Below are 140,942 nucleotides of genomic sequence, written 5' to 3'. Positions count from 1 at the left end.
AGCTGATGCCTGCTGGACTGTCCATTAATCACGGTACTCAATTCTGTTTGTTTATGTTTTTATCTGTCAGCCCCAGCTGCGAACTCACGCTCTGTGTGTAGTTAATCCGACCCTCTCTGCCTAATCAACGCCATTTTACCTGCTGTTGTTGTGCTAGCTGATTAGCTGTTGTTGTCTCACCTGCTGTTTTAGCTAGCTCTCCCAATCAACACTGTATGCTACTGTATGCCTCGCTGTATGTCTCTCTCAAATGTCAATATGCCTTGTATACTGTTGTTCAGGTTAGTTATCATTGTTTTAGTTTACAATGGAGCCCCTAGTTCCACTCTTCAAACCTCTCATTTGTCCCAACTCCCACACATGCAGTGACCTCTCCAATTACAACCAGCATGCCCAGAGATACAACCTCTCTTATCATCACCCAGTGCCTGGGCTTACCTCCACTGTACCCGCACCCCACCATACCCCTGTCTGCGCACTATGCCCTGGATATATTCTGCCATGCCCAGAAATCTGCTCCTTTTATTCTTTATCCCCAACACCCTAGGCGACCAGTTTTGATAGCCTTTAGCCGCACCCTCATCCTACTCCTCCTCTGTTCCACGGGTGATGTGGAGGTAAACCCAGGCCCTGCATGTCCCCAGGCACCCTCATTCAATGACTTCTGTGATCGAAAAAGCCTTGGTTTCATGCATGTCAACATCAGAAGCCTCCTCCCTAAGTTTGTTTTACTCACTGCTTTAGCACACTCTGCTAACCCTGATGTCCTTGCCGTGTCTGAATCCTGGCTTAGGAAGGCCACCAAAAATTGTGAGATTTTCATACCCAACTATAACATTTTCCGTCAAGATAGAACTGCCAAAGGGGGAGGAGGATATGGACCTGTCATACTTTCCAGGTCCATACCCAAACAGTTCGAACTACTAATTTAAAAAATTACTCTCTCCAGAAATAAGTCTCTCACTGTTGCCGCCTGCTACCGACCCCCCTCAGCTTCCAGCTGTGCCCTGGACACTATTTGTGAATTGATTGTCCCCCATCTAGCTTCAGAGTTTGTTCTGTTAGGTGACCTAAACTGGGATATGCTTAACACCCCGGCAGTCCTACAATCTAAGCTAGATGCCCTCAATCTCACACAAATCATCAAGGAACCCACCAGGTACAACCCTAAATCTGTAAACAAGGGCACCCTCATAGACGTCGTCCTGACCAACTGGCCCTCCAAATACACCTCCGCTGTCTTCAACCAGGATCTCAGCGATCACTGCCTCATTGCCTGTATCCGCTACGGATCCACAGTCAAACGACCACCCCTCATCACTGTCAAACGCTCCCTAAAACACTTCTGTATCCTGGAAGGATATCGACCTCATCTCATCAGTTGAGGATGCCTGGTCATTCTTCAAAAAATGCAGAACTAAAAACAGATATAGCCCTTGGTTCACTCCAGACCTGACTGCCCTCGACCAGCACAAAAACATCCTGTGGCGGACTGCAATAGCATCGAATAGTCCCCGCGATATGCAACTGTTCAGGGAAGTCAGGAACCAATACACGCAGTCAGTCAGGAAAGCCAAGGCCAGCTTCTTCAGGCAGAAATTTGTATCCTGTAGCTCTAACTCCAAAAAGTTCTGGGACACTGTAAAGTCCATGGAGAACAAGAGCACCTCCTCCCAGCTGCACACTGCACTGAGGCTAGGTAACACGGTCAATCCATGATTATCGAAAACTTCAACAAGCATTTCTCAACGGCTGGCCATGCCTTCTTCCTGGCTACTCCAACCTCGGCCAACAGCCCCCCCCCCCCCCCCCCACTCCCACTCTTCAAAGGGAGTGACACTCTAGACCCAAACTGTTACAGACTTATATCTATCCTGCCCTGCCTATCTAAGGTCTTCGAAAGCCAAGTCAACAAACAGGTCACTGACCATCTCGAATCCCACTGTACCTTCTCCGCTGTGCAATCTGGTTTCCGAGCCGGTCACGGATGCACCTCAGCCATGCTCAAGGTACTAAACGATATCATAACCGCCATCGATAAAAGACAGTAATGTGCAGCCGTCTTCATTGACCTTGCCAAGGCTTTCGACTCTGTCAATCACCATATTCTTATCGGCAGACTCAGTAGCCTCGGTTTTTCTAATGACTGACTTGCCTGGTTCACCAACTACTTTGCAGACAGAGTTCAGTGTGTCAAATCGGAGGGCATGTTGTCCGGTCCTCTGGCAGTCTCTATGGGGGTGCCACAGGGTTCAATTCTCGGGCAGACTCTTTTCTCTGTATATATCAATGATGTTGCTCTTGCTGCGGGCGATTCCCTGATCCACCTCTACGCAGACGACACCATTCTGTATACTTCCGGCCCTTCCTTGGACACTGTGCTATCTAACCTCCAAACGAGCTTCAACGCCATACAACACTCCTTCCGTGGCCTCCAACTTCTCTTAAACGCTAGTAAAACCAAATGCATGTTTTTCAACCGTTCGCTGCCTGCACCCGCACGCCCGACTAGCATCACCACCCTGGATGGTTTCGATCTAGAATATGTGGACATCTATAAGTACCTAGGTGTCTGGCTAGACTGTAAACTCTCCTTCCAGACCCATATCAAACATATCCAATCTAAAATCAAATCTAGAGTCGGCTTTCTATTCCGCAACAAAGCCTCCTTCACTCACGCCGCCAAACTTACCCTAGTAAAACTGACTATCCTACCGATCCTCGACTTCGGCGATGTCATCTACAAAATAGCTTCCAGTACTCTACTCAGCAAACTGGATGCAGTTTATCACAGTGCCATCCGTTTTGTTACTAAAGCACCTTATACCACCCACACTGCGACCTGTATGCTCTAGTCGGCTGGCCCTCGCTACATATTCGCCGCCAGACCCACTGGCTCCAGGTCATCTACAAGTCCATGCTAGGTAAACCTCCGCCTTATCTCAGTTCAATGGTCACAATGGCAACACCCACCCGTAGCACACGCTCCAGCAGGTGTATATCACTGATCATCCCTAAAGCCAACACCTCATTTGGCCGCCTTTCATTCCAGTTCTCTGCTGCCTGTGACTGGAACGAATTGCAAAAATCGCTGAAGTTGGAGACTTTTATCTCCCTCACCAACTTCAAACATCTGCTATCTGAGCAGCTAACCGTCGCTGCAGCTGTACATAGTCTATCGGTAAATAGCCCACCCAATTTACCTACCTCATCCCCATACTGTTTATATTTATTGACTTTTCTGCTCTTTTGCACACCAGTATCTCTACCTGTACATGACCATCTGATCATTTATCACTCCAGTGTTAATCTGCAAAATTGTAATTATTTGCCTACCTCCTCATGTCTTTTGCACACAATGTATATAGACTCTTTTTTTTATTTTTTCTACTGTGTTATTGACTTGTTAATTGTTTACTCCATGTGTAACTCTGTGTTGTCTGTTCACACTGCTATGCGTTTATCTTGGCCAGGTCGCAGTTGTAAATGAGAACTTGTTCTCACTTGTATTTTTCTAATTTTGTCTGTCATAGTTGAAGTGTACCAATGATGAAAATTACAGGCCTCTCATCTTTTTAAGTGGGAGAACTTACACAATTGGTGGCTGACTAAATACTTTTTTGCCCCACTGTGTGCGTGCGTGCGTGCGTACGTACGTAAGCACGCACGCACATAGTGGGGCAAAAAAGTATTTAGTCAGCCACCAATTGTGTAAGTTCTCCCACTTAAAAAGATGAGAGGCCTGTAATTTGTATGTATGTATGTATGTATGTACGTACGCACGCACGCACGCACGCACACAGTGGGGCAAAAAACTATTTAGTCTGTACACCAATTGTGCAAAAAAGTATTTAGTCTGTACACCAATTGTGTAAGTTCTCCTACTTAAAAAGATGAGGCCTATAATTTGTACATACATACATACATACATACATACATACATACATACATACATACATATACCCACACATATATATATATATAAATATATACAGTATATCAAAAGTGAGTACACCCCTCACATTTTTGTAAATATTTGAGTATAACTTTTCATGTGACAACACTGAAGAAATGACACTTTGCTACAATGTAAAGTAGTGAGTGTACAGCTTGTATAACAGTGTAAATTTGCTGTCCCCTCAAAATAACTCAACACACAGCCATTAATGTCTAAACCGCTGGCAACAAAAGTGAGTACACAAGTGAAAATGTTCAAATTGGGCCCAAAGTGTCAATATTTTGTGTGGCCACCATCATTTTCCAGCACTGCCTTAACCCTCTTTTGGGCATGGAGTTCACCAGAGCTTCACAGGTTGCCACTGGAGTCCTCTTCCACTCCTCCATGACGACATCACGGAGCTGGTGGATGTTAGAGACCTTGCACTCCTCCACCTTCCGTTTGAGGATGCCCCACAGATGCTCAATAGGGTTTAGGTCTGGAGACATGCTTGGCCAGTCCATCACCTTTACCCTCAGCTTCTTTAGCAAGGCAGTGGTCGTCTTGGAGGTGTGTTTAGAGTCGCTATCATGTTGGAATACTGCCCTGTGGCCCAGTCTCCGAAGGGAGGGGATCATGCTCTGCTTCAGTATGTCACAGTACATGTTGGCATTCATGGTTCCCTCAATGAACTGTAGCTCCCCAGTACCGGCAGCACTCATGCAGCCCCAGACCATGACACTCCCACCACCATGCTCGACTGTAGGCAAGACACACTTGTCTTTGTACTCCTCACCTGGTTGCCGCCACACACGCTTGACACCATCTGAACCAAATAAGTTTATCTTGGTCTCATCAGACCACAGGACGTGGTTCCAGTAATCCATGTCCTTAGTCTGCTTGTCTTCAGCAAACTGTTTGCAGGCTTTCTTGTACATCATATTTAGAAGAGGCTTCCTTCTGGGACTATAGCAATGCAGACCAATTTGATGCAGTGTAGGGCATATGGTCTGAGCACTGACAGGCTGACCCCCCACCCCTTCAACCTCTGCAGCAATGCTGGCAGCACTCATACGTCTATTTCCCAATGTTCGACCATGGCGAGGCCTGTTCTGAGTGGGACCTGTCCAGTTAAACCGCTGTATGGTGTTGGTCACTGTGCTGCAGCTCAGTTTCAGGGTCTTGGCAATCTTCTTTTAGCCCAGGCCATCTTTATGTAGAGCAACAATTATTTTTTTCAGATCCTCAGAGAGTTCTTTGCCATGAGGTGCCATGTTGAACTTCCAGTGACCAGTCAGTGTGAGGTAGTGTGAGAGCATGATACCAAACACACCTGCTCCCCATTCACACCTGAGACCTTGTAACACTAACGAGTCACATGACACCGGGGAGGGAAAATGGCTAATAGGGCCCAATTTGGACATTTTCACTTAGGGGTGTACTCACTTTTGTTGCCAGCGGTTTAGACATTAATGACTGTTATACAAGCTGTACACTCACTACTTTACATTATAGCAAAGTGTCATTTCTTCAGTGTTGTCACATGAAAAGATATACTCAAATATTTACAAAAATGTGAGGGGTGTACTAATTTTTGTGATATACTGTATATATTTATATATGTATAAATAAACATTCATGTATATACACACACACACATACATATATATATATATATATATCAAGTTTATATATATATACATATATATATATACATCAAGTTTTGAAATGAGCTAAAGTAAAATACTTTTTTGATTTAAACAAAACTTTCCATATGTTTGCTCAAGGAAGAAGCGTTCAGAAAGTGACTGTTTGGACCTGAATGCCAAAACATTCAGGAGGTTGTGATGCTCAAAGTTGACCCATTGTGCATACCCCACCAGACCATGAGACATCAATGTATTCCTCACTGTAAAATATATATGGTTGAGTTTGACATCACCTAAAATCAAAACAATTTTATTATTGCTTTAAGTTTGTTAAACCTTTAACATAAATAATCTAAATAATCTCAGATTTTTATTTATTTGCATACGTTGTCGCTTAGACCCCATTTCATCTGAGGCTTTTGTCTTGTGCCCATTGGTTGAGACACAACATGCTCTTGAATACAGAGTTGGTGTCATTTCAATAATATAAATAGAATTCATAGAGGAATGGACTTATCCCTTCCCTTCAACATTGACATTTGTATTGAATTGAAATTTTAACTTAACTACTACCACAAAGATGACCGCCGGTACCACCCACTGTCAAATGTCAACTTAAACAGTCATGTATATTCTATATTTCTATGATTTCAATAGGTTTCCTATGGATGATTGACAGTATAATTGAAAACAACAGATATTCCCATTCAAGCCAACATTCTCTGATGTGTGGACCTCCAACCATCTTTGAGGTACCATTTGAAAGTTTATTAGCCCAAACATGACATCCATTCTGTATTCAAAAGCATAGTGTCTCATCCAAGTGGGCACAACACAAAAACCTTAGATGTAAATAGGGTGTAAGCTACAACATATGAGATTGTGAGTTTACGTATTTTTAGATAACTTACAGTTGAAGTCGGAAGTTTACATACACTTAGGTTGGAGTCATTAAAACTAGTTTTTCAACCACTCCATACATTTCTTGTTAAGTCGGTTAGGACGTCTACTCTGTGCATGACACAAGTAATTTTTCCAACAATTGTTTGCAGACAGATTATTTCACTGTATCACAATTCCAGTGGGTCAGAAGTTTACATACCTTGACTGTGCCTTTAAACAGCTTGGAATATTCCAGGAAATTTCATCATTGCTTTTGAAGCTTTTGATAGGCTAATTGACATCATTTTTCAAGACCTATTTTCAAACTCAGTACCTCTTTGCTTGACATCATGGAAAATCAAAAGAAATCAGCCAAGACCTCAGAAAAAAATTGTAGACCTCCACAAGTCTGGTTCATCCTTGGGAGCAATTTCCAAACGCCTGAAGGTACCACGTTCATCTGTACAAACAATAGTATGCCATGGGTCCATGCAGTCGTCATACAGCTCAGGAAGGAGACGCGTTCTGTCTCCTAGAGATGAACGTACTTTGGTACGAAAAGTGCAAATCAATCCCAGAACAGCAGCAAAGGACCTTGTGAAGATGCTGGAGGAAACAGGTACAAAAGTATCTATATCCACAGTAAAAATGAGTCCAATATCAACATAACCTGAAAGACCGCTCAGCAAGGAATAAGCCATCATGTTGTGGGGGTGCTTTGTTGCAGAAGGGACTGGTGCACTTCACAAAATAGATGGCATCTCGAGGCAGAAAAATTGTGGATATATTGAAACAACATCTCATAACATCAGTCAGGAAGTTAAAGCTTGGTCGCAAATGGGTCTTCCAAATGAACAATGACACCAGGCATACATCCAAAGTTGTGGCAAAATGGCTTAAGGACAACAAAGTCAAAGTATTGGAGTGGCCATCATAAAGCCCTGACCTCAATCCTATAGAACATTTGTGGGCAGAACTGAAAAAGCATGTGCGAGCAAGGAGACCTACAAACCTGATTCAGTTACACCAGCTCTGTCAGGAGGAATGGGCCAAAATTCACCCAACTTATTATGGGAAGCTTGTGGAAGGCTACCCAAAACGTTTGACCCAAGTTAAACAATTTATAGGCAATGCTACCAAATACTAATTGAGTGTATGTAAACTTCTGACCCACTGGGAATGTGATGAAAGAAATAACAGCTGAAATAAATCACTCTCTACTATTATTCTGATATTTCACATTCTTAAAATAAAGTGGTGATCCTAACTGACCTAAAACAGATAATTTTTACTAGGATTAAGTGTCAGGAATTGTGAAAAACTGAGTTTAAATGTATTTGGACAAGGTATATGTAAACTTCCATCTTCAACTATATGTTAAAGGTAAAAAGGACATTTTTTATACAAAACCTTTTCCCCAGAAATGACTTAATAGTTTGAAAGCCCTATTTGTAAGCTTTTAAATTATATCAAACTCAACTGTTTATTTTCCAGTGATAAAGACATGCATGTCTCATGTATGCTGTATGCTGGGCCTCGCAAAATGGGTCAACTTTGAGCACCTTGATAATAATACTAATACATTTCTTAAATGTCTATAGTGTTTTTCATAACAGTCTCAAAGTGCTTCAAAAGCAAAAAACAAACAAGTAATAGATCATCATGAGTAACTATAGTTAGGTCAACCAATAGATGCCAAGTCTTTTGAGTGCATGCATCCTCCAAAGAGAGGGACTGTTCATGACTTGATTCTAGGAAGTTGGTCAGGGAGATGCTTGATGAAGAGTCTGGTGATGATCATGTAAAGGGCTACTCTGGGAACCAGCCTGAGTCCTATAGCTACTGGACTTATCCTTCACAGAATATGCCACCCACTTGGGTGATGCCTCAGCAGCTCTTGGCACCAGAAAGGTCACCACACACAGTTTCTCTCTTAAAATGTATTGGTGTTCAGGTCCAAAAAGTTACTTTCTTGGCACTACTACAATGGGCAAATATGTATGGAAATTTTCATTCAAATCAAAAGGGTTGCTGTGAAAATTTGATTGAATTCAAATGGATTGACTCTATTATACGTTTGATATCTGTATCCAGCCAAGCTAAATGTGTCTTGATTACCCTAATTTCCATTGGCTTCTTTTACTCACAACAAAGCATTTTCATAAGTGTTTTAGGACAGGTGTGACTCTCCGACCACGTCCAAAGGCACATAGCTTTGGAGTCCGATAAAGTGCCTTAAATAAATATCTTTATCCTTTCCATCCTTATTCAGTTGTATTACCATGTTAAATATGATTCATTTTCATGTGACAGTCATCACATTTGTAATGGTAAAATCACAAAACAACAGAGATAGAGATTTCATTATCAACATCTTTGAGCTCATTCTTTTCCAATATACAAAAATGTCCCCCTAAAAAATATATACTGTACATACACCCATACACATCCCTAATTGTTTAGCGTGAGTGCAACAGCTGTGATTACAGCACAGTAATCATAATGATAGTGTCAGGCTCTGACAACACCTTCCCAGCATACAACAATCTGTTACCAATTAGGAGTGAGGAGGACATACCAGTAAACAACACACGTAAAACAAAACACTGACTGCAACACACACAGCACGAGGACGTATTGCAGTGATACTAAGTACTGTAATAGTCTAGGTCCTAGCGCAAATAAAACTTACAATAATGTAACTATGGTAAAGAACAGACATGTTTGTTTAAAAAGAGGGAGAGTGGGATCGCGCCGAGTCACTCACGCTAAAACACCCTGCCTGTCTATGTAATAATATAGCCTAGTCTTATAGCAGGCATTTACAGTTAACACTCATAGGCGTACAGGAATCTAACCCCCAATTTTGATGTTACAAGGACTATGCTCCAATAAAGTGAGCCATTGCACCCCCCCAGTCCTTCTCAAACCACATCCTGCAAATGAGTGTCTCCATATCTGCAGATCCTCTGACTGTAATAGCCAGTCAAGCAGTGGCTTGTCTGCACAGGAGCATTCTGCCTTAAGTGGAATAGGCTGGGGCATCATCCATCCATAGAGGGTAGAAGAAGTGATGGATAAGAGTGAAGACAGGAGATGAGTCCATCTGACTCACCATGTGAGCCGTGATAAAAGATCCAGCTGTAATAGGAGATGCCTGATAAGGGTGGGGCACTGCATGTGGCGCCGCCCAAGGACAGGGATATTAGCTATCAAGATACAGTGTGACGACTACTGAGAAACAGCATGTACTACAGTAAAATGTACATAGGAATGTGACCATTTGCATGCATGTGAGGATAGACTACAGTACATGCATCGATGTAATGTGTATTTGCATAGTTATGTTTGTATCAGGGTGTGCACCATTTTGAGTGTACTGTATTTACAGTATTTGTGTGGTGGTTGATTAAGAGTCCTAGATTGAAGTTGGCAAGCTAGATTAAGTTGTATAGCGTGTACCTTAATGATTTTCTCCCTCTAAGAATGTATTGTGTGTAATGGCAGGGCTTGTAAAAAACACTAAACCATCAGTTGTGGTTGGACCAGCCAGCTCCCTGCATTATGAGAGTTTGAGATCACAGGGAGCGACAGCCTCAGGGCTTATCTCAGTCAGAGGCACAAAGACAGATGAAGAGAGAGAGCTAGAGAGAAAGAGAGCAAGAGAGAGTGTATAGCCACACCACACCCATCGCTCACATGCCCCTAACACAGAGACACAATGTTCTCTTCCTTCACCACACACTCCTTCCTGGCTCTCTCACAGTCATTGCATGGCAGAGATTAGTTTTAGCGTTCCAAATTCCGCGAGGGGGGTTGTGTGTATGACTTGGCTGTCTGACAGAGTCAACAGGAGTTTGTGCTTGGTTGTTACAGTTTTTACTGTTAATGAAGCACTTTTAGTTTGATTATGGGGATTAACTCACACATACAGGTCCATGAACATTGCTCACAGGCAAACATGAAAAGCATGTGATACGGAAGAACATCCCATATACATATATGCTCGTATCCAAGATGGCGTAGCAGTCAGACGTCTTTGTCCTGTCGTGTCCCTTGTATATATCGTTTTACATATTTTTCGTCACATATCCTTTAAAATATTTTGCTAAACCAAATCATCTAACTACTCTCCTGCAACCCACCTCACCCAATGTGGTGTGGATCAGCTTTTTTTCCCTAAAGTATTTATATTTACTTCGGATCTGGAATCCCTCAACTGAAGCTAGCCAGCTAACTACAAGATATCAGTCAGCAAACCATTGCCAGCGGTCATCAGCGAACCTTCAGCTCGGAAAGCTCTCGCCAGATTGAACAACGTTACTCTAACCAGAGCATTAACAGACCTGTTATTTTTATCCCCGGATTCCTACCGCAAACTGAACATTTACATCTGGATCTTCACAACTAGCTAACCGCAATCCCGGATGACTACTGCTGGCTAGCGTTTCCATCCCAGAGTAAGCACCAATTTAGCTTGGAGCTAGCCCAGCCAGGGCTCCTGTGCTACCACCGAAGCATACTCCAGGGCTACAATATTGGCCTGCTTGCTACCTAGAGCTACTTGGAACCCTACTAATTCCACGACAGGTCTATCGACGTCACCGTACGAAGAGGCAAAAACAGACTTATCCCCATCGTGACACCCCCCCCCCCCAACCAATGGCTAACTTTCTAGCCCCTGCCATCTGCTTGCTTGCTAACCCGGTCTGCTAACTGCTAAACTGCCGGGCCCTGGTCTGCTAACTGCTAGCTTGCCTGCCCGGTCTGCTAACTGCTAGCCCTTGCTAATTGCTTGCTTGCTAACCCGGTCTGCTAACTGCTAGCTTGCCTGCCCGGTCTGCTAACTGCTAGCCCATGCTAACTGCTTGCTTGCTAACCCGGCCTGCTAACTTGCCCTGGTCTACTAGTTGCTAGCTTGTTTAGCTCCGGCCTACTAACTGTTAGCCTGCTAACTGTCTGAATCGCCGTGTCCCCAGCCAGCCCAACCACTCACTGGACCCATATGTTCACTTGGCTACGCATGCCTCTCTCTAATATCAATATGCCTTGTCCATTACTGTCCTGGTTAGTGATTACTGTCTTATTTCACTGTAGAGCCTCTAGCCCTGCTCAATATGCCTTAACCAACCATGTTGTTCCACCTCCTACATATGCGATGACATCACCTGGTTTAAACATCTCTAGAGACTATATCTCTCTCTTCATTACTCAATGCCTAGGTTTACCTCCAATGTACTCACATCCTACCTTACCTTTGTCTGTACACTATGCCTTGAATATATGCTATCGTGCCCAGAAACCTGCTCCTTTTACTCTATGTTCTGAAAGTGCTAGACGGCCAGTTCGTATAGTCTTTAGCCGTACCCTTATCCTACTTCTCCTCTGGTGATGTGGAGGTTAATCCAGGTCCTGCAGTGCCTAGCTCCACTCCCACCCCCCAGGTGCTCTCATTTGTTGACTTCTGTAAACATAAAAGCCTTGGTTTCATGCTTAACATTAGAAGCCTACTCCCTAAGTTTGTTTTACTCACTGCTTTAGCACACTCTGCCAACCCAGATGTTTTAGCCGTGTCTGAATCCTGGTTTAGGAAAACCACCAAAACCCCTGAAATCTCCATTGCTAACTATAACATTTTCCGCCAAGATAGAACTGCCAAAGGGGGCGGTGTTGCAATCTACTGCAAAGATAGAAAGTAATACAGAACTCTGCAGGCTAAGTCTGTACCCAAACAATTTGAGCTTCTACTTCTAAAAATTCACCTTTCTAGAAACAAGTCTCTCACTGTTGTCACTTGCTATATACCTCCCTCTGCCCCCAGCTGTGCCCTCGATACTATATGTGAACTGATTGCCCCCCCATCTATCTTCTGAGCTCGTGCTACTAGGTGACCTAAACTGGGACATGCTTAGCACCCCGGCCATCCTACAAACTAAGCTTGATGCCCTCAATCTCACACAAATTATCAATGAACCTACCAGGTACAACCCCAAATCAGTAAACACGGGCACCCTCATAGATGTCATCCTAACTAATTCACCCTCCAAATACACCTCTGCTGTTTTAAATCAAGATCTCAGTGATCACTGCCCCATTGCCTGCATCCGTAATGGGTCTGCAACCAAACAACCACCCCTCATCACTGTCAAACACTCCCTGAAACACTTCTGCGAGCAAGCCTTTCTAATCGACCTGGCCGGGGTATCCTGGAATGACATTGACCTCATCCCGTCAGTAGATGATGCCTGGCTATTCTTTAAAAGTGCCTTCCTCACCATCTTAAATAAGTATGCCCCTCTAAAAAAATGTTTGAACTAGGAATAGATATAGTCCTTGGTTCACGCCAGACCTGTCTGCCCTTGACCAGCACAAAAACATCCTGTGGCATTCTGCATTAGCATCGAATAGCCCCCCGTGATATGCAACTTTTCAGGGAAGTTAGGAACAAATATACACAGGCAGTTAGAAAAGCTAAGGCAAGCTTTTTCAAACAGAAATGTGCATCCTGTAGTACTAACTCAAAAAGGTTCTGGGACACTGTAAAGTCCATGGAGAATAAGAGCACCTCCTCCCAGCTGCCCACTGCTCTGAGGCTAGGAAACACTGTCACCACCGATAAATCCACTACAATTGAGAATTTCAATAAGCATTTCTCTACGGCTGGCCATGCTTTCCACATGGCTACCCCTACCCCGGTCAACTGCCCGGCACCCTCCACAGCAACCCGCCAAATCTCCCACCATTTCTCCTTTACCCAAATCCAGATAGCCAATGTTCTGAAAGAGCTGCAAAATCTGGACCCCTACAAATCAGCCGGGCTAGACAATCTGGACCCTCTCTTTCTAAAATTATCTGCCGAAATTGTTGCAACCCCTATTACTAGCCTGTTCAACCTCTTTCGTATCGTCTGAGATTCCCAAAGATTGGAAAGCTGCCGTGGTCATCCCCCTCTTCAAAGGAGGTGACACTCTAGACCCAAACTGCTACAGACCTATATCTATCCTACCCTGTCTTTAAGGTCTTCGAAAGCCAAGTTAAACAGATCACTGACCATTTCGAATCCCACCATACCTTCTCCGCTATGCAATCTGGTTTCAGAGCTGGTCATGGGTGCACCTCAGCCACGCTCAAGGTTCTAAAAGACATCATAACCGCCATCGATAAGAGACATTACTGTGCAGCCGTATTCATCGACCTGGCCAAGGCTTTCGACTCTGTCAATCACAACATTCTTATTGGCAGACTCGACAGCCTTGGTTTCTCAAATGATTGCCTCGCCTGGTTTACCAACTACTTCTCTGATAGAGTTCAGTGTGTCAAATCGGAGGGCCTGTTGTCTGGACCTCTGACAGTGTCTATGGGTGTGCCACAGGGTTCAATTCTCGGGCCGACTCTCTTTTCTGTATACATCAATGATGTTGCTCTTGCTGCTGGTGATTCTCTGATCCACCTCTACGCAGACGACACCATTTAGTGTTAACTAACCGGCAGGGTAGCCTAGTGGTTAGAGCGTTGGACTAGTAACCGGAAGGTTGCGCGTTCAAACCCCCGAGCTGACAAGGTACAAATCTGTCATTCTGCCCCTGAACAGGCAGTTAACCCACTGTTCCTAGGCCGTCATTGAAAATAAGAAATTGTTCTTCACTGACTTGCATGGTTAAATAAAGGTCAAATAAAAAAATTAAAAACTCCAGATGAGCTTCAATGCCATACAACTCTCCTTCCGTGGCCTCCAACTGCTCTTAAACGCAAGTAAAACTAAATGCATGCTTTTCAATCGATTGCTGCCCACACTTGCTCGCCCGTCCAGCATCACTACTCTGGACGGCTCTGAGAATACGTGGACAACTACAAATACCTAGGTGTCTGGTTAGACTGTAAACTCTCCTTCCAGACTCATATTAAGCATCTCCACTACAAAATTAAATCTAGAATTGGCTTCCTATATCGCAACAAAGCATCCTTCACTCATGCTGCCAAACATACCCTCGTAAAACTGACCATCCTACCGATCCTCGACTTCGGTGATGGGGGCTATTTTATAGATGACAACACTCTACTCAACAAACTGGATGCAGTCTATCACAGTGCCATCCATTTTGTCACCAAAGCCCCATACACTACCCACCATTGCGACCTGTACGCTCTCGTGTTGGTTGGCCCTCGCTTCATACTCGTCGCCAAACCCACTGGCTACAGGTTATCTACAAGTCTCTGCTAGGTAAAGCCCCGCCTTATATCAGCTCACTGGTCACCATAGCAGCACCCACACGTAGCACGCGCTCCAGCAAGTATATCTCACTGGTCACCCCCAAAGCCAATTCCTCCTTTGGTCGTCTTTCCTTCCAGTTCTCTGCTGCCCATGACTGGAACGAATTGCAAAAATCTCTGAAGCTGGAGACTCACATCTCCCTCACTAGCTTTAAGCACCAGCTGTCAGAGCAGTTTACAGATCACTGCACCTGTTCTTAGCCTATCTGTAAACAGCCCATCTACCTACTTCATCCCCATACTGGTATTTATTTATTTATTTTGCTCCTTTGCACCCCAGTATCTCTACCCACACATTCATCTTCTGCTGATCTACCATTCCAGTGTTTAATTGCTACATTGTAATTACTTCGCCACCATGGCCTATTTATTTCCTTAACTTACCTCATTTGCACTCACTGTACATAGACTTTTTGTTTTCTTTTGTTCTACTGTATTATTGACTGTATGTTTTGTTTATTCCATGTGTAACTCTGTGTTGTTGTATGTGTCGAATTGCTACGCTTTATCTTGGCCAGGTCACAGTTGCAATTGAGAACTTGTTCTCAACTAGCCTACCTGGTTAAATAAAGGTGAAATTAAACAATTTAAAATACAAACACAAAATACAAAGTCCCATCCAACCAAGTTTGTTCTGAATCCCTTAGTATATGTTCAATCTAGCTTCAAGACACACTGAACTTTAGCTTTAAAACATAAACCGCAGGCTTCAAAATATAATAGGCAAGCTTTGTTTTAATAAATATATGTTGGGAAATATATGAACATGAATACACTTATACTTGTAAATGTGAGGTCCTTTTATCTAACTTTATATTTACAGCCTGATAAATGTACCCACATGTAAGTTAAAAGGGAGGCACCTATAAGTCTAGAGGCACAGATGCCTGGGGCCTGTACCACCCACATGAACAAAATACTACAGTTTACTATTGAATACTACAGTATTTACTACATAATTCTGTAGTATACTATACTACACACTGTAGTATCCCTTGATCATGTTTAGTGCTTACTATAGAATGTTGTAGTATACTGTAGAATACTATAGTATTCTCAAGGAGAAAGCCTGCACCTCTATGTCAAAGATAGTAAAACAAAAACATATAGTAAATACTACAGTAATGTCCGCAAAAAACATTGCAATAAATACTACAGTAAATATTACAGTATACTACAATCTGCTCAAACACTACATTAATTACCATAGTGTATAAGGCAAAGTTCAGTATCTGCAAATTCTGTCAAAAATATTTCATATTTTGTAATGTCCGTGTGTAATATCTGCTTCATGTGGAATTTAGTTTCCTGACACAAGCCAGACTTTCAGAATAATTCATGAAGTACCAAAAATTACTCACTTTGAAGTCAGATTTTGAAGTGAAATATTTTATGTAGTTCCTGCACTTTGCCTTTGTAGGGCAGTACAGTTATTTTACTACACTATTTATAATATAGTTACCTGTAAATTCTACAGTATACTGCTAGTATTCAGAAAATACTAGTATTCACACTGTAGTGTTTTTGCAGACTTTACTGTGAATAGTACAATAAATTCTACAAAAACTAATATATACACTGAACAAATATATAAAACGCAACAATTTTTAAGATTTTACTGAGTTTCAGTTCTTTGCTTACCGCCCCAATAGCTACACAGACGATGCAATCGCCATCGCACTGCCCCATCTCATCTGGACAAGAGGATACCTATGTAAGAATGCTGTTCATTGATTATAGCTCAGCATTCAACACCATAGTACCCTCCAAGCTCATCATTAAGCTCAAGGCCCTGGGTCTGAACACCGCCCTGTGCAACTGGGTCCTGTACTTCCCGACGGGCCACCCATAGGTGGTGAAGGTAGGAAACAACACCTCCACTTCGCTTATCCTCAACACTGTGGCCCCACAAGGGTGCTTGCTCAGCCCTCTCCTGTACTCCCTGTTCACCCATGACTGCAAAGCCACGCACGCCTCCAACTCAATCATCAAGTTTGCAGACGACACAACAGTAGGCTTGATTAACAACAATGACGAGACAGCCTATGGGGAGGAGGTGAGAGCGCTGGGAGTGTGGTGCCAGGAAAATAACCTCTCACTCAACATCAACATAACAAAAGAGATGATCGTGGACTTCAGGAAACAGCAGAGGGAGCACCCCCCTATCCACATCGACGGGACAGTAGTGGAGAAGGTGGAAAGCTTCAAGTTCCTCGGCATACACCTCACTGACAAACTAAAAAGATAATCAAGGACAACCACCACCCGAGCCACTGCCTGTTTACCCCACTATCATCCAGAAGGTGAGGTCAGCACAGGTGCATCAAAGTCTAAAAAACAGCTTCTATCTCAAGGCCATCAGACTGTTCAATAGCCATCACTAGAACATCCATATATTTATATATTCTTAATTCCATTCCTTTACTTAGATGTGTGTGTGTGTATATATGTTGTGAAATTTATAGATATAACTTGTTAGATATTACTGCACTGTCGGAGCAAGAAAGACAAGCATTTCTCTACACCCGTAATAACATCTGCTCAACATGTGTATGTGACCAATAACATTTTATTTGATTACAGTGCCCTCGGAAAGTATTCAGACCTTTTGTTACGTTACATTATTCTAAAATGGATTAAATATTTTTTTCCCCCTCATCAATCGACACAAAATATCCCATAATGACAAAGCAAAAAGGTTTTGCAAATTTGTAAAACCTATGAAGTGAAATCTCACATTTACATAGTGTATTCGGAAAATATTCAGACCCCTTCACTTTTTCCACGTTTTGTTACATTACATCCTTGGTCTAAAATATATTAAATAAATAAAAAATCCTCACGACAAAGCGAAAACATGTTTCTATAATTTTTTGCAAATGTATTCAAAATAAAACACAAAAATACCTTATTTACATAAGTATTCAGACCCTTTGCTATGAAACTCGAAATTGAGCTCAGGTGTCCACCTGTGGTAAATTGAAGTGATTGGGCATGATTTGGAAAAGGCACATACCTGTCTATATAAAAAGGTCCCACAGTTGACAGTGCATGTCAGAGCAAAAACCAAGCCATGAGGTTGAAGGGACTGTCCGTAGAGCTCCAAGACAGAAATGTGTCGAGGCACAGGTCTGGGGAAGGGTATCAAAAATGTCTGCAGCATTGAAGGTCCCCAAGAACACAGTAGCCTCCATCATTCTTAAATGGAAGAGGTTTGGAACCACCAAGACTCTTCCTAGAGCTGGGCCCTGCGAAACTGAGCAATCGCGGGAGAAGGGCCATGGTCAGGCCCCCCTGCTGGCGGGGCCAGCCCCCAGTGGTGGACAGAGGTTGGTAGCTGGCCCACCATGGTGCAGGAAGCCTGGAGGTTGACCTTTTTTCTTTATGATTTTTTAAATGTATTTAATTTTAAGACTGGAAATACCAAGGTCATTTATTTTTATTTGATACAGTTGAAGTCGGAAGTTTACATTTAAACTCAGTTTTTCACAATTCCTGACATTTAATCCTAGGAACAATTCCCTGTCTTAGGTCAGCTAGGATCACCACTTTATTTTAAGAATGTGAAATGTCAGAATAATAGTAGAGAGAATGATTTATTTAAGCTTTTATTTATTTCATCACATTCCCAGTGGGTCAGCAGTTTACATACACTCAATTAGTATTTGGTAGTATTGCCTTTAAAATTGTTTAACTTGGGTCAAACGTTTCGGGTAGCCTTCCACAAGCTTCCCACAATAAGTTGGGTGAATTTTGTCCCATTCCTCCTGACAGAGCTGATGTAACCGAGTCAGGTGTGCAGGCCTCCTTGCTCGCACATGCTTTTTCAGTTCTGCCCACAAGTTTTCTATAGGATTTGAGGTCAGGGCTTTGTGATGGCCACTCCAATACCTTGACTTTGTTGTCCTTAAGCCATTTTGCCACAACTTTGGAAGTATGCTTGGGGTTATTGTCCATTTGGAAGACCCATTTGCGACCAAGCATTAACTTCCTGACTGATGTCTTAAGATGTTGGTTCAATATATCCACATCATTTTACTGCCTCATGATGCCATCTATTTTGTGAAGTGTACCAGTTCCTCCTGCAGAAAAGCACCACCACAACATGATGCTGCCACCCCCATGCTTCACGGTTGGGATAGTGTTCTTCAGCTTGCAAGCCTCCCCCTTTCTCCTCCAAACATAACGATGGTCATTATGGCAAAACAGTTCTATTTTTGTTTCATCAGACCAGAGGACATTTATCAAAAAAGTACGATCTTTGTCACCATGTGCAGTTATAAACCGTAGTCTGGCTTTTTTTAAAGGCGGTTTTGGAGCAGTGGCTTCTTCCTTGCTGAGCGACCTTTCAGGTTATGTCGCTATATATCCTTTCAACCAAGGTGGCATAGCAGTTCAGACGTCTTTTGTCCTCGTCTTGTCGTGTCCTGTATAGATATATATAGATATATATAGATATATATATAGATATATATATATATATATATATACACAACTTTTTCACATACATTTTATTTTTATTTTCCATCAACTCATCTTCAAAACACTCTCCTGCAACCCGCCTCACCAATGTATATTTATAAAAAAGTATTATTTACCTCAGATCTGTAATCCTCCAAGAAGCTAGCCAGAAACTCCAAGAAGCTAGCCTGAAACTAGCCAGAAGCTAATCCAGAAGCTAATCCAGAAGCTAGTTCAGAAGCTAGTTAGCTCCTCTACTGGCAAATCGTTTCAGCTAACCACGGTTTGTGGTCATCAGCTATCCTTTAGCTCGAAAATCTATCGCCAGTTCTGTACGGTGCAGCGCGGCTCGGAACGGAACATACCGGACCAATTTTTCTCTCCATGTCCCTGGATTTCGACTGCTCTCTGGACATTCATACCCGGATCTCACAGCTAGCTAGCTGCTATTCCGTGTGACTATCGGCCTTCGTCGATTCCGGAGCAAACATCAATTATTCCGGAGCTAGCAAGCTCCGTCAATCACTCCTGAGTTCCATCAATCACACCTGGGCTGCAGTCACCTATCCGGACCCGTTTTACTGCCTTCGCGGAGCCCCACCGGGCCTTCACAACTGGACTGCCGACGTTATCTACCCGAAGGAGTTATTCGGCTGGCTCCTCCGTCGCGACGTTACCTGAACGCCCATCTGCGGCCTGCTAACCGTTAGCTGTCTTACCGGCTGCTATCTGAATAGACAATCGGACAATTTATTAATTTTTTTATTATTATTATTATGTTTTCTTCTTGGGCCTCTATAACTATATCTATTGTTTTTATTTTTGTTGTTGTTGTGTGATTTGGATTAATCCCCTCTACCACACGGAACCCCACTAATCTACTGACGGAACGCAAGAGGTGGCTAACAACAGACCTCCATCCTATGCTAGCTTGCTACCGATGCCCTGGCTAGCTGTCTAAATCACCAACCAACCTCTCCACTCACCGGACCCTTTTGATCACTCGACTAAGCATGCCTCTCCTTAATGTCAATATGTCTTGTCCATTTCTGTTCTGGTTAGTGTTTATTGGCTTATTTCACTGTAGAGCCTCTAGTCCTGCTCACTATACCTTATCCAACCTATTAGTTCCACCACCCACACATGCAATGACATCTCCTGGTTTCAACGATGTTTCTAGAGACAATATCTCTCTCTTCATCACTCAATACCTAGGTTTACCTCCACTGTATTCACATCCTACCATACATTTGTCTGTACATTATACCTTGATGCTATTTTATCGCCCCCAGAAACCTCCTTTTACTCTATGTTCCAGACGTTCTAGACGACCAATTCTCATAGCTTTTAGCCGTACCCTTATTCTACTCCTCCTATGTTCCTCTGGCGATGTAGAGGTGAATCCAGGCCCTGCAGTGCCTAGCTCCACTCCTATTCCCCAGGCGCTCTCTTTTGACGACTTCTGTAACCGTAATAGCCTTGGTTTCATGCATGTTAACATTAGAAGCCTCCTCCCTAAGTTTGTTCTATTCACTGCTTTAGCACACTCTGCCAACCCAGATGTTCTAGCTGTGTCTGAATCCTGGCTTAGGAAGACCACCAAAAATTCAGACATTTTAATTCCAAACTACAACATTTTCAGACAAGATAGAACTGCCAAAGGGGGCGGTGTTGCAATCTACTGCAAAGATAGCCTGCAGAGTTCTGTCCTACTATCCAGGTCTGTACCCAAACAATTTGAACTTCTACTTTTAAAAATCCACCTCTCTAAAAACAAGTCTCTCACCGTTGCCGCCTGCTATAGACCACCCTCTGCCCCCAGCTATGCTCTGGACACCATATGTGAACTGATTGCCCCCCATCTATCTTCAGAGTTCGTGCTGCTAGGCGACCTAAACTGGAACATGCTTAACACCCCAGCCATCCTACAATCTAAACTTGATGCCCTCAATCTCACACAAATTATCAATGAACCTACCAGGTACCTCCCCAAAGCCTTAAACACGGGCACCCTCATAGATATCATCCTAACCAAGATCTCAGCGATCACTGCCTCATTGCCTGCATCCGTAATGGGTCAGCGGTCAAACGACCTCCACTCATCACTGTAAAACGCTCCCTGAAACACTTCTGCGAGCAGGCCTTTCTAATCGACCTGGCTGGGGTATCCTGGTAGGATATTGATCTCATCCCGTCAGTAGAGGATGCCTGGATATTTTTTTTAAATGCCTTCCTAACCATCTTAAATAAACATGCCCCATTCAAGAAATTTAGAACCAGGAACAGATATAGCCCTTGGTTCTCCCCAGACCTGACTGCCCTTAACCAACACAAAAACATCCTATGGCGTTCTGCATTAGCATCGAACAGCCCCCGTGATATGCAGCTGTTCAGGGAGACAGCAGACTCGACAGCCTTGGTTTCTCAAATGATTGCCTCGCCTGGTTCACCAACTACTTCTCTGATAGAGTTCAGTGTGTCAAATCGGAGGGTCTGCTGTCCGGACCTCTGGCAGTCTCTATGGGGGTGCCACAGGGTTCAATTCTTGGACCGACTCTCTTCTCTGTATACATCAATGAGGTCGCTCTTGCTGCTGGTGAGTCCCTGATCCACCTCTACGCAGACGACACCATTCTGTATACTTCTGGCCCTTCTTTGGACACTGTGTTAACAACCCTCCAGGCAAGCTTCAATGCCATACAACTCTCCTTCCGTGGCCTCCAATTGCTCTTAATTACAAGTAAAACTAAATGCATGCTCTTCAACCGATCGCTACCTGCACCTACCCGCCTGTCCAACATCACTACTCTGGACGGCTCTGACTTAGAATACAACTACAAATACTTAGGTGTCTGGCTAGACTGTAAACTCTCCTTCCAGACCCATATCAAACATCTCCAATCCAAAGTTAAATCTAGAATTGGCTTCCTATTTCGCAACAAAGCATCCTTCACTCATGCTGCCAAACATACCCTTGTAAAACTGACCATCCTACCAATCCTCGACTTTGGCGATGTCATTTACAAAATAGCCTCCAATACCCTACTCAACAAATTGGATGCAGTCTATCACAGTGCAATCCGTTTTATCACCAAAGCCCCATATACTACCCACCATTGTGACCTGTACGCTCTCGTTGGCTGGCCCTCGCTTCATACTCGTCGCCAAACCCACTGGCTCCATGTCATCTACAAGACCCTGCTAGGTAAAGTCCCCCCTTATCTCAGCTCGCTGGTCACCGTAGCATCTCCCACCTGTAGCACACGCTCCAGCAGGTATATCTCTCTAGTCACCCCCAAAACCAATTCTTTCTTTGGCCGCCTCTCCTTCCAGTTCTCTGCTGCCAATGACTGGAACGAACTACAAAAATCTCTGAAACTGGAAACACTTATCTCCCTCACTAGCTTTAAGCACCAACTGTCAGAGCAGCTCACAGATTACTGCACCTGTACATAGCCCACCTATAATTTAGCCCAAACAACTACCTCTTTCCCAACTGTATTTAATTTTTATTTATTTATTTTGCTCCTTTGCACCACCTTATTTTTTATTTCTACTTTGCACATTCTTCCATTGCAAAACTACCATTCCAGTATTTTACTTGCTATATTGTATTTACTTTGCCATCATGGCCTTTTTTGCCTTTACCTCCCTTCTCACCTCATTTGCTCACATTGTATATAGACTTGTTTATACTGCATTATTGACTGTATGTTTGTTTTTACTCCATGTGTAACTCTGTGTCGTTTTATCTGTCGAACTGCTTTGCTTTATCTTGGCCAGGTCGCAATTGTAAATGAGAACTTGTTCTCAACTTGCCTACCTGGTTAAATAAAGGTAAAATAAAATAAATATAGGACTCGTTTTACTGTGGATATAGATACTTTTGTACCCGTTTCCTCCAGCATCTTCACAAGGTCCTTTGCTGTTGTTCTGGAATGGATTTGCACTTTTCGCACCAAAGTACGTTCATCTCTAGGAGACAGAAAGCATCTCCTTCCTGAGCGGTATGACCGCTGTGTGGTCCCATGGTGTTTATACTTGCATACTATTATTTGTACAGATGAATGTGGTACCTTAGTGCATTTGGTTCATCCTTGGGAGCACTTTCCAGAGTTGTGGAGGCCTACAATTTTTTTTTGAGGTCTTGGCTGATTTTGATTTTCCCATGATGTCAAGCAAAGAGGAACTGAGTTTGAAGGTAGGCCTTGAAATGCATCCACAGGTACACCTCCAATTGACTGAATTGATTAGCCTATCAGAAGCTTCTAATGCCATGACATCATTTTCTAGAATTTTTCCAGCTGTTTAAAGGCACAGTCAACTTAGTGTATGTAAACTTCTGACCCACTGAAATTGTGATACAGTGAACTAAGTGAAGTAATCTGTCTGTAAACAATTGTTGGAAAAATGACTTGTCATGCACCAAGTAGATGTCCTAACCGACTAACCAAAACTATAGTTTGTTAACAAGAAATTTGTGGAGTGGTTGAAAATAGAGTTTTAATGACTCCAACCTAAACTTCTGAATTCAATTGTATATCCTAATTGTAGAGGTGACTTAACTGTTATATAGTGCATCCCTTGTTCGCACTATACTAATCGAAATGATTAGCTTTTAATATAAAACTTAATAAATATGAATAGATGTATTATATGGCTAGGATAAAGGATTATATAACTAAAAACCTGCCTAGGTTCTCTATTGGAATAGGCCTGTATGATTTAAAAATAATTGCCCTTTCACATTTTAAAAACAATTACTCTCAACATAAAAAATGTAAGATATGATTATTCTTCTGATACACACAGGCAAATGGATGGATTAGGTATTGTCAACCGGGTTGTTGTCTCTCGTGTGCGTGGGCTGGTTAACACTGGGATAAAGTGATTAAAGTTAATGGTAATTGGCTTATGGAAGCACTTCTCTAAGCGAGAGAAAGGTATATTACATATTTCTATATAAGCTAGTTATGCTACCTTCTATATTCTTGATCCTAATGATATAGGCCTAGCTGTAAAACAGCAACAAACCCTGGAATAAAAAAATCTATGTGTAGGGTGGAGAGAGGGTTGGTTTTACAGGTTTACTTGCTCTGGATTGTCAGTACTGCATGGGTTCTTGGTTGTCGTGGTGTGGCTCTGTCGGAATTGTGAGTTGAACTTGTGAGTTGAACTTGAGTTTGCCTTCACATAAGGGAGTGCCCGGGGTTGACTTGCGGTCGGCTCTGGCACAGCCATCAGCTTAGGTATCCTCATAGATAATTATGTTATCATGGAACTGCCCAAATTTCCGTCTAGCCAACACCAATTGGCTGCCAAGGGTTTGCCTTAGGATGCAAAGGAGCATCATGAGTCAGAGAGATGGTCTGATGGTCTTAGTAACAGACCTAGATATGGGGGAGGTTTTAGTGTGTGGAATATTAGGACAATTGGAGGTTTACAAAGTTGCAGCTACAGTATGCTTAACAGTGGAAACGATTATGGTACAGCAATATTGACACTTAATCATCATTGTGCTTTTTAATGGTAAGTTTACAAACATTGGTTGTGGTAAGTATAATTGAAACTGGGTATCATTATGGTAAGTGGGGAAATAAGTATAGCAAGTTATGAATGTAATGGCTTAGCAGCATACCACCCTGCATCCCACGGTTGGCTTGCTTCTGAAGCTAAGCAGGGTTGGTCCTGGTTGGTCCCTAGATGGGAGACCAGATGGTGTTGGAAGGCCAGTAGGAGGCCCTCTTTCCTCAGGTCTATAAAAAAATGCCCCAGGACACTGCCCTGTGTAGGGTGCAATCTTTCGGATGGGATGTTAAATGGGTGTCCTGACTCTCTGTGGTCACTAAAGCTCCCATGGCACTTATCGTAAGAGTGGGGATTTTAACCCTGGTGTCCTGGCTAAATTCCCAAGCTGTCCCGCATACCATCATGGTCAACTAATCATCTCCAGCTTACAATTGACTCATTCATCCCTGTAACCATACCCCGGGTTGTTGCTGTAAATGAGAATGTGTTCAGTCAACTTACCTGGTAAAATAATGGTTAAATAAAATATACATTTTTACATGGCTAAAAGAGAGAATATAATATATATTGTTTACAGGAAACTCATTCAACAAATATAGATGAGTTTGGGTGGAAAAAGACTGGGAAGGAGAAAAATATTTTTGTCATGGTCAAAGAAACTCAAATTAATATACATTTTGATCCGAATGTGCAAACTGTGCAAACTGATCCGCAAGGAAGATGGATTATTTTAAAATATGCTATTGGATCAAAAACAGATCTGGCTAATTAATCTATATGGGCCAAATAATGATGATCCACAATTTTTCGAAAATATATATAATAATCTATTGAGCTCACAAGCAACGGAAGAATCTATTATTATGGTGGGAGATTATAATACGGTTTTAAGTACCTCAATGGATCGTAAAGGAAATCATTCTACAAACTATCACCCTCAAGCACTTAAGGAGATAACAAAGATCATGGATACATTAGAACTTGTGCATAAACAATTGAAAAACCATGACCTAGTGAGATATACATGGAGGCTTAAATCAAGCTAGCCGTCTTGATTACTTCCTAATCTCGTTCTTGCTGGCATCAAAAGTTTTATTAGGAGACCAAATGCGATCGGACCACCATCTAATTGGCCTCCATATAACTATTGCAGAATTGGAATTTTAATCTAAGCCTATTGGATGACAATATGTTCTTAACTAAGACGAAATAATTCAGAATTGACTTTGTTTGGACAACATAGGTACAGCAGATCCCCTTATTGTATGGGACACTTTCAATACAATACTCATTAAAACAAAAGCAGTTTAGGTCAAAAGAGACTAATAAAGGAATAGAGGAAGTAACAGTGCAGGTAGATGGTAATGGAAACTGTACTATAGAGGCACAAAATAGGTTAGAGGAATAACAAAAATAAATGGAGGTACTTATTCAAGAATGATCAAGTGTAATGTATTACAAAAATAAAGCGAATATGATATAAAAGGGGGAAAATTTTGAAGCATGTTTTCTTTTCAGTCTCCGACATTTTCACTGAATGATGTTAACTGTAAAGATTTCTTTCCCAATAATAATAATAATATAAAAATAACACATTTACAGAAAGATTGACCGCTTCAAAATGGAGATAGCCTCAATGGCGCTGCCCGTGCTGTTACAGGCACTATAAATGGCACAGATAAAGATTAGTCCTCTATCTAATCTATGGTTTGAATAAACTAAAATGAGCAGTTTTCTTATGAGTTTAAAAAAACATGGCATACTAGCTCCATCCTGGTGGCATAGTGGACTAATTCAATGGACAGACAACAGAATATCATATAGGTTTGAATCTCACTGATGCAGTGTCACAATCCCCCAAACAATGTTTTGTATGATTAATGCCTAAGCAAAGGAATTTCCATGTCTGCTAGGAGTTCAAAACAGTTAACCTAAGCTAGCAGTATTATTAAAAGTCTTGCTGAAACATGATGTTCACTTCCATTCTCAGAACATTTAAAAAAAGTTATCGGTGAGGAAACTTATGGCTTCGTTCACAGAACCAATGGGAAACCAAAAACACATGTTCCCACAACTTCCAAGGAACCAAATGTGCTAGCTGGGCTCTTAAGTTAGTAGCAAATTACCCAAACTCTTCATATTGGGCTATTAAAAGCAATGGAAGATTTACATATACACACACTCATCTCAAGGCAGAAAAACCATGCTGTTCATAAGAGTGTTAAGCTCCATTCTTTAGCCAAAACAACAAATGGTTTACAACAGCACAAGAAAATCATTTTTATTTTATTTAACTAGGCATGTCAGTTAAGAACAAATTCTTATTTACAATGACAGCCTACACCAGACGTTGCTGGGCCAATTGCGCGCTGCCCTACGGGACTCCCAATCACGGCCGGTTGTGATACAGCCTGGATTCGAACCAGTGTGTCTGTAGTGACGCCCTAGACTTCAACCGCTGCGCCACTTGGGAGCCCCAATACCGAATTGCATCCTAGGTAAGCCATGAAAATGATCTGGAACTCCCTTTTGTGATTCTATCAAGTCCAAAAGCACAATACATACATTAACAATTTATTGCTGTTTAAGGGATACACAAAATTATTTTCTTAAGTACACAATGCCGTATCTTAATTTTACCCAGTTTTTCACAGCAGGAAATTGGAATTATGTGGATTATAATTCATGGATTTTTTTTGTAGGGGTTGATACATTTTTCGTTAGGGCAAATTAAGTCTGAAATGGATGATCAAATTAAGATACGGCATCTGTATTATCTGAACATTCAGCTTAGCCTGGCTAATACGACTTTGCTACTGGGTCGTTCCATACTTGCGGGTAGTAGGGGTGCTGGGGTTGCAGCACCCCCTGAAAAAGTAGTGCACTAGGCCTTTACTAGTCCTGTATTAGCAGACCGATATAGCTGTCTTTAGCCCGGGCAAAACTCCCCCACCCCCAAACGTAAGTGTAGGTGAATGGATGATCTCCGCATGTGTGGTTCCCACCGTGAAGCATGGAGGCGGCGGTGTAATGGTGCTTTGCTGGTGACACTGTCAGTGATTTATTTAGAATTCAAGGCACACTTAACCATCATGGCTACCATAGCATTCTGCAGCGATACGCCATCCCATCTGGTTTGCCCTTAATGGGACTATCATTTGTTTTTCAACAGGACAATGACCCAAAACACACCTTCAGGCTGTGTACGGGCTATTTTACCAAGGAGGAGAGTGATGAGTGCTGCATCAGATCAGACCTCCACAATCACCTGACCTCAACCCAACTGAGATGGTTTTGGATGAGTTGGACCGCAGGTATAAGGAAAAGCAGTCAACAACTACTCAACATATGTGGGAACCCCTACAAGAATGTTGGAAAAGCATTCCTCATGAAGTTGGTTGAGAGAATGCCAAGTGTGTGCAATGCTGTCAACAAGGCAAAGGGTGGCTACTTTGAAGAATCTCAAATACAACATATATATTGGTATGTTTAACACTTTTGGTTACTACATGATTCCATATGTGTTATTTCATAGTTTTGATGTCTTCACTATTATTCTACTATCTAGAAAATAAAGAAAAACCTTTAAAATGAGTAGGTGTGTCAAAACCTTTGACACACCTACTCATTTTATATATATATATAAAAACTCTCTCTCCTGACAATGGATACAATCAATTATACTTGGGGAAATTCAGAGCCACATTGACTAATCCCATCTATACAAATTCTGGTTATGGAAACAAAATTAACTCATCATCATACACTATTTTCAACAATCCCAAAATGTTAGCATTGCTGCTTACATTAGAGGAACTTCTTATATGACAACTCAGCATTAAAATATGCTCTCAGTCACAGGTTAACACGATTACTGATATATGAAGTCAATATCAAAGACCATTGTCTCCTTGTCTAAGAGCAATCAAACATTTAAATACTTTGAAGAGAATAACTGTAATTGAAAATCTCTCACCACTACTACAATAATAAGTACCTTTACATCTAATTCACAAGTTAACACTATTACTGTAATACAAACAGCAAGCAAACAACGCTTTATATAGAAACACACCAGAGCTCTACTTTAAAAATTGTGTCAGCACACTAGTCTGGAGTAGCTTTACCTCTACCTGTCTCACAAGCCCACATGCCACCCATTTTCAATGTACCTGTATCAGAGCAGTTGTCCGTGGGCCTTCCTGACGATGATCTGACTGTGGCGACTGTGTGTCTGTCGGTGTGTGAGAAACTCAGTATGGGAACCTACTGTAGCATGGGAACCTACCGTCTTGCCTTGCATGGAAGGGCGAGGCTCAGTCACCAGCCCAGCCCTATTCCACCAGCCTATGCAGCTCCCACCTACAACCCAGACATGACTAGCTCCCCCTACAGGGAGAAGAATGACGGTGCACTGGTGAACACAGTAGATGGGAGAAGAAATAGCCAGCCTCTTAAGGATCGGTGTCCCACCCTCAGGACGGTTGAGCTAACGTGCACTAACATGATTAGCATGAAGTAACAACACAATTTCCCAGGACATATACATCTTATTTGGGCAGAAAGCTTAAGGAATGTAACTGCACTGTCCAATTTACAGTAGCTATTACAGTGAAAACATACCATGCTATTGTTTGAGGGGAGTGCACAGATATGTACTTGAAAATGTATATATTGACTAATTAGGAACATTTGGGCAGACTTGAAACATTTTGAACAGAAATGGTCCATTTTTACAAAATTGAAAGAAGAAAAAAAGGGTCCTATCCTTAATAGGATTTAACGTGGTTATAGACTGGCCATATTCAGATTGGCCTGGTAAAGATATTGATGTGAAGGAGTGAATAGGTGCCTTTGTTTGAGAGCGTCTGTGTCTCTTAAAACAAGCTGTAAATTGGGTCGTTAGGCTATTTTCAGTTGTTATACCTGGTAAAGGAAGAGTTCAAACGTGATCAAATCAAAGGTGTTCCATCGCTACATGGTGGCAGTGGTACCGCCATGGTGCAGAATGTGGTTCTGTTACATACGTGATTAATGAAGCATATTTATATAATAGCCCTCTGTCGTGAGAGATGTGCAGTGTAAACAGGACTGTGCAAGGAAAAAAAAAAATCACAGGGTCCAAGAATGTGTACCAGTATGTGAATTTAATTAGGACTGTCTATGCGTGTGCATGAGTTTTCCTTTGTCTCCGAGTCGATGTTGAACTTTCCATTCCTGCATGTCTGTGTGTTTAAGCATTTTATCACTTGTTAATATTTTAGCTGACTACACTCAACATCCGACTACATTGAGTCGCTGTCAGTCGATAATTGTAAATATTCCCATTCTTTAATGCTTTCCTTGTACCTGTTTGTCCTGTGTAAATGAAAGCTTTTCTTTGGATGCTGAAATCCGTAGTTCAGAAGACAAACGGCACGTAGAAATATGTTCAACCATTTATTCAGCAATAAATAATATTTAAATATTATCGAATGACCCCCTAAAGTAATCGTATCATGCAAATGAATTCGATGTAGAATGTTAATCTTGGCACGTGACCATATGCCACGTAGCAGTGTAGACCCAGCCACCCTAAAGAAGCACCGCCGAGTGCTATCACTGAACTCTATGACAAGCGTAATCATCTGTTGCCTTCATTAAATATCTACTATACGCAACCTAAAGCATCCAGCCAACCACCTGTGCTAAAATGCACTGACTTTTAATACCAAAGCAATGCTATTGACTGGAGGCTGAATGCTGATGTACCGAACTATATAAGGCATGTTACTCTCAGATGAACATCACTTTTGGAATAAATAAAAAATCTCCTTGGCCCCACGAATTTAAGTGTGGATGCAGGGACAGATGGAGAAGCCGTCAAAGCAGCGCAGATGCGAAATGAATGGCTGCGTATAGCTCAGGAGATACCCCGCAGCATTAGCAGAGACGGAGCTGTGGGGGAAAACCAGTATCTCGCCTGACGTGACCAGCGGTCGCCATTGCAGGTAGCGTAACATGGAAGACAGGACAGAATGCAGCGCTAGTTTGAGCAATGATAGCTGGCCTACCTTTACCCTTCCCATTAGTTTGGGAATGCTTTACTAACAATGTGAACATGCGAGTGGCCATAATTCAATAAAAAAAAATCGCGACATCATGCAATTATTAAAGATACATGAATATGAATTGCATTCCCCAACCGTAAAATACATAGAGAAAGCCACAAGCAGCTGCTTCTAAATAAAAATAATTGTACGAGCCAAAACGCCCTTCCCTCAACATGAATTTTTTGTTGTTGCATAGAGTGAGGGTGATAGGTAACCTTTTGTCATTGCCCGAAGATTGCAATTTTGATGCCCATGAAGCGGGAAAAGCTGTCATCTTAGTGTATGAGGATATATATTGTACCTATGCAAAGTAGCTAATGGTCCACTGGCTGACAGAATCATGATCATATAGCAATACTGCAGGAACTCCGGTAGGTTTCGCAATCCTCAGAATAAATCAATTGTAGCAGTAGAGGATCAGAGTGAAGAAAGGATCCATTGAGGAGCAGTAGCAGTGCAGAATTAGCAGCGTTGACGAAGGAACCAGAGCCGTGATCTAGTATCTTGTCATTGGTTACCAGCTTCAATGTTGGACAGAGGTTCGCCGGGTGCTGCCCGTGCTCAGCATACAGGCAGCATAACATGAAGATAAAGCAGTGTTAATTCTGGTGATGACAATGTTCCACATGTGAGAGGCCATAATGCAAACAGAATTTAAGAGATCATGCAAAATAAAAAAGGGAAGGAACATTTAGTGTATTCAGACTGAGGAACGCCTAGCCATCATATGGACCGCCTCTGGAAAAGAGTCATGTAAACCCAACACCGTTGCCTTAACATGAACTCAAACTTGTGCTACCGAGAAAGAGGAGAGCTACTCTGATATGCATGTTCGTTCCTTCTCCGTAGGCCATGAAGAGTAGGCAGGCAGATGGATTCTTGAGCAGACTGCATGCTGAAGGGTCCTGACGCCCAATATGAACTGAATCCCTGCTATTTGAGCCTGATAAGGCATCATTTGCCTGACTGAAATTGGAATAGAAAACAGCCGCCATTGTACAGAGAGAAGACCATACAGTAGACTGCTGCAGAGCGGGACAGCTCAGCCATGATCTACCATCACATGGTAATAATGTATGTTTTATGCTAACAAACTGAAATTGCTCAACAGTAGCAGATGCATCTTCAGCATGCACAGTGAGAGTGACCGATTAATCCAAACCTAGACCTACAAATAGTCTACTTGAGCTAAAGTCTCATGTCTACCCCATAGATTACTAGATAAGCTTGCATATAAGAGTGTCTGAATAATCTCTAACAGAGCTTTCCATAAGAGTCAATGAACGCTTGACCGCCAACACTGATCGCCCTGTGGGTTTTTAGCAAGCACACCACATGCTACTGTAGGCAATGCTAGTATCAACAGCCCATTCAACACGCTGAACCTATAGTAAGCCTTGATTAGTCATCGAACAGCTATACGTGTCAGCTTCCCCACTAAGGTCCAGGGTGATAAAATATGCTAGTCATAAAAAGATCCAGTAAATGTTTATCCGCCGACAGATTAACGCCATTCGAGTAGCACAAGATATCACGCAACTTGACTGCTGAACATTTCATGTATCGCCCACACGTTTGAACCAGGACAAGTTGGTAGATATGAGTCAGGCTCAGTGAGCTGCATCAGGATATAAGATGCCTGCACACGCACTGTACAAGCATGCATGATGAACGCACATAAACTTGCTTTCTACTCTCCTAAAATGATGTGTTATCGTACTGCAATGCTCCAGCATATGCTAGCATATGATGTCGTTTAGTACCTTGAGTGTGGCTGAGGTGCACCCATGACCAGCTCGGAAACCGGATTGCACAGGGGAGAAGGTACGGTGGGATTCGAAATGGTCGGTAATCTGTTTATTAACTTGGCTTTCGAAGACTTTAGAAAAGGCAGGGCACGATATAGGTCTATAACAGTTTTGGTCTAGTGTGTCACCCCCTTTGAAGGGGGGGGGGGGGGGGATGACCGCGACAGCTTTCCAATCTTTAGGGATCTAGAAAGACAGGGTCCAGATTGTCTAGCCCAGCTGATTTGTACAGGTCCAGGTTTTGCAGCTCTTTCAGGACATCTGCTATCTGGATTTGGGTGAAGGAGAAGCTGGGGAGGCTTGGGCAATAGCTGCAGGGGTTGCAGAGCTGTTGGCCGGTGTTGGGGTAGCCAGGAGGAAAGCATGACCAGCCGTAGAGAAATGCTTATTGAAATTCTTGATTATCGGTGGTGACAGTGTTACCTAGCCTCAGTGCAGTGGTTAGCTGGCAGGAGCTGCTCTTGTTCGTCAAGGACTTTAGGTGTTCAGAGTTATAGCTAGTTATAGCTACAGGATGCAAATTTCTGTTTGAAAAAGCTAGCCTTTGCTTTCCTGACTGACTGCGTGTATTGGTTCCTGACTTCCCTGAACAGTTTCATATTGCGGGGGCTAATTCAATGCTATTGCAGTCCTCCACAGGATGTTTTTGTGCTGGTCGAGGGCAGTCAGGTCTGGAGTGAAGCAAGGGCTATATCTGTTCCTGGTTCTACATTTTTTGAAAGGGGCATGCCTATTTAAGATGGTGAGGAAATTACTTTTAAAGAACAACCAGGCATCCTCGACTGACGGGATGAGGTCAATATATTTCCAGGATACCCAGGCTAAGTCGATTAGAAAGGCCTGCGCGCAGAAGTGTTTTAGGGAGTGTTCGACAGTGATGAGGGGTGATCATTTGACCGCGGACCCATAGTGGATGCAGGCAATGATCACAGATCCTGATTGAAAACAGCAGTTTTCAATTTGGAGGGCAAGATGGCCAGGATAATATCTGAGGGTGCCCATGTTTATGGATTTAGGGTTGGACCTGGTGGGTTCCTTGATAATTTGTGTGAAATTGAGGGCATCTAGCTTAGATTGTAGGACGGCCGGGGTGCTAAGCATATCCCAGTTTAGGTCACCTAACAGAACAAACTCTGAAGATATGTGAATTGATTGCCCCTCATCTATGGTGTCCAGGGCACAGCTGGGAGCTAAGGGGGGGTCTATAACAGGCAGCAACAGTGAGACTTATTTCTGGAGAGAGTCATTTTTAAAATGAGTAGCTCGAACTGTTTGGGCATAGACCTGGAAAGTATGACAACTTTGCAAGCCATCTCTGCAGTAGATTGCAACTCCTCCCCCTTTGGCAGTTCTATCTTGATGGAAAATGTTAATAGTTGGGGATGGAAATCTCAATCATTGGTGGCCTTACAAATCCAGGATTCAGACACAGCAAGGACATCAGGGTTGGCTGAGTGTGCTAAAGCAGTGAGTAAAACTAATTTAGGGAGGCTTCTGATGTTAACATGCATGAAACCAAGGCTTTTTCGGTTACAGAAGTCAACAAATGACAGTGCCTGGGGACTAAACTAAAACAATGATAACTATCCTAAACAAGAATATACAAGACATATTGACATTTGAGAGACAAAGCGAGGCATAAAGCAATCACAGGTGTTGATTGGGAGAGTTAGCTAAGACAACAACAGATAAAATGACGAATGGGCAGAGAGGGTCAGTTAACTACACACAGGGACCGAGTTCGAGGCTGGGGCCAACAGATAAACAAAGAATAAACAAAATAGAGTACTGTGATCAATGAACAGTCCAGCAGGCATCAGCTATGTAGCAAAGTGATCATAGGGTCCAGTGAACAGCAATAGATGAAACAGGGAAGCCGCTGGGTATTCGTTACTACTTAGCAAGCGGGAGACGCAGCGGTTAAAGTTAGCAGGCTGAGGCTAAGTAGAAGCGCCTGCTCCGATGTCCGGCAATGACCGGTTGGAGGCACAGCGGATGTCGTTACGTCTGCAGACCAGTCATGGTGGAACAGCGGAGCCTCGTGTTGACAAAAGGGTCCAGGCCAGTTGGCGAAAGAGGTATTGCGGTTGTAGTAATTTTCGTTTGCTAGCCGGGAGATGTGCCTGGCTCGCGGCTATCTTGGTGTAGCAGTGCAGCCATCTAATTAAAATTAATTACACTTTATGGACAAATAACTTGTGGTCACATCCACACAAAGTCCAACATTTATTTGAAATACCAAAGTGTCAAAATACTGGTAAAACTCAAGCATATTTCTACCACATCAAATGTTACAATAAACTGTAAAAACTTCATAACCTGGGCAAAGTTGCCCCAGAAAGACAACTGAAAACTACCACATTCAAAGTAAAAATCTCAGCAAATGTACTTAAGGGAGAAAAGTTCATTGTACATTCACTAAAAAGGCAGGCATAATGAGAAGAAATGTACTATTGCACTTCCAATCATATGATTACTCTGTTGGTAGGAAAGCAGATTCAAGCACTGACAAGTTACTCTTGAAATAACTTGTAGCTGCATCTGAAGGAAACATACAAACGACAATAGTAGCAACTACAGCATCAGTATTAATAAATAACCACTACAATTACAGAAATAATTTTAAGGCATTCGAGTGAAAACATTTGCACAGACCAACAAGATAAATACTTGAAACATAAAATAAGGAACATGATAGAGAAAGGCTATTAAGAAGGGTGAGAGGTAATGGAAAGAATAGAGATGGAGTGGGATTCACCCACGATTCAAACCATTGTGCATGTAGTGGATTGTCATATATCTGATGTATAAAGAAGGAAGAGTAGGATAGTGTAAGCCCCAGAAAAGTACACAGCCCTCACAGTACAGTCAAAAGTCAAAATAACCACAAAGAATACCAAAACCAAAGGAAGGTGAATGTGAGCACCTGCATCGACCACTTGAAGCCACTGTACAATAAAGTACAGCTTAACATGCCCATGTAAATACAACAACATTGTACCGAAAATAACTCAACTGTCATAAGTGACCAATATGTTTGCCACCTTTTGGTTTGAGAGTAGCATGTATCTCTTTGGTCGCTCTGTGTTGTCTCTCTATTCATGCGTGTTTTGTCCTAGATTTTTTATTTGATTTTTAATCCCAGCCCCCGACTCCGCAGGAGGCCTTTTGCCATTTGGTAGGCCGTCATTGTAAGTAAGACTTTGTTCTTAACGGACTTTCCTAGTTAAATAAAATAAAAAAGTATCAGTATCAGAAGAGAGATTGCGTGTGAACACGCATGTGCATGTGAAAAGGCTTGCCAAGAATTTAAACTACGTACTGCATTGAAACACTTTTTCTGCTGTGTTAATATCCCACCACAAGTCAGTGTAAAGGTGCTGTAAAACACTCAAGCAAGTATTTTTAGAAAACATCAAAGTCAAGTTGAGGCACAGCAAAACCCTGTGATTCCAAGTTCATGTGTGTCCCAAATGGCACCCTATTCCCTATACAGTGCACTACTTTTGACCAGAGTTCTTTGGGCCCTTGGTTTAGTCAATCTACAAAATCTCATATTTTAACTGACAAAAGAAAAGGAAATTATGGTGCCAGGATGACAGTTGATTGTACTGGCAACCAACCTCTGACACAGCAATCTAGTTCTCATAAAACCAGAAAAATAACTGCAAGTCAATTTCGTAGTGCTTGGCATGTTAGCTACTTCATGTAGAGTCCTGAGTACCTCCCTCTAACCAGTTATATTTGAATCTATTAATTTAATATGAAAAAATCTCTCCCTAGCAGTTGGTGGTATGTAATTGTCCCTCAGTGAGGATGGAGGCGATGCTGTTGTCGTAAAAACCGTCCTCGTCCTCAGAACTGAGGTTGGAGGCTCCCAGGACAGGTCGACGCGTCTGATACACCTTCCGCCTGAGAGTGAACAAGACACGGTTGTCATTGACTGTAGTTGTTACTAAAAAGGGACACAGTTCCTACTGAATGTACTGGAATTAGAGTATTTTTTTGTTGTTCCCTGAACCATTCCAATGTCTAATGCATTTCAAAAGAGGACTAAAACAAGAAATAGGTATTTCTCAATTTGAGCAGGTTTGAGCAGCGGGCTGAGTGACATTGAAGCACCACCTGCTGGCCCCCGAGGGGTTTGACAACACTGGTGAAGGTGTCTGTACAGGAGTGTGGACTATAATACATAATCATATCTGGCATAACTGGTATAATAACTGGTATGACAAGATGCAACGCTGTACAGAACAATCATATGGGTATGGGATACTAGAGAATACATTTGGTGTATACTGCTAGTATGTACTGTAGATAGATGTGTCAGAGAGGGAACTCACTTTAGCTCACTCTCCAGTGCTGTGGCTTTTGCCTGCAGATACTAAGGAATTTATTTGTGAAGGAATTTATTTGTGTGTATACACACACACACACACACACACACACACACACACACACACACACACACACACACACACATAGAAGTGAGTTCCCTGAAGTGGGAACCCTGATAAATATAAAAATATATATATATAAAAATATAAATAAAAATATGTATTATAATCCACACTCCTGTACAGACACCTTCACCAGTGTTATATATATAAAAAAATATATATAAAAAAAAAATATATATATATATATATATATATATATATAAAAAAATATATATAAAAAAAATATATATATTTTTTTTAAATAAAAAATAATAAATAAATATAATTTAATAAATATAAATATCTTAAATATATATAAATATATATATAAATATATATAAATAAATATATATAAATATATATATATATAAATATATATATATAAATATATATATAAATATATATATATAAATATATATAAATATAAATATAAATATATATAAATATAAATATATATAAATATAAATATAAATATATATATAAAATATATATATAAATATAAAAAAATATATATATTTTTATATATATATATATATATATATAAAAATATATATATATTTTTATCAGGGAACTGATATAAATATCAGGGAACTCACTTCTCAGACTCCAGTGCTGTGACTTTGGCCTGCAGTGCTTCCTGCAGCTCCTGCTGCTCCTCCAGGTCCCTAAGAGCCTTCCTGCGGACCCCCTCTAGTCGTTCCACCTCGCCTTCGCTCTCGTCCAGCTGACGCTTCAGGGCCTTCACACGCAGGGACAGCTGGGGACAGAGGTGGACAGGTGGTTAGGATAGTGTAGCACCTAGAGTTTAGGATACGGTCACACAGCACAAGGGACCAAGGGAAGGTACACGGTCAGCAGGACACAGCAAGTCCGCTATTAAATGCATAGAAAAGACAACGTCCTGAAGAAAATGTGTGCTTGCTTGACTTGAAGTATTTATGGTATGTAGTTGTAGAGTGAGGAGACAATAGGAATCTCCACCAAAAACCAGCTAGTTCTCTGTCATTGCATTCATTTTCATGTTATAGTATACTATGTATGTACATAGACGTGAATGTACTAAGTGATAATCAATGAGGGGCTGTGTTCCCTGGAAATCAATGAACATGGAAGGTGTGCTCCATGACGCGCTAGCTTTCAAAAGCAACTCAAACATACAGTAGAACATGTAAGAACTATAGCCATTGAATTCTACCGTGTGTTATAGGGAAATAATGAACGTTCAAGAATGCCCTTCAAGCCAAGCAAAAACTGTATGAAATAATAAAAATAAATGCCATTTAGCAGACACTTTTATCCAAAGCGACTTAGTTATGGGTGTATACATGTTACATAATGGTGGTCCCAGGAATCGAACCCACTATCCCGGCATTGCAACCGCCATACTCTGCCAACTGAGCTACAGAGGACCAACCGTATCCATTAACATGTACCTGTTCTAGTTGCTCAGCATGCTGGTTCCTCTCAAACCGTTGTGCATGAAGCGGATTGTCACAAATATCTGATGTATACAGCAGGAAGAGTAGGAAAGTGTAAGCCCCAGAAAAGTATATAACCCTTTGTTACAGTTCAGTTAAAAGTAAAAATAACCATAAAGAATACCAAAACCAAAGGAAGGTGAATGTGAGCACCTGCATCTACCACCTGAAGCCACTGTACGATAAAGTACAGCTTAACATGCCCAAGTAGATACAACAACATTGCACAGAAAATTACTAAACCGTTAAACACAAGTGACCAATACGTTTGTCACTTTTTGGTTTGAGAGTAGCATGTATCAGAAGGAAGAGTGCATGTGTGTGAACACATACAGTACCAGTCAAAAGTTGAATGTGTAGGTGTGTCCAGAGTTTTTATTTTTACTATTTTCTACATTGTAGAATAATAATGAAGACATCAAAACTATGAAATAACATGTGACAATCATGTAGTGACCAAAAATCCCTGTTAAATCAGAATATATTTAATATTTGAGATTCTTCAAAGTAGCCACCCTTTGCCTTGATGACAGCTTTGCACATTCTTGGCATTCTCTCAACCAGCTTCATGAGGTAGTCTGCTGGAATGTATTTCAATTAACAGGTGTGCCTTGTTAAAAGTTCATTTGTGGAATTTCTTTCCTTCTTAGTGTGTTTGAGCCAATCAGTTGTGTTGTGACAAGGTAGGGGTGGTATACAGAAGATATCCCTTTGATAAAATACCAAGAACAGCTCAAATAAGTAAAGAGAAACAGTCCATCATTACTTTAAGACATGAAGGTCAATCAATACGGAACATTTAAAAAAAAAAACGTTAAAAGCTCTCATGAGGACTGTCATGGTCGAATTACAGCAAAGAAACTACTTTAAAGGACACCAATAACAAGACACTTGCTAGGGCCAAGAAACACAAGCAATGGACATTAGACCGGTGGAAATCTGTCCTTTGGTCTGATGAGTTAGAATTCAAAGCACGCTTAACCAGCATGGCTAACACAGCATTCTGCAGCGATACACCATCCCATCTGGTTTGTGCTTAGTGGGACTATCATTTGTTTTTCAACAGGACAATGACCCAACACACCTCCAGGCTGTGTTGGGGCTATTTGACCAAGGAGTGATGAGTGCTGCATCATTAGACCTAGCCTCCACAATCACCTGACTTCAACCCATTTGAGATGGTTTGGGATGAGTTGCTAAAGCAGCCAACAAGTGCTTAGCATATGGGGGAACTCTTTCAAGACTGTTAGAAAAGCATTCCAGGTGAAGCTGGTTGAGAGAATGCCAAAAGTGTGCAAAGCTGGTCATCAAGGCACATGGTGGCTAATTTGAACAATATAAAATATATTTTGATTTAACACTTTTTTGGTTACTACATGATTACATATATGTTATTTCATAGTTGATGTCTTAACACTATTATTCGACAATGTAAAAATTAAGAAACTCTTGAATGAGTCCAAACTTTTGAGTGGTACTGTATGTGCATTTGAAGAAGCTTGCCAAGATTTCAAACTATGTACTGCATTGAAAACACTATTATTCCTGCTGTGTTACTATCACACCAAAATTGTCATCAGTGTAAAGGTGCTGAAAATCGAATTCAACAATGATGTTTTCAATTCGACTTTTGCTTTCAAAAGCAGCTCAAACACAGAACATGTAAAAATTATAGCCATTGAATTTTACCGTGTGTTATAGGGAAATAATGCACACTTGAATGCCCTTCAAGCCAATCAGAAACAAGTATTCAACAATGCCATGGTATAAAATAATAATATGCCATTTATCAGACTATTTTCTCCAAAGCAACTTACAGTTATGCGTGTAAACACTTCACATACTGGTGGTCCCGGGAATTGAACCCACAATTCTGGCGTTGCAAGTTCCATGCTCTACCAACTGAGCTACAGAGGACCACCAGTATCCATTAACATGTACCTGGTCTCGTTGCTCAGCGTGCTGGTTCCTCTCCTGGTCCAGAGTGACGATTATTTCCTTCAGCTTTCTCTCTACTCTCCTCTGGGAGGCCTGGATACTCAGCTTCTCTCTGAACACGGAAACATATCATTACACACAATATTCATTCTATTCAGATCAACTATAGTATCCACAAAGCCAGGACTACTTCTAGTTAAAATGATGGTGCGTGTCATGTTAGTACTTCATGTATACATAGTACTTGAGCAGTTACACATCATGGCAGTTACACATCACATCAAGTATAGCATGTACACACCTCTCTTCACTGTGTAGCCTCTCCTCCAGCTCCTGCACTTTACCCTCTAACAAAGTCATTCCAGTGGAGGGACGGGACTGTGTCTCCATGTCTGCCACACGGGACCTCAACTCTTTCACCTGAGGAGAGCGCGTTGGCATATCAAGATGTGTTTGAGCAAAAATGTTTTTGAGGGTGATGAAACTTAGAATTAGGCATTTTCTGTTACATAAAATGTTGGATATGAAAAGTGAAATCTATACCTGTCTCTCTAGGACACTCTTATCCATCTCCAGGTCGTGTACGGTTGAGCGCTCCTTCATCAGGTCTCCACGCAGCTGGTCAATCTGAGAGAGAATGGAAGAAAGAGAATAAGCAAACATTGAGTGACTTAGTCTGTATGGAAATCAGTACCTGCTTGTGTGTATTCAAGTGTGTGTATTGAAGTACAGTACCTGTTCTCGACTGCGTGCAACACGATCATTGAGAAGCTCCACGCTGCTCTTCTCCTCATCCAATTCAATTTCCATTGTCTTCACTTTGTCCTGACACACATCCATCCAAGTTGTAAACAAATTAGTTTGACCATGTCCTTTCAAGCTTTCCTCCCCTTCCCAACATCATATACTCCATGCTGATAGTCCAAGGCTTAGAAGTCTTTCACATACAATTCCCAAAGCTCTCAGAAGAACCCTTGACCTCTAACCTCCATTTCTCAGACATACAGTATTTCCACACCTATAATTCACCCCAAAATCTTTGACATTTAAAGGTAATGACCTTTGACCCCCTCACCTCCAGGCCTCTGAGTTCCCTGTTGCGGTCCGTCTGAGAGCTCCTCTCAGAGTCCAGTTCGCTTTCCAGATGTTTGAGGCGGCTGCTGAGCAGGTCTCTCTCCAGCTGGGCGCTGTCCCTCTCCTCCCCACACACCAGCAGCTCTTTCTTCAAACGAGAAACCTGGACCACGGAACAGGGATGGAGTCAGTGGTTCAACATTTGGAAAGGGGACATAATATTCCCAATATATTGATAAGCCATGTAAGGATCACCTCAGGTTTGTCTCATCAACTAACTCCCTTCATACCGTATCTTTATATTTTCTTTCTTCTCTTCCCTCAAATCCTTTTATTCTCCTTCCTGCTTCCTCTCTAAAATACACCTGCAAACTCTCTCTCCACTGTTTACTCCTTTCTCTGTATCTGAACACCATCTTCCTGTCCTTTCCTTTCCTTTGCTCTGCTCTCCCTCCCCTCATCCTGAAGGGTCTTTAGGTTGGCCTGGGGCCTCTGTAGTTCAGCCAATCTGTCCTTTGCCTCTCCCTACTCTGTCTCTTCCTCCCCCTCTCTCACCACAGTGTCTTCAGGTTGGCCTGGGCCCTCTGCAGTCCAGCCAGTCTGTCCTTTCTCGCTCCCTACTCTCCTCCCCCCCCCGCTCTCTCCCTCTCTCACCTCTTCCTGCAGTGTCTTCAAGTTGGCCTGGGCCCTCTGCAGTTCAGCCAGTCGGTCTTTGCCCTGCCGCTGGGCATCCTGTAGGTCTCTCCTGGAGCGCTCCCTGTATTCATCCATCTGGCTCTGCAGGGCCTGCACCGACTGACGGGAGTCCCCCAGCATCACCTCCATCTGACAGGTAGAGAAAGGGTGGGTGGAAAGGGCATGGATGGGAAAGAAGGATTGTCAATTCAGTTTTAAAGCAACCCAAAATCCATACCAAGGGCAATAGAAAATAAATGCATAAAAAAGCAGATGCGCGCACACACACACGCAATGCCGCACCTCCTTGCTAATCTTCTCCAGGGCCCGGTCTAACAGTCTCTTCTGCTCCTCCAGGTCACTCTTGCCCTTGCGCAGCGCATCTCTCTCCAGATCTCTCTCCTCCAGCCGTTGGCCCAGCTCATCCCTGTCCTTGCCCAGACGGGAGGCTCCTCGCCTGGCTTCCTCCAGTTGGGACCTCAGGGAGCGGTTCTCATCTTCCAGTGCCTGCTCAGCCTCCGAGCTCTGGGGCACGCTGGAGTGAAGCCTCGTCTGTGGAACAGAAAAATACTCCTAAATAAATGGGTGTGTGTATTTAGGTATACCTTAACGTAATAACAGATCAGAGAGTTTATGAATCCATGCATTACTGTGTAGTAATTATGTGTCCTTTTCTAAGATATAAAAGTCTCACACTTGCATTTGTGCCTAGAGGTGTAGCTTATGTTTGCCGAGTGTTACTCCTGTGTGTTTTTCCATAGCTATATACGCATGCTGCGGTTTTGGTAAGTGTATTTTACCATGAGAGTCAGTCTCTCTCTCAGCCTTGTGTTGGCTTCCTGAAGCTCCAGACTCCCCTGATCCAATGGTGAGGACCCACCTGACGACTAGAGACCGCGAGAGAGAGTTAAGAGTTGAACCTCACATCCATGATCCATCCCACACTCAGTCAAAGTTTAGTTATATCAAGTTGATGTCACCTCACCTGCTTTGCCTTCTCAAGTGCCATCTCGAACTCATCTTTCCCCTGCCGTGATTGGTCCTTCAGTCGGTCATTCTCTGACCTCAATTCAGACTCCCGTACTTGGCTAGCCCTCCTCAGGGCTTGAAGCTCCGCCTCCTTCTCATTTAGCTCAACCTTTTGTCTGTCGACCTCCGTGCGAGCCTGCTTGATATCATCATTACAACGCTGAAGATCCTTGGAAAAAGCAAATCGTGACCAAGATGAATGAAGAGGATGAGGAACAGGATGTGTGAAACTGCCTTTTGTGTGTGAGAGAATGAGTTAGAATGTGGGTGTATTAATTGTGTCAAGTGCCTTCAGAAAGTATTCATACCCCTTGACTTAATCCAAATTTTGTTGTGTTACAGCCTGAATTCAAAATGGATTAAAAAAAATATATATATAAAAAAATCAATTTAATCCATGTTTCTCAACCATCTACACACAATACCACATAATGACAAAATTAAAACATGTTAAAAATTTCAGCAAATGTATGGAAACTGAAATACAGAAATGTATTTTACATATGTATTCACACCCCAGAGTATATACTTTTTATTAGCACCTTTGGTAGCAATTTCTGGGTAAATCTCAAAGAGCTTTACACACCTGGATTGTGCAACATTTGCCTATTATTCCTTTCAAAAGTCTTCAAGCTCTGTCAAATTTGATGTTGATCATTGCTAGACAACCATTAAGTCACATTTTTTCACTTGCCCACTCAGGAACATTCACTGTGTTCTTGGTAAGCAACTCCAGTGTAGATTTGTCCTTGTGTTTCAGGTTATTGTCCTGCTGAAAGGTGAATTAATCTCCCAATGTCTTATGGGAAGCAGACTGAACCAGGTTTTCCTCTAGGATTTTGCCTGTGCTTAGCTCCATTCAGTAAATGTTTAATCCTGAAACTCCAGTCCATAACGATTACAAGCATATCCATAACATAATACAGCCACCACTATGCTTGAAAATATGGAGAGTGGTACTCAGTAATGTTTTGTATTTGCACCAAACATAACATTTTGTATTTAGGACAAAAATGTATTTGCTTTGCAACTGTAGTGCCTTGTTGCAAACAGGATGCATGTTTTGTAATAAAAAAATAAAAAATATTTTCCCTCTGTCAATTAGGATAGTATAGTGGCGTAACTACAATGTTCTTGATCAATCTTCAAATTTCCTCCTATCACAGCCATTAAACTCCGTAACTTTTAAAGTCACCATTGGCCTCATGGTGAAATCCCTGAGTGGTTTCCTTCCTCTACGGCAACGGAGTTAGGAAGGACACCTGTATCTTTGTAGTGCCTGGGTGTATTCATACACCATTCAAAGTGTAATTAATAACTTCCCCATGGTCAAAGTTGTATTCAATGTCTGCTGTTTTTAGTTTTACTCATCTACCAATAGGTGCCCTTCTTTGTGAGGCATTGGAAAAACACCCGTCTTTGTGGTTGAATCTGTGTTTAAAATTCACTGTTCAACTGAGGGACCTTACAGATAATTGCATGTGTTGGGTACAGAGATGAGGTAGTCATTCAAAAATCATGTTAAATACTATTATTGCACACAGATTGCATGCAAGTCATTATGTGCCTTAAGCCATTTTTTACTCCTGAACTTATTTAGGCTTGCTCTAAAAAGCATTCTACTTTGACATTATGGGGTAGGGTGTGTAGGCCAATGACAAAAAAACATTAAATTTAATCCATTTTAAATTCCAGTGGCAACACAACAAAACGTGGAAAAAGTAAAGCGGTGTGAATACTTTCGGAAGGCACTGTGTGTAAGAACGTGTGTATGCTTGATCTGTGACATTGTGACCATGAAGAAGCTTACCTCTGCATAAGAGTCTGCCTCGTCAAAGCCAGGCATCTGCTTCTTCATGGACATCAGTGAATCCTGAAGCTCCTTCAGCTCTCCCTCAAACTCTTCCTTCTCCAAACGTGCTCTCATGAGCCTACACAAACACAGAGCATGTACGATAACCATGTGAACACAACAACTAATGCACAACAAACAATGAACACTTTTTGAATCTTTTTAGCCTTCTAGGAATCTGAACAAATCTCAATACATTGAAAATTGTATCATCGTTCACTTCAATAGTTTAGATCATATGTCTGTTTATAACATAGTTGATATGATTTGTCAAGATGGCTTGATTAATAAAAATAGCTTGAGATTCATTTGAGAAGTTATAGAAATTGGTAAATAAATCTTGATTGATAATTTGCTCAGTAGATTGTAGTTAGTATTTATTCTTCTAATGATCAGATCAAAAGTCACTTTGGGCAGCATCAAAACTTGATACGAGCATGTTATTTGAGTGACGTGTTATTTGAGGAACAGAACTCAAGTTAAAGATTTGGCCCCATGAGACTAAACTATTCTACTCAAACCAAACAGTTTCTCGCTCACGTTGGGATAAAAAACAGGGATACTATATTTTTAAAGGCACATGTATTAAAGGGAGGGAATAGAAGAACATTTAACATTTCTGGTCAGAACCCAAGCCACTGGACACATTACAGTTTCAACAAAAAATTTAAGTATCAAATGCAATCCCAAAAAAAATAAAAAAAATAAAAGGTGTGACCATCGGCAAACATCTTAGGAAAGTGTGACAATGCTAACTCAGGTGTTTCGAAACAGACTCCTATTAAAATTAAAATACTCGGGAGCAAACGGTCTCCCTTTAGCAGGGCTGGGAATTTCCAGGGACCATACAATATTATCACAATGCTTAGGTGCCGATACGATATGTATTGAGATTAGCATGACTCATGATTCTATATGTACTACAATTCGATACTCTGATTTTGTTGCAATTTTATGTTACAAACATAGTGCTTACTATGTCTGCTGCAGAGAGAGCGAGCATGAAGAAATTTGTTTTGATCAGTCCTGGAAACAAAAGTGCTGAAAACATGTGCTCACTACTTAAAAGATGGAGAACAAGCTATAGGATGAAAATTACAGGTGTTTTGGAGCAGGTACAGCAGACTAGCGCTAGCTGAAAAGATACTTTCAAATCAAATTTTATTTGTCACATGCACCGAATACAAAAAGGTATTCACCTTACAGTGAAATGTTTACAAGGTCTTAACCAGCAATGCAATTAAGAAAAAAAAAGAAAAAAGAAAAACAAATAATTAAAGAGCAGCAGTAAAATAACAATAGCGAGGCTATATACAGGGGGTACTGGTACAGAGTCAATGTGCGGGGGCACCGGTTAGTCAAGGTAATATATACATGTGGGTAGAGTTACTAAGGGGGGGGGGGGGGGGGGGGGGCAATATGCAAGTAGTCTGGGTAGCCATTTGATTAAATGTTCAGTAGTCTGATGGCTTGGGGGTAGAAGCTGTTTAGAAGCCTCTTGGACCTGGACTTGCCCTCTGGTACCACTTGCAGTGCGGTAGCGGAGAGAAAAGTCTGACTAGGGTGGCTGGTGTTTGACAATTTTTAGGGCCTTCCTCTGACACCGCCTGGTATAGAGGTCCTGGATGGCAGGAAGCTTGGCCCCAGTGATGTACTGGGCTGTACGCACTACCCTCTGTAGTGCCTTGCGGTCGGAGGCCGAGCATTTGCCATACCAGGCAGTGATGCAATCCATCAGGATGCTCTCGATGGTGCAGCTGCAGAAACTTTTGAGGATCTGAGGACCCATGCCAAATCTTTTTAGCCTCCTGAGGGGGAATAGGTGTTGTCGTGCCCTCTTCACCTTGGTGTGCTCGGACCATGTTAGTTTGTTGGTGATGTGGACACCAAGGAACTTGAAGCTCTCAACCTGCTCCAACTGCAGCCCCGTCGATGAGAATGGGGGAGTGGTCAGTCCCTTTTTCCCTGTAGTCCACAATCCTCTCCTTTGTATTAATCACGTTGAGGGAGAGGTTGTTGTCCTGGCACTACACGGCCAGGTCTCTGACCTCCTCCTTATATGCGGTCTCATCGTTGTAGGTGATCAAACCTACCACTGTTGTGTCATCGGCAAACTTAATGATGGTGTTAGAGTCGTGCCTGGTCGTGCAGTCATGAGTGAACAGGGAGTACAGGAGGGGGCTGAGCACGCACCCGAGGAGCCCCCGTGATAAGGATCTGTGCGGCGGCTGTGTTGTTACGTACCCTTACCACCTGGGGGTAGCCTGTCAGGAAGTCCAGAATCCGGTAGCAGGTGTTTAGTCCCAGGGTCCTTTGCTTAGTGATGAGCTTTGAGGGCACAAATGGTGTTGACCGCTGAGCTGTAGTCAATGAATTGCATTCTCACATAGGTGTTCCTTTTGTCCAGGTGTGAAAGTGCAGTGTGGAGTGCAATAGAGATTGCATCATCTGTGGCTCTGTTGGGACGGTATGCAAATTGGAGTGGGTCTAGGGTTTCTGGGATAATGGTGTTGATGTGAGCCATGACCAGCCTTTCTAAGCACTTCATGGCTACAGACATGAGTGCTACGGGTCGGTAGTCATTTAGGGAGGGCAAGGCAGGCACCACCAAAATCAGTACTCTTTAGCAATCATATGTGTAAGTTTGCCTTAGAACAGTGTTTCCCAACCCTGGTCCTCAAGTACCCCCAACATTACACATTTGTATTGTAACTCTGGACAAGCACACGTGATTCAACTTCTCAACTAATCATGAAATTCCCAATGAGTTCAATGAGGTGTGTTTGTCAAGGGCTACAACGAAACTATGTAATGTTGGGGGTATTTGAGGACCAGGGTTGGTAAACACTGCCTTAGAATACCAGGTAAGGGGCTGCCACTGATAAGGTGCCACAATCTATCTGGTATTTTGGATCATAGGTCAAGACAATAGAAAACTGACCTGACAAAGACTACTAGTTTAAAGCTAATATGAAGACGACTTCATAGGTGTAGAGACGTGTATGAGGCACCATTGATATACTACAGCCAATGAAATAATTATATTGAGGCACTCACTCCTGCTTGGTGCTGTGAAGCTCCTCTGTGGTGGTTTCCAGCTGCTTCCTCCACTGGCCTCCCTGGTCCCTGCAGCTCTCTAGCTCCTCCTCCAGGCAGAGCATGGCATCATTCACCCTCTGCCTCTCCTCCTCAATCTGCTGCTGGGACTAACACATAGCAGGGAGAGATCAGACATATGGTACACATACATGCAGCTGAAGGTCAGAAGTTTACATACACCTTATCCAAATACATTTAAACTCAGTTTCCCACAATCTCTGAGTTTCCCACAATGTAATCCTAGTCAAAATGTTTTGGGTAGACTTCCACAAGCTTCCCACATTAAGTTGGATGAATTTTGGCCCCTTCTTCCTGACAGAGCTGGTGTAACTGAATTAGGTTTGTAGGCCTCCTTGCTCGCACACACTTTCAGTTCTGCCCACATATTTTCTATTGGATTGAAGTCAGGGCTTTGTGATGGCCACTCCAATACCTTTAATTTGTTGTCTTTAAGCCATTTTGCCACAACTTTGGAAGTATGCTTGGGGTCATTGTACATTTGGAAAACCCATTTGATGTCTTGAGATGTTGCTTCAATATATCCACAATTTTCCTCCCTCAAGATGCTATCTATTTTGTGAAGTGCACCAGTCCCTCCTGCAGCAAAGCAACCCCACAACATGATGCTGCCACCCCCGTGCTTCACGGTTGGGATGGTGTTCTTCGGCTTGCAAGCCTCCCCCTTTTTCCTCCAAATATAACGATGGTCATTATGGCCAAACAGTTCTATTTTTGTTTTATCAGACCAGAGGACATTTCTCCAAAAAATACAATCTTTGTCCCCATGTGCAGTTACAACCCGTAGTTTGGCTTTTTAATGGCGGTTTTGGAGCAGTGGCTTCTTCTTTGCTGAGCGGCATTTCAGGTTATGTCAATATAGGACTCGTTTTACTGTGGATAGATACTTTTGTACCTGTTGTTTCCTCCAGCATCTTCACAAGGTCCTTTGCTGTTGTTCTGGAATTGATTTGCACTTTTCGCACCTAAATCTCTAGGAGACAGAACACATCTCCTTTGTGAGCGGTATGATGGCTGTGTAGTCCCATGGTGTTTATACTTTCATTCTATTGTTTGTACAGATGAACGTGGTACCTCCAGGTGTTTGGAAATTGCTCCCAAGGATGAACCAAACTTGTGGAGGTCTACAATTAATTTTCTGATGTCTTGAGTTTCCCACGATGTCAAGCAAAGAGGCACTGAGTTTGAAGGTAGGCCTTGAAATACATCCACAGGTACACCTCCAATTGACTCAAATTATGTCAATTAGCATATAAGAAGCTTCTAAAGCCATGACATCATTTTCTGGAATTTTCCAAGCTGTTTAAAGGTGCAGTCAACTTCCTGTATGTAAACTTCTGACCCACTGGAATTGTGATACAGTAAATTATAAGTGAAATAATCTGTAAACAATAATAATCTGTAAACAATTTTTGGAAGAATGACTTGTGTCATGCACAAAGTAGACGTCCTATATGACTTGCCAAAACCATAGCTTGTTAACAAGACATTTGTGGAGTGGAAAAACAAGTTTTAATGACTCCAACCTAAGTTTATGTACATTTGACTTCCACTGTACATACAGTGCATTCGGAAAGTATTCAGACCCCTTGACCTTTTCCACATGTTTTTACGTTACAGCCTAAAATGGATTAAACGGTTTTAAATACTCTCTCGGAGCTCTACGAACAATTTCTTCGACCTCATGGCTTGGTTTTTGATCTGACAGAGTCTCTTTCCAAATCATGTCCAAGCAATTGAATTAACCACAGGTGAACTCCAAGTTGAATAAACACTAAGGATTATCAATGGAAACAGGATGCGCCTGAGCTCAATTTAAGTTTCATAGTAAAAGGTCTGAATACTTATGTAAGTAAGGTTTCTGTTTTTTATTTGTAATACATTTGAAAAATGTCATTATGGGGCATTCTGTGTAGATTGATGAGGATTTTTTTTTTTCAGTTTCAGTTTGTTTGGGAAAATGTCAAGGGGTCCGACTACGTTCTGAATGCACTGCACATACACCACAGGAGGTTGGTGGCACCTTCATCGGGGAGGACGGGCTCGTGGGAATGTCTGGAGCAGCCAGTGGAATAGTATAAAATGCGTCAAACATGGTTTCATGTGTTTGATGCCATTCCATTTGCTCCGTTCCAGCAATTATTATGAGCCTTCCTCCCCTGATACATACAGACAGACATAAATAAACCAGTCCCTGTTTCTCAGGGACCTCCAACCAATGCATATACTGTGTTGTTCCATTTCAGCACTACCATACCGGATTTAACTAATGAAGGGGTACATTAGGATTGGATGGCAAAACACTGAACATTTGACATATGAAGAGTTAATTTCCAAAACGCTATATCCACCAATTTCTCATGTGTTTTTTCATCAGAAATGATTTCTTATGGGTACCTTCATGTGTGTGTAAATTATTACTGTTCTGTTTTTTTTATCCATAGATTCTTTTGGGACAAAACGTTATATATCCGTTGTTTAGCTGGAATGTAATGTTTGTATCCTGTATATTCACAGTGATATGTGGTTGTCTCACCTAGCCATCTTAAGACGAATGCACTTCATGTTTATTGCTCTGGATAAGAACATCTGCTAATGACTAACATTTCAAATGTAAATGTTTTAAATACAGATCTCATATTACTGTATTGAATATATATATATATTTTTTTAATAGTGATGTCACAAATTTATACTTTGTACAGTTCATTAATTTCATTGTTATATTTGACCGTGTAAAAACTAGCGTACTACTTATTTCTCTGAGAGCGAGGCGGATGTCAAGTGATAGATTTAAAACAAATACATGTCTGTCATTGAACAACCCCATGCCATGCTTAGATAGTTTTTTCGCTCACTAATCTCTCAACAGCTTTAAACAATAAAAGCTAATTTACCAAGATTTCTGAAAATGGATATATAGCATTTTGGAATGAAACTTCCACACAAACACAAACCAACGTATCCACCTGTGACACCTGTTCCATGGTGCTTCTCAGGGTTTCCATGTCCTGGCTGTACTGCTCCCTGAGGGCCTCCATCTCCTGGTCGTGGCTCCCCACCTCTTCCTTCAGTGCCCCCTTCAGGGCCGTCAGCGCTCTCTCCCTCTGACGCAGTACCTCCTCCTGACGCTGGCGCAACATTGCCGCCTCCGCCAGGTCCGCCTGCAACGACATCACATCCTGCAAGGGAGAGAGAGAGAGAGTGTGTAAATAGCACTGAATGACTGCCGTTCATCACCTTGGAGTTCATAAAATGCCCCCAAACAATGTAAAGCACTTTGAGGAGTGCAACATAAATGCAAGACATCATCATCATCATTGGGGCGGCAGGTAGCCTAATGGTTAGTAACCGAAAGGGCCAGTAACCGAAAGGTTGCTAGATCGAATCCCCGAGCTGACAAGGTACAAATCTGTTGTTCTGCCCCTGAACAAGGCAGTTAACCCACTGTTCCTAGGCCATCATTGTAAATAAGAATGTTAACTGGCTAGTTAAATAAAAGGTTAAAAAATAAATATATATATATTTTTTTAATCATCCTTGCCGTACCGTCTGCAGTGACATGGAGTCGGTTTGTGGTGTGTTCTCTGGCATTCCCCTCAGCTCCTCCTGAAGCTCAGCCAGCTGGTCTTCCTGTTGACGCACCCGAGACTCTGCCCCCTCTCTGGCCATCCGCAGCTGGGTCAACCTGGTAGGAAAGACAGAAATCAATACCCCAATCAATATACTCATTAACATGTCAGTCAATTAGACAATCCATCAACCGAACAATTAAAGAAGCAGGAGATTAATGGGCTGCTTAAAGGTGCAATCCATAGGTTGTTTATATTCTGACAACAAAATTTAGAATAAATACATACGATGACTTTTGGGGGTCTTAACACACGTGCACTGCAAATGCACACAGATTCCAGACACAGATTAAACCTAGTCTATTTAAAAGTGCATTTTAGTCCAGGGCTAGGCCTAATCTGTGACAAGCAAAACCGGCCATAGGTGTGTGAAGCCTAGCTTACTCTTCTTGGGCCATCTGTAGTTCGGTTTTGTTGCGGTCCAGTTGTTCCTGAAGCTGGTGGTTCTCATTCAGACACTGCTCCAACTCCTTCTTCAGATTCTCATGAGACCCTTGTTTAGGAGGAACCTGTGAGGAGACATTTCAATGTACATACAACTGCACCTACTATATATTGTACGGCATTCAGTGGTGTACTCAGGTAGCCTAGTGGTTAGCGCATTAGGCCAGTAACCGTTGTTGGATCAAATCCCCTGATCTGACAAGGTAAAAATATGTCGTTTTGTCTCTAAGCAAGGCAGTTAACCCACTGTTCCCCGGGCGCCGAAGACGTGGATGTCGATTAAGGCAGCCCTCTGTACCTCTGAATCAGAGACTGACTAGGTATCCCCCTTTCAATCTACAATTCACTACCCCATCAGAAATGCATAGAAACCTGCATTCAACACTACATTGTTGGCAACAAATAAATTGATACAGATTGGCATCAATGTTACCGCCAAAGCGCAGTATCTACAATATACACCATCAAATAGTGCTAGGGGGTGTCATTCACAGGTTGGTGGCACCTTAATTGGTGAGCCCGTGCTTGTGGTAATGGCTGGAGCGGAATAAGTGGAATGGTATCAAACATGGTTTCTATGCGTTTCATGCATGGCAGTCACGTGAAACTGTATAATGGCTCTGCGTCCCAAATAGCACCCTATAAAGTGCACTACTCTTGACCAGGGCCCACAGTAGGGTACCATGTAGGGAATAGATTGGCATTTGGAACACAGACTGGATGTTGCTCAGTGACAATACGGATGAGGGTAAAGTTTTGCCCTGCGGAACTAACATTCCTCTGACAATTTCCTCTCACATATTATCAGTGATAGATTATGGTCTGTGCTGCAGAGATTATGCTCTCCTCAAGGCAACTGGCAAATCACTTTGTTTTGGTTTTATCTGTTTGTAAAGAGGGGTAATGTAGAGTTGAATTGACTATGAACTGGACAGTAGAAATAATATAATTTAGCCAATGGACAGGCCAGTTAACTGCTAGCTATATCCTTGAGGGAAATCTATAAATAAATAGTACATTCAATATTGAATATCATACAAATTAGATAACAGGTGTTCCTTCTGGCTGTAGGAGGCACGCACACACACCACCTGCTTCAAGTAACCCAACACACCAGCTTGTGTTCCACCACACAGGTAGCAGAGAAACTCTATATATGTCTGCTATTTCACTGATACCAGTATACCATTTAACACTGCCCTAGAGCCAGCCAAAACAATCTACTGATGTTCAGAGAGCACTTAAACACTGAGTTGAACCAACAATCATATCTAGTAGAGTGAAGAGAACACGTTATACTATATTTGTACTAGGATTGTCCAAATCTCTGGCTGCCTATACTGTATGCTTAAGCAGAATTAATAGCTTGGATACCATTAGTAATACTTTAAGAAATGTTGATACACTACTTGATCAAAAGTATGTGGAGACCTGCTCCATCGAACATCTCATTCCAAAATCATGGGCATTACTATGGAGTTGGTCCCCCCTTTGCTGCTAGAAAAAGCCTCCACTCTTCTGGGAAGACTTCCACTAGTTGTTGGAACAATCCTGTGGGGGTAAGGGGTGGGGGACTTGCTTCCATTCAGCCACAAGAGCATTAGTGAGGTTGTGCACCAATGTTGGGCAATTAGCCCTGGCTCGCAGTCGGCGTTCCAAATCATCCCAAAGGTGTTCAATGGGGTTGAGGTCAGGAATCTGTGCAGGCCAGTCAAGTTCTTCTACACCGATCTCAACAAACATTTTTGTATGGACCTTGCTTTGGGCACGGGGCATTGTCATGCTGAAACAGGAAAGGGCCTTCCACAAACTATTGCCAAAGTCGGAAGCACAGAATCGTCTAGAATGTTATTGTATGCTGTAGGATTAAGATTTCCCCTCACTGGAATTTAGGGGCCAAGCCCAAACCATGAAGAAACAACCCCAGACTATTTTTCATCCTCCAAACTTTGCAGTGGGGCAGGTTGCGTTCTCCTGTCATCCGCCAAACCCAGGTTAGTCCGTCGGACTAACGCGTTTCCACTGCGCCAGAGTCCAATGGCAGCAAGCTTTACACTACTCCAGCCGACACTTGGCATTCAGATGTTGATCTTAAGACTTGTGTGCGTGCGGCTGCTCGGCCAAGGATACCCATTTAACGAGGCTCCTGACGAACAGTTATTCTGCTGACTTGCTTCCGGAGGCAGTTTGGAACTCGATAGTGATTGTTGCAACTGAGGACAGACGATTTTTACGCCCTTCAGCAACCTGCGGACCCATTCTGTGAGCTTGGCTGAGCCGAGAAGTGTTGCTCCTAGACATTTCCCCTTAACAATAACAGCACTTGCAGTTGACCGGGGCAGCTCTAACAGGGCAGAAATTTGACAAACTGACTTGTTGAAAAGGTGGCATCCTATGAAGGTACCAAGTTGAAAGCCACTGAGCTCTTCAGTAAGGCCATTCTACTGACAATGTTTGTCAAAGGAGATTGCGTGACGGTGTGCTCGATTTTACACACCTGTCAACAAGGGGTATGGCTTAAATAGCAAAATCCACTAATTTGAAGTGGTGTCCATATACTTTGTATATAATGTGTATAGGTGTAGTATTTAGACCTAAACTGTGTTCGAAAACTCATAAACGCATTATTTAAGGCATAAATAGTGTAGTATGCTTATTGGTCATAGTATGGATATAAAAGGGAAAGGGGGATACCTAGTCAGTTACACTCAGTTAAATGCATTGTTGTGCGTCTTCCGCATTTAACCCAACCCCTCTGAATCAGAGAGGTGCAGGAGGCTGCCTTAAATCTAAATTCACATCATCGGCATCTGGGTAACAGTGGGTTAACTGCCTTGCTTAGGGGCAGAACAACAGATTTGTACCTTGTCAGTCCGGGGATTCGATCCCGCAACCTTTCGGTTACTTGCCCAACACTCCTACCAGGCTACCTGACACCCCAATATAGTTAGTATGCCAAAAGTTCACGGATGTCGTACTACAATTCACCAAAATACAAAGTATACAAGCAGTAGACAGTATTTCCATGCTTTTAGGGACCATAATGAAATTCTTCAGAAAATGGGCAGGCTTCATAAGATTTTCAGATTTGAAGAATATTTTGGAAAATATGCAGCCTAAATCCGACAAGAGCGGCTACAAATTCATACTTTAACTAATTATGACAAATGTTAAGCTATGTAATAAAGTAATGACTTTTCAATAAGTTATGTTGGCTGACAATTTGTAGGCTAAGCTAGCCTTACGAACCGCATATCATAACAGTACATACAAGCAACTACTGTAATGTTAGCGAGCTACCTAACGTTTAGTTGGCTACTAAGACATGAAAATTGCCAGTATATTAACGATATGCTATCTAACTACCAAACGTTTATTAACTTGATTATTCATGTCATTATTAGCTTAGCTAAGTGGAATAGTTGTGCTTTCTCAATGGACATTGTTAATGAAGTCGTAAGATGTCAAGCTAGTATTTGTTATGGTAACAAGCTTGGAAGAAGTTGCATAGCAACAGCATCAACTTCCGGTAGACAGGCAAAGCGCTAGTACACTCAACTGAAAGGATACCATTAGTTTACAGTATACCAAAATGAAGTAATGATATAGATATAGATATATATATATATATAAAGTGTTATACCGTATGTTAGTATGGGTATTCAAACAAAGCGCAAGTCTTGAACCAGAACTAGCCTTGGGGAACAGTGGTGTTAGAAAATGGCATCTCATTATTAGAGCAGTCCTATAACGGTGCCAGTCCTTTTTACCACCCCCCTCAGCCCAAAATGTCTCAAGAGCCACCACTTGTGGTGATGAGTTAAGACGGCCACCCTTCACAGCATCACCATGGATACCACCATAACACTGGGCCCCACACAATTATTGATAGATCCCAATGACAGAGCTCTTAAAACACTGACTGGGCCCATCCTAATCAGCTTTTCTCTTCAGATGCTCGGTTGTCAAGATACCCCACAGATGATTTACATGGTTAGTAGCTACAATCACACAAAAGGCTATATAATGAGATATAAATGACAGCTCATATACACACAAGTGGTGTACACACTGGAGGTTGCCATGTGCACACATAAAATTAATGTCTGCATAGAATTAATACTAGGCCAAGGCTGTGGATCTGTAGTTTGAATTATGTAGTGTGCAAAGTTTAGAGCAGATGGTGATAAAGGCCCAGTGCAGCCAAAAACGTGATTTGTCTGTGTTTTATATACATTTCCACCCTACGAGGTTGGAATAATACTATGAAATTGTGAAAAGTATGGTAATAATATTTTCATATGAGAGCTGTTGGGGGGGAAAAAAACACCTGTAATTTCAGCCTGTGGGATGGAGTTTGGTCTGCCTGGTGACATCACTAGAAGGTACATTTGTTAATAGATATAGATAATTTTTTTAAATTGAAAACACAGTAAGCTACTTAATTGTTCCCCGAAAATTTGATATTGAGATCAAAATGGCTACATTGGACCTTAAAACTGTAGAAATACCTGTGTTGAGTTTCAAATCAAAGAATAGACTGAACAAAACTATAAACGCAACATGTAAAGTCCCATGTTTCATGAGCTGAACTAAAAGATCCCAGCAATGCTCCATATGCACAAAAAGCTTATTGCACCCAAATTTGTTTACATCACTGTTAGTGAGCATTTCTTCTTTTCAGTTGTCACACAACATATTGCCACATATCTCTCAAGTTTTGAGGGAGCGTGCAATTGGCATGCTGACTGCAAGAATGTCCATCAGAGATGTTACCAGATAATTGAATGTTAATTTCTCTACCATAATCTGCCTTAAACTTTGTTTTAGAGAATTTGGCAGTACGTCCAACCGGCCTCACAACCACAGACCACGTGTATGGCGTTGTTTTTTGCTAGCGTTTGCTGATGTCAACATTGTGAACAGAGTGCCCCATGGTGGCGGTGGGGTTATGGTATGGGCAGGTATAAGCCACAGACAACGAACACAACTGCATTTTATCGACATGCAATTTGAATGCACAGAGATACCGTGGATGAGATCCTGAGGCCTACTAAGGTATCTGACCAACAGGCGCATATCTGTATTCCCAGTCTTGTGAAATCCATTGATTAGGGCCTAATGCATTTATTTCAATTGACTGATTTCCTTATCTGAACCATAACTCGGTAAAATTGTTGAAATTGTTGCTTTCTTTTCAGTATCTTTTTTTCTAGTGGTGCGCGCTGCAAAGTTTTGGCAAGATGTGAGAAATTTTACTATTTGCACAATCCTAAAATCTCATCACAAATGAAGTGATGTTCTGTCTTACAGTAACATTATACTATTATATTCAGTTACGTAGAATACCAGCTTTGTGATCTTGCAGACATTGATTCAGCTTTGATCTAACTTTATTAAAACGAGCACCATTTGCCAGACTAGCCTGTTCTCTACGAGTAGAACAGAAACTGTGCATGAGGTAGAAAATAGACTGTTGGAAGAGGGGTTCAGCTGTCAGGAAGAGGGGTTCAGAAAAACTTGGATCCACAGCCACTCTAAATATAATATGCATAAAGAAAAGAAGACTGCTGTACACAAATATAGGCTACTGACCAAAGGAACAAACTGTACAGAGGAGAATACAATTTTGACAGTGCAAAAATGCTGACTGTTGCCAAAACTGACCGTATCATTTTAAATACCCTGCGAGCCGCTTGATCTAATCTCCACGTTTTTGGGGTGTCAAAACGGAGCTCTTGGAGACACAGAATATTACTACAAAGCTCAACTCCAACTCCAAAGCACAACTCGGGAGGCCATAATTTCCTTTAAAAAAAAAAATACTTTCATTCTTACCTTAGCACCACTGATCGTCTCGTAGACTAGGTTGCCTTTACGGTTGATGGATAAATCACTCTCACTGGTCCTAATGCAGAGGGCAGAAAATTACATGAAGTTCAGCTTTAGTAAGATAAGGATACCCATGAATGCAAGTGGTAAACATTATAATTAAGCAATAAGGCCCGAGGGGGTATGGCCAACATACCACGGCTAAGGGCTGTTCTTAGGCACGACGCAAAGGTATATTAGTCATATACCACAAACCCCAGAGGTGCCATATTGCTACTACTGTTTACCAACATAATTAGAGCAGGAAAAATAAATGGTTTTGTCATACCGTGGTATACGGGTACATTATGAGCAATTGTTTTCTGAGAGTACAGGACATTTTTGGTACAGGAGTAACAAAATAAATTATAATTTACAGTGAAACATTGCCCAATTCAAGCTTGAGTGTAGGATTTTGGTTTTTACCACTACCACGATAACGTCTATCACAATGCAACAGCGTTCCAGGTCACATGTTTGTAAATTTCTTTACCCCTCTTTCAGGATGGTGTAGACAGCTTGTTTGGTTTGTGGTTCCTCTCCACTGATGACCTCTACACTCTGATTCCTCCGAGGGGCCGGCATTCCCTTCAATGGTAAAAGACATTGAGGGTCAGAACAGATACATTATACTGCTCAAACACAAAAAAACTAAACTTGTTACTTACTGTCTTCTTTGGTGGGATGGCAGGAGGGGTATCCTTGACTAACTTCCCAGGTGTCTTTATGAAGCTCATTTTGGGGCCAGGGAGGGCTGTCACCTTGGCAACTGAGACAGGGCTCATTCCTAGGCTACTGTACGGAGATGTGGATGACGTGGATGAGGAGGTGGAGGAGAAGAGCAAGGAGGTAGTGTTGGGAGTTGGCGAAGGAGGGGAGACCTCATGATGAACGTCTTTGCAAGCATCCAGACTTCTGGAGCGTCTGCGTTCATCGAACTTGAGCCGCAGCCTTGTTCCGGAGCGCCCCCTACTCTGTCCAGTAGGAGTGCCAATGTTGAACTTGCTGATCAGCTTGTTGATAGGCGCCAGGGAGGTCTTGTCGATGGCAGGAACAATCACCTCATTGAACGACGCTGGAGGAGGGGGTTCTGGGATGGACGAATCAAGTCCATTTCTGCCCAGCAAACCTCCGAGCCCCACCCCATTCTGTCTGGCCCCTCTGGGACTAACCGGTTTGAGCCCTGCCTCATTAAATTCCTCCCCATTGACCCAACCTCTCTCCTTCATATCCACTCTGTAGGGTTCTGCTGCTGTGGGACTGGGTTCTTCCTTGACCTTTACCATCTGTCCTTCCCTCCGGTGCCCACCCTCACCCTCTCTCTGGCTCCCAGCCTGGCCATCCCCAGGAGGTCTCTTGAAAGGACTCCCAAAGTCCTCCCTGCCCTCGCCCTCTGGTGTGGACTTTGGAGAGACCGGAAAGCTGAGTGTTTGTCCAGTAGGGGCGTAAGGGTTCTGGATCTCCCCCCCTTCCTTCCTCTGGGGCAGACTGTTGTAGGGCGAGGAGAGGCCTGAGTTGGGGTTCTGTGACTGGGCCTGCTGGGTCTTCAGCTGCACCCCATACGAGTAGTCTCCCTTCTCCCCATCCTTCAGCACCACGTAGGGCTGGCCGGAGATGCCCTGTACCCGGACGGCCACCCCGTACTTGTTGGAGGGGGGCATGGCGCCGCTGCCCCCTCTGGTCTTCTCGGGGTAGCCCCCGCCAGTGTCATGGAGGTCCTTGATGAAGCGGATCTGGACGCCGTAGTCAAGTGGAGGCTTCCTGTCTGTGGAGAGGGCCATTTTGACTTCCTGTTTGGGCTAGAGGATACTTGGGCAGAGGGTGAAATTCTAATCAGTCCACACACACACACACACACACATTGCAGTTGACAGCCAGCTTCACAAGTAATTTTTTAAAGAACAGTTGTACAGAAGTCATAATAATATTTGTTCTCTTCATCCTAACAAGTTTATATCAAAGCTATTGTGTTTTCAGGTTCTACACCTGACAATGAGCAGGTTACTGGCACAATGCATTCACTGAAACTGACTCGCATCACACAGTTAATCATCCACTTAGTGCACCGCTTTCATTCTCACAAAGACATACTGTTCACAAGAAATACACATCTCAGTCTGGTGTCTCACTGTTTCTCTACTAGTCTAGAATTTGCCTGGGGCTGTTTAGTTTCCTCTTAGTCACTGCTGCCTGTCACCACAGTACGGCCATTGATGGGGTTTGCATATGACCTCCATTATACGGATTGACATCCGCTTGGATCTTCTTCATATTTCTCCTACTTCAATTCCCAGACCTTTCTTTATACTTGCATAGGTGTATGACCCACTGTTGCATAAGGACAAAAATTATGATGCAACTGGTATAGTATGAGATATGGCATATCTTCATGATACCCTATTCTTTACATTAGCTTTTCTCACAGGGTGTAAAGTATTCATTGAGACAATTATGCCACTAGGCCACTGAGCATTTCTTTGTGCTGGTGTAGTCCTTTCTGTGTGGGTGTAACGCGTGAGAGAGAAGGAGAAAGAGAATGACTGAAGAGAGTGGGTTTTGAGGGCCTGCGGGTCTGATAGCGATCATTGTGACGTGGTCGTAATTTTTCATGCTGCCCGCTCCTAAAAAGATAAGCTATATCCTATATGCAAAACGTAGCTCAAGAGAATGTGCAAGTGTCCACGCTCATCATTCTTGGTGCTTCAATTTCAATAGCCATAGCCTACCTCTGCATCCGAGATCAGGTGTGCATGTAGTCTCCATTAAATAGAATAGGCTATAGCCTATGTATTGGCGGAGAAGCACACAGTTATCTTTCTAAATAGGTTAACTACATTGCCTAGAAATAAATGTTGATCACCCATGTCTCCATCTGCAAATCCCTCTCCTAAAAAAGGTAGGCTATATGCAAAACGTAGTTCAAGAGAAAGTGTCCGCTTTCTCTCCAACTTTGTTTTATGTCCACGATCCCATTTTGATATCTGAAATTTCACAACAATGTGAAAAAAAACAACCTAATTTAACAGCCAATGTTAACTTTTTTTATTTGAGTCTATGGCAGTCACTGTTAGAATGTTTTTCAAAAATTTCTGATTGTCTCCTCAACTCACCATCAAAAACGTTTAAAATGTGGGGCTATGACAGTCAATTGCAAATTAGTCTGACATAAGATCTCATCTCACCATCACTAATGAGATGGTCTGCTTGATGCACGTCGCTTGAGATTCTCAAAGTCAGGGGGCGTGGTCGACAATGAGAGCACTGAATCCAGATAAACTACTATGAGTTATATGGTGCTTTGAAATCAACTGGGAAGTTGGGAAAAATACACAACGTCAAATCATGAAGTCAGTGAACTTTTGGCTGGAAAGTCAAAGCTCTATATAGAAGCCAGAGTTCCGAGTTCCCAGTTGCATCACATATGTCTAAAATAACATTGCAGGACTGAGGTTGGTTTCGGGACCAGTTCTTGCATACAGAAAAATAAAGGCAGTCAGATAGTTATGAAAAGCTGCAGGTGTGGGTGAGATGAAGAAATCAGTGCCGCGCAGACCTCTAAGTGGGTACTTGATTGTGCGTAGCATAAATTACTAGCTAGATATACGACTTCAGGTGTGTTAATATACTGGCAAATCCGATGTATTAGTAGCCAACTAACGTTAGGTAGCTAACTAACATACCGGTACATACTGCTGTAATGATATGCTATGCGTTTTGTAAGATAGCTAACAAATTGTCAGCCAACATAACGTGAAACGTAACCTATTTGAAAAGTCATCACATTGCTTGAATTAAGAGCAATACATTTTCATCCACGCTCATCGGACTTCGGCTGCATATTTTCTGCCAGTTACTTAAAATCTGAAAATGTTGTGATGCCATGCCCATTTTCTGAAGAATTGCATTATGGGCCTTAAAAGAACAGAAATAGTGTTCACTACTTGTATACTTCATATTTTGGCAAATTTAGTACGACATCTGGGAACCTTTGGCATACTAACTATTAGAGGTAGACCGATTATGATTTTGCAACACTGATGCCGATTACTGGAGGACCAAAAAAGTCAGATACTGATAAAAAATTAAAAAACGGTAGATTTTTATACATTTGTAATAATGACAATTACAACAACACTGAATGAACTTTTATTTTAACTTAATATAATACATAAATAAAAATCTATTTAGTCTCAAATAAAATGAATGTTCAATATGTTCAATTTGGTTTAAATAATGCAAAAACAAAAAGTGTTAGAGAAGAAATTAAAAGTGCCATGTAAAAAAGCTAACATAAGTTCCTTGCTCAGAACATATGAAAGCTAGTGGTTCCTTTTAACATGAGTCTTCAATATTCCCAGTTAAGAAGTTTTAGGTTGCAGTTATTATAGGACTATTTCTCTCTATAGCATTTGTATTTCATATACCTTTGACTATTGGATGTTCTTATAGGTACTATAGTATTTCCAGCCTAATCTCGGGAGTTGATAGGCTTGAAGTCATAAACAGCGCAATGTTTGAAGCACAGTGAAGAGCTGCTGGTGTAACCGATGTGAAATGGCTAGCTAGTTAGCGGTGGTGCGCGCTAATAGAGTTTCAATCGGCAACGTCACTCGCTGAGACCTTGAAGTAGTTGTTCCCCTTGCTCTGCAAGCTTTTGTGGTGCGATGGGTAACGATGCTTCGAGGGTGACTGTTGTCGATGTGTGCAGAGGGTTCCTGGTTCGAGCCCAGGTAGGGGCGAGGGAGAGGGACGGAAGCTATACTGTTACACTGGCAAATACATGAAAGTGCATGAAAGTGCTGTTTGAATGAATGGTTACGAGCCTGCTGCTGCCTACCACCACTCAGTCAAACTGCTCTATCAAATCAGACTTAGTTATAATTTAATGACACAAATACGAGCCTTAGGTCATTAATATGCTCAAATCCAGAAACGATCATTTCGAAAACAAATGTTTATTCTTTCAGTGAAATACAGAATCGTTACGCTTTTTATCTAACGGGTGGCATCCATAAGTCTAAATATTGCTGTTACATTGCACAACCTTCAATGTTGTGTCATAATTATGTAAAATTCAGGCCAAATAATTACGGTCTGTTAGGAAGAAATGGTTCACACAGCTTGCAAAGAGCCAGGCGGACTAAACTGCTGCATATACCCTGACTCTGCTTGCACAGAACGCAAGAAAAGTGACAATTTCCCTACTTAAAAGAAATTCATGTCAGCAGGCAATATTAACTAAATATGCAGGTTTAAAAATATATACTTGTGTATTGATTTTAAGAAAAGCATTGATGTTTATGGTTAGGTACACTTTGGTGCAACGACAGTGCTTTTTTCGTGAATGCACTTGTTAAATCACCCGTTTGGCGAAGTAGGTTGCGATTCAATGACAAATTAACAGGCACCGCATCGATTATATGCAACGCAGGACAAGCTAGATAAACAAGTAATATCGTCAACCATGTGTAGTTAACTAATGATCATGTTAAGATTGATTGTTTTAGGCCTCCTGGGTGGCGCAGTGCTAGCTGTGCCACCAGAGACTTTGGGTTCGAGCCCAGGCTCTGTCGCAGCCAGCCGCGACCCGGAGGTCCATGGGGCTGACGCACATTTGTCCGGGTTAGGGAGGGTTTGGCCAGTAGGGATATCCTTGTCTCATCGCGCACTAGCGACTCCTGTGGCGGGCCGGGTCGCTAGGTGCACGGTGTTTCCTCTGACCCATTGGTGCGGCTGGCTTCCCGGTTGGATGCGCTCTGTGTTAAGAAGTAGTGCAAGCTTGGTTGGGTTTCGGAGGACGCATGGCCCTCGACCTTAGTCTCTCCCGAGCCCGTACGGGAGTTGTAGCGATGAGGCAAGATTGTTAGTAGTTACTATTGGATACCACGAAATTGGGGAGAAAAAGGGGGTAAAAGAAAAAGATTGATTGTTTTTTATACAATAAGTTTAAATGCTAGCTAGCACCTTACCTCCTTGCTGCACTCATAACAGGCAGTCAGCCTGCCACGCAGTCTCCTCGTGGAGTGCAATGTCATCGGCCATAATCGGTGTCCAAAAATGCAGATTACCGATTGTTATAAAAACTTCAAATCGGCCCTAATTAAAAATCGGCCATTCCGATTAATCGGTCGACCTCTACTAACTAAAAGCATACTACATACTCAATTTACATCACAAATAGTACAGTTAGTATTACTATTCGAACACAGATACATTGTTCCTTCTCAGTATCTATACACCATCTTGATATTATTGACCATAAACCACTGTGCCACTCGGCAGGTTAAGGCACTGCATCTCGGTGCTAGAGGTGTCACTACAGGCCCTGGTTTGATTCCAGGCTGTACCTCACGGCACAACACCTCTCCCCTATTTGACCTCGATAGTTTGTGTGTTTGTATTGGTATAGATATATAGGCTACATGTGCCTTGAGCTGTTCTTGTCTATTAATGTTCTGTATTATGTAATGTTTCAAGTTGTGTGGACCCCAGGAAGAGTAGCTGCTGCTTTTGCTACAGCTAATCAAGTTGTGTGGACCCCAGGAAGAGTAGCTGCTGCTTTTGCTACAGCTAATGGGGAGTGAGCTATAAATCAAAGCACTTTCCAGGTGAGGTGGAACAATGGTATGTTTACCCATTTTTTTTTTTACCCCCCCCCCCCAAAAAAAAAATGGGTAAACATACCATTGTTCCACCTCACCTGGAAAGTGCTTTGATTTATAGATCAGTAGTACTCAACATGAACATGACCTTATACTGAACAAAAATATAAAAACACAACATGTAGTGTTAGTCCCATGTTTTATGAGCTGAAATAAAAGATCCCAGAAATGTTCCATATCCACAAAAAGCCAATCTCTCAAATATCCAGCAACTTCGCATAGCCAATGAATAGGAGTGAGACAACATTCCACATGCCACAATCAACAGCATGATTAACTCTATCCGAAGGAGATGTGTTGCGCTGCATGAGGCAAATGGTGGTTACACCAGATACCAACTGGTTTTTCTGATCCATGCCCCTAACTTTTTTTAAAGCCATCTGTATTCCCAGTCATGTGAAATCCACAGATTTGGGCCTAATGAATTTATGTAAATTGATTTTCTTATATGAACTAACTCAGTAAAAATCATAGAAATTGTTGCTTTTATATTTTTGTTCAGTGTATATAATACATACACACTGCACACTTACAATAACCCCTAATGACAATTAATTGATGTCAATGTATCAATCATGTAATGATTTGGATTAGTAGTAGATTGTTTCAGATAGCACATTGGACTGGAGTATGCATTGGCTGTTATAAACTGTTGTGAATGCTTATTGCCTACGACAGGTATCATGCTATGGTTAAATTGCCGTTGTACAAGCTTTATGACACAGTTTCAGTTACATGTGGCCCATTAACCATGTAGCCTTCAGTATAACCTACCAATACAGGGGTTAAATGTCAACCTCTCCCCCAAAAACGCTGGGAGCGGGGGGTGGACAGGATATTCCCATTGTCCCAACTCCTTGGAGCATGATCCACCAGTGGCTATGCTAGGAATGGGCCTTTCTCCTCTCAGCTACCACAGAGCCATCTCCCACAGACTTCATAGACCCATCAGTCAGAGTGTGTTTGCAATGGGCACACCTGCAGTGTGCACACCCCCCAACCATCGGTCTCAACACAGAAGCTGCGTCACTCCTCTTTCCTTAAATTTTCTTGCTAGTTTCGGGTTACAGATGCTGCCCAAACTGCTAGAGTTTATCCCACAGCAGTTGAGTGAGGGCCGATTAATTGGTAACCTGAGGGTAATGAATCAATAACCAGAGGTAATTAGCTATTGGTTTACACGGTAACAGCCCATGCCTTGACCATTAGGCATTAGGTGAGATTAACAAGTCAAAGTCAGCCTTTTTCAAAAAATTCTCTGTATACTAAATGTTCTGCATGAGTTTCCATTGGTTTAAGAAGCAGATGAGGAAACTGTACAATTGGAGAATTGGGGCATCTAATGTATGAGTAGGGAGGTTTTAGTTTGAGGGTTTAAACAGAGTTGATCGAAGGGGTTATTAAGGCTAAATGCCATCTCATTCCAAAATCATGAGTAGCAATATGGAGTTGGTCCCCCTTTGCTTCTATAAACAGCCTGAGTGTTGCAAACGAGGACAGATGATTTTTGCACGCTAAGCGCTTCAGCACTCCCATTCTGTGAGCTTGTGCGGCCTACCACTTTGCGGCTGAGCCGTTGCTGCTCCTAGACGTTTCCACTTAACAATAACAGTACTTACAGTTGACTGGGGTAGCTCTTGCAGGGCAGAAATTTGATTAACTGACTTGTTGGAAAGATGGCATCCTATGACAGTGCCATGTTGAAAGTTACAGATCTCTTCAGTAAGGCTATTTTACTGCCAATGTTAATCTATGGAGATTGCATGGCTTTGTGCTCGATTTTACACACCTGTCAGCAACAGGTGTGGCTGAAATAGCCAAATCCACTAATTTGAAGGGGTGTCCACATACTTTGGTACATATAGTGTACAATAGGACAGAAAGTAAACATATCTATATTAAGTTAACTGGCAAATATTATTACAAGGGAGACTCCTTGTCAAAACAAGGTACTTTGCCATTGGAGAAACTACAGGATTTTCAATGGGAGACATAAGCCCGGATGGCAATGTTTGGTGAACGTATTGGGAGGCTACGCCGTTACAACCCAGTAGCAGGCCAGGGTTTTGCGCCATTGGTTTCACTCTATCCCACACTCTCAGACAAGGCCACGTCACAATGCATTACTATGTCAACAGAGAGAGGAATGTCACCGAACAGGACTATTTGCCAGCCAGCCAGCCAGCCATCGTCCTTCCCTATCCCCACACCCCTCCCACTCGCCCTCTCTGCCCCACTTTCTCACCCATGCCGTTTGCCCTATATGTGACACACACACACACACACACACACACACACACACACACACACACACACACACGGGTGAGAAAGCACCACCACTGGAGTCAAAATACAGTATGAATGGATTTTTTTTTAAGTATGGGGGTTTGAATGACTAAATTACATTTTTTTATATCACAACTAAAGCCACCCTTGCAACACAGGGGAGTACTGTAAACCAATTCAAATCTACACAACCCTAAAGCCTAAAAAAGGTGACAAATTGATTTTTTTTTATTCAAAGAACACCTGGATTGTACAATATTTGCACAAGCTCTCAAGTTCGTTGTTATTCATTACTAGACAGCCATTTTCAAGTGTTGAAAGATTTTCAAGCCGATTTAGGTCCAAACTGTAACTAGGCCACTCAGGAACATTCAATGTCATCTTGGTAAGTGACTCAAGTATATTTGGCCTTGTGTTTTAGGTCATCGTCCTGCTGAAAAAGTGAATTTGTTACCCAGTATCTATTGAAAAACAGGACCAGGCTTTTCTTTAGGATTTTGCCTGTGTTTAGCTGTATTGTTACTGTTTATCATTATTATTTTTTAACTCCCGGAGTCCTTGCCGATGACAAGCATACCCATGATGCAGTCACCAACATGCTTGAAAATATGAAAGCGGTACTCAGTAATGTGTTGGATTTGCCTCAAACATAACACTTTGTATTCAGAACATAAAGTTCATTTCTTTGCCACATTTCTTGCAGTTTTACTTTAGTGAAACAGGACACATGTTTTAGAATAAAAAATTCTGTAGAGGCCTCCTTATTTTCACTCTATTGTGAACTACAATGTTGATCCATCCTCAGTTTAATTGCTATAATAAGAGAACTGTTTAAAAGTCAGTATTAGCCTCATGGTGAAATTCTTGAGCACTTTCTTTCCTCTGGCAACAGTTAGGAAGGACCCCTGTATATTTGTAGTGTCATCTAACGATAGGTTCCCTTCTTTGCGAGGCATTGGAAAACCTCCCTGGTTTTGTGGTTGATTCTGTGCTACTCGAACAGTGTATTTCAGAGGGATCTTGCAGCTTGATGTGCACCCACACTGCCCGTTCATCATTTCACAATAAGAAATTATGACATAGCACTGGGAGTCATTACTTGAATGTGTCACCCCTGTATGGGATTGTCGCTTGTTGCCCATTTCCACCTAAGTGGAAAGCCTGAGTCTCATTGCTCAACTTGCACACATAATTATCTGAGAAGTTAATGTGGAGGACCATCTAATTGTGCTTAATATTCTCTTTGATTTATCTGAACTGACCTGGTGAATCCAGTTGTTGTGTTGACTGCCATTCTCCTCCAGCTCTCTGTTGAACTCTTTAAATCAACTCCCTATTTTGGAGTTGGAGTCCGATTTCTGCTCTGGATAACCCCCCCAATTTTTTTTTTTATTACAATCTCAAAAGTAAGCCTAATATTCAATTAGGACAACAATTTAGATTTGCATAATGACTTCCTCTCTCCTCTCAGGATCAGCATTTTGTCTCTCCCTGTATCTCAGTGTTCTCACATCCTCAAGCTGACATCAATAAAAATAAAATTTGTCTATAGCCAACCCTTTTTTCCCCCCAGTACAACAGCGCCTCTTCAACCTCAGGAGGCTGAAGATATGTAGCTTCCTGTCGGGCTGTATCACCGCCTGGTTCGGCAACTGCACCAACCGCAGGGCTCTCCCAGAGGGTGGTGCGGTCTGCCCAACGGGGACAAACTACCTGCCCTCCAGGACACCTACAGCATCCGATGTCACAGGAAGGCCAAAAAGATCATCAAGGACAACAACCACCTGAGCCACTGCCTCTTCACCCCGCTATTATTCAGAATACTAGGTCAGTACAGGTGCATCAAAGCTGAGACCAAGAGACTGAAACAGCTTCTATCTCAAGGCCATTAGAACGTTAAAACAGCCATTACTAGGCAGCTTTCCACCCGGTTAGAGGCTGCTGCACTACATACATAGACTTGAAATCACTGGCCACTTTAATAAAGGAACAGTCACTTTAATAATGCTGACATATTTTTGCTTTACTCATATGTATATATACACACACTATTCTATTCTACTGTACTTTAGTCTATGCCACTGACATTGCTAATCCTAATATTTATATATTCTTTAATTCCATTATTTTACTTTCAGGTTTGTGTGTATTGTTAGATATTACTGCACTGTTGGAGCTAGAAACACAAGCGTTTTACTACACCCACAATAACATATGCTAAACACGTGTATGTGACCAATAAAATGTTATTTGATTTATAACTATACTGAACAAAAATATATAAATGCAACGCGCAACAATTTAAAATATTTTACTGAGTTACAGTTCATAAGGAAAATCAGTCAAATTTAATAAATGCATGTGGCAGTAATCTATGGATTTCACATGACTGGGAATACAGACATGCATCATTTGGTCAAAGATACCTTAAAAAAAAGGAAGGGGCGTGGATAATTTATTTATTTATTTTATAAAGTCAATACCTGGTGTGACCACCATTTGCCTCATGCAGCATGACACATCTCCTTTGCATTGAGATGATCAAGCTGTTGATTGTGGCCTGTGGGAGAGATGTCACTCCTTTTCAATGGCTGTGTGAAGTTACTGGATATTGGCAGAAACTGGAACATGCCGTTGTACACCTTGATCCAGAGCATCACAAACAGGCTCAACGGGTGACATGTCTGGTGAGTATACAGGCCATGGAAGAACTGGGACATTTTCAGTTTCCAGGAATTGTGTACAGATCTTTGCGACATTGGTTTGTGCATTATCGTGCTGAAACATGAGGTGACAGCGGCAGACGAATGGCACGACAATGGGCCTCAGGATCTCATCACGGTATCTCTGTGCATTCAAATTGCCATCGATAAAATGCAATTGTGTTTGTTGTCTGTAGCTTATGTCTGTCCATACCATAACCCCACCATGGGGCACTGCTGATGTCAACTTTGTGAACAAACTGCTCGCCCACACGACGCCATACACGTACGTGGTCTGCGGTTGATCATGATTGTACATGATTTGGAAAGGCACACACCCGTCTGTATAAGGTCCCACAGTTGACAGTGCATGTCAGACAAAAACCATGCAATGAGGTCGAAGGAATTGTCCATAGAGCTTGTCCAATTGTCCATACAGGATTGTATCGAGGCACAGATCTGGGGAAGGGTACCAAAAATGTCTGCAAACATTGGTCCAAGAACAGTGGCCTCGATCATTCATAAATGGAAGAAGTTTGGACTAATCAATTTTAGAATAAGGCTGTAATGTAACAAAATGAGGAAAAAGTCAAGGGGTCTGAATATTTTTTTAATGCACCGTATGGCCACTATATCTAGGAAAGTCCCAAAGGCAGGGCCTAATAGTGTATAACAGGTCATAACAAGACGTTTTGTAGTGATTCCTATGTTGTTGATGTAAAGAATAGTTGTTGGTCCGTGGTGTGTAATCAAGAGCAAACAGACGTCGCAGTTGACATGAAATTACTTTCCCCAGTTACTAATAAGCATGCACACATTAAGAAAATGACTAAACTTGAATCTCAGTGGATTGATGAGGAATTGAAAAACTATGGTTGAAAGGGATGAGGCAAAAGGTCTGGCTAAACAATCAATTGGCAAACGTACTGCAAATTGAGAAATGTGACTAAACTGAATTTTAAAAAGTAACTACACTATGAAACAAAGATAAATGACATCTAGAACGATATTAAAAAGTGTTGGGAAAAAAGGCAGACTCTGCTCCATCATTCATTGAATCAGAAGGCTCATTCGTCACAAAACGAACTGATATTGCTACTTTAATTACATTTTCATTGGCAAGATCAGCATAATGAAGCATGACATGCCAGCAACAAATGCTGACACTACACATCCAAGTATATCTGACAATGACAAGGCACCGGGGACTGACAACTTGGATGGAAAATGACTGAGGATAATAGCAGACGATATTGCCAGTCTTATTTGCCATATCTACAATTTAAGCCTCCTCTCAAGCCTGGAGAAAAGCAAAAGTAATTCAATTATCTAAGAATAGTAAAGCCTGTTACCAACCGTTCGCAAACTTTTGGGAAAAAAATGGTGTTTGACCAGATGCAATGCTATTTTACAGCAAAGAAAAATTGACAAACGTTCAGCATGCTTATAGGTGAAGGACATTCAACAAGCACAGCACACAAATAACTGATATTTGCCTGAGAAAAATTAATGATACAAAGATTGCGTGGGCTGTTTTGTTAGACTTCAGTGTGGCTTTTGACAATATTGATCAGTCTGCTGCTGGAAAAATGTACAGTTGAAGTCAACATACACTTAGGTTGGAGTCATTAAAACTCGTTTTTCAACCACTCCACAAATGTCTTCTTAAATTAACAAACTGTAGTTTTGGCAAGTCAGTTTGGACATCTACTTTGTGCATGACACGTAATTTTTCCAACAATTGTTTACAGACAGATTATTTCACTTATAATTCACCGTGTCACAATTCCAGTGGGTCAGAAGTTTACATACACTAAATTGACTATGCCTTTAAACAGCTTGGAATATTCCAACAAATTAGGTCATGGCTTTAGAAGCTTCTGATAGGCTAATTGACATCATTTGAGTCAATTGGAGGTGTACCAGTAGATGTATTTCAAGGCCTGCCTTCAAACTCAGTGCCTCTTTGCTTGACATCATGGGAAAATCAAAAGAAATCAGCCAATAACTCAGAAAATAATTGTAGACCTCCACAAGTCTGGTTCATCCTTGGCAGGAATTTCCAAACACCTGAAGGTACCATGTTCATCTGTACAAACAATAGTACATAAGTATAAACACCATGGGACCACGCAGCCATCATACCACTCAGCAAGGAGACGCGTTCTGTCTCCTATAGATTAACGCATTTTGGTGCGAAAAGTGCAAATCAATCCCAGAACAGCAGCAAAGGACCTTGTGAAGATCTTGGAGGAAACAGTTACAAAAGTATCTATATCCACAGTAAAAGGAAGAATGAAAGGAAGAAGCCACTGCTCCAAAACCGCCATAAAAAAGCCAGACTACGGTTTGCAAATTGTACATGGGGACAAAGATTGTACTTTTCGGTGCTCTGGTATGATGAAAAAAAAAATAGAACTGTTTGGCTGTAATGACCATTATTATGTTTGGAGGAAAAAGGGTGAGGCTTGCAAGCCAAAGAACACCATCCCAACCGTGAAGCACAGGGCTGGCAGCAACATGTTGTGGAGGTGCTTTGCTGCAGGACGGACTGGTGCACTTCAAAGTGAAGTATGTGGATATATTGAAGCAGCATCTCAAGACATCAGTCGGGAAGTTAAAGCTTGGTCGCAAGTGGGTCTTCCAAATGGAAAATGACCCCAAGCATACTTCCAAAGTTGTGGCAAAATGGCTTAAGGACAACAAAGTCAAGGTATTGGAGTGGCCATCACAAAGCCCTGACCTCAATCCTGTAGAAAATTTGTGGGCAGAACAGAAAAAGCGTGTGCGAGCAAGGAGGCCTACAAACCTAAATCAGTTACACCAGCTCTGTCAGGAGGATTGGGCCAAAATTCAACCACCTTATTGTGGGAAGCTTGTGAAAGGCTACCCAAAACGTTTGACCCAAGTTAAACTATTGAAAGGCAATGCTACCAAATACTAATTGAGTGTATGTAAACTTCTGACCCACTGGCAATGTGATGAAAGAAATAAAAGCTGAAATAAATCGCTACTATTATTCTGACATTTCACATTCTTAAAATAAAAGTGGTGATCCTAACTGACCTAAGACATGGAATTTTTAGTAGGATTAAATGACAGGCATTGTGAAAAACTGAGTTGAAATGCATTTGGCTAAACTCCACCTGCAACTGTATGTATTATGGCTTTACATCCCCTGCTATATTGTGGATAAAGAGTTACCCATCTAACAGAACACAGTGTTCTTTAATGGAAGCGTCGCCAACATAATCCAGGTAGAATCAGGAATTCCCCAGGGCAGCAGTTTAGGCCCCTTACTTTTTACTAACGACATGCCACTGCCTTTGAGTAAAGCCAGTGTGTATGTATGCGGCTAAATCAACACTATACACGTCAGCTACTACAGTGAGTGAAATGACTGCAACGGTTAACAAAGAGCTGTAGTTAGCTTCAGAATGAGTGGCAAGGAATACATTTATTCTTAAATATTTCAAAACTCAAAGCATTGTATTTTGGACAAATCATTCACTAATCAAACCCTAAACCTCAACTAAATCTAAATGTGGAAATTGAGCAAGTTGAGGTAACTAAACTGCTTGGAGTAACCCTGAATTGTAAACGATCATGGTCAAAACATTGATACAACAGTAGCTAAAATGGGGAGAAGTCTGTCCATAAAGCGCTACTCTGTCTTCTTAACAGCACTATAAACGAGGCAGTTCCACCAGGCTTTTGTCACACCTGGACTGCTGTGCAGTTGTGTGGTCAGGTGCCACAAAAAGGGACTTAGGAAAATTGCTATTGGCTCAGAACAGGACAGCACAGCCGGCCCTTGGGTGTACACACAGCGCAAATAATAATATGCATGTCAATCTCAAAGTGGAGGAGAGATTAACTTCATCACTAATTGTATTTGTGAGAGGTATTGACATGAAAGCACTGGAGCTGTCTGTTTAAACAACTAGCACACAGCTCTACATAGAGCCATGACTACATGGAACTCTATTCCACATCAGGTAACAGATGCAAGCAGTAGAAAACAGACAAAAAAAACAGATAAATACACACCTTATGGAACAGCGGGGACTGTGAAGCAACACAAAACACATGCACACACGATAACATACAAACTATACAGATATCTACAACACAAAATTCATGTGGACATGTGGTAGTGGAGTAGGGCCTGAGGGAACACAGTGTGCTGTGAAATGTTATGAATGTAATGTTGTTTAAATTGTGTAACTGCCTTAATTTTTCTGTACCCTGTCTTGGTAGCAGCTAATGGGGATCCATTATAAATACAACCAGAGTGACTGGACATCACTGGCTACAACAAAATGGTTCCAGTCTGGCTAGCTACATCGTCAGATTACATTTCTAATTTTGTCAGATAGTGCACTTGAACTTGCAATGCAAATGACTGTTAGCTAGCGAAAGTTAGCTTGCTGACTAGCTACTTGTATGAGCTGTGTAGTAACATTATTCAAATCAGAAACCATTTGCATGGCTAGTTATAGCCTAATGTTAGCTGGCTAATGTTGAACCTAGTTGGTTAGCCCATTAGCTGCCTGCACATGCATACAACAGCTATGACAATGTTTGCATTGGTAGTAGTACGAGTTGGGATTAAGCCGGTTCATTATAGCCATCTAGATGAACCGACACACAAGTTTCTACTTTAATCCAACGTAAAAAAAGACCAATTAAAATTTAAGACCAGATTGAGATGGTCGTTCACATGAGATGGGAAGACAGGCAAATGGGAGAAACAGTGGTTGGAAGTAGGGATTGTTCCCTGTCCTCAGGTGGAAAGTTGTATGTGACATGTGCCGGAGATTGTTAGCACAACACCAAGGCTCTGCACAGGAAATTATAATATTAAATGGTTGATGGCAGTGGGTAACCAAATCACAGATTGCATTCGTCTTGTCCAAACATTTTGGGACGGCTGATCTACGTTTCCCAAGTGCTGGGTGTTTGAAAGCATTCTTTTTATCACAATTTCTCCCAACAAAAAAACAATAAACCTCCCAACCTTCAAGAAAAATCTAATGAATTTCAATATTCATACAGTTTGTGCCTACTCGTTGAAAATCCTTGCCATTATCTTACTCTACATAAACAAAATATGCGTTTGAGTTGTGCACAATAATAAATTGTAAAATTAGATTGGAGGCCTGGAGCATTTAATATCCAATTATTATTTGTATGACTTATTTAACTATCCATGATGAATGGCTGGAAAAATACAGCCACAATTAATTTAAGGTATGCAAATCAGATTTCAAATATGATTACACTTGCAGGTTGAAAAATGTACGCATTGACAATGGACTAATTAAACAACTCAAAGCAGTACTTTCAATGCGTGAGATAGAAGAGGTGTGGAGTGGGAGCATGAAGAGTCAAATGCGTCTCTCATGGCCAATGTGTGAGAGTTGGTAGCTCTGAATCACAGCACATATTTTACTTCCTTCTTTGCTCCAATGGGTACACTCACAATGGCCGCCAGTCCACCCATTAAGCCATCGGCCTGAATGGGGACGCCCGTTCTAGTCATATGGCAGCATATGCAGTCAGGAGCAGAGGAGAGGATAAAGTGTGTGCCTTTTTGCTATTCAAAACGGTTATTACGGTAACCATGGTCATTTGGCAGGCCAAAATTCCATGACTGTCAGAGCGCCCTTTTCCACCCCTCTGGAAACTGTAGTTCTTATTGACAGATTTATCAGGTGGGTGAGAGGCCTGACCAATGTCACAAATTACTTTAAAAATCCTGTGCCTAATTAAATTTTTCAAGAACTCTGCATGACCTACTTCTAATCTTGAAGCATCATTTTCTACACTACCTACACTGATCTCGGAGTGAAGCAATTTAAGGATCCTATGGTTCTAACAATGAAATTAGCTTTAAGATGCATTTGGGAAACCGGGCCCAGGGCAGTTGTGCTTTCCCATGAGTACCTTTCCACCTTCTTGATACTTATTGACAATTTGTCCTATAGGATGTAATAATTTCATTACAACATGAATTGATATGTGACCTGTTTCAGGAAACTAGGCATGTCTCAAGTCACAAATTCACAGGAGCCATTTGAACGTAAAATAGTTATCGAAATGCGTTTTTTGGCAGAAATGCCTTCTTGAACATGTGAACTTTCATGTGCCTTAATACATTTTTATGCCATCTGTAGAAGACTAACTACTACCAATTGTATACCACGAAATTGGGGAGAGAAAAAAAAGGGGTGAAAAAAAAAATAAGAATTCAGAGCCTAGTTGGTTTAGCCAAAGAAAAAGGGACCTTCCTGCCAGCCATGATTGGCTGAGATCATGAGTGGGCTGGACATGCCGAGAGATGAGTTTCAGATTGGTCTGCGGTGTAGCATCGGGTCTATAAAATGAGCTGCTCGTTATGCGTACATAATCCTTTCTACTGAAGTTTTTCGAAAAATATAACGTTAGCCATGGAGAACTGCAAATATATGTTGCTACTGCTCTCAGTAACATTGCTGCCCTAAATTTATCAGGCGCTAATCGACAAAGCTCAGTAGGAAAAGGATGTGATTGACTACCTTCTGGAGGACGATTGTGCCATGCACAATCCCTGATTTAGGTCAAAACATTTTAATTGAAGACATTGTAGTCTTCTGATGAATGAAAAAACATCCCCATTAACAGTACATCCTCCATATAATTCATAACATAGGCCTAACAGTACTGTATAGTTATTTTTACTTGCACACACACTATAGCTGGGTCACCACCTCCTGCCCCAACCCAACACACCCCAATCAGCTTTAGGATCTTAGTGAAACATGCATTGGTTTCAGGTGTGTTAGGCCAAGGCCAACAGTACAGCAGACTCCCAGGGCCAGGACTGAGCAGCCCAGCAGCTAGGGACTGCGTAAATTAGGTATCGCCACTGACGTGGGCATGTCTTCAATACAGACTCCTTTTGTTGCACAGTATTCCATATAAGGCATCCAGCCAGACCTTATGAAAGTTGCACAGTATACCCTTAATCTTAAAAACAAATCTAGTGATATTGTACATAACTTTCTATTTCTTCCATGCATTGTGGGAGGATAACCAACCTTCCAATCAATGGCAATTCATTTAATAGCCAACATAAATGCTAGGTTGTACAGTTTATTCTGATAATTGCGTAAATAAATCATTCTCCACTATTATTCTGACATTTCACATTCTTAAAATAAAGTGGTGATCCTAACTGACTTAAGACAGTTAGGATCTCCAGTATCAACATTTACCAGCAAACAAAAACAGGGAGAAGGGAGAACCGGTGGACATGCTGAGCAAAGAACAAACTCTTTGCCAGAATTCAGCCAGCCTTCACAAGACCACAACATACAGTTGAAGTCAGAAGTTTACATACACCTTAGCCAAATACATTTAAACTCAGTTTCACTATTCCTTACATTTAATCCTAGTAAAACATTCCATGTCTTAGGTCAGTTAGGATCACCACTTTTATTTTAAGAATGTGAAATGTCAGAATAATAGTAGAGAGAATGATTTATTTCAGCTTTTATTTCTTTCATCACATTCCCAGTGGGTCAGCAGTTTACATACACTCAATTAGTATTTGGCAGCATTGCCTTTACATTGTTTAATTTGTGTCAAACGTTTTGGGTAGCCTTCCACAAGCTTCCCACAATAAGTTGGGTGAATTTGGGGCCATTCCTCATGACAGAGCTGGTGTAACAGAGTCAAGTTTGTAGGCCTTCTTGCTCGCACAAGCTTTTTCCTGTTCTGCCCACAGATTTTCTATTGGATTGAGGTCAGGGCTTTGTGATGGCCACTCCAATACCTTATCTTTGTTGTCCTTAAGCCATTTTGCCACAACTTTGGAAGAATGCGTGGGGTTACTGTCCAATTGGAGGACCCATTTGCAACCAAGCTTTAACTTCCTGACTGATGTCTTGAGATGTTGCATCAACATCACATCATTTTCCTTCCTCATGAAGCCATCTATTTTGTAAAGTGCACCAGTCCCTCCTGCAGCAAAGCACCCCCACAACATGATGCTTACACCCCCATGCTTCACGGTTGGGATGGTGTTCTTCAGCTTGCAAGCCTCCCCCTTTCTCCTCCAAACATAATGATGGTCATTACAGCCAAACAGTTCTATTTTTGTTTCATTAAACCAGAGGACATTTCTCCAAAAGTACCATCTTTGTCCCCATGTGCAGTTGCAAACAGTAGCTTTTTTTAAACTGTGGTTTTGGAGCAGTGGCTTCTTCCTTGCTGAGCGGCCTTTCAGGTTATGTCGATATAGGACTCGTTTTACTGTGGATATAGATACTTTTGTACATGTTTTTTCTTCCAGTATCTTCACAAGGTCCTTTGCTGTTGTTCTGGGATTGAGTTGCACTTTTCGCACCAAAGTACTCTAGGAGACAGAACGTGTTCCTGAGTGGTATGACGGCTGCGTGGTCCCCATGGTGTTTATACTTGCGTACTATTGTTTGTACAGATGAACATGATACCTTCAGGCGTGTGGAAATTGCTCCCAAGGATGAACCAGACATGGAGGTCTACAATTATTTTCTGAGTTATTGGCTGATTTCTTTTGATTTCCTCATCATGTCAAGCAGAGGCACTGAGTTTGAAGGCAGGCCTTGAAATACATCCACAGCTACCTCTCCAATTGACTCAACTGATATCAGAAGCTTCTAAAGCTATTACATCATTTTCTGACATTTCCAAGCTGTTTAAAGACAGACAACTTCTGACCCACTGGAATTGACATGAGGGACACTTCAGGCGCCGACAGAGATGGCCGCCTCGCTTCGCGTTCCTAGGAAACTATGCGGTTTTGTTTTTTTACGTGTTATTTCTTACATTGGTACCCCAGGTCATCTTAAGTTTCATTACATACAGTCGAGAAGAACTACTGAACATAAGAGCAGCGTCAACTCACCATCAGTACGACCAAGAATATGACTTTTGCGAAGCGGATCCTGTGTTCTGCCTTTCACCCAGGACAACGGAATGGATCCTGGCCAGCGACCCCAAAAAACGACTTTGAAAAAGGGGAAAACGAAGCGGTCTTCTGGTCAGACTCCGGAGACGGGCACATCGTGCACCACTCCCTAGCATTCTCCTCGCCAATGTCCAGTCTCTTGACAACAAGGTTGATGAAATCCGAGCAAGGGTAGCATTCCAGAGGGACATCAGAGACTAACGTTCTTTGCTTCACGGAAACATGAGAGGGTGCAGCCAGCTGGTTTCTCCACGCATCGCACCGACAGAAACAAACATCTTTCTGGTAAGAAGAGGGGCGGGGGCGTATGCTTTATGGTTAACGGGACGTGGTGTGGCCAAAACAACATACAGGAACTCAAGTCCTTCTGTTCACCTGATTTAGAATTCTTCACAATCAAATGTAGACCGCATTATCTACCAAGGGAATTCTCTTCGATTATAATCACAGCCGTATATATTCTCCCCCAAGCAGACACATCGATGGCTCTGAACGAACTTTATTTGACTCTTTGCAAACTGGAATCCATATATCCGGAGGCTGCATTCATTGTAGCTGGGGATTTTAACAAGGCTAATCTGAAAACAAAGACTCCCTAAATTTTATCAGCATATCGATTGCGCAAGCAGGGCGGGAAAAAACGTGGATCATTGCTATTCCAACTTCCGTGACGCATATAAGGCCCTGCCCCGCTCTCCTTTCGGAAAAGCTGACCACGACTCCATTTTGTTGATCCCTGCCTACAGACAGAAACTAAAACAAGAAGCTCCCGCGCTGAGGTCTGTTCAACGCTGGTCCGACCAAGCTGATTCCACACTCCAAGACTGCTTCCATCACGTGGACTGGGATATGTTCCGTATTGCGTCAGACAACATTGACGAATACGCTGATTCGGTGTGCGAGTTCATTAGAACGTGCATTGAAGATGTCGTTCCCATAGCAACGATTAAAACATTCCCAAACCAGAAACCGTGGATTGATGGCAGCATTCGCGTGAAACTGAAAGCGCGAACCACTGCTTTTAATCAGGGCAAGGTGACTGGAAACATGACCGAATACAAACAGTGTAACTATTCCCTCCACAAGGCAATCAAACAAGCTAAGCGTCAGTATAGAGACAAAGTAGAATCTCAATTCAACAGCTCAGACACAAGAGGTATGTGGCAGGGTCTACAGTCAATCACGGATTACAAAAAGAAAACGGACCAGGATGTCTTGCTCCCAGGCAGACTAAATAACTTTTTTGCCCACTTTGAGGACAATACAGTGCCACTGACACTGCCCGCAACTAAAACATGCGGACTCTCCTTCACTGCAGCCGACGTGAGGAAAACATTTAAACGTGTCAACCCTCGCAAGGCTGCAGGCCCAGACTGCATCCCCAGCCGCGCCCTCAGAGCATGCGCAGACCAGCTGGCTGGTGTGTTTACGGACATATTCAATCAATCCCTATCCCAGTCTGTTGTTCCCACATGCTTCAAGAGGGCCACCATTGTTCCTGTTCCCAAGAAAGCTAAGGTAACTGAGCTAAACGACTACCGCCCCGTAGCACTCACTTCCGTCATCATGAAGTGCTTTGAGAGACTAGTCAAGGACCATATCACCTCCACCCTACCTGACAACCTAGACCCACTCCAATTTGCTTACCGCCCAAATAGGTCCACAGACGATGCAATCTCAACCACACTGCACACTGCCCTAACCCATCTGGACAAGAGGAATACCTATGTGAGAATGCTGTTCATCGACTACAGCTCGGCATTCAACACCATAGTACCCTCCAAGCTCGTCATCAAGCTCGAGACCCTGGGTCTCGACCCCGCCCTGTGCAACTGGGTACTGGACTTCCTGACGGGCCGCCCCCAGGTGGTGAGGGTAGGTAACAACATCTCCACCCCGCTGATCCTCAACACTGGGGCCCCACAACACTGAGCCCTCTCCTGTACTCCCCACACTGGGGCCCTCAACACTGAGCCCTCTCCTGTACTCCCTGTTCACCCACGACTGCGTGGCCACGCACGCCTCCAACTCAATCATCAAGTTTGCGGACGACACAACAGTGGTAGGCTTGATTACCAACAACGACGAGACGGCCTACAGAGAGGTGGTGAGGGCCCTCGGAGTGTGGTGTCAGGAAAATAACCTCACACTCAACGTCAACAAAACTAAGGAGATGATTGTGGACTTCAGGAAACAGCAGAGGGAACACCCCCTATCCACATCGATGGAACAGTAGTGGAGAGGGTAGTAAGTTTTAAGTTCCTCGGCATACACATCACAGACAAACTGAATTGGTCCACTCACACAGACAGCATCGTGAAGAAGGCGCAGCAGCGCCTCTTCAACCTCAGGAGGCTGAAGAAATTCGGCTTGTCACCAAAAGCACTCAAACTTCTACAGATGCACAATCGAGAGCATCCTGTCGGGCTGTATCACCGCCTGGTACGGCAACTGCTCCGCCCACAACCGTAAGGCTCTCCAGAGGGTAGTGAGGTCTGCACAACGCATCACCGGGGGCAAACTACCTGCCCTCCAGGACACCTACACCACCCGATGTCACAGGAAGGCCATAAAGATCATAAAGGACAGCAACCACCCGAGCCACTGCCTGTTCACCCCGCTGTCATCCAGAAGGCGAGGTCAGTACAGGTGCATCAAAGCTGGGACCAAGAGACAGAAGCTGTTTTTCAGTCTCAAGGCCATCAGACTGTTAAACAGCCACCGCTAACATTGAGTGGCTGCTGCCAACACACTGACTCAACTCCAGCCACTTTAATAATGGGAATTGATGTAAAATATATCACTAGCCACTTTAAACAATGCTACCTAATATAATGTTTACATGCCCTACATTATTCATCTCATATGTATACGTATATACTGTACTCTATATCATCTACTGCATCCTTATGTAATACATGTATCACTAGCCACTAACTATGCCACTTTGTTTACATACTCATCTCATATGTATATACTGCACTCAATACCATCTACTGTATCTTGCCTATGCCGCTCTGTACCATCACTCATTCATATATCTTTATGTACATATTCTTTATCCCCTTACACTTGTCTATAAGGTAGTAGTTTTGGAATTGTTAGCTAGATTACTTGTTGGTTATTACTGCATTGTCGGAACTAGAAGCACAAGCATTTCGCTACACTCGCACTAACATCTGCTAACCATGTGTATGTGACAAATAAAATTTGATTTGATTTGAATTGTGATACAGTAAATTACGTAAAATAATCTGTCAACAATTGTTGGAAGAATGACTTGTGTCATGCAAAGTAGATGTCCTAACCGACTTGCCAAAAATTGTGAAGAAATTTGTGGAGTGGTTGAAAAACGAGTTTTAATGACTCCAATCTAAGTGCATGTAAACTTCCGACTTCAACTGCATGTCCCCTTGTGCTTTACACCTCCAGGAGAATAATCATATTTCTGAGTGCATGACATTCAATTTCACTGGCATATAGTACGTTCTATGGAGGTTCTTAAACTGCAGTCATTTACAGCTGAGATTATATGAACATGTCTGGGCATGCTAACATATATGTACCCATTCACCATCAATAGAGTCTCCCAAGTCTTCCTCACAGTTTTGTTTTACACACGTTTTTCTTCATCGGGAAAAGCCTCTATCAACCCTTCATAAAGTTTAGAAATCAACTTGAGGTTTGTCAGACTTCCATAAAATAGGATCTGGACAATCCAGAATACATTGGACAGACTGGTCTTCCCTGGCTGCCTGACCCAGCAGAGACCCCTATCAACATCTAATCCTCCTAAAATGAGGCATGACAAAGAATGACCTTGGTGTACATTTATACATTATCCCAGAACAGAATCAATGGTTCAATAATTGAAATAACCATTATTCCCAGACTGTAGCTTTAAGCTTAAACTGCTGTCCTGTAGCTACTGAATGTCTACCCATCAATGCAAGATGGAACTTTGTTTCATTCACTGAATATACTGCAAAATCACATTGCAGTTAACGTGAATATGGAAAAAAAAACTTCAATATGATTACCCTGTAGTTTACTAGTGTCTGTAAATAAATATTGATAATGAAAAGGGTGCTCAACCAACATAAGTCGAAATGCAATCAAAACATTTAATCATTGAAAACGGCACAACGCGCACATAGGTTAGGCTACTATGGTGAGCGAGCATTGCGCCTTTTCTTTTTCAATAAGTATGGATTTATTACCCATTTATTTGTCTTGGCCTGCAAATCGTCCTCCTAAAAAGTTAGGGTATATCCTATAAGACTCTGAGCTGTGTCAGATATGCATAAAATAACATTGCAGGACTGCGGTTGGGTTTGGAACCCGTTCTTGCTGTAGCGGGTGGTAGTGGATAGAAATCCAGCAGGTGTGGGTGGGATGAAGAAATCGGTCTGCGCAGACCTCTAGTGTGCACCATGACAGTGACGCCTGTAATTTTAGAGCTGTTTGTTACTGTGTCAGTGTGAAAAGTAGGGAATTTGCAAGGGAAACTGACAGATCAATAACATTACATTGACATAATGACTAATACAACTCACATTGCACTGAGAAAACAGAAAATCAATGGTTTCATCGTTTGATTCAGGTCTAGTTTGATTGAGAAAAAAATAGTTAATGTAGCCAACTTTTTGCCAGCTCTCTCCCACTTGCCAAGTTAATTTACTTCTGAAACCGGACAAAACAAAGTTCAGTTTGTATCGAAATGTTTGCTGTTAGATAGGGATGCTAGTGCTGACCTGGCTGTGGTAGTTACTCACTAGCACAGCTTTTTTCATTCATCTCAGTCGAGAAAGGATGAAACATTAGCTGACGTTACATGTCAGTTACAATTCTAGCTCAGCACTGCGAATAAACACTAGTTAACAGATTGATTTTTTAGTTAAACAGCAGTTACATAGCCAGCTACATCAGTCAACTAAAGGGTAGCAATTTTCTGTTCTGCATCCTTTCACAACTTGGTGAAAGAGCGCAACGCATACACACTGAACGATGCTCAACTCTCCCGTGCTGGTCCAGCCAGCCTTCCAGAAGTTGCCTTCACACAGCCCGGTCCTAAATCCAGTCAGATAAACACGCCAAACAGCCTACCCAACCGCTCGGAGGCATCCACATGGTCCTAAAGCACACAGTTGCCACGTTATGGATCATATTCCAATGATAAAAATTGTGTGTGGGGGGGGGGGGGGGGGGGGGGGGGCACTGTCCCCCCATCCCCAGTGAAAGATGCACCAATTTGTTTTTGTTATTCGATGCCCTCAGTTAGTGAATATCAGATCTTTGCCTGGCTATTTCTGGTGGGCCCATGAACCATTTGACAGGAATCGAGTTGTTATGATGACTGCTTTAAGCCTATTTTTGCCAGGGTTATCCATCCAGTTGATATTGAAGTCACCAAAAACCAGCCATGCAGACTTGGATTTAAGATATTTAAGTAGTTCTTCTAATTTTGCATAATATTGTACATCACATGCAGGGGGATTATACACAACTAGAATATAAAAATGCATTTGTGATGACAGGAACACATTTACACCAAGACATTCTATAGGCGGCTTCACTTCCCAGGAGCACTTCTCCACACTTAATGGAGTCCTTTATGTACATCAAAACCCCCCCTCCTCTCCCAGTGGTTCTCTTTAAAACATTTGTATCCAGGAACAATCAATCATATTAATTAAAATGTTACTATGAAGCCAGGTAAGACAAAACAAATCTAGATTCGACCCAGGAAGCAATGATCTAATCTCATCACTACTTATATTCAGATGTCCTCCAAATATGCCTTTTGGTTTCACTCTGGAACCACTTTAGCACAATTGAACATATTGATCTAGCAGTGTTCTTCAACCATGACAACCATATTGTCAATCAATACTGTTCACACTACTTCAGTACTGGGAGAGAATGAGTTTGGACAAAGTGGGATGGGCAGGCTGGGTTGCGTAAAACAACATTGCAGTGAAAGTTTCACATTGTAGCTCTACGTATCGGTTTAACCAGTTTCTCATTGTAGCTCTACATATCTGTTAAACCATACACTTTCTATTGAGCTATGAATGTCAGCCCTTAAGCACAGGTTTTAGGCCAAGTTCTGCTCTATTAACACAATTTGTGTTAAAAATGTAGCCTACTGGTAGCAACTCTTCACCCTAGCCACCCTCCAATCAGATTGGAAGATATACGAAAGGAAGATTAGAAGAGGACACAGGTATCATGCCCAGGTGATAGTAAAGTATTGTGGTGAATGTTTACAGGGAAACTATGTTATAATACAGGCTACACCAACAAATCAAATCTTTGTCACATGCGCCGAATACAACCGGTGTAGACCATACAGTGAAATGATTACTTACTTAAACTTCTTAGGGCTAGGTCCCTTTTTCTCCACTTCCTGCCTGAATGACGTGCCCAAAGTAAACTGCTTGTAGCTCAGGATATGCATATAATTGGTACCATTGGAAAGAAAACACTTTGAAGAAGTTTGTAGAAATGTTAAAATAATGTAACATATAACGCTCCCTGGATGCAATTCATATGGCTTCCACAGGGTGTCAGCAGTCTATGTTCAAGGTTTCAGGCTTGTAACTTCATAAACGAATAAGAAATACAAGTTTTGGTAGAAGGACACAGCTACTGTAAATCGGATTTAGCGGTTAGATTAACAAGAATTTAAGCTTTCAGCCATATAAGACACAAATGTTTAAAATCCATAATATTTATGATTATTTATTTGAATTGCAGATTTCACAGGAAGTTGTAGCGGGACCCCTAACCTTACCCAACAATGCAGTTTAAATATATATATATATATATACACACACGAGTAAGAATAAGAAATAAAGGTAACAAGTAATTAAAGAGCAGCAGTAAAATAACAATAGTGAGACTATACACAGGGGGGGTACCGGTAGAGTCAATGTGCGGGGGCACCGGTTAGTTGAGGTAATATGTACATGTAGGTAGAGTTATTAAAGTGACAACGCATAGATAATAACAGAATAGCAGCCATGTAAAAGGGGGGGGGGGGGGGGTAATGCAAATAGTCTGGGTAGCCATTTGATTAGATGTTCAGGAGTCTTATGGCTTGGGGTTAGAAACTGTTTAGAAGCATCTTGGACCTGGTGCTCAGGTACCGCCGTGGGGTAGCAGAGAGAACAGTCCGTGTCTAGGATGGCTGGAGTCTGACAATTTTTAGGGCCTTCCTTTGACATCTCCTGGTGTAAGAGGTCCTGGACGGCAGAAAGGTTAGCCCCAGTGATGTACTGGGCCGTACGCACTACCTTCTGTAGTGCCTTGCGGTCGGAGGCCAAAAAGTTGCCATACCAGGCAGTGATGCAACCAGTCATGCACTCTCGATGGTGCAGCTGTAAGAACCTTTTGAGGATCTGAGGACTCGTGACAAATCTTTTCAATCTCCTGAGGGGGAATAGATTTTTTGTGCCCTCTTCACGACTGTCTTGGTGTGCTCGGACCATGATAGTTTGTTGGTGATGTGGACACCAAGGAACTTGAAGCTCTCAATCTGCTCCACTGCAGCTTCATCGATGTGAAGCGTGCTCTGTCCTCTTTTTCCTGTAGTCCAAAATCATCTCCTTTGTCTTGATCAAGTTGATGGAGATGTCCTGGCACCACACAGAATACAGCTCATTCAGTGCGGTCTTAGTGCCAGCATCAGTCTGTGGTGGTATGTAGACAGCTACGAAAAATACAGATGACCACACTATCTACCTAGAGTTTTACAGCTTATAATGAGATACTCTACCTCAGATGAGCAAAACCTTGAGACTTCCTTAGATGTCATCCATCAGCTGTTATTTACCAAAAAATAGTCTGCCGCCGTTCTGTCCTGCCAATATAGAGTATAACCAGCCAGCCATGTTGATAATTTCGTTGTTTAGCCACGACTCCATGAAGCATCAGATATTACAGTTTTGAATGTTCCAGTCGTTGTTTAATTTTCTGCGTAGGTCATCAAATTTATTTTCCAAAGATTGCACATTAGCTAGCAGAATGGAAGGAAGTGGGTGTTTATTCGATCGCCTACGAATTCTCAGAAGGCAGCTCGCCCCCTGGCCCCTTTTTCTCCGCTTTCTCTTCACGCAAATGACAGGATCTGGTCTGGGCCTGTTCCCGGGGAAGCAGTATATCATTCACGTCGGGCTTGTCGACTCAATAAAGGAAAATAAGGATTCTGCCAGTCCTGGGGAGTAATCACAGTTCTGATGCCGATGCCCAGATGTGATTTTCGGTCATAAGAGAAAAATAACTTCTTTGCAGCGACGTTATGTATCAAAGTTCAACGCAAAGAAACAAACTAAAAACACTATTGGTTGGGAATACGTAAAATGTCAGCCTTGTTCTCTGGTGCCATATTAAAAAGGTAAACTTCAGAGGAGTAATTGTTAACATACAGAGTAGGCCAAACTCAATTTGACCTGAATTATTTTCATGTTCAAAATCTTTATAAAGTGACAGGAATAAATACACGCAAACTCTGCTAATTAGGAAAACTGAAATAATTTCTCAAATTTCCTCAGATCATCAACACGTAGCTTATTATTTAGCAGACAGTTGCTTTTAGATATATATAAAAATGAGGTTTATATTATAGGCCTATGACAAATAACATAAGCATTATTGAGGGCCTAAAGACTAACTGTCACCTGACCTCATCGAATTAATTGCGTCACACCCACCCAGTATCTGTGTGAACGAAACTAGGGATGCGTGTGGCACGATGACCACAAGAGAAGCGGAAAGATACTCGAATATGACCAGATATCAGCCTGTATTACGTAACACTTGCGACCTACTCTATCTAACCTAACCTACACGGAGATATGTGTTCACTATTCTATCTACAAAATGTTCAGGGTAGGCTGCCATTGCCTATCGACCCCGATATGCAGCTTATAGGCTACGTGTCAATATGCATACAATTACAGCGCGATAATACGATTTCTATCACCACTCTGTAGTTGTGGCCAGGAAAAGCGGAGTATAAGTAAGACTGCTGCCAACGCACCACAAAGCCACAGGTGTCCCACTCTCTGTGCTTATCCCAAATGAACGCTCGCTCTCCAAAACGCTGATCAGCGAAATGCAGAGAGGCTATTTAATACGAACGATTCAACAATTCCCTTTGACGTTCCTTTACTGGCCCCGACCGACGCCAATAACAAATAGACAATAACCTAAGCAAATAATAAGTAGGCTACCCCAGTATATGCGCGTTATAAATGTCGGCGATGAGTAGGCTATCGCTGACGTCTCTATCGCAGATACTGGAGAAAATAAGTAGCGTCGCTGAATGCAGGCGCGTTGTTATACTCTGTCGCCTACCTGCTAGAATGGAGGAAGGTCCAGGCGAGATATCAGAAGCGACGTCTAAAGTACCCTTCGATTATCAAGAGATGCCGTGTTGCATCCCAGAATATGTTTCACAATACACTGCAGACATGAACAAACTCCTCCTGCTCCGGCTGTTGCTGCTGCTAAAGCAACCTGTTTGCCAGTAGGCTACGTCAGATAATATCACCCCGCCCTCGAAATAAGCCGATTTGCGCGGCGCATATTGAATGTAAGGTCTTTTCTATATCGGCGGGACAGTGCTGCCAATCAAGGGTCTATCTATTACGAATATTTCACGCCTATTTGCGCTCCATGGCTCCATTTGCTATAGGCTACATGAGTACATTAATGCGGTTCATTTGCATTAGACTAAAGAATGTTGTAGGGCTATTCTCAGATAGTCTAGAGATATATGATCATTTATTGATCACCAATGATCATTGATTGATCACAATTCATATTGTAATTATATATCACAGTTGAATACTACAGGAGAAATCTGGCAGGAGCTTAACATGCGTGTTTACGCTACAAAATGATATAAAGTGTCCTGTACTCCGAGAATGCGCTGACCAACTGGTAAATTGGGGCGGCAGGTAGCCTAGTGGTTAGCGCATTGGGCCAGTAACCGAAAAGTTACTAGATCGAATCACTGAGCTAACAAGGTAAAAACCTGTTGTTCTGCCCCTGAACAAGGCAGTTAACCCACTGTTCCTAGGCCGTCATTGTAAATAAGAATTTGTTCTTAACTGACTTGCCTAGTTAAACATAAAAGTGTCTTCACTAACATTTTCAACTTGTCCCTGACTGAGTCGGTAATAACAACATGTTTCAAGCAGACCACCATCGTCCCTGTGCCCAAGAACACTAAGGTAACCTGCCTGTAGCCATGAAGTGCTATGAAAGGCTGGTCAAGGCTCACATCAACACCATTATCCCCGAAACCCTAGACCCACTCCAATTTGCATACCACCCCCACAGATGATGCAATCTCTATTGCACTCAACACTGCCCTTTCCCACCTTGACAAAAGGAACACCTATATGAGAATGCTATTCATTGACTACAGCACAGCGTTCAACACCATAGTGCCCTCAAAGCTCATCACAAAGCTAAGGACCCTGGGACTAAACACCTCCCACTGCTACTGGATCCTGGACTTCCTGAAAGGCTGCCCCCAGGTGGTAAGGGTAGGTAACAACACATCTGCCACACTGATGCTCAACACAGGGGGCCCTGTCCCTATTCACTCATGACTGATTGGCCAGGCATGACTTCCAACACCATTGTCAAGTTTGCCGATGACACAACAGTGGTAGGCCTGATCACCAACAACGATGAGACAGCCTATGGGGAGGAGGTCAGAGACCTGGCCATGTGGTGCCAGGACAACAACCTCTCCCTCAACGTGATCAAGACAAAGGAGATGATTGTGGACTACAGGAAAAGGAGGACCTTTCTCATCGACGGGGCTGCAGTGGAGCAGGTTGAGAGCTTCAAGTTCATTGGTGTCCACATCACCAACAAACTATCATGGTCCAAACACACCAAGACAGTCGTGAAGATGGCACGACAAAACCTATTCCCCCTCAGGAGACTGAAAAGATTTGGCATGGGTCCTCAGATCCTCAAAAGGTTCTACAGCTGCACCATCAAGAGCACTGGTTGCATAACTGCCTGGTATGGCAACTGCTCGGCCTCCGACCGCAAGGCACTACAGAGGGTAGTGTGTATGGCCCAGTACCTCACTGGGGTCAAGCTTCCTGCCATCCAGGACCTCCATACCAGGCGGTGTCAGAGGAAGGCCCTAAAAATTGTTAAGACTCCAGCCACCCTAATCATACTGTTCTATCTGCTACCGCACGGCAAACAGTACCGGAGCACCAAGTCCAGGTCCAAATGGCTTCATAACAGCTTCTACCCCCAAGCCATAAGACTCCTGAACAGCTAATGAAAGGGCTACCCAGACCCCTGTTTTACACTGCTGCTACTCTGTTTATCTATGCATGGTCACTTTAACGCTACCTATGTGTACATATTACCTCAACTACCTTGACTAACCGGTGCCCCCACACATTGACTCTGTACTGGTACCTCCTGTATATAGCCTCGCTATTGTTATTTTACTGCTGCTGTTTATTATTTATATTCTTTGTCTATTTTTTCCTTCTCAAAGCATTGTTGGTTAAGGGCTTGTCAGCAACTGACAGCAACTGTCTGTCAGCAACAGAATACTGTTGTATTCGGCGCATGTGACAAACACAATCTGATTTGATACGGTTGCAGTTCCCGTGACCATATCAGGTATGGATTTGAGGTGATATTTGCGTGAATGCAACTAAGGGTTCATTTAGTTTTTGGTCATGACTGGTAATATAGTTGTTGGAATGCAGTTTCTCCTGGCCCATAGACAGACTACTTACATCATGCCATGGTAATAAACAAATCTCTTTAACATGATGACATTTCTTCATAGCTCGCCGATCACCAAAAATAAGTTCCGTTGGATTGTTATGCATCAGTGGAAAGTTATGAACTCAATACATTTCCACAGAGCAGAACACAATTCTGTTTCTCAGACATCAAGAGTGCATTTAGATGGATATAATCCCCATGATAGACACTGATTGATGGAAATGGCATAATGGTTATCAATGCTCATGCGAGGGTTGGTCAGTAAGTAACATTCAGGGTTTGGGCAAAAAAATATATATATATTCACTCAAATCACTCTCAGAAATCCCAGACCTAGGGCAACAGCACTATATGTCGTAACATTGTGGGAGGCAACCCATCTGCCTAGGGCTGGGTTCCCGTACTGGCGGCCTGCAGGTGGTTTTATTTGTCCCCACAAGTTCTCTGAGCAAAAAAACATACTTTAAAAACAATTGTTGGACATAAGACTAAGGAAAACATTTTAATTTTGGGAATCTGTTCCAAAGTATTCCCACAGATAGATAAAAAAATTGAGAAAAATTTATATTTCAGTTTACTACCTGAATTGACTGATTTGAATGGGAAATGACTCAACCCTGGTACTACCATTAGACAATTTGAAGTAACTAGACTAGAGTAGCAGCATATCTGTTTTAGCAGGTTTAGTGTATCCCCATGTTTAATACAACAAAAGCCACAAATAAAAAGATTTGACAAGGGCGAGTACAAAAACAATTCTTTACTTCTTCAGAGTTCAGTATCTTTCCCACACTGTGTGGGCTGCTGGTCAGTCCCTCAGGTTCCCACCAGAGTGCGCCTGAGTAGAGCACATTATTATACAGCAGAAAGCAGTACAAAAAAAATGAAATGGGGTGAGAAAAAGGCAACTTGGACAGAATGTTTTTTTTTTTTTTTAAGAAGGAAAATTACAAACACCTGACATGACAATAATATGAACATTGATATTATTTGCTCTGTTATTTGGTCTACTTCGAGGCCTCTAGCAGAGACCAAATTACAAATAAAAACAGATTGGACAAAGTTACTGCATTTGTTCACATGCATTCCCAAAAGACTAGTACACACATTGGATATGACCATGATGTCACTACTTGTAGCTATGCCAACACCATCCAACAGCACTGATATCACAACTTCTGTGTCCAGTGAAGGAGATATAAAAATGGTTGATTCAATGTATAAAAACAAAAAGTCCATTGACATAACCAAGACATTATATAATTACATTTTTTTGTTCATTGGTTGATTCTCCTGCATTCCAAGATGGACAGAGGCGTGTTTTGGGCAAACGTTCAGGCTGCATATCTACAAATGTTTCTGTGGCGCCATTCTTTTCTCTCTGGAGGTATGGGTGGGAGGACAGTCTAGTACATTGAGGAGTGGCCTGGGTCTCCTTTGGATTCATCTGCTCTGGGTCAAAACCAGGTATGTATGTATGCATGTATGTGTGTGTAAGATGACCACGCTCCCACCAGGGGTCAGTCAGTCTGTCAGTGAGGGGTCTGTGTTGGTCAGTCACAAAGTATGAGGTAGTGTGTTGGTGTCAGTGCTTTGCTTGTCGCCAGGCCAAATGTCTGGGGGGGGGGGGGGGGGGGGGGGATAATGTGGACAGGGCATTGTCATGTACGGGGAAATCAGTTGTTCAGTCCAAAAGAGTCACTAAAAGTGCTTCATGTACTCATTAGCCACTTTATTAGGTACACACATCTAGTACCGGGTCAGACACAGCTTTGCTTCCAGAACAGCCTGAATGTTCCATGCAATGTTTTTCCACTCAATTGTCCAATGTTGGTGATCACGTGCCCACTGAAGCAGCTTCTTTTTGTTTTTAGCTGATAGGAGTGGAACCCGGTGTGGTCATCTGCTGCAACAGCCCATCCTTGACAAGGATTGATGAGTTGTGGGTTCCGAGATGCCATTCTGCACTTCACTGTTGCACTGCACCGTTATTTGTTTGTTTGTGGCCCACCTGATAGCTTGCACAATTCTGGATGTTTTGTTTGTCACATCATTCTTGGTAAACCCTAGACACTGTTGTGCGTGAAAAGCCCAGGAGGGAGTCTGTGATCCTGGATCCGGTGCGCCTGGCACCGACAATCATACTACGCTCAAAGTCACAAGCTTAGGTCACTTGTGTTGCCCATTCTAACATTCAATCGAACAGTAACTGAATGACTCGATGCCGGTCTGCCTGCTTTACATAGCAAGCCACGGCCACATGACTCATTGTCTATAGGAGCGATCCGTTTTCGTGAAAGAGGCGCTGTACCCAATAAACTGTCCAGTGGGTGTAAGTGTTTTTATGTATGTAAAAGAGAGATTTGGGCATTGTAAACGGCTTATCAGATAAGGTTGGGCGAGAGAGATCAGAGCAGTCATTGTCTCTTCCCCTGCAGCCCTCCCAGTCTCTCCTCCTCCGCCTCCTGTTCCTCAGCCTTCATTGGCAGCCACCAGCTGGCCCAGGCCCTGGCGGACATACACAGCCTGGATCTCCTTGGTTTTGAGGCAGAAGTCGCAGGCCCAGACGGCAGAGCTCTCCCGGGTCAGCAGCCCGTAGGCCGGCTCAGTCAGGCCCGTGCAGTCACGGTGGAACCAGCGCTGGCACGAAGCCTCGCACAAGATGGCATCCTGGTCGTCGTGCACCTCTGACAGACAGAAGCCACAGGGGAACACCATTCCCGGGCCCCCCAGCTTTCCTGGACCGGCGCCTGGGCCCGTGGAAGTGTTGGCGGGGCCGGGGGGCAGCGGAGACTGGGTGTTGGGAGTGGAGTTGGAAGGGGGGTTAGGGTTGCTGGCGGGGGTGTTGCCCCCGCTGTTGGTCAAGTTGTTCTGGGCAGAGTTGGGGGGAGCATTGGGCATGGGGCATCCACCAGGAGCGTTGTTCTGCTGGTTGTAAGGGGTGGAGCCAGGGGCAGAATTGGGCAGAGTCGACTGCTGCTGGGGCGGGTTATTGGAAGAGGGGGTGTTGGTAGAGTTGGGCCCCTGCAGCTGATTTGGCGGCACCTGCTGAGGCTGGGATCCGTTGAGGGGGCCGGTGGGGGAGGAGTTAGGGTTGGGCTGGGGCGGTGCTGAGGGGGGCTGACCGGTTGTGTTGGGATGCTGGTCAGGGTGTCCAGGGAAGCCTCCTCCAGGCTGGGGAGGGCCAGAGTTGGGAGGCCCGGGGGGAGTGTTGTTGGGACCTGGGGGACCAGAGGAGTTTAAGTTAGGCTGCTGAGGAGGCCCAGACTGGGGCCCACCTCCACCAAAGTTCTTCCCCTCCTCATTTCCTGGACCCGGGGGGCTGGGGCCTGGGTAGGGCCCATCTTGTGAAGGAGGGAACTGTCCTTGAGGGGGTAGACTTGGCATCCCTCCCATGTTTCCTCCTGGGCCACCTCCCATGGCCCCCATCATGTTCATCCCTCCAGGCATGCCCCCCATGGGGCCATGGGGGGGTCCCCTGGGGCCTCCACCACCTGTTAAAGGGGGGCTGTTGAAGGGGTGCCCACCCTGTCCGTGCTGTTGCTGCGGGGGCATCCCAAACCGAGGGTGCGGTGGCCCCCCTCCTCCAGGACCCCCCATACCACCAGGGGACAGCATGGGGTTGAACGCCGGTCCAGGGTGCATGGGGGGACTGAAATTGGGGGGCATGTTAAATTGTGACGGACCCCCAGGCCCCGGGAAACCTCCCCCACCACCCCCACCCCCGAAGCCAGGCATCCCTCCAAAGCCCAGCTGGTGGTGCGGTCCTGCGTTGGGTGGTCCTGGGCCGAAAGGCGGTCTCCGACCTGGACCTCCAGGGCCTCCTACGGGTCCTCCGGGGCCCCCCATGAAGCCCATGCCCCCAGGGCCCATCCTGCCTCCACCCCCATACGGCCCTCCTCCTCCACCTGCCCCGGGGCTGGGGAGGAAGGGACCCCCTCCTGGACCTCCAGCCCCACCGGGTCGGGACGGCAGTGACGGGGGGCCAAAGTCATCGTCAAAAGGGTTGGAGGCAACCAGGTGGTCCACCATGGGGGTGGGAGGGGGCGCAAACTCAGAGAGGTGGGAGAACGCGCCACCAGGCCCCTGAAACACACAATGAGTAGAGACAAGAGAGAAAGGATTATTGAGATTGAACGAGGTCAATTTGGTAAGAGCAGAGAAGCTACACATAGTGTAGAATGGTTGAATAGTAAACTAGTGAAACCACTGATCGATGTAACAAGTTGTCAACTATGTTACCACAAAAATTTACTTGACGAGTTTAGATCATGAGTAAATGTGTAACAAATCACAAGACCAGCACAAGAAAAAGTGAACACAACAAGTAAAACCTTCTCCCAGACAAGGCCACCAGTCAAACATGTTTACATTAAGGAAGAATGTCTTCAGATCAGAATTGCCAAGGCAGTCGTTACCTGAGCATTGGATTTCCTCTTCTTCTTCTCTGGGCTCTTCATTTGTCCACCTAAAGAGGGGAAGAGGAGAGATAAGAGGGACATTCTAGCAGTATCTTTCCAGTTTATAGATTAACATACACATGGTCTATTTTTCCCTCATTCCCTAAGAAATGCTTTTTGTGAGGGTGGGTTTGGAGTAAGTAGTGGGAAGATTAACCATGTTTGAGTTTGAGTTTATTTTTATTTTTTACAGGGACAGTGCACATTAATCAACGTTTCAGTAAAAGTGCCGGTTTTAGCCAGCCGGCTAATTTTCAACCGCAGTCCCTGGGCAGGTTATTAAAAACAATTACAATATAGACAATAGCAACATAGAACAAGCAAGACATAGCATACAGACAGAGCAGCATAGAACAAAAAGCAGCTGGGATGGAGTGTTAACTTGATTTAGCACCTCTAGTGTCTGCATCTTCTTAGGGAATGCAAAAGGTGGCTGATGTTTTTCTAAGTTCTTTTGACATTGCAATAAATACAACGCAAGACTTTACATTTGTAACACAGAACCCAGATGTAAAGATCAAAGTCCAGAACCAGGAGTGGACAGAGACAACATTCCTGACTGACTGGCATGAGGACAGTGTGTGGAGGTGAGGACCACAGTCACCCAAGCCACAGACTGTTCACTCAGCTACCTTCAGACAGGTGCATCAGAGCAAAGACAGAATAAAAATGGCTTCTATTACCAGGCCATCAGACTGTTGAACAGCCATCACTAGCCATGTGATGCACACCCACCAAAAAATATATATATAGATATACATAAAAACAACTCATACTGCTGAACATACCCTTCTTAGTGTCTCGTGTAAATTTATCCTGGGTAAATATGTATAGATTGCTCGAAACAGAAGTATATCACATCACTCACAACCAATACACTAATTTGATTTCAGTGTTGAACAGCCAAGCAGAGAGATGCCAAGCAGAGAGATGCCAGGTTTGGCTGAGTATGAGACACAGAGAGGAAAATAATGGGCATCATGAGAATGTAGAAATTAAGTTAATACCAGGCCATTTACCAGCATGCAAGACATGCGAGTAGCAGGACAAAAACGATGAGACAGAACAACTGACTGCAGTCCTGTAGACACATGGATTTGCAGCAGTGGTAACTAATGGTTAGTTCTGATCTGAGACAGACGGGATGGATGGATAAATGATCAAAATCCTACCTTTGCCTCGCTTTCCTTGGCCTTGTCCCGCCAGGAGTCTCCCCGATTCGGCAGCCATTAATATGACTGTTGGTGCTGTGCAATGTCACCGTTCATATCATGTAAGAAAAATGTAAAATGACGAATAGTCTTGAGAATTTGGACCCGAGCAATACTAGCATGTGGAGTCAAACAGTCTTTGGATTTGAGGACAGTTTCTATAGATAGATAAGTAATGTGCGTCTTCCCTTGCAATTTACAACTCGATATCTTGTTCCACACACTTTGACTGTCACGGGGTTTGCTGGCCAACACACATGCTCAAAAACTGTGGCTAGCCAGGGTTACTCTCAGCAGCCAGCTTGTACAAAATGAATAGCCGGGCTGAATGAAACTTAACACCCCCCCCCCCACCCCCCTCTAAAAATGATCACTTACAGATGTGTAACGTTAGCAATTAAGCTAGCTAGCTGTATAGCAACGTTAGCTAAATGTTAGCACATTTGGGTAACATTAGTCGTTAGTTAGCTATGTTTTTTTTTATATAGATTACATGTAGATTATGATTTATAACAATGAATAACCTACATTAAATTTGGTTAATTTACACATTTCGCCTCTATGATAGCCAGCGGCGCAAAATAACCGGTCTCTAGTTAATAAAATGTTGTTTAACGTTAGCTAGCTAGCCTGTTAGCATTATTGGGAAGCAAACTATACCCTTTCTCCGTTGCTTGCTCTGTAGTCGTTAATATGAACCTCTCCAGTGTGTCATTGCCGATATACCAGTCCTCACACGGTATATGCTTTCTTTTGTGGTACAGCTTAAAATAATAATTGAAACAAACACGCACATTTTGCCATATTAATCACGGCCTACTATCGCCGCCGGACAAAGAGGGCCAGGCAAGAGAGACGCGCATCCGGGAACATTAAAACTCAGAGGGAAAGTAGGGTTGTCCTAAAACGAGTTTTCTTAATTAAAGTCACTTTCTGCATATAGATTAACAATATACGTAGTCACACTTATCAATAATTTTAAGTGTAGTTTAACTGATTTATCTTGTGTAGTAAATAGCACACGTGATATAATTAATTTGTTCATTTCTGAAATTAGCACCCCTTTAATTTCAGGTTATGGAGCAGTCTAGAACGGACCACTTTCAACGCTGAGGTAGGGATGGACACACATAGGCGTTCCGTTTTACAATGCAATCTGGAATCCTTGGGACGTCCCTAACCTAAACCTAAACGCTAACCTTAAAAGTAGCTATTACTGTAACCTTACCATTAACATTTCAACTTTAATGGGGCAGGGACGTCCCAAGGGTCCCGGAGAAAGCAAGGACCATGGGGGTGGCTATCAATCATAGGGCAAGGTATCAAGTGGCTCCAGCAACTTGTACTTAGTCTACTCTATTGTCCATACATTGAATGAAACGTATAATATATATATATGAAAAAAGGAAAGTAAAGAGACTCTATCAAAACAGAGAAATAATTATGAACACTTAAAATGCTGTCAACAATATATATATATATATATATATACACACAATATATACAATATATATATATACAATATATATATTGTTGACACCATTTTAAGTGTCATTCAATGTATGGACAATAGAGTAGACAAAGTATAAGTTGCTGGAGCCTCTTGATACCTTGCCCTATGATTGATAAAATTCAAACCCAAATTTTAACCCAATTTTAACCCCAAAAAAGATAATCTATTTGGGTTAAAATTTGGTTTTGAATTTAGCAGAAAAGCTGTGCCACCTGGTACCTATGTCACACAATGTTGCTATGTAGCTTTTTTCATAGGCTGCTGTGTATAAATCATAAAACTGCATAAGAATGTCATATTCATGACTGAGTCTGTTTTTCGATGAGGATTATAGACCCAGGTCAGCCTGGTCTCATAGACTAGATGTAACATAGTAAACGTCAATCTGAGTATGATATCAAATCAAATCAAAATAAAATAAAATTGTATTTGTCACATGCGCCAAATACAACAGTGAAACCTTACAGTGAAACGCTTACTTTATAAGCCCTTAACCAACAATGCAGTTTTAGGAAAAATACAAAAAAAGAAGAAAATAACATATAATTAAAGTAACAAATAATTAAAGAGCAGCAGTAAAATAACAAAAGCGAGGCCATATACAGGGGGTACTGGTACAGAGTCAATGTGCGGGGGCACCGGTTAGTCGAGGTAATTGAGGTAATAATGTACATGTAGGTAGAGTTATTAAAGTGACTTATGCATAGATAACAGAGAGTTGCAGCAGCGTAAAAGGGGGGTCTGGGTAGCCCCCTTTTATGCTGCTGGGGGGGGGGGGGGGGGTGGTAATGCAAATAGTCTGGGTAGCCATTTGATTAGATGTTCAGGAGTCTTATGGCTTGGGTGTAGAAGCTGTTTAGAAGCCTCTTGGACTTGACGCTCCGGTACCGCTTGCAGAGAGAACAGTCTATGTCTAGGATGGCTGGAGTCTTTGACAATTTTTAGGGCCTTCCTCTGACACCGCCTGGTATAGAGGTTCTGGATGGCAGGAAGCTTGGCCCCAGTGAGGTACTGGGCCGTACGCACTACCCTCTGTAGTGCCTTGCGGTCAGAGGCCGAGCAGTTGCCATACCAGGCAGTGATGCAACCATTCAGGATGCTCTCGATGGTGCAGCTGTAGGTCCCTTTGAGGATCTGAGGACCCATGCTAAATCTCCTGAGGGGGAATAGGTTTTGTCAAGCCCTCTTCACGACTGTCTTGGTGTGCTTGATGTTTGGTATGGTAACATAAGTCAGAAGGTTACATTAGGGTTGATGGGTGGTAACATATTGTACAAATTGCAATTTGTAACATATCATACAAATTGGAAATCATAAATATATCATACAAAATGGATGATGGACATCCACAAATTAAACCATACTATGTAATTGTACTGTCCTGGACTTACATTTACTATGTTTTGTCTACCCCTGAGTCCAGGTTGCCCTAGTGAAGACAACACTGCTGTTACGGTTTTCTAGGTGTGAAGGAGAGTCGGACCAAACTGCAGCGTGTAGATTGCGATCCATGTTTAATGAACAACGTACAACACGAATAACCACAAACACAAACACAAACACAAACACAAACACAAACACAAACACAAACACAAACACAAACACAAACACAAACACAAACACAAACACAAACACAAACACAAACACAAACACAAACACAAACACAAACACAAACACAAACACAAACACAAACACAAACACAAACACAAACACAAACAAGTAACGAAAACCGAAACCGCCTATACTGGTGCAAACTAACATAGACGACACTAAGGACAATCACCCACGACAAACTCAAACAATATGGCTGCCTAAATATGGTTCCCAATCAGAGACAACGATAAACACCTGCCTCTGATTGAGAACCACTCCAGACAGCCATAGACTTTGCTAGATAACCCTACTAGCTATAATCCCAATACATACACAACAAAACCCCAAGACAAAACACACCACAATACAAAAACCCCATGCCACACACTGGCCTGACCCAATACATGAAGATAAACACAAAATACTTAGACCAGGGCGTGACAACTGCAAAACAAGGTTGTTGGGAAGGATGAAGTAGTCTAGCCAATCCTTTGGTCCAAGCTATTAACATCATGGACAAAAACATATAAAAATACTTTCCTCATCTTGCATCCATGACACAGGCAGCCAGGATAGTAGACCACTCTAGAAATAATCACCTTCCACTGTAGGCTAGTCTGTGTTCCTGCTATGTTACCCCACCCCTCTTTCCCACCCCTCTCAACTTCTGGCCACAGTCAGTGGGCTACGTTGTAAGAATAGACAGCTACAAGATTTGACACTCTGGGAATGGGATCACTAATAAGAACCAAGAAAAACTTTCGATTCTTTCGAGTTTTCCCACTCCAAAGACTTCTCTTCATCCAAAGGGAATAACTCTACATGCAGCTAAATGGAAGAGGGATACGACCTGACTTAAAGAAAACCATAAATGGGATAAAAGTAGGAAGACATCTTCCAATATAGGCTACAGCAGGTTTTTATTTTGTTATAAGCTATCACATGTAGGCTATTTGTTATTTATTTAATTTTGGTTTAATCTTATTAGAAAACGAAATGTAACATGCCTATTAAGTTAGCCTAATCAATGTTTCATCGGATTATCAAATGAAAATAATCATATTCTATTTAATTTGGAATTTCTTATAGCCCAGAATTAGACAATTTGACAAATTCTAACAATATCCGCTTTTTTCTTTCTCAAAGTAAAAGATAAGCCAGTGAGGACTTTGGACTACATGCAGAACATCTCAAAAAACAGCCTTGTGTTGAAGCAACGCAAGTCTTTTGTGTCAGAATAGCCTACTCTGATTTCTAAAGGTGCGTCTTTGGGGCTGGCACAGTGCATGGCGCATAAAGGTGTTGGACCAAAGAGAGTATTAGCTTTATACAGAGACCATGGCAAAGTGGTTCAAAGAATTCCCCATCAATTTGAAGAATGGTACTGATAGGATCCGCTCAGCTTCAGAATCAGGTTCCCAATCCAGGGGTAAACTTGGACTGGTAGCTGGCATTGGCACCAAAGTAACCAGCTCCAAAGTGAGTTCGAGCAAAAACTCGGGAACGGATAGTAGTGTTGGTGGTGGAGGCGTTGGTGCTCTACTGTCTGGAAGAAATAGAAAAAATTCTGCCGAACTGGGAAGGAATGGCACACGTTCGATAAAGGATGGAAAAGTTTGGGATAGCCTTATAGGTAAAAGTCGCAAAAATTCCAAAGCAGATACGCCAGTGTTTGATGAGCACCAGCCACTGAAAAGTTCCAGATCTGCGAATGCCTACATCAGTCGTCTGATTAAAGTCGATAAGAAGGACAAGAGCCCAAACTTCAACAGCAGCCCAGTGGTACTCGATACAGAGAAATCACAGCCACTGTGCAAAACAGAGACGGTAAGAAATGTTGACGCACTTTAGAAATTGTAGACTATTTCTATTTTCAACTGTGATGCTGGACTCGGGGGTAGACCTAACATTGTAAATGTAAATCTGTCTCCCTACATTCAGTATGATATGTTACGTTTCGTATGGTATGTACAATGCCTTCAGAAAGTATTCACCCTTTACCTTTTCCACATTTTGTTGTGTTACAGCCTGAATTGAAAATTGACTAAATTGAGCTTTTGTGTCACTGAGCAACACACAATACGACATAGTGTTGAAGTGGAATTTAGTTTGTAGAACATTTAAGAAATTAATACAAAATGAAAAACTGAAATGTCTTGTATTCAACCCCTTTGTTATGGCAAGCCTAACTAAGTTCAAGAGTAAAAATGTGCTTCACAAATCGCATAATAAGTTGCATGAACTTATTCCGGGTTCAATAATAGTGAATAACATGATTTTTGGATAACTGCCCCATCTCTGTACTCCACACATACAATAATCTGTAAGGTCTGTCAAATCATCAAATCAAATCAAAGTTTATTTGTCACATGCATCGAATACAACAGGTGTAAGTAGACTTTACAGTGAAATGCTTACTTACTGTACAAGCCCTTAGCCCTTAACCAACAATGCAGGTTTAAGAAAAATAAGTCTTAAGAAAGTATTTACTAAAATAAACTGAATAAAAAAATAAATAATAATAATAATAATAGTAAAGAGCAACAATAAAATAACAGTACCGAGGATATATACATGGGGTAATGTGCTGGGGCACAGTTTAGTTGAGATAATTGAGGTAATATATACATTTAGGTAGAGTGACTATGCATTGATAATAAACAGAGTAGCAGGAGGGTAAAAATGGGGGTGGGGGATGTCAATGCAAATAGTTTGTGTAGCTATTTGATTAGCTGTTCAGGAGTCTTATGGCTTGGGGGTTGAAGCTGTTAAGAAGCCTTTTGGACCTAGACTTGGTAACAGAAAGAACAGTCTATGACCAGGGTGGCTGGAGCCTTTGGCAATTTTTAGGGCCTTCCTCTGACACTGCCTGGTACAGAGATCCTGGATGGCAGGAAGCTTGGCCCCAGTGATGTACTGGGCCGTACGCACTACCTGTATGTACTACCCACTAGTGTCTTGCGGTCGGAGGCCGAGCAGTTGCCATACCAGGTGGTAATGCAGCCAGTCAGAACGTTTTCAGGATCTGAGGACCCATGCCAAATCTTTCCAGTCTCCTAAGGGGGAATAGGCATTGTCGTGCTCTCTTCACGACTGTCTTGGTGTGACAGTTTTTCACAATTCCTGACATTTAATCATAGTAAAAATTCCCTGTCTTAGGTCAGTTACAATCACCACTTTATTTTAAGAATGTGAAATGTCAGAATAATAGTAGAGAGAATGATTTATTTCAGCTTTTATTTCTTTCATCACATTCCCAGTGGGCCAGAAGTTTACATACACTCAATTACCATTGCCTTTAAATTGTTTATCTTGGCTCAAACATTTCGGGTAGCCTTCCACAAGCTTCCCACAATAAGTTGGGTGAATTTTGGCCCATTCCTCCTGACAGAGCTGGTGTAACTGAGTCAGGTTTGTAAGCCTCCTTGCGCACACACGCTTTTTAAAATTTTCTATATGATTGAGGTCAGGGCTTTGTGATGGCCACTCCAAGACCTTGACTTTGTTGTCCTTAAGCCATTTTGCCACAACTTTGGAAGTATTGTCCATTTGGAAGACCCATTTGCGACCAAACTTTAACTTCCTGACAGATGTCTGGAGATGTTGCTTCAATATATCCACATAATTGTCCTCCCTCATGATGACATCTATTTTGTGAAGTGCACCAGTCCCTCTTGCAGCAAAGAGACTTATATATCTTCCTCACTAACTTGAAGCATTAGCTGTCAGAGCAGCTTACCGATCACTGAACCTGTACACCTGTAAATAGCCCAACCGTCTACCTCATTCCCCAAATTGTTATTTATTTTTGCTCTTTTGCACCCCAGTATCTCTACTTGCACATCATCATCTTCACATCTATCACTCCAGGGTTAATGCTAAATTGTAATTATTTCACCACTATGGCCTATTTATTGCATTACCTCCCTAATCTTACTACATTTGCACACACTGGACATAGATTTTTCTATTGTGTTAGTGACTCTATGTTTGTTTATTCCATGTGTAACTCTGTGCTGTTGTTTTTGTCGCACTGCTTTGCTTTATCTTGGCCAGGTCACAGTTGTACATGAGAACTTGTTCTCAACTGGCCTACCTGGTTAAATAAAGGTGAAATAAAATGTAAAAAAGTGACTAGGCAACAGGATATATAATAAACAGTAACAGTAGCATATGCGATGAGTCAAAAGAGTTAGTGCAAAAAGGGTCAATGCAGATAGTCCCGGTAGCTATTTTAACTAACTATTTAGTAGTCTTATTGCTTGGGGGTAGAAGCTGTTCAGGGTCCTGTTATTTCTAAACTTGGTGCGGTAGCAAAGAGAACAGTCTATGACTTGGGTGGCTGGAGTCTTTGACCATTTTTAGGGCCTTCTTCTGACATCGCCTGGTATAGAGGTCCTGGATGCCAGGGAGCTCAGCCCCAGTGTGATGCTAATGATAAATTCTAATAATACATTTGATAATTAGTCTTTATTTGTTTGTTTGTTTAGCTTGCAATACGTTTTATAGGCCTATATAGCAGTAATTGTATGAGGGGTGTATAATGACTACAAATTCAAAGTATAAACTTGAACTTGGATGACTATCAATCAATCAATGAAGCATAACTATTATATTATATTAACAGCCATGATTATTATAAGCTATAGTAGGCTGCAACAGGAATCCTACTCAAAAATAACATGGGTGTCATTAATACTGTTGACACTGAAAAGCAAAGGAACAGTCGAAGCTGTGAAAGTTGATATCATTGTTTCAGTTTTCCTCCCTCCCCTTTGTCTCTGAATCTCATTGTATCCACTCCTCCTTGTCTGCCTATCTTTCCCTTCCTTTCCATCTCCTTCTAAATTCAATTAAATTCAGTGGCTTTATTGGCATGGGAAACATATGTTTACAAGCGAAATAGATAATAAACAAAAGTTAAATAAACAATACAAAATGAACAGTAAACATTACACTCACAAAAATTCCAATGGAATAAAGACATTTCATATTTTCACCCCTATTGAAAGTTATCCCTCCAATCCCCTCTGTTCCTGGCACAGTTTCCCCCTCTCTCACCCCTCCACCCCATCCATCTCTTTTCTCTCATTCAAGCCCCAGGTGAAGGCTATCATGTTGTAAAAAGCATTGTGTGCTAATCCAGGTCCCCTCTGGCTAGGCTTTGAAAATAAAAAAGCGAGTGAAAACGATGTAGAGAGATGGTGTGAAGAAAAAAAACATAAAAGAGGAAGGAGAAATAGAGAGTTTTATGTTTTGAGGGGTAAATCCCTTCCCTGACTCCTGAGTGCCCCAGTCGCTGGGGTTGTCAATCTGCCTGTCTTTGTTTGGCTTTGAAAGGGGAATATCTCTCAGGGGCCTCAGAGGAAGCTACAGTCTTTCAGCATTTCCATTATAAGACCTTATCCCGGTGTTTGGCTTAAAGACACAGACTTTTGTGTTTCCACCTATGAGGCCTGGCCCCAAAAAAAGTATACCTGGCCCTAAAAAGACCAAACCTGACATGGGGCTGAGTAACTCAGGGTGTGATAAGTTGTAGCCTATATAGCATTTCGCTTATCCTACACACCATATTGTGGTCAGGTCACAGGAAGTGCTAAAGCATGTGTGTGTGAGCAAGAGAGAGACAGAGATTGTGTCTGTGTGTGTTGTTGGAGTTGTCCCTAAAAGTGCTAAAGCCATCACCAGTTGAATCAGATTTGGCATACTCTGTGCTATTAGATCCTGGTAGAAGGATGGATGGACGCATTGGGGCCTACAGATGTAGGATCCTAATTTGACCAGTCTTTTGTTGATGAGAATTTTCCTTGCTCAGCAGGAAATGCAAACTTGTAGTGTATTCAAGTTTTTTAAAGTTTGTAATTTCCACTTTAACATTTCAGACTTGATTTGCCCTATCGTAAAATGTTTAATTCCCTACAAAAAATGTCCATGAATTATGATCCACATAATTATTCACATTTCCTGTTGCTACAGGAATGTTTTCCTGCTGTAGAAAACTGTCTCAATTTAATATCCTACATCTGTATCAGTCATTGTCATTTACCATCATCATGCTTGTAAGGCAACATGACTAGAGATGACTTTATCTTGTTCACCAGCCGGCTCGCTATATATATATACATATATATATTTTTATATTTTTATTTTAAATAACCTTTATTTAACTAGGCAAGTCAGTTAAGAACAAATTCTGATTTACAATGACAGCCTACACCGGCCAAACCCAGACGATGCTGGGCCAATTGTGCGCCACCCTATGGGACTCCCAATCATAGCCGGATATGAAACAGCCTGGATTCAAACCAGGGACTGTAGTGACGCCTCTTGCACTGAGATGCAGTCCCTTAGACCGCTGCGCCACATGGGAGCCCAGGTTAGGGATGACAGAACAAGAACATTTATTACAGCAAAACGACCCCCTGTACAGACACTGACCTGGTATCTAATATCAGGCAGTGAGAAACTTGAAAGGCCTTGGCACTGATAAAAAGACAGAGCAGAGCAGTCAAGTGTGAATGAATTCCTTTTGCAATGGCGGAATTTACCAGATACTGTAGGTGGTGTTGTTAGGATAATGGTTCTGGGACAAAGAAGATGAAACAATGATACCGCTGTACTCTCTTTGAACATTGACAATAGATGGGCCTGATTGGGTACTACTTTGTATGACTGATGATATATGTATGTTTGATCTCTTTGGGAAGCAGGACAATTTAGATAATATATAAGATAATGTCACCAAAAACCCCTTGACGTCTCTTTGTTGTTATCTCACCTCTTCCTTTCCCTCTAGTGAATCATACATCTACTCTGTGGGCACAGATTAAGACTAGTCTTGGACTAAAAACCATGCTCAATGGATAATCTCAATTGGAATAGTTTTGAAATCTAGGACTAGCCTTAATTTGTGTCTGGGAAACCAGAGTCTTTGAGTAGTTTTCATGTGTATTAATTTTGCTGTGCTCCTTTGCTTCAGGTGATCATTCAGGACTATGCAGATCCCTTTGACGCCCACAAGACTCGGGAGCAGAGGGATGCGGAGAGAGAGGGGGAGAATGATGGATACATGGAGCCTTACGATGCGCAGCAGATGATCACAGGTGACACATAATATTCAGTATTTTGGCCTACTAAAATTTGGATAACAAGCATTGATTTTGGATCAGGTCCCAGCTTTGAAGATGAGGGATTGGCCGTTGGTAATCTGATCTGATATCAGTGGCCAGGAAAGAGCAGAGTTTTGGCTGTTTTTTCTATTGTTGTTCGTATGCATATTTTTTGTTTTAGGCATATGTGTGTTGGTTTGTGCAGGCATGGCCTCATTGGCTGAATTCTATGTATGTGTGTCTGTCATGGGTGAATGATTGGACTGCCATTTTCAGTCTAGCCAGAAAAGAGCGATTAGAAATGTTGAAGAACGTGAACTCAATCGCCTAGCACTGGAAGTTGCTATGGCAACTGTGTTGTGCTAGGACAATGGGTGAAGTTTCCTGTCTCTGCTTCCTTTTTCCTGTCTCTGTTTCCTTGTACTTTTCTCCTGAAAGGAAGTTGGCCCTCAGTGACTACCCCCCCCCATCCGCTATCCTCAGACAGAGCCCCTGCATGGCCCCCTATATGGGCAGGCTCTGACCATTTCTCAAAACATCCAGGAAGACAACTGATCAGTCGACCAATCACTTACTCTCTTGACCTCCTTTGATTCTGTCGCTTCATTGTTTTACCCAAAATGGTACAATACACTGCTGTGACACTGAAAATGGCCTGTTACACACTAATCATCAAGGCTTTACCAATGCATATCTTACTACCTGGCTAATTTGGGAAAGCCCGTTTATATTGCCCTGGGGAATATGGCCGACCGCAGATAACAACATTTTAGTAGCGTGTCATACTTAAGTACATTCTCATATTGAAGTGGTGCAGTGCATTGTGACCAGTGCATTGTGCACATGTGACCAGTGCATTGTGACATACAGTATTAAACAGTGGTTAAGTATTTTGTGACAGTCCAAGCTCAGCACATAATGTTTTGGCATTGACATCATACAACAGCTGACATCACTCATCAGCTGCATGCTATGTCAAGTGAATAACTCAATGGCTCAACTGTTCAAAGCCCATTTACGCTTATTATATTATTATTTATTCCATTTTATAAACACATCATGTTTTCTCTAAACACATCATGTTTTCTCTATTCCTCATTGTTGCACTGACCATAATTGGTAGTTCTGTTCTAGGATCAGTTAACCGACATTTATCAGATACTGATATGGACGTGTGAGGCAAAATACTAGCCTAGGATCAGTTGTCTGGGAATGGTAACTCTAGCTGTTTCCTGTAATGTTGGGTCGGACACACCGTGACGACGAACAGCTAAAAGCTGGGTGCCGGCGAACGGTGGCTCCTTGTTACTGATTCAACATGTAGAATAATCTGAAAATGAACAGAAAATGGCGGCCAATACTCTGGTCAGAGGCACTCTGGTGTGTTTCCTCTCTAACAAGAGTCTCTGCTTTTTTTTAACAGAGATCAGACGGAGGGGTTCCAAGGACATGCTGAAGATGTGTGTCCTGCTGGAGGGGGTTGAGGGGGAGGTGGAGGAGGGGCGACCCGTGCCTCCCCAGATCTACGACATGACCTATGAGGGTGGTGTGGAGGGTGACGGAGGGAGCGTGAAGACCCCGGTCACCAGGCCAGAGTTAGATTCCCGGCTCCCTGCTGAGTACCAGCTGCCCTGGGAGTGGAAGAAGGAACAGATTGTCAAGGCTCTGCCTGGTACTATAGTCTAGACAAAAGACAAGACCTACTGCACAATCATACACAATTCTAGAACACTACCACTGGCTATGCAGCTATGCAACCCCTATCACAACTATCTGCTGATGCAATGATGCATCTATTAAGTGGCTGACCCCTTAAGCTCTAAGGTCTATAATGTAATTAGACCTTCTAAACCAGTACACCAGATCAATATCAATATACCGTATTTGCTACACAGAAGTTGACCACCCCTTTTACATATTTTCTCCCTCTGCTCTGACCCCTCCTCGTCCCCAGCCCAGTTTGACAGCCCTGAGCACCCCACCCCAATCAAAGAGGACCCCCCCGCACTCACCCTCACACGGCAGCCCCAGCAGCAGCCCCAACAGCAGCAGCATCTGCGACAAAAGAGTTGGAGCCAGAAGATCCTGAAGTCCTCTCCTACTTTCTTGCCCTCCCTCTCGTCCCCGCCCAGCATCAGCCCTGAGGCTGAGGTGTGCCGGGTGGACCCCACCCTGCCCCTGGAGAAACAGAGGTGAGGAGGGGAGACAAGGGAGACACGGTTTATAGGTCAACGGCAGGGGCAGATGCAATAGATTGTTGCTTTAAAAAAAAAATGTATCTTCAGTTTTTTTCTGCAGCACATAACAATACATTAGATATGTAGATATGTACCTGTCACTCTCTCCATGTACAGGTATGGGAGAGTGGGGTAAAGTTGAGTCATTTTTACATTCAGCATCACTATGTCAAGGGAAATGTAGTGTTTTTTTCTAACAAAGGTATCTACATATACAGTGCCTTGCGAAAGTATTCGGCCCCCTTGAACTTTGAGACCTTTTGCCACATTTCAGGCTTCAAACATAAAGATATAAAACTGTATTTTTTTTGTGAAGAATCAACAACAAGTGGGACACAATCATGAAGTGGAACGACATTTATTGGATATTTCAAACTTTTTTAACAAATCAAAAACTGAAAAATTGGGCGTGCAAAATGATTCAGCCCCCTTAAGTTAATACTTTGTAGCGCCACCTTTTGCTGCGATTACAGCTGTAAGTCGCTTGGGGTATGTCTCTATCAGTTTTGCACATCGAGAGACTGAAATTTTTTCCCATTCCTCCTTGCAAAACAGCTCGAGCTCAGTGAGGTTGGATGGAGAGCATTTGTGAACAGCATTTGTGAACAGCATTTTTCAGTTCTTTCCACAGATTCTCGATTGGATTCAGGTCTGGACTTTGCCTTGGCCATTCTAACACCTGGATATGTTTATTTTTGAACCATTCCATTGTAGATTTAGCTTTATGTTTTGGATCATTGTCTTGTTGGAAGACAAATCTCCGTCCCAGTCTCAGGTCTTTTGCAGACTCCATCAGGTTTTCTTCCAGAATGGTCCTGTATTTGGCTCCATCCATCTTCCCATCAATTTTAACCATCTTCCCTGTCCCTGCTGAAGAAAAGCAGGCCCAAACCATGATGCTGCCACCACCATGTTTGACAGTGGGGATGGTGTATTCAGGGTGATGCGCTGTGTTGCTTTTACGCCAAACATAACGTTTTGCATTGTTGCCAAAAAGTTCAATTTTGGTTTCATCTGACCAGAGCACCTTCTTCCACATGTTTGGTGTGTCTCCCAGGTGGCTTGTGGCAAACTTTAAACAACACTTTTTATGGATATCTTTAAGAAATGGCTTTCTTCTTGCCACTCTTCCATAAAGGCCAGATTTGTGCAATATACGACTGATTGTTGTCCTATGGACAGAGTCTCCCACCTCAGCTGTAGATCTCTGCAGTTCATCCAGAGTGATCATGGGCCTCTTGGCTGCATCTCTGATCAGTCTTCTCCTTGTATGAGCTGAAAGTTTAGAGGGACGGCCAGGTCTTGGTAGATTTGCAGTGGTTTGATACTCCTTCCATTTCAATATTATCGCTTGCACAGTGCTCCTTGGGATGTTTAAAGCTTGGGAAATCTTTTTGTATCCAAATCCGGCTTTAAACTTCTTCACAACAGTATCTCGGACCTGCCTGGTGTGTTCCTTGTTCTTCATGATGCTCTCTGCGCTTTTAACGGACCTCTGAGACTATCAGAGTGCAGGTGCATTTATACGGAGACTTGATTACACACAGGTGGATTGTATTTATCATCATTAGTCATTTAGGTCAACATTGGATCATTCAGAGATCCTCACTGAACATCTGGAGAGAGTTTGCTGCACTGAAAGTAAAGGGGCTGAATAATTTTGCACGCCCAATTTTTCAGTATTTGATTTGTTAAAAAAGTTTGAAATATCCAATAAATGTCGTATATCCAATAAAGGTCGCAAAGTTCAAGGGGGCCGAATACTTTCGCAAGGCACTGTATTTCAGGATGTTGTGTATCTCTAAAAATAATCAGAATTCATGTGAACATAACAGTTTTTAAAACATATCTTGTCCAAAAAAAGTGTTCTCTTGGCACAACTTACCACGGGTATTGAGTAAGTTGAGCATAGGGAAAGGGTAGGTTGAGCTGACTTGGGTTAGTTGTCCTTGTGCCTCTGCTACTTTATCATAGCCTCTCTTTCGACAGACAGATGTTTTTTTTCCTTCCCTGTCAGTGTAACTCTTCCGTGTCATTCAGTCAATTTCTTTCATCCCTTGCTGCTACTCAAATTGACTTTTTTTCCTTCTCTCACTTCCTTGGCTGCTCTTTCAAGAAACTCAAGGGACCCCTGCTTGTTTTATGTTTGTATACACAGGGCATGATGAAGTCTGCTCTGTAACAATAAATATTTTGAGTTCATATGCCTGACACATTGCAAAAATACTATGCATATTATGCATAAACTGGACAAAATGTAATCCCCCATTGACTCAACATTTTGACTATATTAGCCCACACAGCTACCAAGGATGCACTTTAATGCTATTTTCAGGACCTCAGGACCTCAGGACCGTAACTTGTAGAGACCCGAAGTGATGTATAAAACAATCTTCAAACGATCTACTTTGGTTTAAATACAAGCATCATGAAACCTATAACACGAATTCATTTGACTTTGTGAAAATCTGTTTTTTTTGGACCTAACTTATTTACCAATTTTTTAAAATGTTTTTTTTCTTTCACAAATTACATGAAATTATGATCTCTTCCTAAATCTTTGGTCACATGATTAATTTAGTGTTGGTTTCCTACGAACAAGTGGTGGCACATCCAGGGGAGAACGACGGCCCCCTCTGATTGAAGCCACGGAAGTTCAAGGCCAACTGCGGTACTGCAGGCATTGTTGGCAGAAAACAGGACTCCCCAAATATAGTGAATAGAAAAATGGCAATCTTTGAGTATTTTTTTTTTTTACGAAGACAATCATGGTACCAATAATTTATTCTAATACAGCAGATGTATGTAATTGAACAGACTATTTAAAATTGCACACATATAAGGATCATTTAGTTGGTAATGTCAGCCTGCAGTTCCCCGGTCGGCCTTCAACTTGAGGTACTCAATTAGAAGACGCAGTACTGAGATAGCCTGCAATGGCACTTCCTGGAGTAGGTCAAACTGTGCACGTTATCTTTCCATGAGACGCCATCTTTAACCGACTTCATTTGGCTTCAATACACTATTGAGTCTTCACATAGGAATGAATGGTGTCACGTGACCGATGGCTTTGTCCATTCATATATACAGTCAACGAACCCTTTAGCTCAACCTACCCCACACCTTGCAGAGTTACCTTATGTTGTTCAGATATTCTATTGTTGATATTAGTGAACCACTTCAATACAGGACTCATCTACTATTTTGTAAGCCCTTTGTACTTTGTTAGCTTCATGTGCTCAGGAGGGGCGCAGCAGTCTAAGGCACTGCATCTCAGTGCTAGAGGTGTCACTACAGACACCCTGGTTTGAATCCAGGCTGTATCCCAACCAGCCGTGATCGGGAGTCCCATAGGGCGGCATCCGGGTTTAGCCGGGGTAGGCCTCCATTGTGAATAAGAATTTGTTCTTAACTGACTTGCCTAGTTCAATAAAGGTTCAATATAAAAATCCTACTCTCATTTCTGACCCCTGTGCCTTCCGTTCCCTCTGTCCTTCGGTTGCTCTAGCTGGTACCATGGCTGTGTAACACGCCAGGAGGCAGAGTCTCAGCTCCAGTCCTGCAAAGAGGCCAGTTTCCTGGTGAGGAACAGTGAATCAGGAACCAGCAAATACTCCATTGCGTTAAAGTGAGTATACTAGTCACTAGTACATCTGTTTATTCTCTTCAGAGCTGATACCATACACAATATGTCCAAAAATAATTGCAGTTGATGTATTGGATCCCTTAATACTAATTTAAGGCTACATATTATGAATTGTGTGGAATAGCGAGCCCGTGTTTGAATTTGAGATTTCAATTAAGTAATCAATCCTTTTTACCTCTGTACCCTTTTTTACTCCCTCTCTCTCAGGACAAGCCAGGGCTGTGTTCACATCATTGTTGCCCAGACAAAGGAGAATGGCTACACGCTGGACCAGAGTAGCTGTGTGTTTCCCAGCATTCCAGAGGTGGTGCACCACTACGGCACTCAGCGGCTGCCTTTCAATGGGGCCGAGCACATGACCCTGCTATACCCCGTGCCACGCCCTTACTGACTCCACCCCACCACACTCAGGTGCACCCCAACAACCCCATGCCTCTGCATCTGCATGAAATCATACTCAAAGAACATATCCAATCTAATGCTGATCCCCAACAGACCAAATACATATATCTCTTTATCTATTATCATTCACTTTTCAGTCCCTCTCTCTTTAATGTTATTTAATCCATATCAAAACGTTTTTTTTTCAGTCTTATTTTCTCCTGGATAAACAGAAGACAGCAAGCTCAGAGACCTGGGTATTGCTCTTGCTGTACAATCATTCTCTCACCTTTCATATGCAGCTAATGCAAAACACCGAGGCTTCTGTTTTGCATGTGAATTTGGGAGAAACTCAACCCACGCCTTGATTGTACAAACGGGGCAGAAATGAATGATCAAATGAGTCAGAGCCCTGCCAGTTAGAATTTAGTCAGAATTTCTACTCTCAATTCAAAGATGTGTAGAGAATACAGTATCATTAATCATAATTTTGGTTTAAGATGGTTTAAGCTGCAAAGGGATAAAGCTAGTGCTTTGTTCGAAGAAAAACAGTAAAGTGACTCTCTCACCCTCTGGTGGATGTGCTGGCTCACTGCACCAACTGTACACAACCCTGTGGAGAACAACAACTACTGTACCTGACAAAGACTACTATAGGGAAAGGGTGATACCTAGTCAGTTGTACAACTGAATGCATTCAACTGAAATGTGTCTTCTGTATTTAACCCAACCCCTCTGAATCAAAGAGGTGCTGGGGGCTGCCTTAATCAACATCCACATCATCGGCACCCGGGGAACAGTGGGTTAACTGCCTTGCTCGGGGGCAAAACGACAGATTTTTACCTTGTCAGCTCGGGGATTCGATCCAGCAACATTTCGGTTACTGGCCCAACGCTATACAACACTGTACAAAGACTACTTCACATCTACGCTCACAGCAAACATTTAAGTTATGTTCCTAGCCTTCTTTTTTTATATAAAGGAGAGATATCCTCCCATCACCCAATTTCCGTCATCAGTGAACAGTGACAGTTGTGTGACTATCTGTACCACCTGCACTGTGAACCATTGAGTGAATCACCCTAATGTAATGTAATGTGCCATGTGTTAGGCTAGCGTCACCCTATGGGATTGAATATCCCTTGATAATTACATTAAACCACAGGCTCCTAATCCTGGTCTTCAAGTACCCACATGTATGCTGGTTTTCACCTCATATGATCTCTGCATCATTAATAGAATTGTTGATTGAGCACTCATATGACTGGTTCGATTGTTGTGGTCTGTCACTGTAAATCCAAGACCATGGCCAATTTGCCTAAAGTATGTGACTGTAAAACTGAGCATCAACAACTAGTTGTTGGAAAGCTGATGGAGTTGTTCTTTGTGTTAACTACTGACTGAAACAAACCAAGAAACAAAATACTTGATTTAGATGCACAGCGCTATGGAATATGACTGAAAATGTGTCAACAGACCCCATGTTAATTTCCAATGTAAATTGGTGAGATATTTGGTAGGAAAAAAATCTGACATTTGATCTGTTTCTTACCTTCCCTGTCACATTGCACCACCTGGTGCTAACAAATAAGAAGTGGCAATGTATGATTGCTTTGATTTGATACTATGTTATCTCGCTCACCTGCTGGCTCTCTCTTCAATTCAAGCCTGGGGACGAGGTTAGATACCATGTAACCCTAGATAATGACTTGTGTGTACTCGTTATGAAAAGATATGCTGATACCATTGTCAAACCTACTTTGTCTTTTGGTGTGTATGTAGATACCTGCTATTTTAACAAGAATGAGTTACTGATGTTACTGATTGAAATAAAATGTCCTTAGATAGTCCATGGTTGTTTACCTATATCCTGTGGACATTTGTAGTCTCTCTTTTATTATTATTCAAGTGGAGCATACACGTAGGAATCTCAAATGATTATTATACACTTGGTTAAATAGCCAATGTCTACTTGCTATAATTGACAGCTCTGATCGACATGTTTAATTGATATGGCTGATGTGACGTTCCCCTGTGGGGTGAAATAGGTTCCTCCCAACTCAAGGCTCTGATGAAGGCAAACTCCACCGAAACTTACGCCTGTTTGTTTGTCCAGTTAATAAACCAATCAGATCTATGCAGAAAAAGAGTGCTCCTTTTTCTTTACTTCCCTACTTTACTTCTGTTGAAGTGTCCTGGGGTAAGGAATGTTTTTGGATGGAGTGGTCTGTGTTTGGATTGTACTGCCTTAAAAGCAGATAATATGTGAAGAAAGTCATACTGTATGGGATCAAGATGTTGTGATAGTAGTGTATGCCGCCATATGGAGGCGTGCTATGGGATGATCAAGGTCAGTACAGGCACCTCTATACACATCTGTGAATCCAAATGCACGCAGTTCATTAGTGACTACAGTTTTGTCTGTAAACATTTCAAAGATCATAGGCATATTGTAATATAATCTACTTCATTTAAAGAATACAGCTATTTAGACGTGGCCTTACTATATTTCCCACACCAATTCTCTGTAGGCTCTTGTAAACCTATTTTTCAATGTCTATGTTGTTGAAAAATGTAGAACTTTGTCAGTATCGGGTGTGCTGCAGAGTGCATTCAATTGGTCAGCTTTCATGCAGCTTCTATTGCCGTATTGAAATGTGTAGTTCAGAGTGTAAAGGGAAAGAGTCTGGGGATAGATTGGGTGTAGCGTGGACGCAGCAGAGTGAGGATCGGGTGTAGGGTTGGGCCTGGGACAAACAGTTAAGGTAGAGCAGGGGCACCCAGGCCACTTTGCACCCAGGTACATTGAGGTAAATGCATCACAAAAAAATGCATAAGTGTAACATCATTACACCCAGTGGTATCAGGGATACTTAACGAGAAGGAAGGATGAACACCATCCCTCTCTCCATCCTTGACTGTCTGTTGCTCACCCTCTCCTTTGTCACTATATCACTGTGATATCTGAGTCTGATGATCTATCAACAGAATCACCTTGTCTTATTGAGAGGACATTCCATATGTGTTGGTCCTGAGTCAGGTTAACGTGAACATTGAGATGGTTAGAGTTTCAAGTCCACTTGTGAAAGCAAGTCCTGGGACCTAAGTTTGGGTGTACCATTCCTGAAAGAAACACAAACTAAGCACAATGTTTTTGTACCTCAGTTGTCTGGTACCTCAATTGTCTGCATTCTTATAATACATGCCATTTAGCAGATGCTTTGATCCAAAGCAACACACAGTTATGCATGCATCCATTTTTTACATATGGGTGGTCCCAGGAATCAAACCCACTATCCTGTCGTTGCAAGAGTCATGCTCTACCAACTGAACTACAGAGGAACACTTCTTAGAAAATCCTACATTTAGCTAGTTAGTTCAGGTTAACTTAAAAAAGAAGGTAAGGCAACCAAAGCACCATTTAATTTTTTTTTAATACAGCAGTTATGGTCCTAAATTGTCCTGGTCATTGAGTCCTTTGGCACACCATTATAGTGCACAACTTAAGTGGCCATAAGAGACATCAAGATGGACTACTTATACATGATCAAGGTGTGCCTTTTTAAATTCTACTTGAGTGATACAGTAAGATAAGTGCTGGGTGGGGTCCTAGGATGGGGTCCTAGTCTAGAGTGGTAGTTGGGCTACAGTTGGATGAATATACAGGATACAGAATATCTATTTTCTTTGTGTTTGATACCATCTTTCCCTCATGCTATCTCAGCCCCTCCGGCTCCTTAGGCTTGCGTGACAGACAGGACCGTCTGACTGTGACTGATAGACGGGGCAGTTTGTCATCTTGTTGTCGCTTGACCTGGCCCGCCGGTAACCGAAGTGTCCCTATCATCCTTATCTGGTTGTGCTGTCTGCTTCCCCAGTGACAGGATCAGGCTCTGTGTCCCACATCTCCTTACCTTACCCAGGCTGGCCCAGTCATGTGTGTCTCATAAAGGCTGAGTGAAAGGTCCAGGCCAAGGTCAAATGTGTATTTGATACAAGTATTTTGTATGAGGTGCTGGTTCAGTTGTTTTGGTTTGTAAATAGCTAGGCAATCGTTCTGTATGTCCAAGAGATATACTGTAAAACTTCAATTAATAGCCCAGGTGTTTATTTGCTTCAATCACTGAACAACAGGTGCTTATTAGAGACAGGCTGAGACAGGATTCTATTTCCTTAATGCACACAACTTTTGCAGAATAAAATTGTGAAAGACTACCACACTGTTAATTGTTACCAGTATGACCAGTATAAACATTATAATAACAAATTGATCACAGACATGCAATGACTAGGATGCCCATCATACACTCTGATTTTAGCTTCAGCACCATTCTCTCACTCATTGCGCTTCTTGTATACACCGAAGCTGCGGTGACCATGTCAATCCACACTGCTGTCTCATCCATGGTAATGACATTGCTCTCCTCTCACTGGGCACACACTGTTTGAATCAACGTTTGTTTACACGTCATCGCAATGAAATCATGCTGAACCAACGTGAAATTGACATTGAATTGACGTCTGTGCCCAGTGATCTGTTCTTTTGCGCAATCTTTACCATACTCACTGAAGTTCACTGATAAACAATTCATTTAGACCCAGTGTTTATTTGAAACAAATTATTTATTTGCTAAACTGTCTGCCGATGCCCAGCTATTAAAAGGGACAGGCGGCTATTTAGACTCGGCATTTAATTGAAGTTTTACAATATTACTCAACTTATCACTTGTAGATTAAGACATATTTGTCCTACACCCAATTACAGTGTCTCCTTATATCAAAGTGGTTGGCTAAGGTATACTATGATCAAAGTACATCTGTCAATTCTGTGTCATCCTCACCGAACAGACAATAACTTGAAGCTACATTCTCCAGAGCCTGCATTTGAGTGTAATGCTATGCTTCACCTATGTCATACCTTTGAGGCTAAATATTTGCTTTTGAAGGAATGAATGTCCCCTATCGTTTTCACTGAGCAAAACACAGTCTGATGTATTTGAATCATCCAATGACTAAAGACCTCTGAACACTCCTGTGACCAAGTGGAATGATATTGAGATACTCAAGCAGGAAGGGGAGGGTCTGTGTCTCTGTGGTCAAAACATGTTTTCACTTCACACCATTCCTTTCACATACACACCTGGACAAAAGGAACACCTATGTGAGAATGCTATTCATTGACTACAGCTCAGCGTTCAACACCATAGTGCCCTCAAAGCTCATCACTATCAATCAATCAACATAAAGCCCATCTTAAATCAGCTGATGTCACAAAGTACAGAAACCCAGCCTAAAACCCCAAACAGCAAGACATGCAGGTGTAGAAGCATGGTGACTGGGAAAAACTCCCTAGAAAGGCCAGAACCTAGGAAGAAACCTAGAGAGGAACCAGGCTATCAGGGTAGCTGGAAAGTAGAGCATTGCAGTGGTCTAAAGCATGGATACATTTTTCTGCATCATTTTTGGACAGAAAGTTTCTGAATTTTTGCAATGTTACACAGATGGAAAAAGTAAGTAAGCATTTCACTGTAAAGTATTCGGCGAGTGTGACAAATAAAATTTTATTTGATCAGATTTACGGACAGCTATGAAAGCCAATGAGGGATATGCTGATTGTAATTTAGACTATAGTATGAAAGCATCCATTAGGCAATTATACAATAGATTTCCAGACAATATAGTTCACTGATAGGCTGAAGTTTTCACGCCTACATTTATACCTTTTTGTTATTACCCAACACACACACACACGATCTTCTGAGGCAGTTTATCCGCCGCAGGTCCAAGTCAAACATCTGGGTCAATTTACAGTATATCTGGTGGAGCAGGACTTGCAGGATACAGTTGGCAGGATGTGTGCGCTGGAGCGGTTTACTCTGCGTGAATGGCCAATCCTCTTCTGGCTGTGCCGGGTGGAGATTATAACAGAACATGGCCAAGATGTTCAAATGTTCATAGATGACCAGCAGGGTCAAATAATAATAATCACAGTGGTTGTTGTAGAGGGGGCAACAGGTCAGCACCTCAGGAGTAAATGTCAGTTGGCTTTTCATAGCCGATCATTCAGAGTATCTCTACCACTCCTGCTGTCTCCAGAGAGTTGAAAACAGCAGGTCTGGGACAGGTAGCACGTCTGGTGAACAGGTCAGGGTTCCCATAACCGCAGGCAGAACAGTTGAAACTGGAGCAGAGGAACGACCAGGTGGACTGGGGACAGCAAGGAGTCCAGGCCAGGTAGTCCTGAGGCATGGTCCTAGGGCTCAGGTCCTCCGAGAGAGAGAAAGCAAGAAAGAGAGAGAGAGAGAGAGAGAGAGAAAAAAAGAGAGAGAGAATTAGAGAGAGCATACTTAAATTCACACAGGACACTAGATAAGACAGGAGAAATACTCCAGATATAACAGACTGACCCTAGCCCCCCGACACATGAACTACTGCAGCATAAATACTGGAGGCTGAGACAGGAGGGGTCGGGAGACACTGTGGCCCCGTCCGATGATACCCCCGGACAGGGCCAAACAGGCAGGATATAACCCTACCCACTTTGCCAAAGCACAGCTCCCACACCACTAGAGGGATATCTCCAACCACCAACTTACCATCCTGAGACAAGGCCGAGTATAGCCCACAAAGATCTCCCCCATGGCACAACCCAATGGGGGCGCCAACCAGGACAGGAAGATCACATCAGTGACTCAACCCACTCAAGTGACACACCCCTCCTAGGGATGGCATGGAAGAGCACCAGTAAGCCAGTGACTTAGCCCCTGTAATAGGGTTTGAGGCAGAAAATCCCAGTGGAGAGAGGGGAACCGGCCAGGCAGAGACAGTAAGGGCGGTCTGTTGCTCCAGTGCCTTTCTGTTCACCTTCACACTCCTGGGCCAGACTACACTCAATCATATGACCCACTGAAGAAATGAGTCTTCAGTAAAGACTTAAAGGTTGAGACCAAGTCTGCGTCTCTCACATGGATAGGCAGACCATCCCATAAAAATGGAGCTCTATAGGAGAAAGCCCTGCCTCCAGCTGATTGCTTAGAAATTCTAGGGGCAATAAGGAGGCCTGCATCTTGTGACCGTTGCATACATGTAGGTATGTATGTCAGGACCAAATCGGAACGATAGGTAGGAGGAAGCCCATGTAATGCTTTGTAGGTTAGCAGTAAAAACTTGAAATCAGCCCTTTCCTTAACAGGAAGTCAGTGTGGAGAGGCTAGCCCTGGAGTAATATGATCAAATTATGGGGTTCTAGTCAAGATTCTAGCAGCCGTGTTTAGTACTAACTGAAGTTTATTTATTGCTTTTTCCGGGTAGCTGGAAAGTAGAGCATTGCAGTGGTCTAAAGCATGGATACATTTTTCTGCATCATTTTTGGACAGAAAGTTTCTGAATTTTTGCAATGTTACACAGATGGAAAAAGTAAGTAAGCATTTCACTGTAAAGTATTCGGCGAGTGTGACAAATAAAATTTGATTTGATCAGATTTACGGACAGCTATGAAAGCCAATGAGGGATATGCTGATTGTAATTTAGACTATAGTATGAAAGCATCCATTAGACAATTATACAATAGATTTCCAGACAATATAGTTCACTGATTTATACAGTGATACCTTTTTGTTATTACCCAACACACACACACACGATCTTCTGAGGCAGTTTATCCGCCGCAGGTCCAAGTCAAACATCTGGGTCAATTTACAGTATATCTGGTGGAGCAGGACTTGCAGGATACAGTTGGCAGGATGTGTGCGCTGGAGCAGTTTACTCTGCGTGAATCCCCACTCCGCGCGCACACACACATGGGGTGGCAGGTAGGCTAGTGGTTAGAGCATTGGGCCAGTAATTGAAAGGTTGCTAGATCAAATCTCCAAGCTGACAAGGTAAAAAAAAAATCTGTCATTCTGTTGCTGAACAAGGTTAACACAGTTAACACACTGTTCCTAGGCTGTCATTGTAATTAAGAATTTGTTCTTAATTGACTTGCCTAGTTATATAAACATGTTTCGGGTCATGAGAAGTTGTGTGGAAGAAGGACAGATAGGTGGCGGACGGGTTGAGAAAACAATGTATTAAAAATCCAGGAATGTATCATTCTGTTGCAATTCATATCTATATGAACATTGAGGTTTTTATTTCATTATTTTTATATGCCTTTAGTGTTTGAGCCTCGGTCACACCTACAGAGTCATTGCATTTTGGTACACCAGAAGTAAGCCCGACATTTATTTCCAATGGAACGCTGCATTTGCATTGCGTTGCAGAGGCAGTGGCAGTGCGTTCTGTGTAGTGCATTCGTTGGATTTATCCAACGTACAGAGCCTTCAGAAAGTATTTCTACCCCTTGACTTAATCCACATTTAGTTGTGTTACAGGCTGTATAAAAAAAATAACAAAAAAAAATATATAATCTCACCCATCTACATACCATAATGACAAAGTGTAAACATATTTTAGACATTTGAGGCCAGTTGAGACGTCTGTTTCTCAAACTAGACACTCTAATGTACTTGTCCTCTTGCTCAGTTGTGCACCGGGGCCTCCCACTCCTCTTTCTATTCTGGTTAGAGCCAGTTCTGTGAAGGGAGTAGTACACAGCATTGTATGAGATCTTCAGTTTCATGGCAATTTCTTGCATGGAATAGCCTTAGCCTTAATTTCTCTGAACAAGAATAGACTGACGAGTTTCAGAAGAAAGGTCTTAGTGTTTGGCCATTTTGAGCCTGTAATTGAACCCACAAATGCTGACGCTCCAGATACTCAACTAGTCTAAAGAAGGCCAGTTTTATTGCTTCTTTAATCAGAACAACAGTTTTCAACTGTGCTAACATAATTGCAAAAGGGTTTTCTAATGATCAATTAGCCTTTCAAAATGATAAACTTGGATAAGCTCGCACAACGTGCCATTGGAACACAGGAGTGATGGTTGCTGATAATGGGCCTCTGTACTCCTATGTAGATATTTCATTAAAAATCTGCAGTTTCCAGCTACAATATTGTTATGAGAATTTTGTTATCAATGTCCATAAACTTCAATTAATCTACTCAGTCTGCAACCCAGAGTTTGTAAGGTTTTGGTTTAAATGGAACAGACAGATTTCCCAGCTTACAATAGTCAAAATTCATGAGAGCACTCCGAAGTCCATTATACAAAGGCATCCATTTTATACCTTGCTCCTTACTTACGCACATACTTCCACACAAACAGTAGATATCCTACGCACATACATACACACGAACAGTAGGTGAGTTGTATCCTTCTCCAGAGTTTTCACCCAGCCGACAGTTCCATTCCCCCGAGATTAGAGAAACCTTGAGAAGGACTCCCTGTCCTATCATAAGTTTCTCAGAGTTCTAGCCAGGTCGAGTCAAACACAGTTTAATTGTTCTCTGTATTTTCTTAGGCACACACATACAAGTTCAAATCTTAAACTATACCTTGCTCAGACAGTCTGTGTTTTTCCACTACACAGATTCATTGTTTAATCTGCAACATGTTTAATAATTTTCTGCAAGCCTAATAGTTTCTCCCCTCCAGAATGTCAGAATGTCCTGTAAGGAACACCGTAGTACAACTCGTCTGTCGATAGCTCCTCTTGTCATTTGTTTCCTACTTGCACCCTGCTTACATACTAAAAAGGAACAAAAAGGTCCTTGTTCAAATTCTGACTAAAACTACACACATCATCAGATTATAGTTTATGGTTCTAATACATTTCATACAATTATATGGTTTCAGGGTGGAATATTTGAATCATTACCATTAAGCATGTAAATGCTTTTTAAATGTATTTTAATCTAATTATAAAATGACTAACTATAAGATTTCACCTTCCTTATAACTGTAAAAATTAAACATCTTCCCCCTTCGCTGTGAATGGCTTCCTGAAGTCCTTAGGAACTCGCCCATCTCATATGAATCTTGTCTGTCTATGACAAACAGAAAGTTTTTTTTTAATGGCTGGCTATAAATTGATCTCTGAATGTGCCACAGTGATAAAACCACTCTCTCATTCTGGGCTATGGTGTAAGGATTACAGGCGCGTGTCAGTGGCTGTGAAGTAGGGTTCAGCCAGGAGTTGATGGAAAGTCGGGAGAGTGAATGAAATGGTAGGAGGGGCATCCCAGCTTAAAGTGGTTTGAGATTTCACATCCTACCTCACACCATGTCTTGTTTTGAGATGTTTTGACTGATTTCATGTCAATGTTGATATGGCACAAAATGCACATCTCTCTTCCATGGGCACTGTGCATCATGGCTGGATAGGCTGCACTTTCGCTCTCAAAATCCATGCCATTATCCACTGCGCAGTAGCGGTGTGTGGGTAAAATGGCTTGGGAAGCCTTGCCAGTAAAATAGCCTTATTACCACCTATGTGTTTGCTCTATAACCTGTTAGTACATATGCCTTGCCACCGTGCTATATAGGCCTAAGGTCAAGACAATTAGACACAGTAGCAGAATAAATTCAACCACACCTTTGTTTCATCATAAAACGGGAGAGCAACCTCTGTCAGGTGAAGTCCACAAAGCATATTGCAGGTAACAAACAGTTACATGACCTACAGCACGGACGACAAAACAACTATTGATTTAGAACCGAGGAAAGTTACCGCAAGTCACAAAGAAAACAGAAGCTGCATCCACTATTCCAGCACCATTTCAACATCATCAAATCACCTATGTTTAGTCTAATACAGTGACAACTGAAAGATACCCAAAACAATTTAGTCCAATCAACGTAAGCTAAATATGATGTGGCTGTCCATGGTTCTGATTTCTCTGTGTGTGTGTGTGTGTGTGTGTGTGTGTGTGTGTGTGTGTGTGTGTGTGTGTGTGCGTGCGTGTTCATGCAAGTTGAAAAAACATGCTGGCTCACCCTACTTGTAGAGAAATGCCAATGCCAACGGTTTGTGACTGTAATTCAGTACACGCTTGTAGTTTTAGTTTTATCAGGCTACTTGGCTAAAATACTTGCTCGCTAGTCTAACTTCCTTACATGGGCAACAATGATTCAGCTAGTTAACATTAGCCTACTACATCTAGCTTCATATTGAATTTCCATCCTCTCAGGCCAGGGGCACAACATATGCATTTCTGGTTGGATCAGAATCGCTTTAATAATCATTGGCCTGTACAGAGAATTAAGTAAAACCAGTCCAAATCCCTATCTCCATCCATAGCTAATTTAGGAAATGGCCAATGTTAGCTAGCTTACTAGCAACCAGAGGACAACAACACAACGAGATGGAAAAAAAAGTATGTTTTTTCTGTCAATTTTGATGTGATGTGATTGGTGTGAATTGAAGGAAAATTATGAATCATGAACAGACGAAAGATACATTATTTTATATGTTTTGTATTTTTTATAATTGGTCAACTATAAATACATGCCACTGCAACTACTGTTAAGACCAGATTTTTGTGGGTCTTAAAACATAGCGCTGCATGAAATGATCACTTTTGTGCATGTTTTTCAGGACACACCTCAAATGAGCTGATGTTAGACAGGTAAATTGCCGTACCTGGCGTTAGGGCTGGAAAATACCAGTGCACCAGTTTTTACATAACAAGATTGGTGCATTTGACACCTGCGCCTCCAAAAATAGAGCCTGGAGAGTTGAAAATAAAGAGAAGGGAGAGCAAGAACAGTACCCTAAAATTTGCAAAAGATGTGGTTACATGTGATAAATGTGAGGCGCTATACCAAGGGCTCTACAACGATGTTCCTGGAGAGCTACCCTCCTCTAGGTTTTTGCTTCAATCTCAGTTGTAACTAACCTGATTCAGATTATCAACAAACTAATTATTAGAATCAGGTGCGCTAGATTACAGTTGGAGCGAAAACGTACTGGATGGTAGCTCTCCAAGAACATGGTTGAGGAGCCCTGCACTATACAAGTTTGACACAGGGTGTTCAAGGGAACTGTACTGTTCAGATGGGTTAAATGAAATAGTAACTGGAATCTGGACACTGACTGTAGGCCTATAACCTCTAACATAGCCTAATATTATATTATATTTCCTGAAGAATGAACCTCTCTGGGTTATGTGTCCCACCTGGCCAAAAGCCAGTGAAAAGCAGAGCGCCAAATTCAAATAAATTACTATAAAAATCTAACTTAAACGCAGAAATAAAAATATAATTCATGCCTTACCTTTGATGAGCTTCTTTTGTTGGCACTCCAATATGTCCCATAAACATCACAAATGGTCCTTTTGTTCGATTAATTCCGTCGATATATCCAAAATGTCCATTTATTTGGCGCGTTTGATCCAGAAACCCACCGGTTCCAACTTGCGCAACGTGACTACAAAATATCTCAAAGGTTACCTGTAAATCTTGCCAAAAAATGTCAGACTACTTTTGTAATACAACTTTAGATATTTTTTTATGTAAATAATCAATAAAATTGAAAACGGGATGATCTGTGTTCAATACAGGAAGAAAACAAACTGTAGCTAGCTTTCTGGTCATGAGCCTCTATCTAACAGTACACTTGAAGTGACCCTCGTTCTGAACAGGGCTACTTCTTCATTACACAAAGTAAAAAACTCAACCAATTTCTAAAGACTGGTGACATCCAGTGGAAGCGGTAGGAACTGCAAGAAGGTCCCTTAGAAATCTGGATTCCCAATGAAAACCCATTGAAAAGAGAGTGACCTCAAAAAAAAAATTCTGAATGGTTTGTCCTCGGGGTTTCGCCTGCTAAATAAGTCCTATTATACTCACAGACATGATTCAAACAGTTTTAGAAACTTCAGAGTGGTTTCTATCCAAATCTACTAATACTATGCATATCTTCTCTTCTGGGGATGAGTAGCAGGCAGTTAAATTTGGGCATGCATTTCATCCGGATGTAAAAATACTGCCCCCTGTCACCAAGAAGTTTTAAGCAGTTTTTGCAGTAAATTTATACATGTACATTTTGACTCTGGAACAGGAGTGGAGAAATATGATTTCTTTCTTTCAGCATCTTGAGAGAATGGGAATGGGTGCTTAGAGAACATCTGTAAAGGTGCATTCTTTATCAGCATCATAATAGATGATATTAGACCTATTTCATGGTGTTAAGAATTTTAAAAATTCAGGTGAGAGGACCAGACTTGAATGCAATACTTAACTAGATGCCTTGAACACAGCTCCCTAAAATCTCAACAAGCACCAGCTGCTAACCATTGCCAATCAGCTTCTACTACTGTTTACAACACTTAACTAGTTGCCATGAATGTAGCTCCTCAAACAAGCTACAGATGCTATTAACTGTTAATCAGCCTCCACATTGGTTCTCACTCTCCTTAATCACCACTACCACCCTATTTAAACCCAACCAAATACTCATTCCTCCTCTTGGTTTTGCTTCGCATGTGAGACAAGCCTTGATTTACCAAAGGTCTACTCAAACTTTAGTTAGTTACTTAAGATAACTTACTTAGTTTACAATGGCAATTGATTTCATCGCTTCGGATTAAGAGATGTTTTCAGAAAATCTGCCCTCTTTACCCGCTTCCACCTCTGAGGCACCCAAATCCAGGCATCCAGTGCTGTCGGACTGGACTGTTTCCAGGCTACAGAAGAAACTCTGGGAAAGTGGTATCCGTTTCCATCATAATGACAACGTTGAGCTGTTCTGCCTGTACGTGGGCTCCCTGGGGGGTAAACATCCCGGACGCTATGTCTCTGCCCCCTGCCAAGGGCCTTCCACCTCTCTGTGTGTCCTCCCGTCCCCCCCAACCTCTTGTCTACTTTATCTTCAGCTTTTCCCACACTCCATCCTGCCCTCCCCGCCCTTGTCTCCTCCTCTGCCAGCAGTGGCCTCCCCACATTGTACACCTCTACTTTCCTCTTGCTCCTACTTTTCTCTCTGGCCTCGCTGGCTCCATGACCCACTCTCTCTGCCCTCTTGCTCTCAGCATAATGCTTCCTTTATTCCCCACCTCTCACTGTCTCCGCTCCTTCCCTTCCCCACCATTCTCCACTTTCAGCCACCTTAGTGTACCTATCTCCGAGGAGTTTACGGAAGGCCCCTCCACTCACCTCAATTTTCTCTGCATCATGCTGGACAGTCTCCTTTCAGGCCTCCCTGCCTCAAACTTCAGCGCATTTCCCTCCTGTCCAATTACTTGGACTGCACTAAACTGCACTAAACATCAGCTGCTTTCACTGCTGGCCACCCAAAGGATTCCATCAGGATCATCACTCAAGGCTGATCCCTCCTGTCCCACCTTCTCTCCCAGGCCGTCTCCATGCTGTCGCTGCTTCACACTGTGGTCTTCAACATCGTGTCGCTTAGGTTTTGGCACCTCAGTCATTGGAACTGTATCACCTTTTTTCTATGATGACTGTCTCTTCTCCTGAATACTTACAGCTATTCTTTGACACTGACCCTACCATCAGGTACTGGGGGGGTTCTACAATGGTTGTTGGTTTGCTGCCGCATGGCCCCCAACTTGCCTCTCTGTGGCCTCCTCCGCCCTGTTCGAGTTGTACCCCATCGTCGTAGCTGCCTTTTTCTGGGGGCACGACATGTCCAGAAGGGACATTCTCATCTACAACCTTTCTGTGGTACACATCATTAACAAGGGCTATTCTGACTCCATATTATTGATTTTCCTAAGATGTTCTCTGGCTATCCGGCACCCATCAGTTCCTTCTCAGAGCTGCACATGTACAGTACCTGGCCAATGTAACTCAATCGCTGATTCTTTGTCCCGTCTCCAATTTCAGAGAATCAGGTGTTTGGCCCTAGATGCAGAACCCCTACCAACCGCGGCCCCTCCTTATTCCATGATAACCTTCCAGGCAACCATCCACTCCTTCGCCTCATCTCCCAGTCATGAAACTGCATCCTATTAGCTGTTGCACAAAGTACCTAGTATTCTTACTGGACGACCTGGAGATGCTTCCAGATGCATACCTTCTATCACTTGCCTTTTCCCTCTGATGACTTGGTCATCATGTCTGCCTTCATCACCCATATCAGGTCATCCCTCTCCATGCAGACATCCTCCATTCAGACTTACCTGGCTGAGATTGGATCCTATCTAAAGTTACTTACTGGGTTTCCATGTTACTCCTCTCACCTGCAACTCTCCCTTTTCCTCAAGTGTCTCCAACGCACAAGTCCGCCAGCCAATCACACTCGACAGCCTGTCTGCCTGCATCCAAACGGTTTATGATTGGGCCCTCCCACTCTGGTCTGGTTATATATCCATTGCATTCTCTTCCACGCTACAATAAATGTTATTTTTGGGGGATTCCTGAGATGTTCAGAGTTTACATCCTCATCTACAACATTCTTGTCATCCCAATGTGTCAGATGTCACCATCCTCTACAAATATATCCTCATCTTTACCATCAAATACAGCAAAACCGATCAGTTTGGCAGAACCACACCAGTCTACCTGTTCCGGCTACCTTCTACCCTCAGCCCTTACGAACCACTTACCTACTTCCTGCAGCTCAGAATCTCAACAAGCCTCACCATCCGATCCACTATTCTTCTACGATTTTGGTTCCATCGCCTCTTGCCAATGGTTCCTTTTCCCTCCATGGAATCCAGACCACACTGTGCAACTCCTTGGCCCCTGGTCCTCTCAAGCCTATCATTCCTACATCCGCTCTGACAACATCACGACAGGCCACAACATGCTTGTCTCTCAGAACCTGCATTAACACAAGCACAGACCAGTCTCTGCCTCAATTCGGGAACACCATCTACCTCACATTGTCTCCTACCCAACCAGCCATAAGAGGATTGGCTCCCCAGCTGAGCCTGGTTCCTCAAGGTTTTCTTCCTTCAAGGGAGTTTTTCTTGCCATCGCTTCTGCTTGCTCTCCTGGGGTTTAAGGTTGGTTCACTCTGTGGGCATCTCGTCCGTATGCCTGTACTACCTCCACTATATCATATATCAACTATTCAGTACCTGCAGTCCAGGACAGCTCACTTCCTCTCCAGGGTCCAACTAACTTGGAGTTCTCTTTTTTGGGGATTGCCTTCACCACAGCAGCCTAACTACCACACCATGACAGGGATACCTACCTGAGACTACTACTAACTGTTAATCAGCCTCCACACCTGTTCTCACTCTCCTTAATCACCACTTCCACCCTATTTAAACCTGACCAAACAGTCATTCCTCTGTCACATCCCTTCTCCACCTAACTACCATGGCCTGATGGTGATGTTTACCTGAGATGCTAAGCCAAACCCTACAGAGTCAACCCCTCCGGCTCCATCTGCAGCCCTTGGCTTCATCCGATCCGTTCTCCTCCTGGAAACTCATTCTCACATCCATTCCTTTTCCTCAAATATTCTAAATTTGTTTCATGTCTGGTCCTTTAACTTGTGAAAACCACAAAATATGCATCCATGCTGAAACTAAATTCTTATCAGAAACATGTTTTCACAGCTTTTTGGTTTGTGGATGTCACGGAATGTGGGGTTGGTTTTTACAATCAACTCAATTATAAAAATGTTGGGGGCTGGTTGTGTGACATTCCATGGTAACAAATCAAATCAAATCAAATCAAATTTATTTATATAGCCCTTCGTACATCAGCTGATATCTCAAAGTGCTGTACAGAAACCCAGCCTAAAACCCCAAACAGCAAGCAATGCAGGTGTAGAAGCACGGTGGCTAGGAAAATCTCCCTAGAAAGGCCAATACCTAGGAAGAAACCTAGAGAGGAACCAGGCTATGTGGGGTGGCCAGTCCTCTTCTGGCTGTGCCGGGTGGAGATTATAACAGAACATGGCCAAGATGTTCAAATGTTCATAAATGACCAGCATGGTCGAATAATAATAAGGCAGAACAGTTGAAACTGGAGCAGCAGCACAGTCAGGTGGAAGTTGAAACTGGAGCAGCAGCATGGCCAGGTGGACTGGGGACAGCAAGGAGTCATCATGTCAGGTAGTCCTGGGGCATGGTCCTAGGGCTCAGGTCCTCCGAGAGAGAGAAAGAAAGAGAGAAGGAGAGAATTAGAGAACGCACACTTAGATTCACACAGGACACCGAATAGGACAGGAGAAGTACTCCAGATATAACAAACTGACCCCAGCCCCCCGACACATAAACTACTGCTGCATAAATACTGGAGGCTGAGACAGGAGGGGTCAGGAGACACTGTGGCCCCATCCGAGGACACCCCCGGACAGGGCCAAACAGGAAGGATATAACAGAACTACATCATTGGTCCCTGATCTGTAATATACAGAAGTGCATAATTATGAATGTCATTATTTTTATAGTGATGTATCCTGAATAGGTATGCAAAACAGAAATGTAGAATGTTATCCTTTGCATGTTTGTATCATTCTACACATTGGCTATTATTCTAATGAGCTCGGTCCAATTCAAGACCAATTTTGGTTGGACCGGACCAAATCTGTACCAATCATAGACGTCTGTTTCACAGGTTTGGACAGGACAATAGAGCACAGTAGAATAGAGTTCAGTAGATTTCAGTACAATACAGTAAATTGTACTGTCATGTTTGAGCTGACTGTTCCATGGGAGGAGATGATTGAGGAAGCCAACAAGGAAGCTGTTAAAGTACCATGCACTTGTGGACGAAGAATGTACTGACAAGGGATGGAAGGCCAAGTGTCTATACCAGTGGAGGTTGGGGCAAGAGGCAAGCCAGGCCAGTCTCTGTAGAGCGCACTAAGTATCCTTGGAGTAAAGGGAGCTCAAAGGAAGATCTGTCACACAGCTGGGCAGAAGACAGAGAGGGCATCACAATGGCTGTGGAGGGAGGAGCAGTGGTTAAGCCAACCTGGTTGAGATCGGGCCTGATCAACACGTTCGTCGCACCCTTCAGAAGGAGTAGTGAGCAGTGCCTAAACACCTAATGAACAGTGGACCTCACCTGAGGATGACCCAGGTGCAGCACAACCACTGTTTGCAGGGAAAAGTGTGACAACAAACCCCGGTCTACCCTGCTGTGTATAAAGCAGTGCTGACCCACTCCATCCTGTGGATCATCTTACACATCACTCCTTGCTTCCTTGTATTCGATGCGGTCTGTTTGCACTCTGCAGCTCTGGGATGGTGAAGGCTTACATCTGATTTGTAGTTAACCCAAATCCATCAACCATTTCACACTTAATTGGTGTGTAATCACTATTGTGCTAGGAAGGATCACAGTTTTTGACACAGAAAAGACCAAGCAATATACATAGCTGATTAAATGTCATGTTTAATGTTTGGAAGAACACATTGGTAATTACCAAAAACAGATTACAAAATATGTGCAAAGAAATGTAAATTATATTAAAATGTTCAACTCTGAGTACATAACCTATTCTAAATATTTAAGATATTTATTATTTATGATATCATCTTTATATTCATGACAGTATCACCCTGTTGCGCTTTAGGCCCCGATCTGACTCCATTGTGTGTTACAATAACATCCACTGAAATAATTCATATTTTCAATTAAATCCATCCTGAATATGCATCCAAATCATTTAAACAGTTGATTTGGAATTTGAGACTGAATAGAGAACACAACTGATCTCACACATACTACCCTGTATACCAGGGGTAGGCAACTAGATTCAGCCGGGGGTTGATTTTTGTTGGAGAGGATGGTCAGAGGGCTGGGAACATAATTTAAATAATCTGTACACAGCAAATGTACCACAACGAAGCCCAAAAAGAGATTGTATTTGAATAATTTCATACATTGATTACATTGAGACACGATCACATATTTAAAAAAAAAAAACTTTGTGTGAATACTTGAACAGATTTCCTAAATGAAACACATTTTTGCTGAATTCCTGGTGATTTTACAGTAAAAAAGTAAAATCACCAGAAAATATTTTTCACCAAAAAGTTTAGGGGGTGGCAAATAAAATCACTCGCATGCCACAGGACGCCTGTTGCTGACCCCTACTGCCACTCATGCATTTGAGGACACAGAGTAACTGACTCCGGATCTGTGACTTAACTACAGTATGAAAAGTATTTGGATAGTTGCAGATGGAACACACTGTTCTTCCATCAGCGAAACCTTACTTAGTGAAGTGAAGTTCCCTCAGGCTCTTTTCACACAGTTCATTTGCACGGTTTAGAAATTTGCATAACATGACCATACAACCATCAATTGTACCCTTTTACTGTTCCTCCACATCCTTCTCCCCCTTCCCTCCTCCCAGTCCCTCCCCACTCCTCCCTTTTTTCCTTCATTCTTTCTTCTCCGATGTTGCCTCCTTTTTCTCAAAGGGTGTGTGGACAAGTTTCTCGGGCTTGTATTCCATGAAGAAGTCGTTGCAAGCCACTGTCAGGGCTCCCATCAGGATGATGAACTCTGTGAAGTCCACCTCACCGTCGCTGTTGGCGTCCAGGTCGTTCATCACCTTCTCAACCCCTTCTCCATCCCGGGCGTTCTGGATTAGAAGAGGGAGAGGGGAGGAGGGGACGGGAGGTTAAAGATTGTGTGTGTGTGCGCCAGTCTCTCGTGGTGTACACTCCTCTTACCCCTAGGTAACTCCCCAGCTCCTCTGTTAACAGCTCTCTCAGCTCTCCCCGGCTCAGAGTATACTTGTCACCCTCCTTCCCTGAGTACTTGTGGAAGGTTTTGATCAGCATCTGCATGGCATTCTCCAGGTTGGAAGAGGGTTCCTTGGACATACTGGAGGGAAGGGCAGAGGGCATAGGTCAGACACTATGACAGTTTGCACGCTCCATCCCAGCCGCATGTGCGGTCACATGACGAACATGGGTGTGAAGCCTCCACCGAGACAGAGTGAAACACACACACCGGACAGAAGAATATCAGCAAACTAGAGGTGTCCCAATTATATGCCTAGGTTACTATATGCAAAGTTTAAATTACAGGCCACACATGAGCTATTCCTTCTCAACATACAGTGGCTATTGGACAGTGTTTTGTAACCTTAATTGGTTGACATGTGAAAGATGTGAGGGATATGAGACGAAGAGACGGCTTTTGAAAAGCAACAGTCTTACACACATTGTGTCCGGCATCTTGGAATCTTCTTGAGTTGATTTCGTTGGAAAGACTGTGCACACACAGACACAGATTTGTCAATGACACTGACTCACATAATAGTTAGGGTGAAAAGCGTTCAACATGGTTAGTGTGAACACACCAAGAATTCCGTCACGTTTTATAACATAATACTGTACATCATTTTCAAATTCGAACATTGTGAGAGGGTCCATTTAAAAAAAAATCTTTCTCAGTTGACAGACTTGTAAGCTGCTTGTTAAGTAAATGTAATGTCATTGAGGTAACTTGAGATAGAGGTCTCAGGGTTTCACAATCATATCGATCATGTAACAATGACAGAACGGAACCGCAAGTATAATGCAAATAAACCACCTGGCAATCACAATCAGGAGCTCAGGACAGGCTCTATCCATTCTGAAAAATGAAAAATATTCCTTTTGCAGATGTTCACTGAGCGATCAATAATACAGAAGTGCTCAATATAATTTGAATCGGAGATCCTCTACTGAGGAATTCTAATTTTAATCAAATAACTGCAGCATAGAAGGCTATAAAATCACTCATTTGAGTAGTAAAGAAAGAGAGGTAAGGTCAGTGAAGAGGACAGAAGAGAAGAAAATAGGTCAGTAGAGAAGAGACACCACAGCTGACTGGAAAGTCTATAGGGGTCAGCTGCCCCATTGATGGACAGAAGACAATGGGAAACCATGGCGACCCAACTGTAGACAGTAAAATATTACTGAGCTCTGGAATAATTGCAGAAAAATGCTTCTCCAACAGATTCCTCTTAAAGTACATTTATTTTCACCCTTTTAACAATTTCCCGTATAGACAGTTGACTATTTTATCTTAAAATTAAGATATTTCAGATATAAAAAGTTAAAACCAACTAAACTTTTTAAACCTCCTTTACAAAAGGCAAACCAATTGTAGTTTGAGGTGATGAGCTCAACTTATTGCCCCATTAAGTCTTATTGCTCTGGATACCAAGGTGCCCCTCAGCCCTGGGTATCTTACCGTGAAAAATACCAGTGTTCCACTATTCACAAAGCACATATAAAAACATTGTTAAACTGATCCCAGAAAACATTTATCAGTTACAGAGAAGGAGAATGGAGAAGGGCACAACAGTCCTCTAATCTATCCATCTTACCTGATGGAGTGCTGATGGAGGGCCTCCTTTGTCTTTGGTGAAGAGGGAGAGAGAGAGAGAGAGACAAGGAAAGACGGATGAGGAGAGAGTCGGACAGCGGCTTAAATATCAGCTGTCCCCTCCTCCTCCCCTCTCCCACGTACGCACCACCATCCCTGCGTCTATTTCCTCTCCCCACTCCCTTCCCTCCCTCTCTTCTCAGGTGCTCACACATGCAGATAGGGTGCTTAACCTCAGCACACAACATTATCATCAGGACAGATTAGACAAGAGGCTTGCGTGTTAGCATCAATGTATTTTATTTTATTATGGGTCTTTACACAGTGGTTACATAAATACTATTAGCGTAGCTTAGTGAAAATGATACAGCAATGCGGGTGAAGGTGTAACATTGGTTCATTACTATGGCTTTTGGTGAGCATGGCAGTGGCTCTGTGGAGAACTTGTGTGCAAAAGCTAATTGTGTTGTGGTGGGATGATCGACCTGTAAACACTCTACTTCTATCTATGTAATATAGTATATGACTGGAAAAGAGACCATCTCCTGGAAACAGAAAAGATAATGTGTATCTGTGTATCCTGTACATATCAGATTTGTGGTCAATTTGATTTTTAATTTAGCCAATTGACAAAATTGCTGTTTACTTTTGGTTATCATTTTGTTGGAATAGACCCCAACCCAACACAGATAGCTCATGAATACAGTACAAAGTGCTAGTAGATGAAACCTATGCATATAGCCGTGGGAAGTAGTTTGGGGGTGGGGGGCAGCAAATTATTACATTTTTTTTTGTTTTTGTCTGCGCTGAACAAGTCTATAGGCTATTGGTCCACTAGTACAGGACTAGTAAAGGCCCAGTTACTTTTGTGAAAAAAATGAAACTAAATGTATTTGATTGTACGGTAACTTGCTTAATATATGTTTTCCAGTTTCTTGAAATACAAATGCAACTTATTTCTATGTGAAAACTGAAATGGTCTATTTATTCCTCTTCCCTTTTAGTAGACGCTCTTATCCAGAACAATTTACAATAGTGAGTGCATACATTTTCTAACTTTATCGTACCTGTCCCCCATGGAAAACAAACCCACAACCCTAGCATTGCAAGGGCCATGCTCTACCAACTGAGCCACATGATAAAATTACATCCTCACAATCCACTTGATGACTCAATGTACTCAATTACTGTATTGTACATTGTTTATCTTCATGGTGATGGAAAGTCTACAGGTACAAACCTAGATGACCACCCTATGTACAATGCAGTAATCTACATTTACATTAAGTGGTTTGTAAGGATGGTAAATTAACACGGATTAAAAAGTGTTATTTCAAGAAAAATATTTTATTTGATGAGGATGCGTTGTGTCTTTACCCATAACTTTGCACCTTTTGATGTAAATGTTTGAGGACAGGGTTTTGTTCTTTCTAGATTCCATTAAATGATAATCGCAGAAGAAGGGACAGGGCAACAACTCTTACAATTCCAACTATTGAATCCTGCAAGATACTGTTCTTAATTAAACCTTTTTTGTCAAAGCAGAGATGCTGATTTTTTTGTTGTTGCCTGCACTACACAGGTATATATTGGTCCACTAATACCAGTAAAGGCCCAGTGCACTAATTTTGTTAAAAAAATAAATAAATACAATTGTTATATTATATATTTTTCTATTCAGATTTTTCTGGGGATGTTGCAGCATCCTCAGCACCCCTAATTCCTGCGGCTATGGCTATGCACACACTGCAGCACTACCAGGAGATGTTAGCATGATGCTAATTGCAGAGGGTGCTAGTGAGTGGCATGGTTTTTCACCACATGTTGATGGCACCTTAATTGTGGAGAACAGGCTCATGGTAATGGCTGGAGCCGAATAAGTGGAATGGTATCATATACATCAAATACATGGTTTCCAATCGCTCTATTCCCAGACATTATTATGAGCCTTCCTCCCCTCAGCAGCCTCCATTGTTTTTTACATAGTCGAGACGAACAAACATAAAGTAATGTCGTTGTGTGTCACTGTAAAATACATTGGTTTACAGTATATTACAGTACAGAATATGCTCTTTAACTAGGTTTAGTTAAAAAAAAAAAAAGCATGTTCTGTTGAGTAAAGAATGACAGATGAGCCTTTGCTTTTCTAAGTCTAAATGAATCATGGAAGCAATGCAGCATAGTACGAGCAGAGCGCAAGAGTGTAGTAAAATGCATGGATAAGTAAAGGGAAGACAATTTACATGTGTCAAAGTGTGACATTTTGACCTCATTACAGGTCATTATCACTAGTAGATTTTTACATAATCTCTATTTCACTGAAGGTTTGAAGCTCAACTTGTCATAATAAACAAAGTATGTTTTTATACAGTGACTTCAGAAAATAGTCACACCACTTGACGTTTTCCACATTTTGTTGTGCTACAGCCTGAATTTAAAATGGATTAAATGTATATTTTGCATCACTGGCAAACACACAATACCACATAATGTTAAAGTGGAATTATGTTTTGACACATTTTTACTAATGAATTAATCCAGGTGGGCAAAGGAGACTTACCCAGAAAGACTCACAGCTGTAATCGCTGCCAAAGGTGATTCTAACATGTATTGACTAAGGGGTGTGAATACTTATATAAATGAGATTTCTGTATTTCATTTTTAATACGTTTGCAAACATTTCTAAAAACATGTTTTCCCTTTGTCATTATGGGGTATTGTGTGTAGACGGGTGTTTTTGAATTCAGGCTTTAACACAACAAAATGTGAAATAAGTTTCTGAAGGCACTGTATAGCTCCATGTCCTGGTCGGTGGTGCTATGTGGTTGCACGTAATGATGCAACATGAGCTTTTTCTGATGGTTGTATTATTAATGATGCGACAATTTACAAATCATTAAACTACAATTAAGAAATTGTCTGTGTACATCTGACAAATAATTGCTAGTGTGTAAATAACCTGTGTGTTGGGCTGTACAGTACAACCCCCGTGTTCCCTTAAAGTAAGTGTTCAGGGTTTCCAGATTTCTCTGAAATATGACCTATAATTAATTACAATATCAGTGTAATAGTATTCTTTCCCAGAAATGGTAACAAAGTACATTAAAAAGCGGCTTCTCTGTGTTTGAGTGGTGTGGGCATATTACTGATCGTTAAAAATATCATAAAAAGTCATGCAAAAACAGCTTTCTTCCACTCCCTTCTGGTTAGTTTAGTCAGTCAGCTGAAGCTAATTGACCAGCTCAGCCATTGAGCCAATGTGACTCATGTTAAATGAGGAAATATATGCTTTGGCCACAAATACTAATTCATGCTTTGGCCACAAAACAAGAATAGGATGAGTCAACAACATATATATTTTTTTAACCTTTATTTAACTAGGCACGTCTGTTAAGAACAAAATCTTATTTCCAATGACAGCCTAGGAACAGTGGGTTAATCTGTCGTTCTGCCTGTTCAGGGGCAGAATGACAGTGTACCTTGTCAGCTCGGCAATTTGAACTTGCAACCTTCCGGTTGCTAGTCCACCGCTCTAACCACTAGGCTACCCTGCCGCCCCAGGGTGATTTGGGTATGAGTGTTTAAAAGGGAGATTTTCACTGGACAGTTATTTTAAGGCTTCCAAAATGTGTTAGTGGTCCAAATCCAAACATACATAATACAATTGTACCATATTACATGCAAGTTATACAATTCAAGCCATTAGAATGGCTGGAGTAATAATAGTTATATTATCAAATAATAGTAGCTGTTTAATCAATAAAAGGTAGTAGTATTAACAAAATACTATATAGCAAACAATAGTCACATGCTGTGTAACACTACTGAGCTAAGGGGTAAAGCAGTTTACAGACCTGGGTTCAAATACTATTTGAAATCATTTGGTCAAGAGTTCGTTGCTTAATGGACCAATAGAATAGTCAAAAAACTGCAAAACCTGCCAATCTGGCACCCCAGGCAGGCTAGAGCAAACACTGAAAGTATTTAAAAGATTTCAAATAGTATTTGAACTCAGGTCTGACAGTTTCATTGGAACTCAGGATCTCAGATGAGTCACAGATAGCAATCAGTAATCAAGTAACTCATGTGTTGGTTTTTGTCCAAGGATGTGGCCACTATGGTTAAGGCAACGGTATTAAGCCATGGCTAAGTCAATGGTTTTAAGCACTGGGAAAATAGTTGCAGGTCAAACAGGGTTTCTCAACACAGAGAACAGGGGCGTGACCAGGTAACGCAGCAAACCTGATGGTAGCAGAACCAGGAAGAAAACAAAAACAACAAAAATATACAACAACAAAAAAAGATTCCAAAAGGGTACTTCAGCTGCCCCCATAGTAGTATCCTTATTGGTTCCAGGTCGAACCCTTTTGGCCCTCTGTGGAAAGGGTTCTACATGGACAACCATCAATAGGGACAACCGAAGAACCCTTTTAGGTTAGATAGCTAAATAAATTCTAAGAGTGTAGAAAATAAATACCTGCACAATACCTAATCAAGGGTCAAGTTTCTGTTGTCAGGTGTGATATCTCCAATAGGCTATAAGAGCCCCTTTTCTTAACGTTTGGGCGTGTTTTTTCCTTCCTTTCTTCCTGGTTCTGGTTCCGGTGGATTGGGTTGCATGGAGAAACGGCTTGGGCCCAATCTCAAGGGCCCCTAGGGGCCTTCCAGGGTCAGTGGCTTGCTGCTTGAGGGCTATTTCGGGATCCCTTGGGGCCACAAGGGTCCCCTGGTGTTAATTCCATCCTGGGCCCCTTAATTATTTACTAGAAGGCCATTATTAGGACACACCACACCTGATCTTCCAGCTCCAAATCCATGGCTATTGGCTAGCTAGTAGCGGAGAGGAGTCCATAAACTCTAGATGCTGCCCTGCTTGGATCTTCCAGAAAATGAGATAGACAAAGCAAAGACAAAGAAAGAGAGAAAGACTAGTCTGAACTAAGTAAGAACCCCAGCAACACAATTAGTTTATTGTCATGACATGCCAGAGCTTCTTTTCAATGACAGAGTTGCAATGGAAGAGAACAAAGAGAGAGAGAGAGAACTTACAAATTCACTCTGTAAGTGTTACAGCAACACTGTACAAGAATCCCAGTGTTGGTTTTAATAAACAGTGTTAAACTGAAACCAAGCACATCATGATCATATTTCCCAGCATGCTCTATTGCAGGTAGAGTTTTAGAATTGTTTCAATAAACAGTACCAGTAAAAAGTTTGGAAACACCTACTCATTCAAGGGTTTTTCTAGATTTTTACTATTTTTAATTTGAAATAACACATATGGAATCACGTAGTAAACAAAAAAGTTTTAAACAAATTGAAATATATTTTACATGTGAGATTCTTCAAAGTAGCAACCCTTTACCTTGATGACAGCTTTGCACAGTCTTGGTATTCTCTCAGCCAGCTTCATGAGGTAGTCACCTGGAATGCATTTCAATTAACAGGTGTGCCTTGTTAAAAGTCGATATGTGGAATTTCTTTCTTTCTTAATACGTTTGAGCCAATAATTTGTGTTGTGACAAGGTAGGGGTGGTATACAGAAGATAGCCCTATTTGGTAAAAGACCAATCTATATAATGGCAAAAACAGCAGAAATAAGCAAAGATAAATCAGTCCATCATTACTTTAAGACATGAAGGTCAGTCAATCCAGAAAATGTAAAAAACGTTGAGTTTATTCAAGTGCAATCGCAAAACCATCAAGCGCTATGATGAAACTGGCTCTCATGAGGACTACCACAGGAAAGGAAGACCCAGAGTTACCTCTGCTGCAGAGGATAAGTGCATTAGAGTTAACTGCACCTCAGATTGCAGCTCAAATAAATGCTTCACAGAGTTCAAGTAACAGACACGTCTCAAAATAAACTGTTCAGAGGAGACTGTGAATCAGGCCTTCATGGCCAAATTGCTGCAAAGAAACCAGTACTAAAGGACACCAATAATAAGAAGAGACTTGCTTGGACCAAGAAACATGAGCAATGGACATTAGATCTGTGGAAATCTGTCCTTTGGTCGAATTAGTCAAAATTTGAGATTTTTGGTTCCAACCACCGTGTCTTTGTAAGACGCAGAGTAGGTGAATTGATGATCTCTGTATGTGTAGTTCCTACCGTGAAGCATGGAGGAGGTGTGATGGTGCTTTTCTGGTGACACTGCCAGTGATTTATTTAGAATTCAAGGCACACTGAACCAGCATGGCTACCACAGGATTCTGCAACGATACGCCATCCCATCTAGTATGTGCTTAGTGGGACTATCATTTGTTTTTTTAACAGGCTGTGTAAGGGCTATATACCAAGAAGGAGAGTGATGCAGTGCTGCATCAGATGACCTGGCCTCCACAATCCCCTGACATCAACCCAATTGAGATGGTTTGGGATGAGTTGGACCGCAGAGTGAAGGAGAAGCAGCCAACAAGTGTTCAGCATATGTTGGGACTCCTTCAAGACTGTTGGGAAAGCATTCCAGGTGACTACCTCATGAAGCTGGTTGAGAGAATGTCAAGAGTGTCTAAAACTGTCATCAAGAACAAGGGTGGCTACTTTGAAGAATCTAAAACATAACATACATTTTGATTTGTTTAACACATTTTTTGGTTACTACATGATTCCATATGTGTTATTTCATAGTTTTGATGTATTCACTATTATTCAACAATGTAGAAAATAGTACAAATCAAGAAAAACCCTTGAATGAGTAGGTGTGTTCAAACTTTTGACTGGTACTGTATATGTTTTTTGCATGTAATCCAATCTGTTACTTGGGACTCTCGCATCTGTTACTGAAATGGTTGTTCCAGTTAAGATGGTTTAGGTAGGGCCTCCCGAGTGGCACAGTGGTCTAAGGCACTGCCACTAGAGATCCTGGTTCGAGACCAGGCTCTGGCTGTGACTGGGAGACCCATGGGGTGGTGCACAATTGTCCCATTTGTCCCATTGTGCACTAGCGACTCCTGTGGTGGGCTGGGCGCAGTGTACACTGACACAGTTGCGAGGTACACGGCATTTCCTCTGACACATTGGTGTGGCTGGCTTCTGGGTTGAGCGG

The 140,942-nt window shown here is 42.3% G+C and overlaps 4 protein-coding genes across 8 annotated transcripts; 1 reads left to right on the top strand and 3 right to left on the bottom strand.

Annotated features, from left to right (window-relative positions):
- Positions 1 to 34,838: 34,838 nt before the first annotated feature.
- Positions 34,839 to 88,364, bottom strand: cgnb (cingulin b). 2 transcript variants are annotated; one of them, XM_020505827.2, is made up of 20 exons: positions 88,184 to 88,364; positions 58,847 to 59,977; positions 58,672 to 58,766; positions 58,146 to 58,215; positions 52,248 to 52,372; positions 51,781 to 51,919; positions 51,201 to 51,413; positions 48,172 to 48,320; positions 45,073 to 45,193; positions 43,219 to 43,431; positions 43,034 to 43,120; positions 42,537 to 42,785; positions 42,213 to 42,383; positions 41,560 to 41,721; positions 41,220 to 41,309; positions 41,028 to 41,111; positions 40,786 to 40,904; positions 40,488 to 40,596; positions 37,665 to 37,825; positions 34,839 to 36,541 (listed from the first exon to the last, which is right to left on the bottom strand). In XM_020505827.2, exons 2-20 carry the CDS (start codon positions 59,957 to 59,959, stop codon positions 36,409 to 36,411), a joined length of 3,603 nt encoding a protein of 1,200 aa, XP_020361416.1. In that variant the 5' UTR covers positions 59,960 to 59,977; positions 88,184 to 88,364; the 3' UTR covers positions 34,839 to 36,408. The 2 variants fall into 2 exon arrangements, with proteins under 2 accessions (XP_020361416.1, XP_020361415.1); XM_020505826.2 differs by having other exon boundaries at positions 58,847 to 59,987; positions 88,184 to 88,363.
- Positions 88,365 to 91,352: 2,988 nt separating this feature from the next.
- LOC109907702 (pygopus homolog 2-like) lies at positions 91,353 to 97,170 on the bottom strand. Of its 2 annotated transcripts, XM_020505824.2 has the most exons (4): positions 96,939 to 97,170; positions 96,240 to 96,314; positions 95,026 to 95,075; positions 91,353 to 94,693 (listed from the first exon to the last, which is right to left on the bottom strand). In XM_020505824.2, exons 2-4 carry the CDS (start codon positions 96,295 to 96,297, stop codon positions 93,080 to 93,082), a joined length of 1,722 nt encoding a protein of 573 aa, XP_020361413.1. In that variant the 5' UTR covers positions 96,298 to 96,314; positions 96,939 to 97,170; the 3' UTR covers positions 91,353 to 93,079. The 2 variants fall into 2 exon arrangements, with proteins under 2 accessions (XP_020361413.1, XP_020361414.1); XM_020505825.2 differs by lacking the exon at positions 96,939 to 97,170 and having other exon boundaries at positions 96,240 to 96,932.
- Positions 97,171 to 100,057: 2,887 nt separating this feature from the next.
- On the top strand, positions 100,058 to 114,898 carry LOC109907701 (SH2 domain-containing adapter protein E). 2 transcript variants are annotated; one of them, XM_031793853.1, is made up of 8 exons: positions 100,058 to 100,266; positions 100,531 to 101,211; positions 106,364 to 106,487; positions 107,917 to 108,165; positions 108,448 to 108,685; positions 112,239 to 112,358; positions 112,584 to 112,787; positions 112,967 to 114,898. In XM_031793853.1, the coding sequence occupies exons 2-7, from the start codon at positions 100,723 to 100,725 to the stop codon at positions 112,765 to 112,767; spliced, it is 1,404 nt and encodes a 467-aa protein (XP_031649713.1). In that variant the 5' UTR covers positions 100,058 to 100,266; positions 100,531 to 100,722; the 3' UTR covers positions 112,768 to 112,787; positions 112,967 to 114,898. The 2 variants fall into 2 exon arrangements, with proteins under 2 accessions (XP_031649713.1, XP_020361411.1); XM_020505822.2 differs by having other exon boundaries at positions 112,584 to 114,898.
- Positions 114,899 to 130,938: 16,040 nt separating this feature from the next.
- On the bottom strand, positions 130,939 to 136,499 carry LOC109906951 (protein S100-A1). 2 transcript variants are annotated; one of them, XM_020504767.2, is made up of 3 exons: positions 132,742 to 136,499; positions 132,246 to 132,399; positions 130,939 to 132,154 (listed from the first exon to the last, which is right to left on the bottom strand). In XM_020504767.2, the coding sequence occupies exons 1-3, from the start codon at positions 132,753 to 132,755 to the stop codon at positions 131,951 to 131,953; spliced, it is 372 nt and encodes a 123-aa protein (XP_020360356.1). In that variant the 5' UTR covers positions 132,756 to 136,499; the 3' UTR covers positions 130,939 to 131,950. The 2 variants fall into 2 exon arrangements, with proteins under 2 accessions (XP_020360356.1, XP_031649712.1); XM_031793852.1 differs by having other exon boundaries at positions 132,246 to 136,499.
- Positions 136,500 to 140,942: the final 4,443 nt, after the last annotated feature.

The sequence above is a fragment of the Oncorhynchus kisutch genome, linkage group LG17 (genome assembly GCF_002021735.2).
Source record: "Oncorhynchus kisutch isolate 150728-3 linkage group LG17, Okis_V2, whole genome shotgun sequence".
Classification (NCBI taxonomy): Eukaryota; Metazoa; Chordata; class Actinopteri; order Salmoniformes; family Salmonidae; genus Oncorhynchus; species Oncorhynchus kisutch.
Note: the sequence above shows the minus strand (reverse complement) of the source record. Positions and strands in the feature narration are given on the sequence as shown.

Bases quoted from the DNA above. Each gene is read 5' to 3' on its own strand.
- LOC109907701 (XM_031793853.1), top strand. From the start codon at position 100,723: ATGGCAAAGTGGTTCAAAGAATTCCCCATCAATTTGAAGAATGGTACT. The intron at 106,488-107,916 runs GTGACACATAAT...TTTTTTTAACAG, and splicing joins TGCGCAGCAGATGATCACAG to AGATCAGACGGAGGGGTTCC. The intron at 108,166-108,447 runs GTACTATAGTCT...CCTCGTCCCCAG, and splicing joins GATTGTCAAGGCTCTGCCTG to CCCAGTTTGACAGCCCTGAG.
- cgnb (XM_020505827.2), bottom strand. From the start codon at position 59,959: ATGGCCCTCTCCACAGACAGGAAGCCTCCACTTGACTACGGCGTCCAG. The intron at 58,767-58,846 runs GTAAGTAACAAG...TTACCATTGAAG, and splicing joins CCATCCCACCAAAGAAGACA to GGAATGCCGGCCCCTCGGAG. The intron at 52,373-58,145 runs GTAAGAATGAAA...GTCTCCTCACAG, and splicing joins AGACGATCAGTGGTGCTAAG to GTTCCTCCTAAACAAGGGTC.
- LOC109907702 (XM_020505824.2), bottom strand. From the start codon at position 96,297: ATGGCTGCCGAATCGGGGAGACTCCTGGCGGGACAAGGCCAAGGAAAG. The intron at 95,076-96,239 runs GTAGGATTTTGA...TCCCCTCTTTAG, and splicing joins CCAAGGAAAGCGAGGCAAAG to GTGGACAAATGAAGAGCCCA. The intron at 94,694-95,025 runs GTAACGACTGCC...TGTGTGTTTCAG, and splicing joins AGAGGAAATCCAATGCTCAG to GGGCCTGGTGGCGCGTTCTC.
- LOC109906951 (XM_031793852.1), bottom strand. From the start codon at position 132,422: ATGCCCTCTGCCCTTCCCTCCAGTATGTCCAAGGAACCCTCTTCCAAC. The intron at 132,155-132,245 runs GTAAGAGGAGTG...CTTCTAATCCAG, and splicing joins AGCTGGGGAGTTACCTAGGG to AACGCCCGGGATGGAGAAGG.